The sequence below is a fragment of the Pholis gunnellus genome, assembly GCF_910591455.1.
Source record: "Pholis gunnellus genome assembly, chromosome: 2".
Lineage (NCBI taxonomy): Eukaryota > Metazoa > Chordata > Actinopteri > Perciformes > Pholidae > Pholis > Pholis gunnellus.
This window is the reverse complement of record NC_136536.1, coordinates 12,398,982-12,543,160: the sequence shown is the minus strand read 5'-3', so window position 1 is coordinate 12,543,160 and position 144,179 is coordinate 12,398,982. Positions and strand designations below refer to the sequence as shown.

Below are 144,179 nucleotides of genomic sequence, written 5' to 3'. Positions count from 1 at the left end.
TAGATCCGCTGACAGAGATGAGCTGCTTTGAACAAACAGAGGTGCTGGAACTCCAGAGTTCTCGAAAGGTATGTACATTGAGAGAATGTTTGTGCCTGCACATATGCAAAACAAATGCTCACACATCCATAACTGCTGCCACAGTATGTACCCATCATGGTTGGCCTCTACGGGGCTAAGCTCTGCATACTTGCAACCCATTCTTACTTTATCCCCAGGGTAGCCTGGCAATAATAGATTTTATAATTCCTGTGAACACAATAAGTGTTTGTAAATGTGATGGTGATAACTCTATAATAGAATGTTTACTAGGTTGCTGGAGGATGCCGTCATGCTGGACAAATTGGGAGCATGCACACACTTGGACACACACTTGGGACACACACACAGACTGGCTGTAGAGCAGGTGATACAGATGACATTAAAGGGATATCCTAAAACACTTCTTAGGAGAAAACAGGCATGCTCCACTGGCAATACATAGAATGGGCCAATGACACAAACAGATAATCAGGCATACATCATTGATATTAGATGGGGCAGACTGGGATTAACTTAAATCAGACTGCTTTAATTTTCCTTTTCTATTGTTTAAATTTCATATTCAAAGAGTTAAATGTTTTTAAATAATCCAAATTGAAATTTACCTTAGATGCTGGTCATTTTGACAGCACAGTGTCTCCTTGCTCCCTCTTTGTGGAACTGAGTTTGTGCTGAGTGGTTTCCGGTTTTAGTAGGGAACTGCTGTGTGACGTACACTGCAGGTCATGGGCAGCTGGTCACATGGCTAGCTGAGGTAACTCAGTGAACAGTGAATCAGTAAATTGAACTCTGAAACATTGGGGGGTTTTTTAGCGTGTCATTCTACTTTTCACACAGGATAAGGAGTGAGTCACTCTGTAAACCAAAGACTGAAATCATTGGTAGAACAGCTGCTCATGTTTTTATCGGTAGCAACTTGTGTTTTTCATTTGTTTACGCAGGATTTGAGAGACAAGTGCAATGAAACCATGAAATTATAATTAATTCAATACCAGGTTTGTTTCTTGTATTGGAGGCTCTCATTTGGGGTCAGAAAGCGGATCCATTTATTTTAGGATTATGACATGTGGTGAGGACCTTGTGTGTGTGCAGTTGTGTTTATGAGCGTGTGCATATGCAAGCAGAAATGTGACTTATTTTTGTCAGGGCGACTGCTTTTAACTATTACAGTCAGCAAAATACAGTCAAAAACTGTTGACTGACAAAAAAATAGAGAATAAGACTGTTAATGTTTTTCTTGCCTTCTCCTCAATGTTTCCCATTCAAATAGCAAAGCTAGGTGGTGAAAATATTTTTCTTTACTTTTGGGTTCAACTTTGAAGCTGCTTTTCAATATTTTCATATTAACAATGGATACATGATTTGTTATGTGAAAGAAGACGCTCGTAGTGATAAACCAAAGAATTATCATCCGACTGAAGTTTCCCTCTCTACACAAATTAGTGTCTTTTTCCTCATTGTTTAGTTTTTTGGTCAAGGCCCACAGCTCAGGCAGGTGTTCTCTGTAAAAAAAAAAAAAAAAAAAGCTAAGATAGACCCACTACACCTGCATAGCACCGAATGCAGACAGACAAAGTAAGAGATTAGCTGGTGAACATAGTGTATTATTTACAGCAGATATTACTCTCAGGAGTTGGTAGAGAGCAAAAACAGAGCCACAAAGCAATTGTTGGATTTCGATTCATCAGGTGGCCAGAAACATGACTCAAAATGAATGTTAATGTTTCTCCATGTTTGTAATAATATGTAAATGGCCATGGCAATGGTTTCCAAACATGTTTGCCAGAACGACTACGGTGATGATATGTCACGGTTGTGTTTGCGAGCTTGTTGCGCTGCACCCAAGTGGTGAAAACATAAATGGTAAATGCCAAATACTTGTATAGCGCTTTTCTAGTCTTCCGACCGCGCAAAGCGCTTTAACACTACATGTCATCATTCACCCATTCACCCAAATGTATACACTGATGGCAAGGGCTGCCATGCGAGGTGACATCTGCCTATCAGGACTAACTAATCATTCATACCCATTCATACACTGGAGCACGTAGGGGTTAATTGTTCAAGGACACATCGACATGGACTAGGAGCCAAGTATCGAACCGCCGCTTGAAGGATGACCTTGCTCTACCACTGAGTCGTGACGGGGTTGGCAAAAACCTTGTGGTAGGGGCTGCAGGAACCCTGCTGTGGCTGTTTTGTGAGCACTCACACAGTGTGATTGACATTTAGTTCTGTAGTGACGGTTGTCTGGGCTCGTGTTTTAGGTTGAACTCTTGAGTGCGGGACATCACGGCTCTTTGGCAAAAGGCTTTGTGGTGAGGGTTCTAAGTTGTAGGGGAGGTCCCTCCACGCCCTGAGTGATGAGAGCAGGGTTTAACCGGCTGCAGGTGCGCTCGAGACAGGCGGGTAGGGCCTTTGAAGTGAAAGCCAACTGGGACCACGGCCCATCTCTGACCAGCAGCCAGCACAGACACATTCGCTTTCAATTAAAACTCTCCCTTCTTTCTCGATCTTTTGCTTTCTGCTCTCTCCTTCAATACTATATGTTTAGAAGAGAACAGTCTTAAAACTGTGATGCAGTAATTCTATATTGTTACTAATTAATAGCTGTTCTGACCATCTAATTGTCTGTTATTTGTCTGTTTGTGTGAGAGTGTGCTCAGTTCTTACTTCACCTCTCACTTAGGCTTCATGAATCTTCTTGTGTCTCATGGCCAGGTTCAGCTCATAGAAAACTGCGGGTCCTCAGTGCTTTGACACCCTGATTTATTGTTTCTGATTTATTTTTATGTGATGAAATCAGGGATGTCGTCACTCTCATGCTCTGTCATCTGAACAGGACACATTCTGTCTTTGACACTGCTTGTTTAGCAGCTAAGTCATACCAGCTTTGTTACCTGATAGAGAAATATTGCAAATGCTGCTGTGGCTTATTGGCTGCTTTTATTTGAACGTATATACACACTCAAGCATGTATGTAAGCATGCACACATCTCATTAAAGAGAGTGAAAAAGAGAAATAAATGGCGGTTTCGATGGTAAGCTCCCTGGAGGCAGCTACATCTGGCTCCTGTTAGCCACAAGCGTATAAAAATCAAATGTGGTTTAGTCCCAGACACACAGAAACACACACACACACACACACACAGACAAACTCTGGGAGGTAGGACTCCAGCATGGTGGTCACCCCCAGCAGTCCCAGTCTCTCCAATACCAATCCTAGTGAACTCAGCAGACATCAAGGGGCTCAGACATGGACTAGTACTCCTGGCACAAATCGTAACAACAACCCATACACAGTCTCTATACAAAATATTAAACCCTTAAAACCGTGTGGATACCCGTCTGCCGGGCCTCTTATATGTCTGACTGAGAGTGGGGGGTGTCAATAATAAAGAGTTATAAAAAAAAGTCAAACTCGTAGTTCTGTCGGTGGTAACACACTGTATTCAGATAAACAGGGAAAATATTTACCACTAAATATTTTGCTTGCAAATGCGAACATCTGCCTGTCATTTTCTTTCTTTCATTTTTATTTTAAGTACCGTCAAAGTGTGACCCTAGTAGAATTTTTAAAAAGAGTAATCGATTTATATATATATGTGAATTAGGAAAATTGATTTAGAATATTGTATCCTAAATTCTAACACTGAAACAGTTATCTGATTTACTGTATCAGTTAGTCGACTGACAGAAAATTAACAATATATAAATATATAGATGTATCAGTCTGGGCCAAAGTGATGGACAGACCGACATCCCCAGAGCCACACTGCTAACATGACTAAAGATGGGAAGATTTCTAGCTTTTATAATGAGAGGATTTTATGTCTTTCTTTAACATATATAATAGCAAAATGAATATGCTTGGTCAAATAAAACAGGCATTGAAACGATGTTGAAGCATGCTACTGCACAAAAACAAGGATGCTACGATGAGTTCATCGACAGGATGTAAGAGATAGTTTATATAAACAGATACTCATGGACAAACAAGTAACCAGACTAGCTCCACACCCCAGCTGTCCAAAAGAATCAGTGCACGCTCTGTGACACATTGCCCTGCAATGAAATTCATCATCCTCATCGTCATCGTTGCTTTTGATTGTGAAATTCTGATGTATCTGTGTGTGTAATTGGTGGTTGACAACATCATTAGAAATAAACTGTTTGTGATATTCAGGCAAGCAAAGTGAGAAGTACGTTAGTTTCCAAGGCTATCACACTTTTCACCTCATTAGAGACTGAAGTTTACTGTAATTTCTACAATTTTCTGGTTTTCTGTTTATGTATAAATGCCACTGAGGTCAGACAGAGCTCATCTTGTGTGCTCCTCCAGGCCCAGCAGGCATGTCAAAAAGACTCTGCAGCCCTGCGAGTCTGTCTCTGGCCTTCAATTTCCTGCCATCTTAAATCCTGGTCAGAAGAGCGATCTTGATTTCAGCTTGGGTGGGATGTCCAGCTCTTCAATAACGTTTGTGGTATTGATATAGCATGTAATGTCAGAGTTATACCACCACCAAAGCATATTTGTTTAAAGCTTTTCTCTTGAATGTGTGAACGCTGGCATAATCCAAAGCCTTTGTTGCACACACTGCCCTGTGTGAAATAGTGACCAATTTACCAACTCCACATGAAAGTCCTTGTGATTGCCAAGCCCATGTCAAAAATCAGCAAGAGACTGACGGCATCCAAATGAAAACATTTTCTTGGTGAAGAGCACCAGATTTCACGCCATGTTTTAACAATAGCTATGTTGTGGCCGACTGCAGCAGTCCAGTAAAAAGCTGGCATTCCTTGGCAGCAGGCTGGCACTTGTCCTGGACTGTCAGAGTGAAATGTTGCCCTTATGTCAGCTCTCAGTAAAGTCCACTATCTCTGACAGTGATGGACAGGCCCTCTCGTCTCTGGAGATCTAGCTCATGCTGAGATACACAAAGGATGAGATCAGCCTCTGGACTGATTTTAAGGCCTGGAAGCATTTCCTGGCTTGTTGCTGCCAGGTTTCAGTAGATGCCAGGTGAGGATCAGAGAGTTTTTCGGCCATCTTTCGTCATGTTGCAGTGGTGGATGAAGTATTCAGATCCTAAATGTAAGAACAAGTAACCATAGAACAATGTAAAAATACTCCATACAAGTAAAAGTCCTACATTTTAAACTTCAGTAAAAGTATTCAGTTAAATGTTTTTAAAATATCAAAAGGAAAAAGTACTAATTCTGCAGAAAAAAATCTATATAATAGTATATATTATATTATTACAAATACTGATGCATCAATACATACAGTATTAAGCTTAATTTTCAGAGGTGGCACTATTTTAAGTATTTTATATGTTAGTTACTTCAGTCAAGTTTTTCCCAACTCAGGGGTCAGTCCCCTTTAAAGATCAAATTAAATGTAGTGGAGTCAAAAGTACAATATTTCCCTCTGAAATGTTGTGGTGTAAAAGCCACCCCTTTAATTTCTGCAGCAAATATTTAAGCCCACCCCCCTGTGAGTCTCCTAAAGCCCGTCTGACCTTACCCACCAACCCTGCTCCTCACACAGAAATGTTGCAATGTCTAGATCTTACCATATGCTTCTAATCCAACTCCAACGTCCTCTTTGGTTGTGTCTCTCCATTCTCCTACAGATCTCTCACACAAAGTCCTTTAGCATCCTGCTCTTTTCACTTAACCCCCCCATCACAAAACTCTCTTGTTCGTCCAGCTTTACCCCAGCATCCTTATTGCACCTGACAACAATACATCTCTTTCTTCTCTTACCCAGAAATAACATTGCTAATGATGAGCTCTCTCGTTTTGCTGATACATCAACTCTACATTTACTCCAATTTGCTAAATGTACTTTTGAGAAATATGCTTTTCTTTTTTCTTTCTTGACAAGAAGTATGAGAAGATCAATACCACTCTCATGTGTGCATGTTGAGCACAAACCCTGAAACAACTAGCTAAGGCTGCAGTTAACAGTTGTTATTAGATTAAAGTTAGTAAAATGTCATAGAAAAGTGAAGAATGCCCATCACAATTTTCCAGAGACAGATATGTCATATGATACGTCATATTACGTGTATGACATATCATAAGCTGGAACTAGCAAATGTTTGGCTTTTTTGTTTGAGAAATAACTTGATACATCAATTATTGAAATTGTTGAAAATACATTTTTTGGTCGATTGACTTTGGTCAATCAATCAACTAGTGCATATAGTTGTACTGCCTGGCTCTGTCCCAAGGCAAAACTGATCTGCCGACCAGAACCTCTGAACACAACCAATTGTAGTCTAACCCTGGGTTATTTGCTGGACTCTTTCCTGGCCAGGCCAGTGACTTTGGGTTTTCTTTTTCATTTTATGGCATCTTCATTTAGTCAGTGGAAGCATCAACAGGAGTTTTTTTCACTACACATGAGCCCAAATAACGACAGCAACAGAATTTACATGGCGTTGCATGAGTGACAAATTAAAGGTCTTGTAAATCCTGTCGAATCTGCCTGCACTCTGTGGGATTTGAAACAGACGTTTGCTCGCTCGTTCAGTGTGTATGCATTTGAGCCCTTGAGCAGAATTTTAGCAGGAGAAACACATGTCCACATTGGGCAGTCTCGCTGATCAAGCTGATATGACTGGAGATAAAAGACCAGAGTGGGACCCCCCCCCCCCCCCCGCCAGCAACAGTACTTAGTCTCCTTATGTTAGCATTACAACTCAATTTAACAGAATAAAATACAAAGGCGAGATCATCGGAGGAGATACAGTATCATTGATTTTGACACGGGTGTTTGTGAAGCACATGATATGAACTCAATTTTCAACATGAGGAATTTCACATGTTTTTTGTAAATGTCTCCAGAATGAGAGCAATGAACAGGCAAGAAAGAGAAGGAGGAGAGCAAGGTAGTGACTGATTACAGGGCACCAGACCAAATGGGAACCAGAGACTGTGAGATGTCAGAAAGACTACAGATTTATACTTTACCTGCTCCCCTGAGATTTGCCACACATACACCCGCTTCAAGCGCAAAAGAGGGGGGAGGGATATGAAAAAGAATAGGCACCAAGTTATAGGTCAAACAGTGTGAGAGGGTTAGTAAAAGAAGACAAAGATGAGCGAGGGATGGATGACCAGAGAGTGAGTGGGTTGGAGCTGAGGTGAAAACATCAGCTGGGTCTTATTTAGATCAACCATTTGTAACCGTTGAAAGGAGCCCTGTGCGCCCGCCTGTACATCTGCCCTCCGCATGTTGGACAGCAATGGGTGGGCTGCTCTGCTTTAGTCTTTCCCTCACATTGCCCTCTGTCTTTGGTCAGACAACTCTGTGTATATGCAGAAACTGAAATGTTAATTTCAAGGAAAGTATTGATTCTGATACTTCTGATTAAATGGATGATTCCCTTCAGAATTTTATTCTGAAACAGCAACGCAAGGCACAAACATTCCCCAGTGAAAGTCGTACTGAGGAAATTGCTTTGAGGTAGCACAACCTATTTTGCCCATTCATCAGACAATCTGCAGCTTTCTTTGTGATTTTGATCAAGCGTATATAGTTTCTTGTAACTGGCCCTGAACATCAAGAAGACACAAATTCTCCTTTTCTCCTCCAGTGATACATGTTGACAACATCAGTCTAAAAAATGTGGATCTCTATCGTGGCAGCTTCCTCTCCTCCAGAGCTGACATTGAGAATTACGTCATCATATCAGCTGTGCCAGTGGGGCCTTTACAAAACTCAGGAGGAAAGTTTTTGAGAACCCCGGACATACACGTCAGGCCCCAAACTACTTGTTTACAAGGTTGTTCTTCACACTCTACTCGACCTGGGCCACTTACAGTGGACACATCAAAGCATTGGAGTACTACCAGACGTCTTAAACTGTGTAAATGAATAGAATATGCACATGAAGCTAAATGTATAAGCTTTGCTCAATAGCTCCTTTATCATATTTTAGTGGACAACATTGGTGGCCAATATTCACATTATATAATAAAAGCCAGTATCCTGGCTGGCTAACTATATCCAAGACATTCCAGTGCTGGTATGCTATTTCCTTGAGCCACTGGCCAGTGGGCAACTTACCACCACCCAAATACAGCCCTTGTCTAATGGATGCGGTTGTCTCACCACAGACAACTTGTTGAGATCACTGCATGAAACCACCAAGTGCAACTGACAGACACACATGAAAGCTAACAGACCACGGAGCTGCTAACTGCTACTTTGCCTGGAGGCTGGTCTGAATTAGAGACCCTCGCCCCCTCTGTGGACCTCAGACCCTGATCCAAACCTAACTCCTGTATAAATCACAGCCGGCCAGTTGATTTCTGGATCCTGACATGTGTTTCTTTTCACTGGCCAACTAAACCTATCTCTTGCTCATCTCTGCCTCTCCTGCTCTCTATCAAACCACGGTGAGTTAATTCGCATTTCAAGAAGAGATGCTAGTGTGGGTGTGCTTCACCTGTGCAGAATTAACTCTGAGCAGCTCATACATCTTTAAGGTAAGCCTCCAGGTCTCACAGACAGGTCTCTCCTAAACACAGCTGTAAAATCTTTATGGATATGTCAACCAAACTTTAACATCAAAACGCTCAAAGGCTGTATCAGCTGACCATAGATCAGCTGTAAAGAGATAACTTGCTTAATATTTTCTGATAATCTTCTGCAGATATCTGCAGAAAAGAGTGAGCACAGATTGATCATCTATGGGAAATCATGGACATACTAGCGTGCAAGCAGTTTGACATGACATGAGCAGGTGGCAGGTGTGTGTGTGTGTGTGTGTGTGTGTGTGTGTGTGTGTGTGTGTCACTCACTAGTGGTGGTATATACTAGCTTAAAGGTCTAACTGGCTTTATCTAAAAGTGCTTAGATAGTATTAAAAGGTCACATGGACTGCCAGACTGTATGTAGGTATGACTGTTAGAGGAGAAGCATATCCAGATGTGTGCTAGTATGCATGCGTGCGTAGGCCGAATGGCCCACAGTGACTTTCTCTGATCACAGAACACAACACAGCAAAAGAGCACATGAAAGCTCTGTCAAAAGAAACTCCTCAGGCTCCCTCACAGGAAGACCCCATTACACCGTGCGCATCGATAAAAACGGTCCCCTATCTGCCCTGTGGCTTCCGATAGCCATCTCCTCCCCTCGGTGGGTTCCTAGTCAGGCTGCACAGGTCCGACTGTATAAATGGCCCCCAGAGAAACAACAAAATGGAGTTAAGGACTCTGTTTATGCTCCAGATAATACAAATGTACCGTTACTTAATGCCAGATTCCCCATAACGCCGGTGGGCACACACACATATTAGCATGCTGGGTTTTAAATGTGTTCCGCGATGGCAGAATAGTGGCACTCTTTGTGTGCACCTGTTTGTGTTTTTCATATGGTAACACTGTTTGTTTTTTTAGCAAATCCTACCGTTGCATTTGCTTTTATTTTATGTTATTTGTGATCGGTTTTCATCAAATTTCCAAAAATATTTTTTTTAAGATGCACTACATATACAGTACATAGAAAGAAATACATGCAGAATAAAGGGAAGTAGAAAATACACAAAAGAATTGCAAAAAATGCATGACTGAAAGTGCAGGGCACCTGTTGTGAAAAACAAGCAACAATGAAATAATTGTACTGAAAGGTGCATCCGTGCATCCATGTACTGTATGCTACAATATTACTATTTTGCTATTTAGAAAACACAAAATAGAAAGTTCTTTGAATGTTTAAAATTAAACAGTATGATCGTTATTAAAAGGTGCATTACACTGCAAGTAGTAGATGTGATTGGAAAAGCAGATTGCAGCAGTGGATTGAGTTTGAAGTATATTGTATGACAATAGTGCATGAATTATCCTTGTCAAACAGTTGTGGGCTCAACATTTTACATAAGAGCATGACTTAAATGTGCAGCCTTTGTGCACGTACCACTGCATCTGCCACTTAAAGATGCAATACTATGATGTCTTGTTACCCTGGGAGTTTGACTGAGAGCCTGTTTTTTCAATTACAGTTGGAGCAATCTCATCATGACATTATAATGTAGATGAATGGCCCTGACCTGGCAGACTCTGCTCCATCGTCGCTAATGGAAGAGAAAAGTCATACTTCACTGCTTGTGCAACTCAGCTTGTAAATCAATGTGAATTACAAGGCCGTGCAGTAAGACAGGCTTTGTTTTGTTTTTTATTGATCGGTCTAAATGCAAAACTCACATGACAATGATGGATACAATATGTCATATGTGTTGGTGCACCAAGTGGTAGACTGATAATGTTCACCCTTAGATCTGTCTCTCTTGACCCTATCGTTTCAGTGGCTCTAATCAGCCTCTGGATCAGCCTTGATCCCCACTTGACCTGGAAACCTCAATAAATCGAACTCCTCTGGACTGTCAGCTCATTGGTACAGTAGTACAGCATTCACCCAAAGTCATTACAATATACCAGGAAATGGTGGGAAAATGCTTTGTTTGAGGTTTTGGTTTGATCTCCTTTGGCTAAAATTTGACATTACATGTTTGAACACAGTCTGGAGAAGGAGTCTTAATGTGGTATGATGGTCGTTTAGTTTATCTTGTTTGTCTAATCTACTAATGCTGAAGGTGGGAACCACTTAGCATAAAGCCTCTGCCTTCACACTGAGTTTACATTGTGAAGTCTGAGCCTGTTGTCAGTGTCTCTCAGTATAAACAACAAACAGCCCAGAGGGAGTAAAACTAGCTACAGTTGAGGTGCTCGACACACTCACACCTACATGCACGGACAACATTATGTGCAGCAGCCCCTCTCGCTGTGAGGGATAAACACCCCGTCGTGTGGCCTGATCTGTTTACGAGTTAGCCTCTGGCCGGCCAGGGTCGTGGAGGTTGTGTATGTGTGTGTGTGTGTGTATATGTATATATGTGTGTGTGTGTGTGCGCAGACGCACACGTGTGTGTGTGTGTGTGTGTGTGTGTGTGTGTGTGTGTGTGTGTGTGTGTGTGTGTCTCTATGAGTGTTTCGGAATGTGTGATGGAGGGATTACAGGCGAGCTGGCCGCCGCTTTTATGAGGAAAAACACAAACAGGCAGAATGTTAGACAAGCTTCAATGTTTAGTGCTTGTGGTGGAGTAATACGTTTGTCTTCAAAGAATCCTGCTGTCTGTTCCTGTTAAGAAAATGGCTACCATATCAGTGATGAAAAGGAAAAGACCATTAGTTTATCACCTTCTCTCTCGTTCTCTCTCTCAGCCAGTAAATTGTGTTGATAGTCTCTGTGGTGGGATTGACATTCTCGGTTAGTTCCGCTGTGTGATCCTGCTGGTGGTCGGTCCATCCTTATCCACGTGGGAAAAGTCTCCACCCAAATCCACATCCATCTATCCATCCATCCATGCATCATTCTATCTATCTATCTATCTATCTATCTATCTATCTATCTATCTATCTATCTATCTATCTACCCATCTATATATACCTACCCACCCACCATCTGATCTCTCTAGCTGTTCTGATATTTTATCTCCTCTTTTGCTAGCTGGAACAATTCTCACTTTTGTTCACCTGTTATACTCCACGTTTTCCCTGAATGACGCATGTTGGATCCAACTACTGGCAGGGTGCAACGCCCTTCTGGCGAACATTAAGCGGTCCACGAGCCCTGGGATACATGCTTCTGAACTTACCCACTGGGACATTTCACAATAGGCCAGCTGGGAAGTCGGAGGGAGCCAAGCGGAAGGTGAAGGGGGTTGAAAGAGAGGGTAGATAGGAGAAGCAGAGGAGAAAGAGATGATATGGGTAACACATGGAGGAGGATTAAACAAGGGAAGGTTCTGTTTAGTGTGAGAACAGAGGAAAAACGACATACAGATACACTCTATGCTTACCTTTGTGTCATACATGTATATTGGCATTTAGAAGTATTTGAAGCTCTAGAAACGTGATTGAAAAATGCGGTACAAATTGAAAATATAAGCACTTGGAAAGAGTTAGTTTAAGAAATGTGACAATTACTGTGTCACTATTACTGTATAAAGTACCTGTAGCAGACAACATATTTCATACTAAAACTATTTATTTTCATACACTATTTCCTTAATTGACCGACCTTTTCGGTACATCTGCATTTAATAAAGCTATTAAAAGGATTGCGATTAGAATGTGAAAGCTGGGAAAATCCACATCCTTCCATCCACCCATCCACATTTACCCATGTATTTACTTTGTCTATCCTTCACACGTCCAAGCGTTGAAATGCGAAATGAAATCTCTCACATTAATTTATTCCAGAGCAGTAAACAGTTGAGGACGAGCCTTATATTCTCACTCATTCACTTTTTGTCCATATTTGGCTGGAGCTGAGTGCATGTGCTCACAGTGTAGGGCTTGATGTCTGCAAATTAGATTTAAGATGTTTCACTGCAGCACTTCTATTGTATCATATCATATGGTCTACAATGTTTTATTTTAGTGTCAAAATGTCTACTCACTCTGAACTATAGACGGACCAATATTGGATTTGTGAGGCCAATACTGGTATCGATATTTGGGAATTTATCAAATCTGATAACCCTGGGGGCTGAAAGTAATTGTTTGAACACACAACATCCTATAGATTCTTATTTAAGATTGTGACCAAGATACTAAACAGATTATACAGGAACAAAGTTGCTAGTTAACCACTACAAAGACAAAAAACCTGTACACAGTACATACAACTTTTTAAGATCGTTTTGCAAGCTGCGGCCATAAAAAAATCATCATACTCTGGGTATGTTGTTTTTAGCAACAGTTTGCTTTATGAGTCAGAACAGCAACTATAGATCAAGGTTAAATACTGCCACCTACTGAGATAAAGTACCACAACAGGATGTGAAATGGACAACCTGGGCAACACACATTTTTTTTCGTTATAAGACAAACAAAAAAGATTCACAAATCGTATATAAACATGATTTTTTTTAACTCCCTAAAATTACATTTTTGTGACCACGTTTTACAATTGATCTCAGCCCCTTTTCTGTCTTACGAAGCTATTAACATTCTATCAAGCATTTTACGAGCATAAGCGTTTTTTTCATGATACGATTTTCATCATGGTAGTTGTTATTGGAAACATATGAAGCCTTCCGTGAGATTCACCTCTGTATACCTAATACTATTAAGAGTGTAGCAAGTGTTTTACCTTGTCCACTGCTCATTAAGAGTCAAACAGGCCACATGTAGGAGGACAGATGGCATCTCGGATGACCTTCCTTTATCTCTCTCTCTCTCTCTCTCTCTCTCTCTCTCTCTCTCTCTCTCTCTCTCTCTCTCTCTCTCTCTCTCTCTCTCTCACACTCACACTCACACTCACACACACGCATATAACACATGTTGGTTGCCCAGTGTGGTATTCGTATGATAGAACTAATGGTCTCTAGTGTTGAAAAGATAGAGGCCTAAATCATACTGAAAGGACAGATTAACACACAGGCCTTAAACACGAGTGGAACAAGTCAGGGGTCAATACTAACAGATAAGATATGTGCATATTTTGTTGAACACTTCATTTGACAAGACTGCACTTAAGCTTTGGCCCATAATTCACCAAGCATAAAAAAACACCTAAGTATCTTTTTCTTTTAAAACTTTATGTTTGAGTGTTGAGCTAGATTGTGTTAAATGCGCCCACGCTACTCTAGGCAGAAATCTGGGGAGAAAATGTATGTGGGCCAAAGCAGAAATAATTTGGGGGCAGAAATCAACTTCACTGATAAAAGTTAAAACCACGAAAACAGCCTCCGTTTCAAGCTGTTTTTACTGCAACTTGAAGTTTAACTTTAGTTTCAACTTTCTCCTCTTTTGCTGCCTCTTCAGAATCATGTTTGTCTCCACCTGCTGGAAGACAAGAGCCGTAGCTTACAGACAGACGACACATCAAATGGATGGGTTGCAATTTCTAGTGGGTAATATCATGGATATTTACGTGACTGAAATATAATGACACAGGAAAAGTTTTTTTTTTACATTCCGCTACAGTAGATGGCGGTAATGCTACGAGCTGGCGTCGCACCCGTCATTACACATGAAGAAGAAGCATTAAAGGAGAAGAAGAAGAAAAGTACCTCTCGTTTGTTTATATTGTGACCGTCTGACAGTTTATTACTTTCTGATTAAGGGGGTTATTTATACTTCGTGTCAGGATTGTGTATGAGGTGAGATACATGTCTTTTAATTGCGTTTACCCCTTAACTCCGTTACAGTTCAGAGTATGTAGAGAAAGTCAGTTGTTTTCTATTGCCGCGCCATAAAGCTAGCTAACGTTACCTGATGCTACGGTGTTTCTGTTAACCACGGTTTTATCCACGGGCTAGCATTAGCTACGTTAATGCACTAACGTTACGTAAAGTAGTGTTGTAGCCTACATATTCGTTTCAGCAACGGTCACGCTGAAACTAGAGACCCCCCCCCCCCCCCCCCCCCCCCAAAACCCAGTTATTTTACTGTACTTAACTTTCTTTGTCTTTTTGAATAATTTATATGAAATAAAAACCAACGTTGGCTTGGCGATGTATTAAGCTAACTGACTAATGTTACATAGTTGTAACGTTAACTCAACTCAGGGTGCTAACTACGTTAACTACGTTTAAATACTGATTGTAAATCTCTCAATATTATTCACAACAAAACTGTAGCTTAACTACAGTTAACTATAGTGTTAACTGTTGACTATAGTGTTAACTGTAGTTAACTAGCTACAACACTAAGAATCAGACAGAGTTGTATGGTCCCTCAGGAAACACTCATTTGATGGAGCAATGCATTCAAATAGATGTCTGAACAAAAGATATGATCATCATTTAATCCTTTAATATTTTCATGACATGAAGATGGATCCTGGTCAACCGTTTCAAACACTACATGGCGACGATGTCACCTCTTGGGTGTCTGTGTGTCCTGGAGGCCTCTGCAAAGTCCAGCAGAAGCAGACACACAGAGGGAGTCAACAGACTGTTTCTACTTCTGGAGATGGTGCATGTATGAAGATTTTCTATTACTTTATTCCTCAAAAGTAAATTATTCGTTTTAAATCCACATTTGTAGAATAGAACTGTATTAAGTATCTAGTATTCTAGCACACATAATTTCTCTTTGTCTCTTTCAGCATGCTCATCCAGTAGCTGTCCAAGGTTGGGTTCACTGTGCCAAGTCCGAGTGCGGCGCAAAGCTAGCCGGGATGAAGCAGATAGTTTAATATCTAAAAATGGAAATGAGGGTCAGTCAGTCCAACCTGACCAATGGGTCACAGAGGCCACAGCCTTCCCAAGATGCCAGGACTCTGTGCTGCAGGTCCCACTGGGTGACTGGACTACATTGAGGCTGGGAGAGGGTCAGTGCGATATCACAGAGGCATGTGTGGAGGGGATGAGGGCGGGAGAGAAGTGTGAGGTAAGAGAACTGGAATTATAATCCAATGTCATTGTTTCGTCAAATTGTAGTGACACAAATTCTATGCAAATTGAAAGTATAAGCTGACAAATATCCATCACTATGATCATTAGGTTTTTTTTTTACATATGGAAAGAGTATATGATATTTGCAATAAAGGGACTGGTGGGAATGGGTTTTTGAATACTTTGAGACTGTTGTTTTGTACTTTGTATTTTCAGTAAGCTCTTTAGCTTTGATATGAAGGGTGTTAAAAATAAACCTTGTTGGGATTTTAATGTTAACAGCAAAGGATGTGGTGCAGACCAGGTGCCTGAAAATACAATTTTGGATGTTTCATATCTCAATTTGGTCCCAATTTGCCAGTGCTCCCTGAAGCCTTTTTGGTTGAATATGGATTGCAGGCTTAAGAGTTACACATAGTATTGGCAAGATGTGAATGTACGCAGCCACTCTCATCATTGTGTTTTGCTTCCCAGATACTGATTTCTCCAGTGGGAAGTGGACCAGATGTCTCTGTCCCTCATCCTGCTGAGGAAAACCTGCCTTTTTGTGCCACGATTGAACTCAAAGCTTTCACACCAGGCAAGGAATCCTGGGAGATGTCTCCTGTCGAAAAGTGTCAGTGGGTGAAGTCACACAAAGAGAGGGGCGGAGTGAGGTTCAAGAGCGGGGATGTTTGGGGAGCAGCAGACAGCTACAGCCGGGCCCTCAAGCTTCTCATCACTCTCCATGGCCATGTTAATGAGGTGGAGAAGAAAGGACAAGAAGCAGAGGAGCAGAGAGACACAGACACTGGTGATCAACTACAGCAACTTCCTTCAGCTAATGAATTCAAAACCATTAAAGCAGAGCTCCACTCAAACATGTCCTTGTGCCAGCTCAAATTGAACCAACCACAGCGGGCCAAGGCCAGTGCGACTAAAGCTACTCATCTGGAACCGGGTGGGGCTAAAGCCTGGTACCGGAGGGGCCAAGCCTGCCAGATGTTGAATGAGCTGGAGGAGGCCAGGCAGGCATTTAGGAAACTATTGGAGCTACAGCCAGAATCACCTGCTGCTCAGAAGGCACTTAAAGACATAGCAAGTAAAGAGAAAGAGACAAATGCACAGTTGGGGCTTAGACTCAGCAAAATGTTCAGCTGATGATGAAATATTTGCCGTTTATTATCAGATGTTATCTGTAGAATGGTAGGTTTCTCTATGATTCACCATTTAATTAAAGTATATGTACAGCAACTACATCAGCTCAAAAGTAATGCTATTAATCTGTGAATGCCCATTGCTCCTTGTGTATGCCTGAATGCAACTTAAAAGTAAAAAACACATGACAAAAACTTATCTTGGAGGAGTTAATGTGATTTTCCAGGTCTGATGGTTGAATGAGATCATAGTATTCCATGAGTGCAATACATGAAATAACCCCGTCAGTTCTTCTAGTGGACCACAAGGTGCCAGGCTTTGTCACGGCATCTAAAACTGGAATTAGTCCACATGGAGGGGAGTAAAAGATGTGCCGAAACCCGGGATCGAACCAGGGACCTTTAGATCTTCAGTCTAACGCTCTCCCAACTGAGCTATTTCGGCCGGATGAGAATCTGAGGGATCCATTTAGTTTTAACCAAACATAAACATCATGATTATGTCTTTACAAGGAAGGAAACTAATGTTTGTAGTTCTTAACATTTCAAGTTCATAATTTCTAAAACGTAACTTTACCAAATTAAACTTTACGGGTTTTGCCACCTGAATACAATACAATCAGTGTTTTATTTATATTTACGTTTAGTAAAACAATACAGCAGCCATTAACTTAGTTGTGCATCATCTTCCTTATTATTTATGTATTAAGACAGACCACATTTGTTTCGAAAAGTCTGCCCTGCATTAGCATTAAAAGATAATTGGGCGCTAGATTATGAACTATCTCAAAGGTCGCAACTGGCATCGCGACCGTAATGACATGAATTACTTTCCACCAGCCGACTAAATGCTTAGGATGGGGTAAACTCCGAGGTCACATTTCATATAGGAACCTGTATTTGCATGAGAATCAAAATTAATTTAACTTTTTTTACAAAAACAAATACTTAAAACTAAGTTCCATGTCAAAGAGGCACTGTATGCAGTGAGGCAGTGTTCAGTCCATTCATGAAGTTGTGTAAAATGTTTACACAATGCAGATGATATTGCTCCTCTCCCCAAGTCCCCACAAACAAAACGCAGCTTTATTATTGAACAACAATTAAAGCTTTATTGTTGTAAACACAAGGAACAAATTGCACTTTAAAATTAAGGTCTAAGTACAGGCACAACAGGACACACTTTAATCAACTCCAAACAATAATTAATAAATGATGTTCCATCTTTGAACGTAGTGCTTATAAGTGGTCTTTTCCCTTGTGCCTCATGTAGTACGTGTCCTACAGTCCCACAGTATACTCTTCGGGTTGTCACTTCCTCTTAGACTTCGTGTTGTCCGTGTGTGTCTGCGCTGCTGACAGCTGTCTCCATGCATCCACAATGAGCACAAGCGGTATGATGATCCACAGCACGTTCATGAACACAAAGTAGAACCAGAAGTAGACCGGGTGTCCCAACTCACTGTGAGCATAACCATCTCTGTGCTCTGTGTAGAAGTAAAGCACTGCTCCGTACAGCTGACCTGGAATCAGATTATGTGATAAGACCCATCATGTAAATATGAAAACAACAAGCAATTTTGATTCTGAGAACTTGCTTAAAAGTCAAGTGATGAGTTTTGTTGTAATTGCACCTTCTTACCTAATGAAATGATGAGCTGCAGAACAAATCTGTAGGACTTCTTAGTTAAGAAGGCGTACACAGCCCAAAAGCTGAAAGGTCCCCATAACCATGCAGTTACAGTCTCCATACAGACAGTGAAGTTATCCGCTCTAGAAATATGTAGGCAATTAGTTACAGCTTTATTCCTTATTTATTTATACAAAAGTTCAACGTAGTTCTATGAAAAGATGAACTCACATTACATATCGACTGTCTCCTTTGGAGTACTCTTTCCCTGTGAGAGAACATGTAAAACGTATTGACTCATTTAGACTGCGCCATCACAGTTCATACACTTTTCTCAACTTGTTTTATCTCGTTTGTACTCACACAGCTGTGACAGGAAGCTCTGGTCTCCTGGAATAATATCATAATACAGTGAGAACCACCCCTCTATGACGCCATGGATGAACCCACAAACGGCGAACCAGCACACAGCCAGACGCCTCCAAGCCCCCAGCCGGCCGGTGGTCCCTTTCTGTCCGGTGATCAGCCAGGTCACAAGCAGAAACACCCCAGACACAGAAAACAGGAACACCAGAATCTCTGACATAGATCGGTCATTGGCCACGTAGGTGGGAATCAAAAGGTCCCGTGGCCAGTAGGGATGAAGAACTCCAGTTGCTGATGTGGCATCCATCGTCTGTTTCAAGAAAGGGTGGTCAACACTTAATCCACAGTAGGTTTAAAATTTATTAATTTCAACATTGTGACATTAAAGATTATGCACATACATTAGTTCGTTTAATTGTCAAATGACCACTTTCTGCTTTGTAGCCTACTACACTGCACTTAGTCTATAAACGTCATTCATTTCTCACGAATTTACAAACTATGTTTTTGGAGTATAGATTGTATAAAGGCAAGGAGCTCAATCGCAGACAAAACAAATAACGCATGTGTATTTCGACCTTACCAGTGATACTACCAGAATGGGTGTCCAGACCTCTGTATTGAATATAGAGTGTTGGATAAATTAAAAAATATCTCGGAGATCCAACAGTCTAAATCTGTCTAAGTGCAAGACATGTCAGCGCATATACACTCAACAGCGGAAATCACTCGAGCAGGGGGCGGGTACTTGTGATTTCAAAGACCAATCATACGGCTGTATTCATGGAGCTAGCAGCACATGCGATCTGTTGGTCCATTGATTGGCTTTTCATCTCGGAACATGGACGTTGTCGTTTGCCACGACCAATAAAATGCGTCGTTTACTCCACAGTACCAGCCCATCTCTTTGTGACAAAGGTACAAACTAACAACTGTGTTGCATTTGAAAATGAGTGTCTTTGCAGTAAACTATTTCTATCTACGACCTTTCACTTTGACGTGGCTGTTCAAGACTACAGAGCACTTTGCGGAAATGAGTAAAAGCAGCATTCATGAGAGGTCTGCTCAATTCAAATTGTCTAAACAGCCTGAAAACAAACTGAAATCCCCGAATTAAAATACACAGGCAAGAAGTGAGAAATGATCGAAAATATCAACTGTTGTGGCATTTGCTGAATTGTAAACTCTGCATTTGTTTATTGTAATTTCCAGTTATATTCTAGCAACTTTACGCGAATCGGTCGCTGTACCTTTGCTGTAATGGACATGCTGGGTTGAAGTTTCAAAAAAGTTGTCCTCCCAAGCCGTGTCAGGGAATTAACCCTGCCGTGACCCGGATTCGAACCGGGGTTGCTGCGGCCACAACGCAGAGTACTAACCACTATACGATCACGGCGAGCTACGGGGAGTTGTGGTGTCTGGCTGCGTAATGGGCTTTAAGATGCTGGGGCCAATGCTGTTGCTGGACGTTGATTTATTTCAGTATTATTATTTTATTAAATATTTCTGTATTTATTTCAGCATTTATTTATTTATACTTAAGACATTTTTCGTCCCCCATAGTCATCCATCCGTTAGTTAGCCGAAATACTTAATGTTTCAACTAGCGCTCTTCAGATTCCACGAGACAGACGACAGAGTTTGTTAAACTGTTGTGAAACTTTCGTACAACTAGTTGCAGTCAATATTATTTAGTTTTTAGCCTACATTCCAGCTCTAGGTGTGGTGGCATGACATCTCACGTCACAAAAACAGACTGATTCTTTGCCGTCAGTTAAACCAGAAATTTAAAAAGAAAAGGTGGTATATTAGAGTGTCTTCCCATATGGTCTAGCGGTTAGGATTCCTGGTTTTCACCCAGGCGGCCCGGGTTCGACTCCCGGTATGGGAACAGAGATTTTGTTCTTCTTTTAACAACATTTTGCTAATAGCGTTACAAGCCTTAGTTGATAATAACTAGCGATGACAGTCAGACTGTTATATGACCTGTTTTTCTGTCATGTAACGATACGTCGTTTACGCCATATAATAGCTGGCTTTGTTATTAATATTGCTGGTTGTCTTGAACATATTAAGACATTCCTTCAAATGTTGTAATGCTATACCTTCAAATCTGTTCAAAACTGATAAGGTTACATGATTTCGTTGTTTTACTGCGTTGTGTATACTTCTATGGGCATGTGATCTGTATCACGTGACGCTGTATGTCACATGACGCTACACGGAAGCGGTAGACGTCTCGGGTCAACGCAGCCTCTTTGAACGACTGATTTCTAGTGGAAGCGACGGCAGTAAAGACTGTTTGAGAAAGTACTTGAGTTACTACAACAAGTCGACATGGGTGTGTCCGAATTGGAGGAATCTTCCATGTTACTGGACGAAAAGCTGCTCCGTTTCATGGACCAGCTTGAGTTACTAGAGGAGAAACGAGCCACTCTCAACTCTCTCATAGAGCAGGTAACGTTAGCCTAGCACACAGAAAACCGTGGAGCAAGAGTTTGCTTGTAATGTCCTTTCATCAAGCTTCCCACTGTCAGACATCCAGCCTATCTTCGTCTAAATGTGTGTGTTTATGGACGTGTAGCCCTTTGAAATCAAGCCAAAACAGCAATCTTTGCTAATGTATGAAGTGTTCCAAAAAATACTAGCTTTAGCCTCCTGCTGGTTTTTCCATTCTACTAATGTAGCAAACTGAATATCTGTTCAAAAGACTAAAGAAATACTATTTCAGCTTGGGCTCTGGGAAATTCTGATGCACAATATTTTTTAATTTTACCTACCAAACGATTGCCTGAGTAATTGAGAGAATAAGTGTGTGATAATAATGCTGAAGAAAAAAGAAAAACTGTTAGCTGCAGCCCTACTGTCATGTATACTTTACAGTAAAATGATTCCTGTAACAACCAGCATCAACCCTGCCTAAGTTGTTTTTCAAATTCATGTCGTCAAATGTAAGTGCATGTACACATAACTATTTTTATTGAATGCTATTATTTTATCCTGGATCCTGTTTCCCTATACTTACCATTAAGTTATATTTCATGTTCCCCACAGGGATGGTTTTCTATGTCCAAGGCTAGATATTCGATGGGAAACAAACGCGTCTCTCCACTTCAGTATGCGAGTGAGATAGAGCCACTGGTCTGTGTTCATGCCAAGTGAGGAATTTGTCATGTTTCACAGAAATGAATGCTCCCAATACATTTTTTGTTCACTGGAATTGAATAACTATTAATATGTGTGCATTTTATTTATGTGTTACAGAACCCTGGGCAGTGGTGAGGTGGATTTCTGCACAGAACGGGTGAAACAAAAGTGTTGTAATGAGGTTGGAAAAGATAACGGGTCAATAGAGGATATTGGACCTCAAGAAGAAGGTGAGTCTGTCATAGGCCATGTGGTGATAGAAAAATAAATGTTGTACAAAATACATTTTTGATTCATTAAATGATGTGGTTTCACAGGTGTCAGGAGAAGAATCAAACCAAAAAAGGATATGACGGAGAAAGAGACAAGTGAGGAAACAAGCAGTGAGAAGACTCCTGAAGTAACTCCAGTAAGAAGAAGCGACCAGAATCCTCAGCAAGATCCACTGAAATGGTTTGGGATTTTGGTGCCGCAATCTCTCAAACATGCACAGTCGTCATTTAAGCAAGGTATGATGTTACATTCCCAGAAGATTATACACTTTGATTTGAAGCAGTCAAGCATTTGCTCTGCTAATGTGATTTCTTTAGAATATAGCAAAGATTAGGTCATCATTTTGATTTGATACGTACAGTACACACTAAATATTGCTTTCAGTATCTAGTGTGTACATATCAAAATGAAATGAACCAAAACAACAATACTTATATCTAGTTATTTTTCCTGAGACTCTTGAGGGCGGCTCTTAGAACTCCACGTATTACAACTTAAGAAAACACATGCTTCACCAATTCAACAAAATGTATATGGAACATTTACAAAAAGGCTGCAAAGAAATAAAACAGGCAAACTGTGATGCACATTCTGCAATCTGAAAACACTTAGGCTGTAGATTACAAAACGCATTGCAGATACAGAAACACACTTATGTTGATTCCCTGTGAATAATGTTATTTAGTGAGGTAATGAGCTAACAGTTTGTACCAGTTTATTTTAACAATGACTGCAGAATCTAGATATGAAATATTTACAAAATACAGTGTATTAGTTTGCCTTGGTTAAAGACTAACCTAGCATATATTTGTAGCATCTTTTGTTACGCTACACACAGTTTGTGTGAAGATGCTTTCGTCATTTGCCTGTTTGAATTCTGAGATGCAGTGCATGAGTTCTCAGGGCCACATTGGGTTCTTGTTCATATTCAACACGTAGGAATATTATGTATGCATAAGTGCATGTGTATACTCACAACAATAGCCTCAATGCTATATTAGTATGGATGGGTGAATACATTTGGATAAAGGGTAGAGAAATGAAAGATTTATTGTCCTGTTGCCAGAGATTAAGTCATTTAAATCAAAGTCTGAACTTGGAAATGTGACATTTTAAAATGTTCTTTATTCTTTAAAACAAATTAAATAACATTGATGAATGAACTCTCCTAATTAGCCATATAGGGAGAACATTGTAATTGTATTGGTGATAAGTCTCTTTATGCATGTGTGCGAGATGAAACCTCTGACACAGTTGTTAGTGTACTACTGCCAACTCCTTTGTCATCATCCTTCATCTACTCTCCTCTGTTTCTGTCATATTACAGTTATAGAGCTGTCAGCTGAGATTGCAACCCTTCAGACTGCCGTTTTGAACACCAGACAGGAGCTGAAGCACAGCATGAAGGACAAACACATTCTTCTGGAGGAAACTTCAGCAAAGTTGGACAGGGTGGCAGACTAAATAACTCTAATGCTTAAGGGCCAATTATGTTCAACAGCGATCTTCCCGGTGAATTATGAAGTGGAGATTTCAGAGGATTCTGTAATGACTCGATGTGTAAATAGTAATATATTATGTTTGATCCTGTGCGTTTTGACCATCTCATAATTTACTAATACTTAACAGATACATTTTGTGAAATTAAGAAGAACCAGTTGTCGGTTGCCAGATTGTGAAATATCCTTTGAAGGGTGTTAAATATATATATATATACAGTATATTTAATTTGATAGTGATGCAGTGAAATGTTTTTGGTAATCCATTAATGAATCCTTAATAACTACTTAATAAATATACTGTGGTCCAGATCAGCCATTTCCCAGAAAACATATTTATCAGCATAACAATAATTTCAGATTATAAATAAATAATAGATTCTTAAAAGTTAGTTTGTTTCTGCCTGTTGATTGTATTCCTCTCTGTTTGTTCTTTGAGTTTTATTGCGTTTTGTTCACGTTGTGTTATTGTTTTTGAATAGTGCTGCAGAATCAATTAAATTGCTCATAACTGATTGTATGGTAAACGCCTTATTTCTTATCCCTTTTTAGCAAGCGGCACCAAATTGTCTTTAATGTTATATTTGTGTTTCCTTTTCCCCTAATTCATTATTATAAAAAATTATGCAATTCAGTTGAATTTTTAATTACATTTTTTAATTTAATTTGATTGTCAATACAGAAATCCAATCTGAATTTAATTTCGTATTGCAAATATTATATCAGAGGATAACGTCTCCCTCTTGTCTGGGGACAGCCGAACATTACCGAGAGCTGCCGACACGGGAAACGATCCTCCCGTTATTGTGTGTAGCTACTTCCTGCTCCAATTATACCACTGGCTATGTGCCTCCATGAAGCACCGCGCGCTGCCTCCTCTTCACTTGCGTCCTAACGACGGATGGGAGCGCAGAAACGACGGATGTAGCTTCACTATAATAAGTATTTCTGTTTCCAGACATCCACAGCAGCCTGTGTAGTCAGATTGTGGCCGATTTCGGACGTGCAAGCCACGCAACTCCTGCCTGAAATTACATTTTCTTTTGTCTGCGCAACTGGCATCAACATTTTTTTTTTTTTTTTTTTAATGTGTGAGCAGGGATAGAAAAGTAAACACGCTGGCCTGCGCTCATGATCAGCGGCGAGGTGAGATTCATACCTCAGACTCGGGATTTTTCCTTGATCGCAAGTTGATTTGACTTCGGAGCAGAGCAGCTGTGTGCTCCAATGGCGTCAGTTTCGAAGGTGTCTATTCTGGATTACTTTAATATTGTGTTTGAAGGTGAAAATGGCAAAATCGAGTCCAACTGCAAGGCGTGTGGTACGAGGATCCAGGCGAAGCGGAGTGTCACGTCCAACTTCGTAACGCATCTCAAGGTAATCATTTCAAAATAAAATGTTTTTTTTATCGCCTGTACTTATTGTTCGTCTTACCATGTTTCTGGCAACATCAGCTGAAACAGCTGGCTCTAGTATCTTTTAATGTATATGCTACCACGCAGTGTCAGCCATATGAACCTAACTGTAAAGACACTCTGTTGCTGCTCTACCCATACTGTGTCCTCTTCCACAGATGTCAAAAGAAGGCAGTATGGGGTAGAGATGTAGGCTATACATCTACTGTTCTACCTGCCAACCAATAACACTGCTGCCCCCCCCCCCCCCCCCCCTCCCTCTCTGTGTCTCTCCCATTCAGCGGAAGCACCAGGCTATGTATGATGACTTTGTGAAAAGGAAGGATATGAAGAGAGAGGGTTACTCCTCTGGTTCCCTGCACAGTTTCACCCCAAATGGAGGGAATACCCGCTACACTCTCCCCATCAGTACTCGAGTGGGAGGTGGTGGAGGAGGAGGAGGAGGAGGAGGAAGTGCTGGAGGAATGGGAACTCTTGAGGGAGGAGTAGGAGGAGGCTCTGGCGGAGGGGTGACCAAGTTTGACAGACATGACCCACGCCAGGTGTGTGTTATAATCCATCATCGCTTGACATGCAAATAACTAAGCTGCTATTTATGAAATCCCATAGGCATTGCATTATTTATTGTGGCATGGGCGATGAATCCATTTGCTATGATGAGGGTAATTTTACAAAGTGTTTTGTCACCACAGGTTCTGATCTCTGAGGCTATAGCTAAGATGATCGTGCGTGATCTGCAGCCAGTATCCATAGTGGAAAATCAAGGCTTCAGAGAGCTGCTTCAGCTCCTGGAGCCCCGTTACACTCCTGAGCCACAGCACTACATCCAGAGCCAGCTCCTCCCCGCCTACGTCTACCAGGCACAGCTGGCAACCCGTCAGGCACTGGCCTCAGTGCACGCCCTCAGTCTCAGCCTGGATCTCTGGAGGGGCTTAAGTGGAGCCACTTCAGGGTAAGGAGGTAAAATCAACCAAAAACAACATGATTCCCTCTTGGTTTGATTCTCTAACTGATGTCTTTGTCTGTCTGTGTGTGTGTCTCTCTCTCTCTCTCTGTGTGTGTGTAGGTACGTCGGTGTCACCTGTCATTTTCTCACATCTGATTGGCAGATGCGCTCAGCTCTCCTGGCGTGCCTTCCCCTGACTGGAGGCAGCTCTGGGAATCGTGTGCTTTCCGATTTTGATGAAGTATGTCACTCTCATGGCGTGTCGGGGAGAGCATTTCGTGTGGTTGCGGACCATTTCCTAGCAGCGACAACAACAGCAAAGCCGTGTTGTCTTCCCGGTTTCCTGGTTGAGCCTTCTCTCGCTAACGGGCAAGATGAAGACGATGGGGAAGAAGTGGACAATGGTAACAATGTGGAGGGAGGGATCAGGAATGGCCACGGTGATGGAGAAGAGGATGGAGAGTGGGAGGACTTGTGGGAACAGGGTCTGGGTGTTTGTCGTGTGGACTGTTTCTCTCGCTCTCTTGAACAGTGTGTCAGAGAGGGGTTACGCTCCTGTCCACAGGTCACTTCCACACTGGCCAAGGCTGCCTGTTTCTACAACTACATTACCTCTGCTGTCCCACCTGAGAAACTTAGCCAGGTGTTTGATGGTCCTGGGTTGAGCATGAGGGCACCAGGAAATACCCCCCCTGTAGCAATAGACTGGGCTGCTCAGCTTAAGGTATGCATAGTATACAAGCAGAGCTTTACATTATTCTCCCATACTTCGTGATACATCACTTAATACACAACACACCATAATGTGGTTGTGAACAGATACAGTAAAAGGACATTCTAAGTCTTTTTCTAATGCATGTCAACAGTTCATCATCATATTTTATGATTAAAGCCATGTTATATTGTATTATGGTTGTTTCCCATGAGGACTTATAGTGACAAATACATAATAAACTCTTAAACCGTCCCAATATCTGCTTCCAAATACATTACGATGTGTAAATAGGTTTTTAGTTGTTTGTACTCCTTTATAAATGCTAAAAAGAGAGATGATATAGTGTCACCAGTATGCAGTATGTGTCCATAATAACATTGATTTCATAGCCTGATTATGTGGCTATTTTAGCAATATTTTTAATATGACACTGAGAAATGCTAGCTTTTCTATGTATGTTTCCATAGTTTTAAATAGTATAGTTCATTCTTTTGTTTCATTTTTCGACGCAGGTGCTTCGTCGGCTGCTGGACTCGGTGGAGTTCTTGGAGGAGGTGAGTGGTCCGGGGGTGGTGGTGCTGGGTGATTCAGAGAGGGGCCTGCTGAGGGAGCTGACTGACACTTTGGAGCCCTTCACTGAGGCCTGGGACATGGTGCAAGGGGACAGACAGGCAGACATACAGACAGACAGACACGTGTCCATCAGCCTGGCTCTGCCTTGTGTTCTCGGCCTTCGTAAGCATCTCTCTGAGACCTCAACCCCCCACTGCCCCTCTCTCCTGGTGGGCCTCAGCCAGGCTGTAGAGCGTCGGCTGGCGCCTGTCCTGGAGGACCCTCTCTACATCACTGCCACCACTCTGGACCCCCAGTTCAAGCTCACTTGGAGCAGCAACCCTGACTGGCACAGACAAGTTCTCCTAGAGGAGTTGTCCAAACATTCCACAGCCTCCAGCCCCATAGACCTCAACACAAACATACATCCTCAATCCCAGACCCCTCCTGCCCCAGCTCCATCACCGGCCTCCTCGCTTTCCCGGCCCTGCAAGCTGTTCTCTTTCATCAAGCAGAGACCCACAACACAGGCCAAGAGCCTGGAGCAGGAGTTGGCCGTCTACCTACGAGAGGAACCCACAGACGAGGAGGCTTTGCATTACTGGCAGCGTAAAGCGATTGACTTTCCTCTGCTTGCTCAGGTGGCCAAGAGGGCGTTTACCATACCTGCTTGTGGCACTGTAGTCGAGAGCATTTTTACTACTGCAGAGCGCTGTCTGCGGCCAGAGAGAGGCCGCGTCTTGCCAAAAAACCTGGAGACGCTCATCTACCTCAAAGCGAACTACAGATTATTATGGACTTAAAGCTAGGAGTCAAGCATTTCTTTTACCTGAGTAGCAACTAAAGGCTTTATACCTGCAGAAATGTTACTTCTTGGATACTAACCTCTTTTCCTCTCTGAGGAAACTCGGCTAGCAACATAACATAGTACTCGTGCTATACATCATTTAAAGTGAGATCCAATGAATTACCTAGAATTGCCGCGACTCAGTTCCCCTTCTTAAGAAGGCTTTTCCAGACTGCAGTAGGTGTGGATTGCTGTCTGTTTACCGTGTAGCCTGAATACGGGCTATCATACTACATTCTGTGGACCGAGGGGACTAGAAGCCGATCGATACTAAAGCATTTACTTTGACATTATTTTACCTGGTCAGGGTCTTCAGATAACCGCGACACCACAAGGACCCTACTCTCTATACCTCCCAAACTGAGCTTGTGTCTGTGCATTGACAGTAACTAAATGGTCAATTATTGCATACTGTAGCATCTGATTTATTCTAACTGATATACAATAACCCTAGAGGTTATGACTAATTCATTGGATGTTGTTTTTGAAGGAAGGCATCGGCTGCTAAACAATATATCAGTGCATCATCCACTTATTCTTTTCTCTTTCTGTATGTATGCCTCGTCGCTGGGACATCATAATAAAAGAGTTTCACTTGCTAAAGCAGAGGTGCACTCATGCATATATGTTGCGCACCTTTTTTTGTTTGTGCCAATGGAGAAAAGCTCAAATCTGCGTCATATATAAAAATAGTTTTTGACCCTAATTCATGTATATTTTCCTCTGCCAGTCCTTTATAACTCCATGTGTGCCCTGTCAAAGTGGAGGTCAATTTCATTTTATTCATTAGTAGTTTTTACTTTTTCAATCAATGTCCAATTCTACTTCTGAACTTTTAGGAAATGCAATTGGTTTGACCCTGCTTCTGCCCCGGAAAGCTAGCAGAGGATGTGTGCATGTGGCATAACATTGGCATTTGCTTTGTCTCACCTCACTGAAATATTTTGAAACCACTTTGCAGGGCACCACTTTGCAGGAGAAACTGTGGACACTGCAGTGTGCGTTTATTCAGGCTCTCTGTTGCTCTTGGCTTGGCCAGTGGGGAGGCAGGCCGGGTAATTGCATGTAATTCCATTACAGTTAAATTTGAGTCAGCGGGCGTCAGCAGTCGCATCCTACACGGTTCTTTTCTCAAATCCAGCTCGACCCACAAAACCTTATTACTAAAGTCCTTAGAAATAAATGGCAGGAAAACGTAAATGTAGCCACCACATGCAACTGTTCTCTAATGCTACATCAGAAGGCACTAAATGCATTGACTGTTTTGTGATAAAAATCAATTTGAAGATGAGTGGCTGTGAAGGAATTGTAATTGATGTTATTATAAGGACTGTCACAATGATTACACCTCTTCTTCACAGACTTCAAAACAGATTCATCTCAGTGTTGCTGTTTTTGATCACGTTGAAAACCACTTCTGATGAAGTGTGTTAATATCTGTGTGAGATACAATGAGATTTCCCTCATAGATCATGATTATCAAAGACTGCTGTGATGTTAATGATTATTATCACTGCAGGATGTCCCTGTGGATTTAGATGTGATGGTAGATATCAGTGTGGATGTGTCGGTGTGTTTAACTTTGAAAAGAGTTTTTTTTCTGCTCATCCCCATGGGTGGTGGTGGTGTTGTTTGTGAGTGTATGTGGAGCAGCTTGAAGTGTCTCTCCCCCCCCCCCCCCCCCCCCCAGCTGTGACAGCTCATCCATTTGAGTTAGTTGAGCAGCCTGGGCATGCGGCCCTATTGGTAATTGCCTCTGAAATGAATTACTTGGCAGAGAGTGAGACTGAGGAAGGAAAGGAGATTGTAATTGAACTGCCCCCCTCCCCTCCGCCCTCTCCCTGATGCCTCCAAGTTATTACATCTGCAGTGCAGAAAGCCATTTTCTGTCTGCACATAGACACACACGGATACAAATATACACACGCTCTTACAAAAAACCAAATCTCCCCCTCCCCCACACAATGGCCCCAGCAGAGGACGATATTGATGCAGGGTGATTTCATAGATTGATTGTTCTCAGGCACACTAAGCCACACTCTCGCACTCTTATTCAAAGCACGGAGACGTATATTTACACATTGGTGTTTGTGTGTGTATTAGTATGTACCGCTTCCTCCCCCACTTGCTGGCCTTTGTTTACTGCTTACATCTAACGGGTTGCAGGACTTTGGAGTTGGCACAAACTAGAGTGCTATTCAGTATCAAGAGACCCCTGGTTACCCTGTACACACAGACAGACAAACGCAACCAAGCAGCGTTATTAATAACCTGCCTGCTGCTGGCCTGTTGACAGTTAAAGCCTTTTGGATTAATGAGACGCCACTTTTGTTCGAGGTTGTTTGAGGTTGTGCATTTATACACAGAATATGTTAGTTTTCTTTCTTAATTGAGCATAAAGTGTGTTAGAGATATGTTCAATTTTGCCCCTAATTCCATCATGCAAAACATCACTCTTGTGTTGTCCTTTGGCCTTTTGACAACCAGGTCATGGAAAGAGGGGGAGTGTGTTAACCTACCCCGGCCCCGGCCAGACATGCACATGTTGTGACTCAAAGCATGGCACACAATAGGATCTATTTCTGTAAGTGCACTAGGGTTATCACTCTACTTGCCCTGAGCTATCTCTCTTTCTCGTTCTCCCTCCCTCTCTTTATCGAAGCCTCTTACCCACTTACTCAAAATCATGGCCGACAGAAACAGCCGGGTCACTGTTAAGAGGAAAGAGAAGAAGTCGGAAAACAAAACGAATGACGAGAAGGAGAAAGAAAACGATAAGGGGAAGGAAAAAAACGTCAATAAGTCTGCCAAACCTTTGAAAAAGCCGGAGAAGACCCCCGAGCAGCCCAAGACCGATGAAGAGAAGACGAATGGGAAAAGTGGAGGCGCAACGGGAGCTGAGGCAACAAGCACTGAGGAAAGTGGAGGCGCAATGGAAACAGAGGCAGCAAACACTGAGGAAAATGGAGAGTTTCAGCCCATTGAACTGCCACCGTTTGAGATTGTAACTGGGTGAGTAAGATTTAATACATACACCACAAGAATTAGCCACATCAATTGCACACCTGTTTTGCTCTTTTACAATCCACTTTTGTGGTTATTTTGTGCTTTCTTTTTTTATATAAAGTAGGTTTTCATGTCTTTCTGTAAGTGATATTGTTCCAAACACTTAATAGTTGATTTCAGTGAGGAGGGACAATATTGACTTGCCCTAATCCTGTCCTTACTAACCCAGCGGTAAGAATAGCGATGAGTCACAGAGCCCCCACTTTTTATCACTCCACTTACCATCTGTTCCCCAGTTTCTGTCCTTTGAGTATTAGCTGTTTGATATGAGATCTAATTGTGAAATCCATCTAGCTTTTCACACGCAGCACAACAATGGATCAAAAAAAGAAAGACATGACGGGTATGTTTCTTGTACAGTTGACTCATGAAGGGCCTGGCACATCTACAGATCATCGGATTACGTGAAAGCCAAAAGTATTTATAGAAACATCAGTTTACTCAGCGGTAGCCTCATTTATATTCTACTCGCTGTGTCACCATAGTCTATTTTGAAGACTCCCTATCATCACTCTTTTTTTGTGTCTTGGATGGTTGACAAATTCATTATAAAAAGTGCTCCGTGTTAGGCGAGGAATTGAATGTCAGTTACAATGTCATGCACAACGATTAAAGGTTACAAATAACTTTGAAAGCACTGCTGATAGATAAATCATACGGAATGTGTTTTTTGCTCTCTTGCTAATTCAACCATCATGCACTAAAAAGCCCCAGTGGTGACAGTCAGTGCTGTGTTTTATGAAGCTTTGCAACAGAGTTATGGAAGCTCTTCCTTTCAATCTCCACTAGGGAACAGATGAGCCCGTTCTACTTCAAGTTTCAGTTCAGGAACGTGGAGTACTCTTCGGGAAGGAACAAGACCCTGCTGTGTTTCAGGGTTGATACACCAGGAGGCGGCACAGAGCCTCTGAAAGGTTATATGGAGGATGAACATGCCACAGCTCATGCTGAAGAGGCCTTCTTTCAACAGGTATTGAACGCTCACACGCACATCTTTCTTACTTTTGTATCATGTAACACATGTGTGAACCCCAATGGAGGTCTGATTTCCATTGGTTTGCAACAATTTCTCCTGTGATAATGTTATATGTAATATATTTTGTTCGCCTTTATGCCTCTATTAATCCCCACTCTTTCCTTTCCAGGTGCTCCCTAATGCTTCCCAAGAGTATGAAGTCACATGGTATATTTCATCCAGTCCCTGTGTGGTTTGCACAGCCAAGTTGGCCAACATCCTCCAGCAGCGCAAGAAGGTCCGTCTCTGCATTTTCTGCTCCCGGCTCTTTGAGTGGGAGGAGCCGGAGATAGTAGAAGGGCTCCGGGCTTTGGTGAGCGCCGGTTGCAAACTGCGGATGATGAAGCCGTCTGACTTCACACATGTTTGGGAAACGTATGTAGAGAAGGAGGACGAGAGCTTTGCACCCTGGGAGGATTGTCAGGAGAACTACGACTACTATGTAGAGAAACTGGCTGATATCCTTAAGTAGTAGTGAGTTGGTAAGTATTGTGTGTGTTCTATACAGCTTTTATACTTCTTTTGGGTAAAAAAAACAAAAACAAAGTTGGATTTTAAGGTTTGTCTGGATAATGACCGTCTTTCCCGGTTGTCTTTTGCTGTAGGTGCACATGATGGACAAGATCTACCCATTGACTGAACCACAAATCGGCCTATTTGTTAAAACCACATCGGTTGAACTTGTGTTTCTTGTAGTCACTTTTGAAGGTGCAGATCAGTATTAGCTAGAATGAACACTCATGGCATCATTTTGTATTTTTTATTGTGATTAATTGAGACACAAAATGCTTGAATGGCAATATGTAGCATCACGTACTGTAGATAAATATAATCATTTAGAAGAAAAAAGCAATAACATTCATCGCTGAAACCTTTGATGTTATATAAGCTTTGGAGAAGACTAACTTACATTTACTCACCACTGGGGCCAGATGCATAAAATCCACGACTAATAGTACACACAAAGACAGAAATATGCATATGCATTCTTTTCGTTTGGTTGACTCCGTTTATAAGTCTCAGTCATAAAGGAACTGTGTGCACATGCATGAGCCTCTTATCAATTCCCATTAATGGATGTAGAAACACCCTTAAACAATCGTTGGCATGACGAGACTTCTGCCTGCTCCACCACTTGTTGGACATCAGTAAGTGAAAAGAATGGCAAAGAAAAAGAGCATCTGCTCTATTCTCCAACAGTACAACAACAGCTGTTATTAACGTGACCTTACTCAGGGCTGTGGCTATATTTATAGCACTCAAACCACTAATTCATTACATGCGCCTGTAAATCATCATCACAGTCATTTCTCAATCATCATTATCAACGTCAAAGATTATGATTAATGACTAATTGATAGCGCTCATTTTGACACAGACTTAACAAAGTGCTTCATTATTTAGGATAACATCAAAAGATCATAATAACTCATTAATAGTTTCAAATTAGGTTTATAAATGCACCTTTGATTGAAGTTTTACAGAAGGCTGTGTCGACCACAAAATGATAACACAATCATTAAAATGTAAACAATGTGTGGGAAAAGACGTACATTGTTTTTTGTGAGTACACGTCGTTTATACATCTGGCCCCGGGTGTTGTAACTAAAGGCATATTGATAAATTCTCCTGCAGATCAACACATACAGATATGTACAATGCTTATAATAATTGAGAAACAAAACAAAAGAAGCTAACAAAGTATATGATTGATTCTTAATCACATAAATAATGTTTCGTATTTTAACTGTGCCCTTAACATTTACATCATGAGATTTAAAATATGTACAATTCTAACAGTATTATGCTACCAACTGTCAACTGTTTTATTTCCCATTAAATTTGGTACGAACATTTACAGTCCCCAGAGGACGTATGTTAATGAATTTACTTTTATCTATCACCACAGACGAGTCAAAACTTTGAATTTGCTGCCCTGCTATTGGTAAGCATCGCACAATAGTAAGATTCTCTCTCCAGTTTTAGTACATCCAAATGTCCATTAAAGCCTCACAGGGCTGAATCATACTGTAGACGTATTATTAAGGACCTGCTAAACTGGTGCAAATAGAGCTTAAGTGACTCATTGTTTAAAGGAAACCAGCCCGCCGTTCTCTTCTGTTGGAAGGAAGGAAAATAAATACATTGTGTCTGTTAAAAAAATATTTGGCACAGCGCCTTTCATCACAGAGACAATATTTACTCTGAAAAGTGCATCTTTAAATTTGACGTCATTACCTTGGTCCTCCACCTTGGTTATTGGTAACGGTGTTGTTTCACTGCAAATTGTGCCATTGTCGTCAGCTTCTGTAGGTCAAATTACAATAAAAAAATAAAGGGATCATGTCAGTCAACTTTCAAAACATTTGCATATTAATACAGCTTTTGTATAACCTGCTTTACTCATCTGTGGGTCCTTTACCTTTAGATGAAGCATTCAGTTCTGCATCGGTGATGTACTCAACCATTGGACAGGGTGCATCTGCAGGAGGGAGGAAGGAACTTTCACACAAAGAGCACCAACGGCTATAGGCAAACTAAGAAAGTCAGACTCGAACTTGAAAATGTCAGTAGGTAGTTTCACAAATGGTAATTTCTAAAATAGCACGGAAATGAGCCGCTGGTGGGGCTGTAACTGCTACCAAAACCACAAGCCATGAGAGCTGGTGTCAACATACCATCACGGTCCTTTAGCTGAGCCATGGTGAGAAACAGGTCGGCCTCCTCTGGCTTCTCTTCAAAATCAAAAGCTATGTTGTAAAAAAACAAATGTTTGTTCATTTGAGATGAAATATATATAATGAATGTAATATAATATATTATAAATGTCACATTTAAACCTGCAATAACACTCAGCTGAAACAAGGTAAGACATTTCATCAACTTTTTATTGTATTGCCTTTCTTTTCACTCTTTTTTTAGTCTCTCTGTTTTTGGTGTCCACTAACTCCTCAAGGAAATATCTGCTCTTTAGTTGATAAATGCTCCACTTGTTCACCAGCCAGTCGCTAACCGTGTCGGTCTGACATTTGGTGCTGACCACTACTGTGGGTTTTAAGAAGCCTCCCGAAAACGACGCTATGAGAGCGGTGAGAGTGAACCAAAACAGTAACGTTGTGGGCCGGAGAGATCAACAATGAGCTGAACTCGCTTCAAATGCTCCATAAAGCTGAGGGTAGCTGCAGATTTGCGTGATAATTCTATTCTATCATCATACGATTTTCAAAATCCATGCACTCAAAAAGCGTCAAAAAATAAAGCAAAACCTGGTTTGCGAACGACTCTGAGGATGATGCATCCAAGGAAGACGGCAATGATGCCGAAGAAGAGACAGCCAGAGATGGAAAGAAGCACCCTCCTCTTCAAAACTGAAGGAAAAAAAAAACGAAACAGAGAATGTAAGTGAGACAGAATATTTGCAGGGTAAAAACTCATAACTTCCAAGCTACAGTTATACTCACGAAGGTTCTTAGTCTTGAAAGAGTCACTTTTTCTTGAATAAGATGGTCTACCGGTACAAATGCCCTGGCAGGTGTACAGGCTCTGCTCAGGGTCATTCTGGGGTGTGACTGCATGCTTCTCAGAGGGCGGAAGACTGATTGGTTGCCCCTCTTTGAACCTGTGAGAAGGTAAGAATCCACACAGTGCACACATGAATGCATTTAGAGAATGTTACTCTATAGTATGAACTGGTATTTTTGAAGTGTATTACCATGTGTAGTTACACATGTTCTGAATTTCGTGCACCCCACATCTGAGCACCAAGCTGTCAGTGGAGAAGACCTCGGACCAGCCAGTTAACAGGATTATATCAGCCTGTGGGCGCTCTGTAAAAACACAATCAAAACTGTGATGAACACATTCAACACATACAGAAAAATGTTAGCGAGAAGACAACAAAAACTTACCCTCAACAATAAGTCTCACAGCCTGACTCTTGTATGAGATGAAGACTGCTGAGCTGAAGACTGTATCGCTTCCTCTTTTAGCTTCGCATTGATATTCTCCGGTGTTTGTTGTCACAACAGATTTGATGTGATGAGTGTGATTGTTTCCAGTTTTGGCGAATACACTACCATCTTTGTACCACAGGTACTCCCATCCAGAAGAGACATTAATGTGACAGCTAAAGGAGACTGAATCTTCAGTATGCATCACGTTGTGTATGGGGTTCTGCATCAGTGTGACTCTGGGTTTTGTATCTGTGGGAAAATAATGCCATTGCTATAAGTATGACAGCATTTTAATGTATGTCACAACCCAGAATAAGGAGCAGCTTGGCCTTTAACTGGCTGCTTTAAGTTACTTTTTTTGATATGCTGCTTTAGCAGAATTCCTCCCAAAGAAGAAAATGAAGCTGCAGCCATGACATTGTTATCTGTTATCTGCGTTCTAACCAGTCACATCACTTTTACTATACATTGATTGAAGGATAACACAACTAAACAGTCTCAGTTTGTGGTAGCCCCTTGAACCACTGTATCAATGCAACATAATTCAGATGGACGGCATGGGAACAAAGCACAAGATAATGAATAAGTAATAAGTAAGTAACCCAATGCAATGTTTATCAAGAGCTAGAAAGACAATCTTGCAATCTATTTCTTTTTTTATGACATTAATACGATGACTTTTTTCATGACTTTTTTATGGCATACTATTTTATAACTTCCTGACAAATGTGTATATCATAAATATACTATGACTTTTTCATGACATTACATGATAACTTGTTTTGATGATATACTACACAATGATATATGATATGTATTATGATATTCTGTAAACTATTACTTTTTATGACTTTTTATGTCATTTTTATATATTATAGTATAGTACGTCATAAAAACAGTTGTGGTATGGTATAAATATTCTATTATGACTTTTTTATAATTTGTTATATTACATAAATACTATGAATTTTTCGCAGTTTCTTATAACATACTTTATATGACATTATATGACATTTTTGCAGAACCTTTGGATTTGACCTTCTAATTGTAGTAGACAAAGAACTTGTCTCTGCACTTGTCTTGTTAGTGCTGCATTCAACACCATTTCCTGCAAAAGTTAACCACAGAGTTTCACAAGGTTCTGTGCTTGGACCAATTCTATTCACCATTTATATATGCTTTCATTTGGTAATATTATTAGAAAGACTCCATGAACTTCCATTGTTGTGCAGATGACATACTAATTTAAGCCGATTAATCCCTTTCTTAAAGTGAAAGAGACTATTTGGTGTTCACTGTTTTCAGTCCTGCCGAGAAAGATCTGGCTATTGATTTTAAAACGATCCCCAAAATAGAGCCAAACCAGGTTCACCTTCAATTTTATGCCACTGTGAAAAAAGGGTAAAGGTGAAATCTATGATTTCAGCAGTTACATTGGCCTATGTGCAGGGCTAAACCGGCATGAGAACCCTAATTCAACAATTGCACAATTAATGGTGTTATCCAGATAAATGTTAATAATAAGCATTGCACTGCTTGTTTGTGTTGCTGTAATTGTGTATTGCTTGGCAACTGTTCTGCTAAAGGTCACTGAAGAACTGTGTGCTTGGCGGAAGATGGATTATTTGTCATCAATGAATCATTGTTTTCTTGTTTTTGTGTTTGCATTTTATTTAATTTTGACAGGTATATGTGGGAACCAAACCGTACCTAATAATAATCATGAGTTGTTTTAAAATCACTGTAAATTACGGCCTGATTAATTAAAACTAAAATAATAAAATCTCTTTAAAAGCATATCAGAATTTGTGGGAAAAAGTCATAGTATGTAAATTTTTTTTAGTCATAGTATAGCATATGGAAAAAAGTGACAAAAAGTCATAGTATAGTCATAGTATAATCTGTATGCAGGATAGATAGTAGAGTGGTAAGTTTGGTAAGAAAGGAAAGAAAGAAAAGATTTATTTAATCATTTTCTATTCCTTTAATATTACTGTTTTTGCTTAATTTAGAAGTCTCGTCAGTCCAAAATAAAACAATGAATTGAAAAATATTCTGTTAAAGAAAAAATCCTCACCATAAACATCCAGAGTTACTCCGTTACTGGAGTTGCTGGTTACAGGCCGGCTCTTAAATGTTCCTGAACAGCTGTATCGTCCATGGTGTGAGGCTGAAGCAGAACTGATGGAGAGAGTAGCTTTATCTGAATCAAAGGATACCGTACTATCTGCCTTGACACGCTGTTTATCTTTGAACCACTTATATTTCCAGTCAGCGCTAGGGGTGCCGTCCATCCCACAGCTAAACTTCACACTCTCAGTGGGGAACACATCCAACCACGTTGTGATTAACTTTAAAGATGGAACAGGAATTTCTGGAGAGAAACAGACACATTAGCTTTTTTTAAATACCCTTAATTTGATCCTCTTCCAAACTGATTCCTAACATTTTATAGCATGCAATTCATAGAAACAGGTGAAAGTAATACACTTCAACACAAAGTAATTTTCTTTGACTCACCAGATACACGTAAGACCCGTCCATCACTGTGCTGTGTATTGTACATTGTTTTGTCTCTTATGGCCATACACTTATAAGTTCCACCATTTGATAAATTGGCGTCACGGATGTTAAAACTACTGCTGTTGATCGGAAGTTGTGTTCCATCTTTGTACCAGTGATACCTCCAACCAGACGAGCGTTCAACTTTACATTCGAAAGACACTGACTCTCCAGTGTACACCTCTTCAACATCTGGCTGTTGAGTCAATACGGGCTTAGGCTTGTTTCCTAAAGACACAAAGAAGGAACTTTAACAGTCAATAACATTAAACTGTTCTTAAATCATCTGACCAGCCAGATAATAGCATCATAAGTGACCAGAGATGCACTGCATTATATCAGCCTGTGGGCGCTCTGTAAAAACACAATCAAAACTGTGATGAACACATTCAACACATACAGAAAAATGTTAGCGAGAAGACAACAAAAACTTACCCTCAACGATAAGTCTCACAGCCTGACTCTGGTCTGAGCTGAAGACTGTATCGCTTCCTCTTTTAGCTTGGCATTGATATTCTCCGGTGTTTGTTCTCACAACAGATTTGATAGTGTGATTGTTTCCAGTTTCGGCGAGTACACTATGATCTTTGAGCCACAGGTACTCCCATCCAGAAGAGACATTAATGTGACAGCTAAAGGAGACTGACTCTCCAGGGTACATCACCCTGTACTTTGGATCTTGCGTCAGTGTGACTCTGGGTTTCTCATCTGAGGGTCAGAAAACATGCCATTGCATTGCATTGTAACAGATATTTATCCCACCCCAACCCCCTGCCCTCATCCCCGAAAATGTGTAACTAAAATGAAGAAAACTCATTTTATTTAAAATTCGCTGCCAAAATAAGTATTTTTATGTAAAATGTAAAAAAGAAAACTCACCATATACATTGAGAGTGAGTCCAGAACTAAAGTTGCTTCTGACAGACCTGTCGTTCAGGTGTCCCTTGCAGTTATATTGTCCTACATGTTTAGCTGAAGCAGAGCGGATGAAAAGAGTGGCTCCATTTGAGTCAACAGGCGCAACATTATCCGCTTGGACCTCCCGTCCGTGTTTGTACCACGTGTAAATCCAGTTCGGGCTGCCGTCCATCCCACAGCTTAACTTCACACTCTCAGTGGGGAACACATGGAACCACGATGTGATCAGCGTCAAAGATGGAATGGGAATTTCTAAAGAGAGAGAGAGAGAGACACATCAGCCACTTTTCATATCCTTAGAGATAACCTTATTTAGATAACCTATTTTTTTAAACAGAGCCTCATTGAATTTGTCTCATGAGAAATGCCTGAACAACTAAATCAAGTAACATACCAGCAGGCCTTGTCGATCAAAAACCTAATTAGATTATTAAAACTTCATGGTTTAGATAAGAAATTACAAAAAGCACTGACTCAATCAAGTATTAACATGAGGACCAGTCTCTTAACATTTGCAAAACAAAATGCCTTAAAATACAAAACTCTGGACTGAGCTCATAATCAGCAGGTTAGTGAACAAAATGAACTTTTAAAAGGAGTAGTTCTTAATGGTGGTATAAATGTGTTAGCCAACAATCCACCCCTTACATAAATCATAATTTCTCTCCGAAGGTGATATTCCACTGCTCGTGTACTTTATGTATATATACATACTTCTGAGTCTTCCCTCCCTGCATCATGCTACACCACAACATCCTGTTTCAACAGAAAATGCACAAAATAACAGAAGCAGGATGCTCTCAAAATGTTGTTTCGCTAAATTCAACAGCAGCCTGGAGGTTTTGTAAGCCTTTAGTGACAGAATTTTACATATTTACAACATTGCACATTGTATTAAACCCAATGCTTTCAATAATGTGACTCTGCTGTCTTTACCTACCAAGTACATCTTGTTGTATTTCTTCACTGAAGTCTGTTGATATGATTTCCCCTCTGGTGGCCTTGCACCAGTATGTCCCCTGATCAGAAAGAGCAAGATGGATGCTGTTGGTTTCGTTGGTGGCACGGAGCTCAATTCCATCTTTGTACCACTGATACGTCCAGCCAGAGGACACATCTACGTTGCAATCTAAGTTCACGGTTTCTCCAACATACATCGGGTTAAAACCAGGAACCTTCTTCACCGTTGGTTTTGGTATGTTTTCTAAAACAGAAAGGCAGTTCACAACACATTTACAGTTTGGGTTTTGTGAGGTGCTAGTAGGCAGGTTTTGTTAGCTTTGGGGCAGAACAAGGCTGTGCTAAGCTAACTGGCAGTTAGTGGTATCTTCATATTTAGCATACAGACATGAGAACGGTATCAATGTGCAAAAAAGCTAATTATCTTGTTTCCCAAACCATTTCTTTAAGAAATCTGAAATAATGTAAAGTTAATGAAAGCTCACCATAAACTCTGACATTGACTGTGTTGCTGAATCCAGAGCTGACTCCCCTTGTTTCTAAGTGAGCTTTGCAGGCATAGCCTCCTTCATAGGCTTGAGTGGCCGCGGTGACATTGAGCAATGAGTCATCTGCCTCCAGGTTTACGTCCTCTGGCTCCTCCTTGAGCTCTTTTTGATTTCTGTACCAGGTGAACGTCCAGTCAGTGATAGTGCTGTGGACTCCACAACGGAACTCCAACGTCTCATTTTCAAACACATCGGGCCAGGAACTCAGCAGTTCCAGAGATGGTTTGGGTGGGTCTGAAAAGCCATGTACCAAAGAAATCTTAAATATCTTGGAAGGAATTTAAGATACAACCCAATTAAAATGACTTACTGCATCAGAAAAGAATGGGAGACAGGAAAACAGAGAAGTTTAGTGCATCATTAGTTATTTAAACTTCCGCTTTCACAGATGAAAGTACTGTAGACGTGTGCATAAATGCTCATGTATATAAGAATTTATGAAGCGGTTTAATTGGTGGCAAAGTGATGACACCGTTCTCAGGTAAACTTACCAGAGACCTGCAGAGCTGTTGTGTCACTCTCCTCTGTGTAGAAGGGCTCTTTGCCTCTCTTGGCTTTGCAGTGGTATTGTCCACTGTTTAGATGATCTATAGGTGCTATGGTGTAAGTACTATTATTATGAGCTGGAATTTCTGTTCCCTTATGGTACCAAAGATAAACCCATCCAGAGGACACATCAACATTGCATGTGAAGATGACTTTCTCTCCAGGGAACATCTTGTCAATGTTTGGAATTCGCTTCAAAGTGGGTTTGGGCTTGTTTGCTAATCAGAAAGGAGAAAGAAAAATGTACCATTTTAATTATCTTATATTACATGCTGTCTTGAAATTCAGCTCAAATATGGGTTATGAAACTTACCAGAAACTGTGAGTTTGACTGAATTACTACTTTGAGTGGTAACACTCTTTGCTGTGTGATGAGCTTTACAGGAATAACTTCCAGAATATGTGTGTGTTGCTGTGATTGTAAGCTTTGATCCCTCTGCAGACAAAGACACATTTGGATCTGACTCTTGTAGTTGGTCTGCATTTCTGTACCAGGTGAAGGTCCAGAAGGAGCTGCCAGTGACACTACAACTTAACTCCACTTGCTCAGAAGTGAACACGTCGGACCACTCTGAAAGTAGCTGCAGAGATGGTACAGGAGGCTCTGGAAGTGTATTAAAAAATATTATTGATTTTGTCATTCAGAAATAACGTATTGCTGAAATAGCATGCACATTTAGGTTCATTGGAATCAGGAGCCTTACTATCAAGGATTTAGTCTCCAGTAAGTTCATTAATCTGATTTTTGGTCTTAAATGCAGTTAAAAATGATGACATGAAGCTCTAAAATTGATACAATTGATGCCATCTCTTACAAACTTGTTATTTAAAAATACACAACATTACGGTTTAATTATTTCAGAACACATACAAACAAAATTGAAATAGAAGTAATATTTGAATAATATAATATATGAATACAGCAGTTAAACAGTTTAGTTTCAAACTTTAACAGACTTCTTCTAAAAGGCGGAGAGACAAATTGCGGTGATGATGTCATTGAGATACAAACCACCACAGACGGAACAAATTAAATAAGTGCTAGAACAACGCCCATGGTGATTTCACAGGTGACATTGGCTGATTCAGTCGGGAACCCTTACTGTCAAAGACATATCATAATTTTAACGCTGAGGTCGTAGATTTAACTGTCCAAAATCAATGCAATACCATGATGTGCATAATGATTTGGGGTGACTTTTTTCCTTACAAAAACTACCACATAATATGCTTTTGGAAATACTGACTAAATTTCAGGAAGCAACATCTTTCCAATTTAAATCTACAGGATTGCGTGAACATGCTTACTCTTTTAGATTTTTGTTTACAGCAAAACTGAGGTTAAAATCTCACCATAGATAGTTGTAGTCTCTGTTGACATCGGCAAAGGACTGGTTGGAGAAGCGTATTCTGACGTGGTGGAGACTGGTGGATGACGGGAGATATGTGGAGAACAGAATTTGGATCAGAACAGCCAGCATTATGTTCTCTACCTACATCTACACTCAAACCCAATTAAATAAAAAAGCAGATCATTTAAATCAAGTTGACATATAGATTAAAATATACCACACTGTCATCCTACAAAAGAAAGTGATAAAAGGCATGGACAAAAATAACACGATTACCTGACAGTAAAATGATACAAGAACAGGGACATTAGATGGACGATAGAGTTTAGAAAACATAACCGTGTAAACCATAAAGTTGGAACTACACACTCATAGACGTCCAACTGTAGGAAATGCCCAACTCCTGAGAACAAAGTACTTCATGTTCCTTATAGTAACTTCTCCTCATGCTTTACTTCCTTTTGTACCTTTTGTTTTATCTGCCTCAGTAAGGCAATCAACATTTTTATAACGGCTCATTTAGTTTACAATCAGAACAGGATAATGCACTAAATATATTTGAATATTTTGTAATGTTTTATCAGTGTGTCAAACATGTTTCTTACCATTATCGGAATCTTGAGCTGCACAGGCAGTGAAATCTGTCAAAACAAATTACAATAAATGTTCAGTGGGAATCACATTCAAATGTATCTGGAAATATTATTTGTATAACATAAATCACTAAAAAAAACTTACATATGACACCGAAGACCTTGAGAAGCCACATTTTTCATTGACCTGCACATGTAGAGGCTGTGCTGCTGAGTTGAGTCATTTATCTGCTGTGTAGTGAAGTTCAGTAAAGGAAATAGACTTCACACTAGATGGGCGTGCACGGCAACTCACCTCAGGACAGCAGCTTTCCTGTCTCTGACATCTGCTTTTTTTTTTTCGTGAAGCAACAGGAAATGTGTTGGTCAACCACATTCAGATGTTTGTGTTCTCAATATGACTTTAAATTGTGGATTGCTGCTGAAAAGTGACGGGTAGGGTTTAGGGAAATGAAACAACGTGCAGGAGCGGTAATGTGTTGAAAAGACTTGCAATTGTGTTGAGTAGCCTACCAAAAGAATATCAAAGGTAAAAACTCCAACAACACTAGTATACAGAACTACTATATTGTAAGAGCAACACATTTGGGCTAGTGGCCTTCATTTGGGTCAAGAAGGCAAGAAAGAGATTAAATCGAGATTATCTCAAATTTAAGTCGGTAAACTGATTCTTTTTATTTTCAGCCAAGACTAAAATAAAAGCAAGCAGAACCGTCAACAAAACCCTTTATTAAACTATGAGTTACTATTTTTTCTTAGTGCGAGTCTCAGAGTAGACCTGTTTTACCCTGTGGGTGTGAAGAGATTTGAGGAACATGATCGGAAGATGCTAATCTTTTGTTTTTACACTTCTGTGAACCCAGCCTACTAACCTCAACCATCACAGCAACACCCTTTTGTCTGCAGCTCAAAGTTGCTCTCGACATGCAAATAGAATGAACATTATTCCTACTGAATCACCTTTACACATAAACATTTTAAAATCTAAATGTTTATGCATATCATCGTCAAAATCATCAGGAATCAAGAGTGATTACTTCAGAAGAAAGTAAGTGCTGACGTTTTCATGCTCTCTGTGGTAAAGTATGATTTCCTGTAAGGTTGAGCTGTCGTGTGTCATAAAGAAACGCCTCTCTGCATCTCTGTCACTGGTTTTGTCTCACAATTCTCACCATAAGGTGTCAGTATAACACAGAAAATCTGATTATCTATGGTCCCGCCTCTGACCCAGGACACCCTGCGCACCATATCTCTGAAAGCCGTGGGACAAATCCTGGCCCAAAACTGGCAGGTAAGGAACACTGGTGGTATTTAGTCATGCAGATAGTTTTGGTATAATATTTACAGAGGTTTAGAGATATCTAACACATTCTACCACCTGTATTATTTTGTTGGTAGAATGACACTTATGTTTCTGTTGATTTTCTTATGTTATTTCTCAATGATTTGAGCAAAACAAACACAAATTCCACTCACAAATATCTAAGAGACAGATATCTTATTGATGAATCCAAAACTATCTGCCTGGCTGAATAACATTTGTTTGTATTTTTGACACACCAACTCCATAATCACAATGACAACTTGCAATCTCCTTAAAGCCACAGCACAACAGATCAGTCTGCTTGTATTCTCAACCCAACATAAAAATTGGATCTATCCTAAAACTATGTGTAGCAATGTTTAAAATGTGTGTAAAAATCCACATAACATGTAATACAATACCATTTTTTATTAAACATCCATACAGTCATTGCAATAGCATGTCCAAGGCTTCACTGTTTTATTGAGTAGTACATATATATATATATATATATACGGTAACCAACAGCATATGGACACAGGCAGAAAGAAAACATTGTAAATATATCCTTACATACATGTCACCAACTTAAATAACATACAACATTTAACAGACTGGGATGGGTTGGGAGGCGTGGGTCTTCCCAGCCTACTGGGAGGAGTGGGTGAGTCGGGATGGAAATAGATTTGGGAGTGTTGGTTTGTTGACTCTCACCTCTTCAAACACTCTGGACAAGATAGGAGAGACACACAGAAAGGATTGGAAGGATTAATTATACACACACACACACACACACACACTGTTGTGCTTTCAGGAATTTTGGGGACATTTCATTGCCTTACATTCATTTCCCGGAGACTCACCCTTAACACAACAGCTACCAGCCTAAACTAACCTTAAACCAACTGTGTAAACAGATGATTGTCCCCACAAGACGGGTAAAACCCGCCAACCACACACACGCAAACTGAGAGAGAGAGAGAGAGAGAGAGAGAGAGAGAGAGAGAGAGAGAGATCCACTGTGTATTTTCCATCAAAGAGTAGCTGGCTCTTCTTCTCAAAGCCCTCCACTCTGGCTGTTGACTTGTGGTAAAGTGAGGAGTTTGGCTTAGTGTCAAATCATCTGGAGTAACGTTCAGACGCTGTGAAGTGCCGCTTTGACATCACTGTGCCTTATGGGACAGCATCCAAAAACTCACCACCATGATTGTGTCATCTATACGGCGCAGTTTACACTTGGCATGAAAATGCATCTTTAGTAATGTGATCACAAGTGGACAGCTGTAAATACAGGTGTGAATGCATCCGAGCACATTGAGGATGCATTAAGATGGGATCACTTGAGCCACTCTGGGGGGTTGGTCGGGGAGGAATGTGACCCCATTTGCTATATAGTGTGAACACACACTTGTCCCTGACCGTACTGAAGGTCAGCTTTGTTGTGTGCATGTAGCATATCAACTGCATCCTGTTTAGTTGCTAAAGTCAAACAACTAAGATGACAAATGTAGGCCCTATATTCAAGGTTCCAGCCTTCACTCACACAATGGCCATTTGTATATCAATTACACAAACTGTGTTACCTTGAATTCCTGAAGAAAACTTTTTTAAAACTCTCACACAGATCGTGCTGAATAATCAAAGTCTCATTTATCCAGTTGTATGCTCAGTATTTCCCCAAATTTGCTAAACCCTTACTATAAAATATAACTTCCATAACAACAGTCTCACACTGAGCGGGCGAGCCACTCGTCCGTGTGAGTTTCTCAAATAGTAAGGTTTAAGCAAAGTCGCATGTGTTCTGGAAGTACTGAGCATACAACTGGATAAAGGAGACTTGGATTATACTGTGCGAATTGTGTGAGTTTGAAAACAAATGTTTTAATATAGCTTTGGTGTTGTTAGACACCGCCCGCATTCATGATTTTTCTTCACCGTGGAGGCATGCGAGAAAAACCAAGAGTTTTCTTCAAGAGTTCGAGGAAACGGGGTGAGTAATTGGTGAAGCATTCCTTTAAGTACAAAATGACACCACAATCATCTTCTAAGAGTACACCTGAGAGCAGAATCTTAAAGGGGGCATATGTTCATATTCAGGTTCATACTTTAAAAGCTGCATAACACGAGATTGGGAGCATTTCGACTGCCTCTACAGCTCTCGACATACTAACGGTTACGGTGCATATAGTGTTAACAGTACAAACTACAGCCAACATGCTGACAAAGCTAACTGTCTACTGTTTTAATGCAGCGAAGGCCAACACAGATTATAGTCAAGAGCAATTTATGCTAAGAAGGTAGTCATTAAGTGGGAGGAGAAACAAGGTTAAGAGGGGAAGGGAGCTATATGAGAGACCTGCAATCTAAAAAGGTATTAAATAATCTAATTGGCACCTTGCTCAAATATTTTAAATGTACAGCATGAAGGGATGAAAGGGATTGTGTTTCACAGTGCCGTAAAAAGAAGCAGTGGTACGTCTTTCACAGTAAGATAAAACCATTATCATTCCCTCTAAATCTTTTACAACCTTTAACTATTCTGTACATCCCTTTACCAACAACATATTAATCTCTCTAATCATTCCTCCCAGCTTAAATGTCTCCATCTCTTTGTCCCTTCTCTTTTTAAATCTTGCCACCTTCTCTCGTCACGTCACTCATTTTTTAAAATGCTTTAATGAGGCTTCTCTTGTCAGCAGTTGAAATTACACTGTGATTAAATCCTGGCTCTCCGTGAAAGGCTACACCACTTGGGCATTTGAAAAGCTTATATGAAATAAATGCGTCTGCCTAACAGTGAGGGTATAAATAGAAACGTTAACTTTCGTTCAATTTGGTATTTCTATTTGACTGACATTAATCTTTGCCACATTACCACATCCAAAAGCAGGGATGAGGAGGGAGCAGAAGTGGGCTGCACAGATGACAAGGCAAGAGGAGGGCAAGAGGGAAGGACAAATGAGCTGTTATTGGTTTTAATTCGATGCTATGAGTTTAAGAACACTGCAATGCATGGATGGTCAGCAGGCATTAAGAGTATTGCTGTATCTCAAACAACTGTGTCAGTATCTTATACATGTGTCAAAGCAGTAATAAGCAGTGTTAGTGTTAGTAGCAACACATTGATGGATATTTTGTTCATGAGACAATGGAGAAAGATATATAGCAATGAAATGTGCTCCCACTGGTGACATGTTGAACAATCTCAGGCTGTGTTGCACAGCAGTGGATATGTCTCTCTGTTTCTTACCTCTGGAGTTGGGTGTTGGTTTATTTGCCCTTGTCCTTGTTAGCCTCTGGAAGAATAGCCTCTGTCAGGAGAGGAATATACAGTTTAAATATGTTGTTTTAATGGAATAAAGTTCTGGAACATTATTAGTTAAAATGTGTAGACATGAAAGCTGGAATTATCAACTGGGACCAATAACAGGTTCTCCAAATGTCCCAAATGTAAATGATTAGTTTGACATTTTGGTAAAGCAGCTTATTTGTTTTCATGATAAGAGTTCGTGAAAAAATCAATACCACTCCACTTTTCTGTCTGTAAGGTAAATATCAAGCAACAGTCAATAGGCATGAATACTTTAAACAGCGGGAAACAATCCACCTGACTCTGTCCAAAGTAAACAGAATCTTTCAAAAATCAGAATTTGAATCTGTACAGATTAAAAAAACAACAATTTGTCAACCAATCCTTATGCAAAGCTAACGAGCTGCTAGTTTTAGATTCATATTTAGCACAGAACGTTATCCTCTGTTTGCCTTTATATACGTACGTTTGACCTCCAGCTTGCAGGAGACCACGGCCTCTCCCTGCTGGTTCTTGGCTCTGCAGGTGTACACACCGCCGTCGAAGCAGCAGGGCTTACGGATCTCGAGGGAGCAAATGCCCTGGGTAGAGATCTGACGAAACTTGGGGTCTTTTCCAATGATCGCCATATTCTTCAACCACTCGATCGTAGGCTGAAAGGACGAGGGGAGACATTTATAAACAACAGTATACCTCAAATATACCTTCCCTGTTTTGTCGAAGTGCCACTCCAAATTCCATATTGGCAGCTGAGCTGATTTTTAAAACATCAGCAGTGATATAGAGTGAACTTTTGATTTTCAGGGTCACTTTCCAGTGCAAAGGTGTAAAATACGACATGGTACATTTCATGAGAATTTTATCAAGTATATCATTTAAGTATTAACTTCAGAAATTTACAAAACAAGCATTTTTAAAGGTCTGAGTTCTGACTATTGGTGTCATTGAACAGTTTTAGCTTCTGGCACACCTCTTTGTTTTTGAGCTGTGGTCTCCAAAGTGATATCTATTTACCATTACAACATTGACTTTCAGTCTTTCCTGTTTGGCATTGGACATCCTAATTACTTATCCTCCTGTAAACTCAGACAGTCTATGCTGAGTGTGACAGTTGGGTAGAATGGGAGTAATACAAGTCTCCTCAGGTATGTGTTGCTCTGGGCTTCAGTGACAGTCTCCCTGCATGGATTTCCCCATGGTCCGGCTTCTTGAAGGTGACTCTGGTTATTGGATTTCAGCTCAGCTGAGACATTTCAGAAGGGTTTGTACAACACCTCCTCACTGATGTATGACACATATTTAGTTCTGTGTTGCTGCTTTCATCAAGTTTTCTAAATAGATCTTTCTTCTATTTTAGAAAGTTTGTGAACTGGCATTTGACCATAGATGGTAAAGAAGGTCAAACATGTTGTAGGTAGGTTATTCTCTGATGAAATAACAACTAGAAACTAGTTTTTAGATCCACAGATTAATAATAATTGAACTGATTTCTGTAAAATGATTTTGCATGTTTGATATTTTTATGCAAGCACCAGGATGTGTAGGTGCAGGGTCTAACATCTAAAAGGATTAGATTTGAAAGTTTAACTTTAACTTGGTTACCTAAGCTGGGCAAACACTGTAAAGTATAAACTAATGTCTTATTCTGTCATCTATTAAATCTTCCCCATCTCCATTGCCCTCCCGGACGGATGAGGTAGTGGATGATGACAGTGCTGCTGATGCTTATGATGTAGTTGCATACCCACACCGCTAACAAATGGTTATGCTGCTAGTGCTGTTTATCTTGGTAGACCTGCAGGTTTTGAACAGGTGGAGCAGTGTGGTGTATCACTCCAAAATACAAGATCAAATGACATAGTTTGCATCGGTGCATCAATGCATGAAATCAGGAATCAGTCTGCAAAGGTGAAATTATGATTTATAGAAAAACGATTTTGATAGAATGCATTTTTAGCCCAGCTAGCGGTACTTTTCTATGGATGGTAATGTTGGTCAGTTGCGTCTTTCCACCACGTTGGTTCAGACTGAACCATCTCAACAACCCTTTGGTAACAACTCTTCATGGTTCCCTAGAGGATGAAGCCTAATGAAAATACCAGGTGTGACACTGCTGTCTGCACCAGCACGAAAATAGAGTCTCTTCTGCTCTTATTATTTAATCTTCCTTTCTCTCTTTCCTGGCCCATCCCATTTCTGTCTTTGGGCATCCATGTGTGGGAATCTTACAGGCATACCCAGTCACACCGATAACTTTGCTTCCGGCAAAAATAGCACCTTCTGTGTTAAAGCCTCATCTCCACTTAGCCACAACAGGACAGCAGACTATACTTCTTATCATTGTCTCTTCTTTGCATTCCGTGCTTATCTCGCTATTCTCTCTAACAGCTACCCATGTAGTCTCTGCCACTGTATGTGACAGCTCTTTATCAGACACAGCATGACAACTTATCACACTAAAGGCTTTTATGCTGGACCTCACTCAGCAGTTCTCAATGACTCTGGACTCTGAGCCAGAGCCCATAAATACACACATGCTCCAACACAAATGCCCTGTGTGAAATAATTTCATTTATAAGAGCTATGTAGAGAGAAAGAGATCAACACAAAGCAAGAGATAGAGGAATTGTTCTGGGAATTACCCTACAGTACATCTACTGGTACTAGTCCCTCTTCACTTGAGTCCTACATTAGTTCCTGTTTAATTTGTCTCCAATACACTGGCATGTGCAGACTGTTCAACCGCTGCTGTCCTCGCTGAGTAGTCAAGGACAGCTAGGACGTATAATCAGCTGCATTTCCACCACGGCCTGCCACCTAAGCCGTCTGCGTCAGCCAGACAACTGTAAAGATATGTTTAACCAGAGCAGCAGTCGACAAGCACAGTGAGAGACATACTGAAACTTCACATAGACATTCCAGTGCAAGCCCTGCTCCACTTCAACAGAGGATGTTTATAGCAGTGACATTAATACCTCATTTGAAGCAGTGTATGATTTATCAAGGGTCCCTAGGCAAAACAAAAGGTAGGCATAATAGGAACACTATTGTGATCCTGGACACAATACACCGATAAGATAGATATCATAGGTAGTGAAAACATGAGCACAAACTGTACATTAACATGAAAACAGGGTGATGGGCATGACACACTTCTATGCTAAGTGCAGCGTGTGTATGAGCAGTTGTATAGTTATATATATTTTTGATTATCATTATTATATAAAGTGTATAGCTAAGAGTGTCTGACCTTGGGGGATCCACGGACAGAGCACAGCAGCTTGGTGGTGTATCCCACAGTGGCAGTGCGGTTAGTGAGGGGTGTTGTGAACCTGGGTGCCTCGCTGAAGTCACGCTCCGGGTACTCAGGAGGCTTGTAGACAATACCTGTGGACACATGGAACAAGATCTCATTAGGAACTTCTTCTTCTCCTTCTTACTTCTGAACTTATTCAAGGGATAGAAAAATATTGACAGCGACAGGACAGTTAATTGTGTCTGAAATGATGTAACTTTTGCTGCACAGCGTCCACTGTGGCTACCAGTGACAGTATTGCTTTAACTAGAATGGTAAAAGCTTTGGTAAAAGTTCACAGAAAAACTCTCACTCTCACTTTCTTTCTGTTGGGAATTCTTTCTATTTTCTCACTACAATCTACTCCGTCACTTCCCACGCCGTCAAAATCCCTTTCATTCACAATTCTGACATCACTATATCTGCCCAGTAATCTTTCATTCATTGTTCACATTTGAAGGAGTGAGGCCGGCCTTCACAGAGAAGTGGGAGACATTTAAATACGGGTTCAACGGCACACATTTTCAGTCGGTCTCTCCTAGGAAGCTTTCAGAGTGTTGCATTTGGCTGTTCACATGAGAAGTGACAACAGAGCAGTTGTGTCAAAAATGAAAAGGGACAGAGCGAGAAGGTCAAACTGGGCTTACTCTTTCACTGGCCAATAACAGTGTGAAGTGAGTAATCGGGAGAGTTACAGAAATGATTCAACACATCACCAAATGCAGGGAGGTAGGCACAGGTAAATACTGTATGAACACACACGAACGCGCGCACACACACACACACACATACACACACACACACACACACACACACACACAAAGAGAAACATTTGCACTGCCAACTGTCTTAATGCTGTCAGAGCCTTTTTAAAATTATTTCAGTAGCCGAGCACTAGCCAAGAGAGCTACCCACTTAAGATTGAAGCGGTGCCAAAGCCATTTCCACTCCTCAAGTCCTAGCTTTATAAACACACACAAACACACATTCAAGACTCTCATACACTTCATGCAGCTCATTAAAGTATAAGTAGTACACACTTGTAGTGCAGCACTGCCAATAAACGCTCCATCATAATAAACACATTGACCGTAGAAGAATTAAAGAATTAATCAAGAAGATCACCTGTCTTATGGATGGTGGCCACCCCCTTGGTGACAGCGCTCATCTCACTCATGCCCACTTGGTTCTCAGCGAACACTCTGAAGGAGTACGAGTTGCCCATGATGAGATCTGTGATGGTGGCAGTGAGCCTGTGGTGGTGCACCAGCACCGAGAACCATTCCTGTCGGTGGAAGAAAACTACACTGTAGAAAGCGATGGAGTGTGAGTAATATGGATGTCCTCGCCTACAAATGTAGCCTTGTAGGTTCTGTTCTGGTAGTTGTTAAATATGTTCAATGTTCTCTGGCAGCGGTATCCACTTACATCTCTGCCAGTTCCCCTCCAGAACCATGAGTCACAACTTTAAAAAGATGTATTGGTATTTTGAAAGACTCTTCAGCAAATCCCAGGAAAATAGAGACATGGCAATCTAATCCAGACCATCTGATTAGAGAAGATGTTATCTATATTGTAACTGGGAGAAAGGGGGTGGGGAGAGTTTGATGTTCAAGTACAGCGTTTAGATCAAAGAAGATCCATGTCAAAGTCTAAACTCAAAGTGTGTATGTAAGTTAAGTGTAAGTGTAATTTCTCCCAGTATTCCCAGTCAATGAAGTGACATCGCTAATAAACAAATACAATGTTCAAAGTTGGCTCAGAAGCTATGCCATAGCTGACATGAGAGACATGAGATCCCACGTGGAAACTGCAAGACCTCTAATTGGTTGGCATGTCGTACTTGTGTTTCCAATTTTCAGATGTCAGTAGATGTTGTTCAGAGTGAATACAACAAGTACAAACACTGCAAATCACGCCTGCACTCTATCACAGCGAATGAAATTATGTAAACGAGGGGAATGCATTCAGGGAATAAAATAATGAACAGTTACAATAGAGAATATAATCAAAGCATGACAGGCCAAATCGTATATGACACATCTGTCTAGTGTTGAAAAAAATCACACACAACTATACAGCAAAACATACACCATCGGTATCTATGGTGGGACTCTCGTTAATCTCTTGCGTATCTGGTTATGTCTGCAACTTCCCACAGTCTGACAATTGGATTGGCCTAGTATACATCTGCCATACCCCGGTCTTCCTGTCGGCCTTCTGGATGGTGTATCCGGTGATCTCTGTGTTGCCATTATCCTTGGGAGGGGTCCATTCAAGAGCAGCGTTGAAGTCCCAGGTGTCCAACAGCTTCACATTGGCAGGACTGCCGGGACGTTCTGAGGAGACACATTACTGTAAGTATTTATAAAGGATTAAAAGCATGACCAGTGTTTTCCTCCCGGCACAAAAGGTGTCTGCTCCCAGGATCAAAAGTGAGCTTTGTATGGTAATGCCTCTAACATGAGGCCACACATTTTAACAGTCGCAGCTGACAGCGGGGTCAACGGTCATCATTGTTAGAGGTGTGACGCATGTTTGCTAGAGATTAGAATTTCCGCTGGAGCAAGTCACGAGCCTCAGAACCTACAAGTCACCAAGCCAGCTGCACAACCGGCTGAGCCGATTCAACAGATAGGTCTGAAATAAGTCCACATTCACACCTGTCACACACAAACATGTGGATCCAAGTGTGTTGCTGGTGTGTCAACATAAGCACATGCGACTCACCCACAATTTGAAGGGTGACGGTGGCTTTGTCCTCAAAGCTGTCCACCTTAATGCTAATCTCATAAACACCAGAGTCCTCCCTCTGAGCGTGGCGGATAAATATGATGCTGTCCTTGTCACTGTTCCTGATGTTGACCCTTGTATCCACAGGCTGACCGTCCTTAAGCCAGGACACCACAGGTTTGGGCTTTCCCTGACGAGTTGCAAAAAAGAGAGACAAGAGATGAGAAGATGCAAGGTGAAGCGTGATGCCTGTAAAGTTGTCTGTGCCAACTGCACATGTTATTCATGAGCTATACAGACTGAGTATACGTGCAGCTTACATTAAAGGGGATGACCAGGTTGATCTGATCTCCAACCTGCTTGACATAGCAGGATTTGAGATGGCGGGGAATGCGGATCCTGGGACGCTCTGAAAAACAAGAATTCAAGTCAGCCATGTTTATCTTCTATCTTGGCTATTGTTTTATACGGACATAACCTGGATACCTTCGTAAAGAAATCCCCCACTTGACAAAGTTTTCTAGCATTACCAGCCGGCAATGTACAAACTTCCTGTTTGTATCTTCAAAGTGGGGTTATGTTTGGTCAAAAGGACAGGTCAACAAGACCTAAATAGAGCGGCCAGCAGCAAGCTGACAAGAGAACATGACTGAAGGAGCTCAAATTAACACCCAAGTTAGTTCAGACGGACCAACGATCCAAACTTTATTTTAATACTTTTGATATTCAACTTTTTTGTATGAATGTTTTCTTTTATATTAGTCTTTTATAAAGGGTGATGATTATAATGTGTTAGTGGGAGCTGCTAATTTATTGTTTCATTCAAGAAAAAATGCCAAACATTCTCTGGTTTCAGCTTTTAAAATGGGACAATTTGCTGCTTTTCTTTGCCATATAATTATATATTAAATATCTTCTGGATTCGACAAATGAAGCTTATTGAAGACATCACTGTGGGCTCTGAGAAATTCTAAATGACCTTAAACAATTCATCGATAATCTGAATCTGATTATCGATGTATATATATATTATCATTGTTTGTAAGAAGTTTTTTCAATTTATCATACTTACACAAAGACAAAAACATGTATAAAGAACAGAATATTAGATACCATACACATGCAGAAATACTAAACAAACAAAACATTTGCCATTCATCTTTCAAACAACAAACAACACTCCACTAAAGGTCCACCATCTGTGTGGTTATCAAAGTCAAAAATAAATCCATGTCACAGTCTCATTGATGACTATGAGTAGTCATTCATAGGAAATCTAGCTAAAGAAAGAGGAAAAGTACAGTATCTGGGCAGAGAGGCCAAACAAGAAGACCCTGCATCCAGCAGCTCTTAAAATAGCTTTGGTGATGAGACACTTGGATAAATGCCGACATGTGTTCCCTCCTGTAATGCACAAAGAAGCAGCAGGAAGTTGTCGCCACTTTTTTTAACTAATTGGAGGGGTCAAACACCACATGTAGAAACCATTAAGTACAACAGATTGGAAAATAAACACACCCAAATCAATAGCGATAACTGCTTGTATGCTCGAGCTGTGGATGAAATGATATAGATGAAATTACACCGCAGTTGGGACTTGAGTCATTTAATTAACCCACTATGGTGGATGGCCGGGTGCTAAATATCCGGAACAGCATACCTTGCATGTTTCTACAGAAGCAGCACATGTCTGAAAAGCTCTTTGACCTTACAGGATACATCAAACCTGCTGCCCTCCACCACCTCTCTCCCCCTGCAGCATACTCTGTTTCTCCTTCTCCAAAATGTCCTCTCATTTAACTCCCCACCGACCTTCTGTACATTATTTTGCTCCGCTTCTAACCAGCTTTCTTGCCCAATGTGTCTCATCCTCTTCATCCTTACATTTGTCACCATATCATTGCTGCAGAGGCTGAGATATGGAACCCTGGAACCAACCATCCCTATGAGGATCAGGTCTGCTTCCAGATTTGGCTCAAACAGTAATCCCTACTAATCAGCACCCTTCCCAGCAATGCCCAGAAGTGTTGCTGGCATTACGGCAGCCAGCAGCCAGCCTGCAAACAATTTATAATCTGTCTTTGTCTCTGGATAAAGTGTCTTTGTGGGGGGCTTTCAGCATATGCCGGACAGTGTGTCTTTATTAGAAGCTTGTATGTAGATGAGTGATTGGTCAGGACAGCGTGTGACTGACACACAGCTGAATTTACCCCTGAACAAGCCACCCACAATCCATCAATTAGGCTCATGTGTCACTCTCCTCAGTTGACCAGCAGTTCTTGTGGCATGACTGCATTTCTCCACTTACTTGTTTCCTGTTTGTTCGCTGCAGCCTGAAGCCCGACCAGGAAATACACTCAGAGACATTAAGCTGCCCTTCTGAAAGTGGATAACTGGGACATGTCAGCTCAAGTCTGCACTACGTCAATGTGACCCGGTGTGAGCACTGATGGAAATTCACAGCTTTGGTAACGAAACAAATGTCAGTTTAATGAAGCAAAGAAGAGGCTGATCGTGTCACTTTGGTAATTTAAGGGCATTTTTAAGCCATTAGCTGCACTTTCTAACATAAACCAGTGTCAGAGGAATAGTGGCTAATATTTCTAATCACATAAAAGTGACTTTGAAGTGAATTTGAAGAGGGCATAATGAAGACATGTTATATTATAGAGTGTATATTTATTGCAAGACATTAAGTGATACTTGTGCCAGACAAAAGAACAGCAGAGAGCCACCGTCATAAATTGAAGTGAGAAAGTGACAGTGAGGTCACACTGACAGGGTTGAAGTCAGTAAAAAATATGGCTGCCAGATGGCTCATTAGCTAAACGTTTTCCTTTGCCTGACTCAGTCTTCCATTAAATCATCTCAAAGACGGATGCAGCAGAAGCTATTTAAGTGCAAGACAGTTAACCACTGCAGGACCCATGTTTGAACCTATATGGTCCTGAATACTAGGATAGGAGATACTTTATGTTCCAAATATGTATTTCAACTGCAAATTATCCTGCAGTTAAACATTGTAACTGTCAATTAATGTGCAACCTGTCGTAAAAAAATAAATACAGGTGAGGGTTCAGACCGTTATGCAACCGTCTAAAACAAAGTATATACATATGTATATTGGTATTATACATATTGGTTTCCATGTTCACTTATCTTTTCTCAATGTTTGTGTAACGTGTTCTTGTTAGCTTTACATCTATTTTAGTCCTTTAGGGCACTACCAGCAAAAAACAAGGTTCATTTAATTAAAGGTTAAATATTAAGTGAAGTACAAAATGTGCGAGTGCCTCACCTTCTTATTTCAAGGACTGAAGATGTGTGGACAAGTATAAAGATGATGTACAGCTAATGAAAGCTCTTGTCTGCACCTGTAAGATGTATGTGCATACATCTGTGCAGTCCATCTTAGCCGCCCGGCAGTTGATACCTCCTCCTCCCTGCTTGCAACATGAGCATTTTCCCCCATAGGTCATAAGTTACAGTACAACTAGCAGCGAGCTCCTGATGAAAAGGTTGGAGACAAGACATTTCATAACCTGCCCTTACATCAGTGAAAAACTCTTTTGCAGGGACATTTTGTTTGGACTTGGGACAGAGAAATGGACATGTTCCTCACTTTTGCACACCGTTACACTAATGTACAGCCATACAGATAGAAGTTAGGTTGTGATTGCTGCTTGGGCTGTTTGGACTTCCCCTTATAATTGGTCACCTTGCAAAACATTGGCTGCTACTCACCACCAATCTCCCGGATGGGCACGGGCTCAGCAAGTGTACCAGGTTCACTGCGGCCACCGCGGTTTACTGCCACCACGCGCACATGCAGCAGGTCACCGGCTGTGAGATGCTGGAGGCTGTAGCGGTTAGTTGGGTTCATCTCCTCTTGAGCTACAACCCAGTCCGTTGCTGCAGGGGAACACAGTTTTTGTGTTAGTTAAGTATGTAGCTTTCAGTGCAGCTATAACTTACATGTCGCAATAGCTTGTTAAGGCTGCAACACATGTTGTTACACACACATTCTTCCTGAAACCTTTTTTTCCTTTTGAAAGGGTAAAACATCCTTTAACGGTACATGTTAAATGGTTTATCGCCTGTCGACAAGTTTACAAACAACCTGACCATACACTTTGGCCTCTATGATGAAACCTCAGAAGGCATGCGGTCATCTGAGCAAACGAGCGCTTCTAAAAGTGGTGTGAAGAGATACAGTCCAGTGACAGCCGGCTAAATGCTTCCTGCCGTATACGGCATGGACACAGCTATGAGTCCATCTGCCCTCTGACACTCAGGGGACAGGTGCAGCCTCACACACACACACACACAGACTTACTTCCATCCTTGCAGTACTCAATGGTGTATCCGTCCAGGCCGGAGTCTCCGATGGTCTCTGGCGTGTTCCATTTAATGGTGAGGCTGGAGTCGGTCACATCGTCCACAGATACGTCCAGAGGAGCGCTGGTGGGGACTGAAGGAGGTTCAAACAGTGCAGATTAGTTAAGGATTGAAGTGGACAGTAAGAGAAGCCGAAATGACACTGACAATTCCTACATAGCCTTCATTCTACAACATGTGTGTCGGACTGAAGCTTCTGATTATTTTCATTATCAATTCATCTGCAGATTATTGTCTCGATTATACGAGTAATCCATTTTTGATTTTTTTCTTACAAATTTCCTTAAGCCCAAGGGGACATTTTCAAATGTCTTGTACATTCATAAGACAATCTACACAATTGAGAAGATGGAACAAATTAATTTGGGACATTTTTGCTGACCTATTATCAAAATAGTTGCAGAATATTATCTTGGACAATCGATTTATTAATAATTCAGAATGGTTTCCAGTAAAATGATGTGTGTCATAATTCTGCACAACCATCTCCATAATGAGTCGTCACCTGATGTACAACTGCAAAGAGTACATCAAAGATTAGTCGATGAATTGACTGACGGAAAATGATGTGCAACTATTTTGATATCTAAATTATGGTTTTAGTCGTTATTAAAGCCAAAATATAAAATATTTGATACTAAAACGGAAGTGTTTACTTTGTCCTTGTCATAACCCTAGATTGGGTGTAGCAGGACCAAACTAGCAGCAGAGTGTAAATGCAGGTGTTACCTGCAGGAGGTGGGGGCGTGGGGGCCTTTGGAGGCTCTTCAACTACAGCAGCTTCTGCTGGAGCAGCTAGTATCAAACAAGCAGGAAATTAATGTTTTAGAGATAAAAAAATATCCAGAGCATCTTTTGTGTAAAGTGACATTCCAACCTGCCCAATCATTTCACTGGAAATTATATCAAGAGGTTCTGTTAAGAATCCACAATTACTCACATCTGGGGAAGCATGGTGGATGACACTTGTTCGATGAAACGTTCAATAAATCAGTCATCATTGTTTGTATTTTGTGGTTGAGTAGTAATGCTTTTGTCTCTGTGGTGGTTTGTGTTTACCGTCTGCGGGAGCATCTGCAGCAGGAGCAGCAGCATCATCTTCAGCAGCGGGAGCAGCAGCTAGTGTTAGAATGCCATTAGGAAAGCCAGTTAGTGACTTACACTATGATATTACTCACGCTGGGATTCAATCAGGTTCAAGCTAATTTGATCATGATACACTCTCAAGATACACTGAAGCAAGCAGCAGAACGGAGCCGTGGGATACACTGTAAAACATTTGCACACAGCAGAAGACCATCACGTGTCCACAAAGTGAAACCTCATGCGTTGGTTAAAAAGACAAAGAACTCAAAGAGGAAAATGTACACAAGATGAACTTTACAAACGGAAATATCAGTAAACACAACGGACGATGAGCAATTAAAACACACAAACACTGTGAGTCGTGCACAGTGGGGCACAAACACACACACATCATTATAGCTTGTGTGTGTGGGCCGCTTGTGTTGTGTGTTTACACTCGGTAGGAGTCGGCTTCCTCGGTGGCTGTGGCATCAGCTGAAGTTAGGGCTCACATGTTGAGGTTGGCAGACAAAAACAATACCAGTCACTCGACTACATCCGGTCCCATGCATTTTGTGCTGCTTCTCACAAGAGCTGTTCCTGCAAAATGCAGGGACTTCAACAATCACTATAAGCATACTAATATGACATGCATTTATTTTGTTAGATTTAATATATGTTGGCAAGTGAAGAGATCTACAGTAGATCCAGGAGAAAAGGGTGAATAAAATGCTTTTCACTAATGTAGTTATTGGTGTTTTTCTCTCATCTAAGTTTCTCGGAGTATAATGACTTCTACTACAATTCCCAGTCTTCTATAGTTTCAAAATTGTTCTTATTTTCATAGCTTCAAAGCCTGAATAGCCACTGATTACCAGCATCAAGAGTCCACACAATCAGTTTTATACTATATCTTGAGATTTAAGACATCAGAGGATATTAAAGCTACATTTCAAACAAGTAACAGTTTTGGTTTAAGAGTGATGAGGTTGACAGTTGGTTCAAGAGTTGTGGCTGGTGTTTCCTTTGCTGCATGTGTAGTGTGTTGGAGTCATCAGACCAGAGACTAATAAAAGTAAAATCAAGTTATTACTCCAAGTCCAACCTGTCCAGGATCTAGCTAAGATTAGTAAATTTAGCTTTACAGTTAGCACTGCATGTCATGTCCGGTAGAGATTTTCGTGGTTATCAAGGCGCCTTTAGTCCCAGGGTACCTGGGGTGTCTCCTTCAGCAGCGGGGGCTGCTTCTCCCTCGGTTGCGGGAGCTACCTCTCCCTCGGTTGCGTGAGCTGCCTCAGCCGGAGCAGCTTCCACAGGTGCAGTATCCGCAGGTGGAGCCTCTACGGGGGCCGGCTCAGGCTCCGGGACGGGCTCAGGCGCCTTCTCTGCAGCCTTCTTGGCTGGGGACTTCTTGATGGGTGCAGGTTTGCTTGGCATCGTGCTGACAGAGGGCCAGTGCTCTGGATGAAAGAGCCAGCAGGGATCTTAAGTAATATATATAGCGTGAGGGCTCCTGGGCCTGTAGACAACTCCACCCATCCCCTGACTTTAATCCCCCCCCCCCCTATTTCAGCCACATCCTCATCCATGTTTGGAGTACCTGTGACAACCCGGGCTTGTTTATATTAATAATAATTAAGACCGTTTTCTAACTTGTACAAACAATTACATCAACATTTAAGTAATGCCAAATAACATTTTGTAGTGACAAAAACCACCACATCCAAATAAAATGTTGATAGAGCGTAATAAATGATCATATACAGAAGTATTAGCGCCCCCTCGTGGATAACCGAATGTAAACACAGCCAAGACAGGTGATGTGAAGAATGGCATGACTTTATTGTGTCCATTGCTCAATGTTTGACATATGGGATTTGATGTGTTTATAGAGACATGCCATACAACCATTATTAGGCCCCCTTTTAAGCCAAGTGCGCCTTCCCCCTGGAGGAAGACAATAAAACCACCAAGGACGCCCGCTTTCTGCATACAGGGGACATGTCTTGTCTTAGATCTCTACACGTTTTAGTGATTGTTGTCGCAGATGCACCGACTATTTACAGTGTTTACAATAGTGATGTCATGTACAAAAGAGAGAGAAACCTTTACAAATATTTGCATAATAAAAACAAATGTCTGCTCTTAATAAAAACAACGTGAAAAGAGGAAGATGTTAATAAAAATCCCTCCCGTGGTAAGGTTAAGTGTGGTAGGTCCAATGGGAACACAGCAGGGATACATGCATCTACTTTACAGCTCCATGCTATTATCTGTTCTTACACCGCTTCCAGCTCTCAGGCAACTCCACAAAGATGTCAAGTCTTTCACACTTACATTTAAAATGGTGTATTGCAGAGTTAACTGGCAAACACAACATCTTAGCTAACAGCCATGACTACCAGCCAAATGTCAAAAATAATAACCCACTCTCCACCTACATCTGGGCATCAAGGTGATGACATTAAAGTGACATCAGAGTAGGTGAGAGGAAGTGATGACGTTTCCTCTAATCGAGGTGTGGTAGATTAAAGCAGCTCGAAAGCAGCTTCAGGCCAATTGTGTTTCAGGCACAGATAGACTTTTAGGCATCATGTCTCTACTTAACACCAGCACCCTGTTTGGACAGTAGAGGGACATCTGGACAGAATATGGCAGTCTGAGGTACTTCAGGGTAAAAGTTTCCTCTTCTTACACGTCTTTTCTTTCTTCCTTCCTTCATCACAAGGACAGTCAAGGTGTGAGCAATAAATACTCTGTAATCTAGTACGCTTACATATATTATGTGCAAACAAATTGAAGGAAAGGAATCGGAGGAAGCCACTTAAAAATACATTTCAACCTTTCTTATCCCCCAGCCCTTACTTTTACAGTTACTCTTAAAACAATGCGCGAGACGGAGCAAATGCAACGAGGAAGGAAATGCAACGAGGAAGGAAATGCTTTTTTTGTACAGATTATTATCACTTAATGGCAGTTCTTTTTTTTACTGATGTTTTCCACTTCAGTGAATGAGTAATGATTAAGACGGCGAAGACAGAAGTGGTTCCTGCTGCTGTCGATAATGGCATAGGTATACATGGGTGATAGCTGCTGTATACAGATGATCGCTGAAGATGACTCAGTATAAAATCCTACAAAATCAAGATTTTCAAAGCTGTATCCTCATCTATCACAAGAGAAGTTTGGGTTTTGAAACCGATATCTAAATACAGAATATACGCAAGCATAGCCCGAAATGTTAGGCCGTCTGGGCAGATTACAATACAGCATGTTGAGTAGGGTCAATGTCAGTTTCTGTGGAAACCAGTGGCTACTGAGTCCACCGACTAAGACATTTTCTTTACAGACTGATCCTAAAACCGATTCATTGATTTCCACTCATTATTCACCCATGCATGCTACTCTTACAGCTTTGTTGTTCTGATATTCAAGTCATGAATGACACAATGGCTGAACTGAAGAGAAGAAGAACATTCAAGGCCATTTTCATAGCTCTGTTATAAAGTGTGTGTTATGCTCTGCTGAGCACCTTTGATAAGTCAGAACACCAGGAGAGAACTGAGGCAGGAGTAGATGCTGCCATCTAGAGGAACTACTAATGAACTGCATGATTCCCACTAGACACACAGTCACTGACACAGCCTCCTAAAGTCCAATTACCACAAGTAGAAAATAAAGTGCATTTTTGGCTGTAGTCAAGTGATGAACTTACTTTTGAGGGAATCAGAGTTACTTCTGAGGTTAATTACTTTATGAAATGAAGCACCAATAGTTTGTGGCGGAAGTTGTGGCAGCCAAGAAGAAAACAAAAGAAAACAATGGGCTTTGATCAATGGGATTATAGGAAATATTTTGCATCATACTATTCCGGTTACCATGCACTTGCAGATTTAACAACAACCCATCTGGAACAAATTGAGGGCAGAGAAGAGACAAGTCGACGTCTTTCCCTGACCTGATCATCACAGCTTCTTATGAAAGCAGTTTAATTGTCTTATCTGATAGCAGGGTAGAGCAAACCCTTCCTCCATAATCACTCTCCCCATAGATCCTTTACATTTAGCTCTGTAGCTGCTCACTGAGCACACAGTTAAGTTAAATTATTGAGTCTTTGAAGTCTCATTGGGACTGCACCCGCTGTGTCAGTCTCAAATAAAGAGTCCATGGATTGACCGACAGTCAGATGTTATTCTCAAAGTGTAGCCTGCAGAGTGGGATCCAGACACCCTTCCCGCTCTGGAGACTCTATGTAGTTGGCCGACTCCTGGAGCTTCAGCAGCATGGCCATCTGGGAAGCAGGAAAAGACAGAGGGAAAGATTAACACACATGTTTGGTTTTACAGGGTTAGATTCAGCTTGGCATATATGTACGATTTCTTGAAATGTCAACTAAGGATCTTAACTCGACAAACATTTCTATGATCATTGAGATCATTGTTTGGCTTATGAAATGTGAGAAAATAGTGAACTGCCCGTCATAATTTTCTAGAGCCCAAGCGTCATCTTCAAATTTGTTGTGTGGTCCAAACAACGATCCCCAACAACAAGAAACAAGTAAATAATCACATTTCTGTGTCTGTTACCTGTCAATGTTTGGTGGAGTATTAATGACACCTGTTGCAAATAACTGCAAGGGGCACTACATTGTTCAACCTAGCAGAGTATTAAGATTGTGGATGCAAATGAGCCCAGCTGCAGTTCATCTGTAGTGCTGCTAAATAAGATCTGATGCATTATTATTTTGACGCATGTTGAGTGTCCTCTTGGTCTATTATCAAAATATTTCCCAATTCATTTTCTGTCGATAGACATCTGACACACCAGACCTGCATGCCTACCACGCATCCTCTCTGCCCTGAACTAGTTCCCCATCTCAACAGAAACCTTCACTCTTACCAGTGGATCTGACTCCAGTGTGCTGGGTGGAGGTGTGTCTTTGGGGGGCTTCTTCTCCTCATTGAGTGGACCTATGCTGGGGGGAGGTAGGTGAAAGAGCCTGGACTGGTCCTGCTGTGCGTTGGGCCATGGGAGAGTCCCCCTCACCCACTCCACTGGATCCTCCCATACTGCCTTCTGCCCGTGCACCTGAGAGAGAATATAGAAGAAGAGGTAATGGAATGAATGTCTTGTTGTTGTTAGCAGTAATGTCACACTATGGAGGATATCTGTGTGCTCACCTTAATGCCGTCTTTGGCTCCCTCCTGCAGGTACGGTATGATTGAGTGGTTCCACAGGTCAATGAACCACTGCCTGAACTCTGCCACTGATACTGGGCATGATAGGAAGAAGCAGGGACCTGAAAGGAGGCACAACTTCATGTTAACCAATCTGTTTTTCCCAATCCAATTTTCCCCCCATGTTCCCTGTTTTCTGCTTTAACCCTGTCAGCTGTCTCTCACCTATGAGGAAGTCTGAAGTGCCGTGTTTCTCCAGGAAAGTGTGGAGGTGGTACCAGAGCTGAGGGATCCAGTCCAACACTCGGAGAAGAGCCTGGTGGCATGCAGAGTCCTGCTCCTTCTGCTGGTAGGCTTCCACAGCCTTACGATGCAGGTACCTCAGCAGGAACCCGTTAGCCGGTTCCACGTTGTTGGAGAACATCACCATCCTGTCGTCATATGCAAAAAACTTTACTTTTACTCTATGTGAAAGCTTCATTTTGTATTTAATTGTGTATCAAAATAAGAGGAGGCAAGGTAAACATTTTCTTTGTACTCACCTGAAGCTAAGGTGTAGACTGTGGTTAGAAGACATCTTCACAGGCTGATTGGTTGTCCCAATGATGTAAGGACTGAAACATCAACAGGGGATATTATGTACTTTCATGAAATATTCAAGTGAAATTTAGTGAAATAGCGTAACTGTTTGAAGAGACTCACCATTTGTGATACTTGCATGTGAGTGCTCCATTAACAAGCTCAGTGATGGCTGCTGAATCACTGATGTCATCTATAATAACGACCAGCGGCAGTTCTCCTCCACTCTCTCTGTCAATCTGATTTGCTAGATCGGACAGATACAACTGCAACTCCTGTTAAAGAAAGGACAGGTGAATTCATATGTTCTGTGTGCAGACATCCACATTTGTATAGAAAAAGGACTTCCAAGATAACGGTCTGGCAAAAATCCAGCGTCATGTGCTACCTTCTGGGACTGACGATGCATGTTGAAGGTGACAGCAGCGCTGCAACCGAGGAGACAGGTCTCATGGTCGGCCTCAGACGACTCAGTCCGGCTGCGCTGGAGAAGGAAGTGGGCCAGACGCTGAGCCAGATAAGTCTTTCCTGTCCCGCTTGGCCCAGACAGAACCAAACGCCTGTGCTTCAGCAGCAAGCTGATGTAGTGCAGCATCATCGGCTTAGGAATCAGAGTCTCAAACACCAGTGAGTCAACACATTTTTCTCTGAGACCTAGAGAGAGGCAGACACAGGGAAGAGAGAGAGAGCGGAGAAGCAATTGGATTTATATATTTATTATTAAATACTTGTGAACATGGTATGTGAAAAACATGGAAACGTTGATGCTTTTTCATGTTTTAACCCGTTATCTACAAATAGCGTGTCATTTCATATCAGAAGCAGAGCAATTGTTTTAAAATATCCTACCATCTACACACACACTGGTTTCTTTTAATTTCTCTCTGGTGGAAAAATGAAATTGAGTCTGTAGAGTGAGAAAAACCTTCACAATATAGATTTTGTTGCCTTTATTTTTTTGCCAAAGCTGAGTAATCATTACAAGGCAGTACAGTGTTGAGCGGCCAGGGACTGTTTTGAAAACTCTCCCTATTGGTGCATTCATGGGCACTATGTCATTCAACATTTCAGGGTTATGTTGCCAAACAGGAACTCAAGAGTTGTTACCAAAATGTCCATCTGTGATTATAGTTTGTCAGAACATCTTTAATACACTGTATTTTTGGGAGATCAAAAAAATGTCAAAAAGTAAAATGAGGGCAAAAAGCACACAAGTTCAGTTTAACAAAGTGCTGAACTACTCAAATAAACCAGAGACAAGTGGCTGCTTAGAAGATAGGAAATCAATCCAAATGAAAGTGGATTATACGCAATTTTAAGTTGCTAGTATGGTTTCTAACATCAGCCGAGGACACTCACTAACCTTTCAAAGTGACATGTATTTGAGCTGAACCACTGCTGAAACAACGATAAGGTGCGGCTTGAGGTTTGTCCCCTCCTATCACCCTCTGAACTCCCGGGCACAGCTGGAACATGTGCAGCGAATCACAGGTCAGACCCAGGCTGGCAGTCGGGTCCACTTGAGTTAGGTAGTCCTGGAGAAAAACAAAAAAAAGAAAATAAGTAAGGACTGACCTATCAAAACACAGCTATACACTATTTGTTAGAACCACTAATGTCTACGCAGACTTACCTTGAAAGTCTTAGATATCATAGAGTCGAGAGCGGACCAGCTAGTGCTCGCACTGACCAGCACTGAGCCGAGGTAGAACTCCTGCTGCTGTTTACTGTCCTACAAAGACAAAGGGAGGGAATGAGTGCACAATCTCCCAGCTGCTCGATTTAATGCTGTTGACATTATTGGACATTGTGTCTATTAAAAGGTGTTCTGTGTTTACTTCTACTTGATCTCCAAGGCGGACAAGCACGCGTGCACATTCCTCATCCCGCTGGGAAGACACACTTAACGCATCAACTGAAGACACGTCTGAAAAGATTGAATAGAAATATCATTTGTATGTATACTGTGCATGTGCGTGAACTGAAAATAGGTGGAATTACAAATGTGTCTCTTACCTGGATCTTTACAATCATTCAGACTGAGACTGAAGGACTTGGTGAGGGACATGCTCATCGGCTGCCTCAGTGAGGGCCCCAGGAGAGACGCCAGGCCTGAAGGCTGGGAGGTGGAAGAGGTGGGACCGGAGCCTGTTTTTAAATGGTCATTCTCCGCCTTCAGGTTCTCCACTGTTGACTAGGTCATAGGAAGGTAAACATTTTAAGTTATTTTAAGTTATCATTTATACTTATACTTCAGGTATTGACTTTAATGAATAGGCACACGCAGGCAAAACAAACCTGCATGCTGTTCATGGCTTCTCGGAGCTGCTCCAGATGATGTGCAGAGCTTAAGGCCTCCAGTCGGATGTCTGTCAGTTCTCTCTCTTTCACCCAGAGTTCTGAGCGTAAGTCCGATACCGCCGTTTCGTCATCGTCTCCCTCTTCAGTAGTCTCCATGATCCTGGAGGAGAACAATGAAAGGAGAACAACTCATCAGGGCCAGGCCCCCATGAAGTCTAAACTGTCTAATTCACTATTGAGCTAAGAGGTGGAGTAAGGTGTTTGTGTACTTACACAGAAGAGGTAGCAGAGGCCGACGTTTTGAGGGGTGAGAACTGGTTTTCTACTTCTTCTGCCCCCTCATGGAGCATCTTTGGGGAGTTGGGAGCTGAGGAGTCGGGTGTGGCAATTTCCTCAATGTCAGAGTATGTTTTGGCGCCTTTCTTAATGCTGAATGCCTTGTTGAAGGAGCTCCTCAGCTACACAGATGGAGAGGATGAGGGAGAAAGAGGGAGAGACGATTAAACCAATATTCAGTGGGTTACTGCATCAATTAATAAAAGAGGTAAAGAAAAAAGGCTTAGGATTGTTGTCAAAATGACAAATGCTAAAAATTAAAGGTGGGGTTTGTCATCTTGGGTAACACTTGTTGAATTTCTTGTCATGAGTAAGATGAGAAGATCGATACCACTCACTCATGTCTGTCTGTAAAATATTAGTTTAGCTTAGCATAAGAGGGAAACAGCTAGCTTGGATAAAAGAAAATCTGCCCATCAGCACCTCTTAAGCTCACCAACACACTTTCTGGGGTATTGTCATAACTGTGAGGTTGCTAGGACTGCACCAGGCTAGCTGTTTCCTTTATGCTAAGCTAAGCTAAGCTAAGAGGCTTCATTTCAACAGACAGATATGAGAGTGATAGTAACTTTTGGGAAGATATAAGTGTATTTCCCAAAATGAGAAACTATTCCTTTAAGCTTCATTTTCTGCAAATAGATCAAAGAATAGTTAGTGCATGTTTTTGCAGATTAAGAACCCAGCTTTTGGGTCAGTTTACTTGGTAAAGTTGTACAAAATTGTAATGATGTTTTAATTCATGTTTTTAAGAACAAAATACACAACAAAGCATGGTTTAAATGAGTAGAAACACAATTGCAATTTATAGACATTGGTGATTAAACTGAGATCATCATGTCTGCTGATTGCCACTCTAACTCAATTACATCCGTTCAAAGGTAATATTCATAGACAGGGTGCCAATCAGTAGTTTAGGGAGGTCAATGAGCAGAGATCGAGGGTACTTGAGGATTGCGTTGCAGTTTTAGATGGTCTATAATGCAGTATGAAGCATGCGTTCTTACCCAGCTCTTTTTCTTCTTCTTCTTGGCATCTTGGTCCTTCAAGCTGCCCACACTCGACATACTGGTCAGGCTGTTGAGACTGGAGATGCTCTCACATGAATTCTGACGTCGAATCCGCATGTCTGGTAAACAAGAAAACATCAAACATCAAAAGAGGCAAATGTGCCGAGACGGTGTGCAGAGAAGACAGAAGAAGACAGAAAGATCAAGTGGTCCATTTCCAAACCATTCATGTTATCCGGGGTGTTTAAGGCTCCTTGTATGACAGCCTGGGCTTCGTCATTCCTGACCTTCAGAGCATCGATGGTTTCCCTCAGATCCAACAGCTCTGTGTCCTGCACAAACAAATGTAATAAATGTCAGTGAGTTGGGGTGGGATACATTGGTTTGTATCTGTTTGATCATTACCTCATTCATACCCACATCAGTTTAGTTCTTTTTCTTCTTATTTTAACTGTAACTTACCTATATGTTAACTATTTCACACCAATATTATTATATTTTTCTTTTTCACACGTTATACAATTTGAAAATAATTTCTAATGCACTCGGACAATGACAATGTAGTATTACACTTCACATTGTATAATGACGTATGAAACAAATAAAGATTTTGGTAAGTTTTTTAATATTTAAAATAAAAACTGATATATTCCTATTTTTGGGGGGAGTAGTAGTATTGTCTGATGTTTTAGTTAAGCACTACAACTCAAACCCACAGTATGAGCTCATACACCTGGCGGGCTTGATCCCCTCACAATGTTAAAGTACAAAGAGTTCAGAACAACAGAGACTCTCTGTGCTGCTTATTGTGTGCTAAAGTCGATCCCACTCCACTCTAAATAGAGCTGCCCGGCCCACCTCCACAAGGTTAAAGAGCCTGTGCTCCAGGCTGAGCTGCACAGGTCAATGCGCTGGCACAAACAACAAAGACTTTCTCTAGAGTGGTCTAGACGGACCTTTCAGTGAGAGCAGCAAGGCATGAAGCACTGAGAGAGACTCCTCATATTTATGCACACACCGAACACTGCCTTGGGCTCTGATCAATTTATACACCGCAAAACCGATACAAAGGCTGGAGAATACAGGAATGGGATGTTTGGTGTGAGTGCAGATGCAAGCTGTTTGCGCATTTCAGTCAGCCTAAAGCAAAGTTGTTTTTCATTAATCCTCTGTCCTCTTCTTACTGCAAGTCACCCTGTGGGACTGCAGCCTTGGCCTCTAACCTACATTCAGCTCTTCACCGCAGGCGGTGATCAAAGACGTCTCACTCCATGTTAGCGCAACGCTGCCTGCTCTTAGTGGACTGCTCATGAGACTGCAATGCAGCTGGAATTCAGGTTTGTGTTGGAAAGTGTGGATGTCACGTTACCTTCTGTTCCTGGGTTATTGACAGACTCTGCAGCCGAGTTGTCATCAGCTGCAAACTTTGCTCAAAGGCGGCCACCAGATTTGCCTGTTTGGAAAAGATAAAAGACAAAAGCAAAAATTAATTTTGTTTTTCCAAATATTTATTGAAGTAGTAATATAACAGGAAATTATTATTTTATGTATCCATATTAACAGTCTGTGACAGCATCATTTACATGTAGACACTAACTAATACAAGTTTAATTACAGGAACAGATTCAATGGATTCCTCTGCCCATTTATCACTTGTTTAGGAGATGCTAAAAGGACGAATAACACACAAAGACTGACCAGAATGTCCCCTGTGGAAAATTCTCCTCCACCCTAATCTCTCACACACCTGAGCAGGAAAGGAAAATTGCTTTCCCCCCTCTTTTATAAAATGTAAAATACAGTATGATACTGCATACGGCACAGTCATTAATCCAGCACATAATCAGGTTGTGATCCATGCATCTGTTTTGCCTATTCACTACCCTTGCATAATAAGGTCAAATAGTATGAAAAAATCTCTCTCACACACACACAAAAGAAACACTTGATTGATGTGTGCTGGATGAAACCATGCATAATGGGTGAGCTGTATTGCTGCACTTGGACTAATGGAAACGCTGACATGGTGGTCGTATAGAAACAACCTTGTAGAGTAGAGAGAAAGGGCAAGGTACCTCCGTGTGTGCCTGCCAAAGCTAAGTGGCTTGGTGAGAGGTTCAGGAGAAGCATTATTCAGGCCCCACATGGATAAGAAATGTGCTGAGACCGCACAGAAATGATCTATGACTGATATACCACGGCTTGAATTTTAAATCTCTCTCTATGCATCTCTTTTCTATTTTACCTGAAGGGTACATATCTGGCCTTGTGTGAGAAATGAAGCGTTTGTGAAGGAACGCTGAGAGAGGATTTGATTTGCTGGCAATACTCAAAATCTTTAAAAAAGGGTCATGAATATACAGTGAATTTTTTATAAAAGGCTGAATACTTTTCTATAACAGCAGCTGGCCACTGTAACTATTAAAAAACATTACTCAAAATTGTCTATTTTCAGCTTCAGATTTTGGTGTAATAGTGAGTTTGTTTCGCAGCGCCCGTGTTCATCATAGTAACAGAAAATGTCACCCAATGCAACAGTGTGGCTCGTTGACGTGTTTTTAATAGAGCTCTATTTAACAGTGAACAGATAATACTTTTTAGTAGGATCAATTCATTGCTGTTGTTGATCTTTGAAAGGGATTATTTGAATTAGAAAATATAGAATGCCACCAGACTTTTCCTAAAAGGTCTGGATCCTCTGACATGCAGAAAAACCATCTCAACTCCAGCAGTAATAAACTGGCACACTAACATAAAATGAATAAAGTTGAATGTGCTATACAATTCTGTTTTTACATAAAGCAGTAAGAAATAAAAGAAAAAACAGTTGAAGGCACCCTGACTGCTGTAACACGTGATGTCTTTACTATGTTGTCTGTCTTTTATTAGTATCAGTTACCTCTGCCTCAGGGTAGATGTCATTGAGGTGGACAGTTCATCTAGATGAATGACAAGTATTAGGGTGTAAAATTAGAGGGAGGGGCTACTACAAATGTGTTGCCTCGAGGTGAAAGTCTATATATTTAGTAGTTTTAATTATGGCGAGTGTCATTCAAATAGATTAAAGTGTGGTTGGAAGCAAAGTTTATGCTTATGATTTCTCATCTGATAGATTTTTTTTATTTTACTCTTTTTCTTACATTTTACTTACATTATATGGTTGGCAGCCATCTTTTCGTTTGATTGTTTATCTAAAATATATTTTCCTTGTGAGGGACATATATGAGAGGGAAAATTGTCTTCAAAGAATTATTTCGAGAGCTTAAATCCACTTGGGGATAGAATGTTATTTATGTAAGAATATTTCTTAAAGACATTAAATTAAATTTGTATATTTTAAGAGGAAATTGTAAGACTAATAGAAAGGAAAATACATTCTTCGGTTCATATACCTGTGGGCGCTGCCATTTATTATTGATTAGTAAGATAGAAGACAAACACTACATACGTTTGCTGTCAGCTGTGTCGTCAGATTAGACACCTTCTCCTGCGACGATTCCAGCTCCCTCCTCAGTTTACGGATTTGCTGTGAGGAAAAACAGATATGTTACACTACAAAGAAAACAAAGTTTCTTAAGCTGACAATGACATTACACAAGTTACTTGGAGTGGATGTTGTTCATGATAAAAATGACGGACTTGTTCTCCCACAGACAACAGAGATGAGAGCGATGGATGGAAGGTCAGGAACAGAGACAGAAAAGAAGAAAGAGCAGGAAAGAACACACTTACCTCTCCCTGAATCCTTTCCTCAGCCTTTGTAAGCAGGGGGGATAAAAGTCAAGATGTTAGATAAGACAAAAGGAGAGGAGTAGAGAGGAGAGGAGACTAATATGATATATCAGGAATACCTTGGGAGAAAGTCTTGTCTCTTTTTAAAGTTTGAAATGAGAGTAAAGCACCACTGTACAGACAAACATCTACACCCACTCAAACATAGACACACCACAACACACACTGAAGTGTAGCTACCTGAGTCTGCATGCCGCCCACACTCACCGAGGAGTAGCTTGACGAGGCGTTAGACGCCAGAGAAAGAACAGACCCATGAACTGAAAAGAGATAATTAAGAGCAACAAAATAAACCAATTAGAAACTGTGTTGCACAACAACACTGGACAGTTTCCATACAACAGATATTGAAATAATTCAGAGGACTTACCCTCATCGGGGTCCTTGTCCCTGAAGGATCCGGAGCGAACCATTCCCATGCTGCGGGGGCGTTCAGCCAATGAGAGCGTGCTGCCCAGCGGAGATGCTCCGTACAGCTCCAGAGAGGCATCGTGTGTTGGGATACTGTTGGAACGAGTCATCCTCGGAGGTCCGCTGACGGGGCTGGGTACTAGTAAGAGAGCAGAGGGGTCAAAGGAAAGAGAGTTAGCAATGTTATACATGAAATACATAATTAGTGTAGTGCTATTCTGGACAGTACTCTTTTAAGGGTGTGTCCATGGGTTTAAACTCACCCATACTGTTCTTAGAGGTGCGGGGTAAGGAGGTGGGTGAGGACAGCAGGGGAAGAGTGAGCGAGTCGGTCATACTGAGAATAGTATGAGAGTGTCTCCTCTCTCCTTTCTCCTTCCCTTCCTCCTCAACCTGGGAGGCCCCGCTGAAACTACACAAACAGAAGGCAAAGTCAGAATCACTAATAGAAAACAAAGACACTTTCAGTCATTATAGATCTGTTGTTATGTATTAAAATCCGTTGATACGTAATACAATTCATGTACAGTGTTGTATAAAAGTCTGAGGGCATTAAGGAACATCATCTTACAGTGAACACACAAAAAGTACCCAAAGTCAAATTAAAGAGTTATGAAAAGAAGTTTGGAAGAAGAATTTAAAAAGAAATCAACTATGTTTTAAACCCCCTGTCATCTTTAACAGGATATAAACCATATAATACATTTTAATAACACATTAATATGTAGGTATGAACAGATATGAGGACATTTTTATGAAAAGTATTTATTAAGGTAGAGTATTTTCAACAGTTACAACTTCTCCTATGAAGATTTTTTTAGTATTACATGTGTGTTTGCTGACATGTAAACATGGTCATTTATTATCTGTATATATTACCAGCATCTAGCTATGGATGCTTCACAGGAGGAGTTGCTGAATTTAAAGAAGACCTTATATTTCTTAAATGTTTACATACTGCTGTTAAACGCTAAATGGGGAGGTTAAAATAAAGTATAACCAATTGCTAATATCTTCCAACATGTGGAAAGACAAACAACATCTTGGCAGTGGGACACAATGAGATACAATTTTGGGAAGATTTAAGCAGGACTTTTAGAATACAAGTGACAGGGGCAATGAGGATAAACACAATCTGTCATTCGCTGAGGATCCTTTCAATCTGTGTATGTGCAATTAAAACGGTGCCATATTGCATCAAACTATCAGTGCATGACAGTGTTGAGTATAAGAGCGTGTATGTGTGTTTGGAGCTGTATGTGTGTGTCCACTTACCATAAACCTTTCTTTGGCAGTGTGTTTCTGTCTTTCTGAGAACTGTGGAGATTAAACAATTACATTATTTAACCAGTGCTGCAGGGAGTTATTAAACTCTCAAGAAACAGGCAGCAGGCACAAAGAAGCACAGTACGGCTGGCAGACAGCTGGTGTCAGCCAGTAATTATGATTTCAGTCACCGGGGCCCGTACAACACTGATAATAGGCCTGCAGTAATAATGGCCTGGAAATCACTCAGTCTCTGTGTGTGTGTGTGTGTGTGTGTGTGTGTGTGTGTGTGTGTGTGTGTGTATATAGGTGGTGGTGCATGCATGGGGTTGTCCTTATTTGTTGCATTTGTTAAAAATGTAAATATGACTTTTAGCCTTCTCATTAAACCATATTATATAATCTGGGCAATATTTACTAACTCAACATTTATCTCATATACTATCTTGTTGCAATTAAAGTCTCTGGCTTTCTAATTACATCTCAAAGTAAAAGCTATCAAAGTCATATTCAGACAGGTTCAGTTTAGGCTACCACTAAAGTAATATGCTCAAGTATATTCTGATATTCTGAGTATATCCTTAAAAGGCCACAGACATCTCTAGCAGTCTGTGTTTTAATTTTGGGGGAATAATAATATCTCGTTCTGAATAAGGGTTGTTTCTCTGCAATCAAAAAATGTCTCCATATCTTTTCCAGTACGAGGAGTATTTTGTTATCAAATACCAATTGAATCACCTTACCATGTCCTCACTCAATAATGGGAGGGAAGAGCATGATTGTAGCATAGAACAAAGTCAATAATGTATCAAAGAACTTCCCTGATCACTCCTGCCTTCCCTGAACATTGAATAATGATGGTGCAGTTCATAAGCACACCAGTAGGTGGAGTTACATAGCAGCATTACAAAACGTGAATGACAAAACATCTGCTTTAAGACTTGTAGATCGGTGGGATGTGATTGGGTTTAAATAAATGCACAGTTGAAGACTATTAAATCGTACCTGTCTGTGAGAGATAATGCGACTTTACTTCCTGAGGTCCAGCTGGCAGGAGGGCCTCTGTCTTCCTGTCTATCTTTGTGGCGGGACTCTAAAGTGGTGTAGCCTCTCACCAAATTCTCCCTCTCCCTTGCCTTCTCCCTCTCTTGGGGCTCTGGGGCGAGACTCATCTGGAGCGGCAGCGACTCCATGCTGCGATGCAGCCCAGACAGACGAGGGTAAAGCAGGGGAGAGGTGCTCCCTCGGCTTCCTTGAACCCCGAGAGAAGAGACCTGCCTGGGCCCCAACCCAGTACCTGAGCTTGGGAAGCAGGACGAAGAGTTCACATTGAGTAAAGGGGCGGGGCTGGGGGTCAGGCGGTGGCCAGTGGAGCTGCCTGCTGACCTGGCCAGGTCCTGGAGCTTAGAGTAGGGAGGAATCTTAGGTGGCAGGGCGTCCTGAACTCCCATCTCTAGGCTGTTTGAGTTCAGCTTGTCAAGCTGGGCCATGGATGGAGGTTTTGCCAGGCTGCGCATTCCTGATAACCTAAAGACAAGAACAATGTTGCGGCAAATGCATATTAATACTTTGTTTTGTTGGTGAAAGAGTGCTGAAAAGTACTGGGAAATATCATACGGTATTTTTGTGGTAGTATTTGAACCCTGGTACCTGTGTGTGTTGGTTGAGGGCAGATCCATGCCTTTGCCACTGCTGGGAGGTCTCAGCCCCTGTAGCTTCCCTCCGTTCTCTGAGGGGGTCTGAGCGGGGCTGCCCTTCAGAGACCCACCTCCACACTCCGAGTCAGATACTACAGCTTTGGCTTTGGCCCTCTCTTTCTCTTTCTCTCTGTCTGTCTGATTGACAGGCGTGGGACTTTGGATCCCACGACCACCTGCCTTACTCAACCCAGAACCAAACCCCGAGGCGGGCTCTTTGAGTCTACCCTGTGGTGGTTTGATCAGCCCTGAGCCTGTGTCCAAGGTAGTGCTCACTGGGCGAGCTGAGCTCGGCCGGGTTAGAGTCAGGGTGCTCGTCTTTGCTGGGCGAGGCAGAGAGCGGTACTGGAGAGACGTCCTGGCATTTGGAGATAGAAAACCACTCTGGTCGCTGTTTGAAACATCAAGACTAGTCTTGCGTCCTCCACTGCCACCACCAGCCCCTGGTTTGACAGGAATACCTGACGTTTTGGGAATCTTCCCTACAGTTGCAGAGCCGCAGGGTATGGGAAAACCGGCATTGCTTGTGCCATTATTGGTAGCTGTGGAAGGCTTCTTGAAGCCAAAGTTTCCACCAGTTGAGGGCCTGACGAGGCCGGACGGAGGTTTACGTTGCTCACCAACAACGCTGCCATTTCTTAGGTCTTTACCGGCATCTGAGGAGGAGCGCTGAAGCCCAGAGGTCTTCAATGCTAACCGAGACTTATCCATTGGCCTGCCGTCTGACTTCACTGAACCTACAGAGGTAGAAAGGGGAAAAAAGAAGAAAAAAAATCACTGATGAGTAGCTTGAACAGCTTCTGTTGGTGAGTGAGACTAACTAAGCCATATTAGGACATGTTATCTTTTCTGACCACCTACACGATCTGACTGTCTGCTGATAAAGACAAATCCCCGTCTGAGCAGACAGACAGTGTGTAGACCAGATTCTCAGCCAGCTTCACCCTCACACACACACACTGTTATCATGTGGTTACTCCTCTTTTCCATCCTGATGAACTAAAACAGTTTTCTCTGGCTTTTCCGGGAGTGCAGAGTGCTGAGATTAACATGTGCGGCATGGCTGTGGAAAACTGGTGTTCACATTCACAGAGTGTGTCTGCGGGTACAAAAGCGCATGAAACACCCAGTATAACTGAGTTTATCCACTCTTGAAACCCGTTTGGGGAAAGAGGTCAGAGTGAGCGATAGCCTGGGTGAACGGAGGTTAAAGGACATTTATGTGATTTTGTTCCCATCTGTACATTTCCCAGTTGGCAAATTAACTGGACTCGTTTGGAAGTTATTATGAGAACAAAACTATTAGACACATGTGCACTGTATGCACCACCCACACAAGTGCGAGCCCACACAACCCACGCTCTTAATTTGTATCTAATGGGAGTTGTTATGGGAGGTTTATATACAAGGCATTAACAGAGTCAAAGAACTGCTGTTGAATGGGACCCACCGGCGTGCTGCCTTGGGACATCTGGAGTCACTTAAGGGTATTGAAAAAGCCCGCAAAATACACACGCATAGGGCCAGACATATATATATACACACACACCACACACACTCACAGTTCTCAGTGATTGGATCTTATAGGAATGTGGCACTGACAACACGCTTACGCTTGGAGCTATTTTGTAAATGTGAAAATTTTGGTTTACATGTCAAGTCATAAAGTCAGTCCATCGTATAACCGCAACATGGCACGTTCCAAGAGCATTAAGCTGCAGAAACACACACTAGAATCCAGACGTGCGTATTAATTTTGACATGAATAAAACCTGATTTACTGACACCCGCTGTTGAGACAGTAGAGCTCACAGCTTGACACAGTGGCATGTGTAGAAGTCTCCGTGAATCACAACATGTCTCGACACAAGAAACCTGCATGTCTGAAGAGATGGACATCTGAAGAGGGAAAGCCTTTCCATAACATTTCTAACACTGCCGTCTCTGGATGTTGAAGGAAAATGGCTCATTTATATTTCCCTTCCCTAAGTCTTCTTCTATTTAAGGCCACTGTGGTATAAGGGAGATAATTATGGAATGATGTATCCACACACACCTCATATTCCTGTCTATCCTTCCTGAAGGTTTCAAGAGAGACGAGCCGCCTCATTCCAAGACCCCACATTGTCTCCCATCAACCATCACAGTATAAACATGCATGTGCTTGTATTTGTGGTTGTTAAGATACAGTATCAGTGTTTAATTGTGTGTATGTGAGAGGTATTTAAACATTTGTTGCCGAAAGGTGGCAAAATGTATCTGTAGGTGTGTGTCTGCACGAGTGCACGTGACAAAAAAAGAAACAGAGAGAGAGCAAGAGATACATGATACATCAGTGCTGACAGACTGATGAATACCTGCACTGTGTCACACTTACAAACTACATTCTGCTTCCAGCAGGTATGCAATGTGCTTACACGTGAATGATAAGTGAATAAAAAAGAAAATAAAACTAAATCAGTTTGATGATGTCTGACTGTGCTGTTAATGGATGCTGTTGTAACATAATGAAAAGTGAGGCTGTGCTGATAGCTGAATGTTTTTTTTTAACAAATTGTTGATGTTGGTTCCAAAGCTCTACCAACATCTCTGTAAACAAACCAAATAAAGTAATAACTCTTTGGAGTTATGCAAGTTATGTCCAAAGTACATCAAATGTAATTTGAATAAATGTTTAATGTTAAAGTGTTGTGTAGCGTTTACCGAATATTGAATAATTTTCTGTACAATTAGTGGAAAAGAACCAAATATTTACACTATATTTACTATAAAATAAGTATACACTATAGAGGTGCTTTTCTATCCCTGTAAATGTTGCTTCTTCAAAGATCTAACTCTCTCTGTATCTCCTCCAATGCCGAAAACATGTAGACACACAACACACACACACACACACACACACACACACACACACACACACATTTACACACAATCCTGCCAAACGTCAGCACTGAACTGCTCTCCAGCACGAGCGACAGAGACCTCTCCAACTGTCTAAGAACGTCTGCTGCTGATTTGGTGAAATTCATGAGCTCCTCCACAGTGATGATCATTTGAATAATTTGAGTCTGAAACTCAGATTGAATAGCCTTGAAAGCAGATTCATACTGTTCACATTAATAACAATAACAGCCTGGCACACAGATCACAGGCTGGTTTAACACACTTGTTTGGCATATCTGTCATTTCAACAGCTGGCAATGCAAACACAGGACAGTCCCACAGAAAGAGGACTGTTTACACAGACACTGTGTATCTAGCATGGCACACAACAGCACAACCGATATCCATTTGTTTTGGTTGTCTATATGTGTGTATGTGTGTGTGTGTGTGTGTGTGTGTGTGTGAACGCTTACGTAAACGGCACACAGATGGTGAGCTTAAAAAGCAGCTGCACAATCGGCACTATTGTGCACTTTGTGTGTGAGTGAGAGTGTGATGGGTGACACTCTGTAAGGCTGGCACAATCTCAGACGTGTCTGCAATCACAAACGCACACTATTGCAAACACACACCGTCTCTGGTCCAGTTGTTTTGGGTACAAGGCCTTTATTTAACGGCTATAAATTCTCTCTGTCCGGCACAAAAATAAAGCTTGCATAGGAAAGGCTGGACCAATAGGAAGAAAGAAAAAGAAAAAAAACACTGTTACTCTGTGTGTGTGTGTGTGTGTGTGTGTGTGTGTGTGTGTGTGTGTGTGTGTGTGTGTGTGTTTGTGTGGTTGGCTGGCAGGAAGGGAGTGGGTGGTGATGGGCGTTTGATACATGGCACCACTTTCTAAAGGCCGGGAGGGTGGGCTGCAGCTGTGGATGAATGTGTGGGACAAAGACAGAGAGTGTGTCTGTGACTGTGTGCGGGTCTGAGACTACCCAAGAGAAGGGAATATTAAAAGACAGTCAATGTGTCAGTCTGTTCACGTTATGAAACCAATCCAAGTGTAGCTATATATATTACATCTTACTGTGTGTGTGTGTGTTTCTCCTCTTACCTGCCACTTTCAGCCCACTCTGAGAGGTGTGTGTTATCGGGGAGGTGACTCCTACAGGTGGGTTTCTTCCTTTCTTCAACACGTTTCCTTGACCCAGGGTCTGAGGTTTCTTCAGTTCGCCCTTCCCTCCTTCAAGCCCCACCCCCTGCGTCCGCGTCTTTTTCCATTTATTGGCTGATTCGGACTTGAGACTTCCTGTATCGTAGACACCGCTGCCCTGGCTCTTGCGGATGGGTTTGGTGTCGTCACTGTCCCATGACAGACCGCTCTCCACCAGAGATCTCTTCTCTGCATCTGTACGCATCTAGAATGAGAAAGACATTATATACAACTGTTTAAGAATTGAGTGCGTGAGCTCTGACTTCCAGAAAACGGAGCCAAAAATGATTTGTATGTCTATGGTGCGTTGTTTGCTTTCTAGGCATGGTTTTACTTGTCTATATATATCTAAGGAGGCTCACCTCAGTATGTTTTGACTGCCTAAAAAGCAAAGAAAGAGAGAAACAAAGCTTTTCTGATCTCACATAAAAAGTGTATTTGACTTTTATTGGTAAGTTAGTCAAATGGAAAGATTCCTTCATACTAGAATCAGAGCTGTAAGGATATATTAGTGTCATTTTGTTCAAAAAGGAGGACTTAAAGTTTATATGGATCTTTATATCCAGCCCTGAGGTGTTGGTGGAAGTACAAACGAGTACCTGAAAGCTTGAGTGATAGGCGTACCTTAGATAAAGGTTGTAGAAGTGCTTTGGATGAAATCCTAACAGCTATTATGCTGTGTCAACGGATCTATGTCTGTGACCAGTGAACAAACTCCCTGCCCTGATTACGACCATGTGGTATGGTTAAACGTTTTGAAAAAAGCTATTAAGTGGCCCTTGTGTTAGGACTTTTTGTAAAGATTATTTTTGGGTTCTTTTTGCCTACATTTTATAATGACAGTCAGGAAAGGCCACTTTTAGCACAAGGAAAATGGTCAAATGAAGAGCTGCAGACACCTCCTGCAGTTTTGGTTGATAATAAAACTCAGGTACTTTATATACAATATGATACGGGAAAGCAATGTGCCTTTTTGTGTGCCACTTCTAAGATTATAATAAAATAAAAACTTTAGGTATTGTACTCCAATTATGTAATGCTACAACTTTCCGTTACTAAAAGAATCTATTTTCTCTTTGGTGATTCACGTCCTGACATGCCTTAACATTATCCATGTTACAGAGGTAGCTTGGGACACTGGGAAGAATGAGCCAATGGAACAACTCATTGGATCATTTAAATGCAAAAGAACGTTGTGTGCCTTGAAATCTCTGCTTATGTTCATCATTGGCCGCAGTTTGAAAAAAGGCATTTGATGAGGTGTGTGTATACTCAGACAGAGCCTCAGACTCTGCCTCATCTTCTGAGAAGAAAAACATGTCCAACCCAGTCAACCCATAAACACGCTCTCTGATGTCTCATCTCTCCAGTTGTATGCTCCAGTTGAACACTTCAAAAGAGAAGAAACTACCCAACACACACACATACTGTATGTATGCATGTACACACACAGCTCAGACACAAAGACTCACACACACACTGAGCTACGTTAGAGAAAATAGACAACACGGCCTAAACAAAATCCAATAATGAAGAATGAATGTCAAATGTTAAATTAAAGGAAATGTGAGGTAATTACTTAGACATGGTCTTCTGTGCGTGTATGTGGTGAATAAATATGTACGTGTACTGACACAACAACAACTAAATCAGGTGCTACTCGGTCTACAAGTCAACCTTTGTTAGAGTTAGCTACTTTCATAAATACACATAATGCACAATCCCTGTGTAAGTGTGTAAGAGGCTAGTTTTGACAGAGACAGATTATTCTCTCCCTGTAGGAGACTGACAGTTACACAATGCATCAGGGTGTGTGTGAAGGTGTGTGTGTGTGTGTGTGTGTGTGCCAGTTCAGGACATTGCACCCAGCGGTTCTCATGAGGACTCATATGCTGAATTCCATTTTTATTAAAACCAATAGACCCCATGGGCAGGTTCACATCACATGAGGGGGAGGTATGAGTAAGTGTGTGTGTGTGTGTGTGTGTGTGTGTCCTCTCTGACCGGATAAAACATTGTCATTTCCTCACACATTCCCTGATTATTGAAACAGGCAGCGATGAGATACACATCTGTCCAAATAGCCGTGGCAAAACAAGATAACAACACAAACAGCACACACATACACACACACACACATTCAAATGTATTGGGAAACAAGGTGTATTATCTTGATCCACCTCCATGTGGAAATGAGGAAATCTGGGTTCTTGTACCACCTACACACACACACACACACCACTTTCTGGCTTTGATTCTCTCCCTCTCTTAACCATGTCTTCTTTGTGCCCCCATCTCTCCTCCACCCTCATATCCTTGTTAAGTACATTATGCAATATGTGGGAGAGATGAGGAACGCATGTAAAGTCAGAGCTGCCTTTGAGGGAATTAAAATCAACAGGAGTCGGAGGAGTGATAAAGAGGAGAAAATGGAGACAAAGAATTGGCTTCAGGACACAAAGACAAAGAGAAACCGATAAAAAAAAAAAAGCGTTGGTTGAGAACGGCGAGAGAGGAGGGAGCCATGTGTATTAGGGTGCATGATGAGGTGATGGTTGGTTGCCATGGTAACGATGCCATGGGGGGGTAATGGTTGCTATGACTCCTGCTACTAGGCGTGGAGGGAGGCGCACCGGTTCTTGCGGCTCGCTGGCCCGGATGCAGGACTACAGATGGCTGTGTGTGTGTGTGTGTGTGTGCAGATGGCTGTTCTAGACCCGTCCTTCAATGTACAGGAGGAGACAAAGGACCGCACTCTCAGCATCCCTGCACTTCGGTTGCCATGGTTACGCCGATTCCCTCGCTCTCTCTCTAACTCGCTGCGTCTCTCGTTGTCTCTCTTTCTCTGAGAGCCCACTACATCCGTCGCATAAACCACACTGCGGAGGTGTGACCTACATCAGACGCACACGTTGTCTGGAACCCATACAGCTAAAGATGGACCTTAAAGAACCTCAAGCAGAGCTGCAGAGAGGATTTTAGAAGCACTGAGGATCTTGAGTCCCAAATCCTCCCATCCCCACAGCAAATTATTAAGATCACAGCTTCAGTGCTTCAGTCAGACTCATTATACAACTGAACTGGGTCAAAAATGACTACATCAGTCGGCACATCAGCTATATCAGGGGAGTATATCAGGTAAACCTGAGTTTAAGCCCCATTGCCATCAAGCATCTACCCTTTTGAAAGTGTTCTTTATCAAGACACTGAATCCTTTCCCACCCCAAGGGTGGACAGAAGCTAATTGGCTAGAAAAACACTTTTGACTCAATCAGAGCCTGAACAACAATAAAAGTCCCAAACCTCTGAAGCAGCAGCAACAATGTATTATGGTTTGTATGGATCAGTGTAGATCAGTGACCAACAAATATCTATGGCTACACTAGATCATTTTCTATACTATACTTTAATATACAAATTACAATTAACAGTTCAGCTCTTAATGCAGCTTTAAAACCCCAACAAAAGACCAAAAGGGAGCATTGCTGAACAATGCAGCTAGCCAGCATGCAGTGTGTGTGTGTGTGTGTTGTGGTGAACATGGATTGCTGCAGATGTGTTAAATATCATGGGTGTGCATAGAATACTTAATCAGGCTTTGTCTCTGATGCCCATGTCCTGCTGCCTGTCGTGTGTATTTGTGTGCCCTCCAGTAAATGACACATCATTCAGCCCCTCATCAATAGCTCACTGGATTAACAGCTTTATCAATACTACTGTAACCTACACACACTGCTAATGCATCTGTATGTTGTGTGAATGCTTGTGTGTATGTTACTTACCACTATGGCTGAGTTTCTGCGGGAGCCGATGGGTGTGGTAGGAAGAGAGTTGAGAGTGGGACTCGTGTTGAACTCTTCAGAGCTCAGGTTGTCTGAGCCGTCACTCAAACCACTGCTGATGGAACTGCTCTCATCCCAACTAAAAGACACAATGACAAAGAAGATGTGTCAGATAACATTCATATATCAAAGCAGGCTGCTTCTGCAATCATCGTGGAAATGCAGTGGAGTAGCTCAGCTAATTTGAACAACAAAAAAAAAGATAGAGTCAGCTGGAATGAGTTGCGATTGAGAGCGCGTGGAAATTTGTTAGCAAGCAAAATACAAAGTCAGGTAAAAGTAATGACATTAATTGGCTAAAAGTAAAGAGGAAGCAATAAAAACAGTTTAAAGTAAAAGATGGTTGACATAGATATCTAAAAGTAATTTATAAATAGTTCAAATAGTTCGCTAAAAGTAAAGAATATGTAGTCAAATAGTTAGCTTACAGCAATGCATAAATGGTTACCATAGATAGCTACTGCAAACATGATACAGTACGGGTACGTCTTAAAAATAGTTAAAGAACAACTGAATAAATGTACCACATCTTGTAGTGAGGAGAAAGAAACAAATTTGCTATCATCCGTCATCAAAAGTGTCATTTCATAGCCTACATCAGTGTGTTAGACTGTGTACTGCAGTAATTAGGTTAACAGACAGATGGTAGCGCTGCGGTCCTATTTTCGGGGTGAACAAATTTGGTCAAGTGGTTGAGATTGGCGGTTGGTAAACCTGAGTTTAAGCCCCATTGCCATCAAGCATCTACCTTTTTGAAAGTGTTCTTTATCAAGACACTGAATCCTTTCCCAGCCCAAGGGTGGACAGAAGCTAATTCTGTTTCACATACCACTTCACGCTCTCTTACCCATCAAAACAAAACAATCTGCAACAACGAACTGGATATCTCCCCGAGGTTACACACTGCATGAACTATGAAAGCTCCACCAGCTCAGTAACATCAGCTCACTTGGCTCCATGTCTTCCCGTTTGTCTTTTGATTAAATATTCATAGACATAGACCTCATTTAAAACTCCTGCCTGCACTACATACTTAACTTTCACACTGCATACGATGCGAACACTTGGCAAACTGAGATTTGGAGCGCCCTCGACATCATCCTAACCCACGCACACGCAAAAATAGCACTGAAGAACATATACACTGATGCATGCGCCCCCGAGTGCATGCAGTCTGTGCCAGCACTGTGAAGTCTGTCCACTTGGCACACAGCTGCCTAGCCAATTTTATTTTTCCCCTAAAGAGCAATTGTTCTGAAAATCCTCCTGTGATATACAGGTTGTGGATGTTTCTACTGTGGTTACCTCTGAAAATCTAAAGCAATAGTATCGATAGACATCATACTTAAAGCAAAATCACACTCAGATTATCAGCAAACTATGATGTTCCATGTATACCAAGAACTGTTTTATGTTACAGGGTTGTACTTCTATGTAGCCACTATTCCTCAATATTCCCCTAAATCTTATCATTTCTGATATTTGACAGCCAGAGGTCATACAGCACATGCTATTGAGTTAACTAGATTGGACCATGGTCATGGTCTCTTGTGTGGTCTACCCAGGAACTCGCTGCTAGAATCTAAACCCCAACCAGAAGAGATCACATTACTCCAGTTGTGTGTCTGTTGAAGGCTATTGATACACTTGTGGCTTTCAAGAATTTTTTTAACATTCCTGTTTAATCTGGCTTTTCATTACTTTTTCTGTTTTTAGGTATTTTATTATTCTATTTGATCTTATTTTCTTCCCTCGCCTTTCCATCGCCATTTCAATCATAGTTTATTTCTGTGTTGATTTTTGTCTCACTGTTTTATTATTTAAATCCTATAATGTCCTTTGTCGACTTCAAATACAATTAGAGCTATTTTCATTTTCCGTATGTGCTTTTTAACAAACCTCGGAAATGTGGCTGCTCTTGTAACATTTAGTTGGATGGGTTTTCCAGCAGAGAAAAGGTGATTTGAGCCCTTTATTTTATAATACTTGTATCTAGTGGCTGATTATATAATTGTCTACTGTGTCTATTGACAGCGGAGAAGATGGTATTTTTGCCTCTTTACCAATATATTTCTCCATTACCTGTATGATTGGTGAATGGCACAATTCAAGAGATTCATTTTGGGATTTAAATTTGACCAATTAACTGTGAGGTGTGTTTGTGTATGTTGGTGCACATCCACATGTGCTTGAATATGTTAAGTGGGTCATGCTTAGGATGTGAGGGGGTTGGGTTTTTATCTTATTAGGGTCAATAGGTTAGACGGATATCGTACTATACTGTAAAACAAGTTCAGAGGGTGGGGCTTGGCTAATGAGGTCATGTATACCGTGGCACATTGGAGGACAGCGGCAGGCCTTCCGGTTGGGTGCCTGTATGGGTCACACTGTACCCTGGGGGTATTGAGGGTGGGGATCAGGGGGAGACGGGCGAAGGGGAAGACCTCCCTGTCTAGCCTGTGAATATGTAAAAAGAGCAGACGAGATTTTACGTCCGAAGTGGCTGTCATGCTGCCTTGTCTGTATGCCAGAGTAGGATTAAGGGCAAATTTCAGATTGGGTCAGACATATCCAAAGAGATATATTCAGATTTTCTGGAACTAGGATGTCATACTTCCACTGGATTCTGATGTATTTTCATTTGCTACGGTATCGGTTTTTTATTCTCAAAACAATGGAGAACAACAAAAACAAAAACATTTCTGGCAATTCCAATTTTGATTATTCATGTTTTGATTTGAACATTTACACTTTTTTCATTCCCCATAAGCTCATAATGTTTTTTAATTAATATATGCAATAAGAATATATGCCATTTTAAGACTTAAGAGATTTAGCACTTTAGTAAGAAAGATGTTGGTCTTCCATATAAGCTCATGTTGGATTCCTGTTTTATAACAGATTTCTATTCACTCCTTGGGAGAAAAATGCACAAAGGAACTATTAAACTTTGAACTCATCCAGAGTGGATCTATATGAGCACAATACTTTTACTTACTGTCGTTCATTTCTCATTGAATAAACTTATTTCTGGGAGATAAACCTCTTCCAACACAGCTGTGGTTTTATATCAGCACCTCTCTGAAGCAACACCTTTCTCTTCATATCCTGTTATTCACTTCAAAGCTATCTGGGAGTCCACCAGAGCTTTTGTGAATGATAAAGCACTCTCTGATGAATAATTCAGACCTGATAGGAAACAGAACAAATACAGTGGCTGCTGGATTCGGTGTCACTCAGCCGACAGAAGTAGAAGACAGGAACCCGTAGACGGAAATGAAGAGGTCAGGGGTCAAACATCATGTACAGCACAAGCTAAATGTGTGAATACTGGATATGAAAAAAGAAAATCAAGAATAAGAATTTGATTGAAAATCCAAAATCTACCAGACAAGGGGGAGACGTTAAAGGCTGCTTAGATGAGACTGAAAGACGCCTAAGAGACTCAGAAATTAAATGAGAGCTGAGATGACACGGCTGCCCGGAGGAACGTACGGTATTGTACAGTTCATCTATGTGTATGTGTCTGAATTTCATTGTCTTGGCAATGATTTGGTCCGCAGAAATGATGTTCAATCACCCTTCAATGACCCACGCTTCTCAGTTCTGAGAGTAGGAAATCTTTACTCAAGTTCCAAAACTTAAACGTTTTTTGTAAAATAATGTCTGTCCAAGTTATTCCAAAGGTTTTCTGGTTGAAAAAAATAACTTTCTTATTTCCAAGCCAAAACCTGATACCCTCAATCAGTGTCTGCCATTATACGACTGCACCAGATCCACTGTTATGTCGTCCAGCCTTTCTTTGCCATCTACAGTCCTCCACCAACACCCCTCGGTGAGATAAAGGGAAGCTTGAAAAGAGGGGCGACGAAACCCGAGGATACTCAAGAGAAGAGGATGAAGTGGCGTATGGGGAGAGAAGAAAGAAATGAAATGTCAGACATGAAAAAGAGAGAGCTATAGTGGAAAGAGAAGTGCTCTTGATGACACATAGAAAACCTCCTCAACAACTCAGGACACGATGAACTCTCTCAAGAGGATCGTCTCTCAACTCTCCCTCAAAACTTCCAACTTGCCTACTCTATCTCAATCAGCTCCATCCTTCCTTCCTTTAACAGCAGCTTTTGAAATCTCCTGTTATAATCTCTCCTCACTCCGCCTCGTCTTATTCATTCTTTAGCAGCAGCTGCAGAGACCGAGGGATAATATTAGCACCCAATTCATCTACATCCCCCCTTTCATAGATTAGCAAGTGTCTCACTGCAAGCACCACTTAAGTAAAGCCACTTCCCTGTCACATTTATAGTCATGTTAATCAGCCTAACCTACATTATAATTTCCTCTGAAAAAAACCCCACCAGCCAGCAATAGTACTTTAACACATACATCATTGTAAGATATTTTCAAAGTGCAGAGTGCAAATAAACCACATCTATATGCCCTGTGGATGTTAAATATCAATGGTCTATTGTGACTTTAGACCTGGTCTCAAGCTAAAGAACCCAGCTGGAGGGAAAGGATCAGGACACTGACAAATAGAACCCTATGACTGTAATTTCATGAGCAAAATGAATATCAATGTTGATTCAATTTTAGGCTGCAATAAATGTCAATTAATCTGAGCGGCGCTTGATTAAACTCATTCTTCACCTCCACCTGACCGATGATTTCCTTTTGTGCACCGTGCAATATGCAGCCTCTATGCCACATGGACACATTCTGTCATCCAGAGCCAGCGGCAACACGAGCGGTTTCCTACTCTAGGAAAAAGCCACAATGAGAGCAAACTTAAACTGCGTCATCTCTCAGAAAGTGAGAACGTTTAACGCAAGCTGCAGAATTTTTCAAATGGTTTGAATAGTTTATTTTAATTTTGCAGATTGATAAAGGTCATGGTGGTCAATACAAACAACATCGTCCTTTCACAGAGACATGATTTCTTTGTGCCTTGTAGACTGCAGAGAGGACCGGCACACCCACACAAACACTGTGCCTCACAGACTATCAAGAGAATAGTTGAATAGACGCTGCTGAGCTTAATATTCAGCTTTTATTAACAGACTTCTGTGTTCCTCTACTATTCAGACTATGGAGCTAATTGCTCTGATCTCAATGTGAACGGTCTTTTTTTTGCTGCTCATTATGAGAGCTCTGCACTCCCTTCTCCCTCTGTCTCCTCTTCTCTCCTGACCTCTTTGAGGTTGAAGGATGGGAGAAAGAAAGTGAGAGCAATCTACTAGATCCAGAAGGAAGAAAAAGCCACAGCAGAGACAAAGCAGCTTTGCCTGTGGTTTGTGGGAGCAGTGCTTGCTGGGAGTTGGAGTCTTGCCAGCCTCAGGGAGCAGACTTAACAGTATTGGTTGATAAGCTGTTCCATCTAAACTAACATTAGTTAAAACTGCATGGAGGCCATTTGGAGGAATGTGATGCTGAAGCTCCTATGTGTTGGGGCGAGTAGAATGTTTGACTTTGCTGCATGATCAGAAGATGGGTAGTGAATGTGGAAGAAGACAGACTTACTGCCCTACACAAAAAGAATAACAAAATAAAGTAATTACCTGATCAATAGTCAATGCACATTATAGATAATGTTAGTGCACTTATGAAAAAGCCTGCCAGTGAACAACAGATCAATGAAATGGAGGAACAAAATGTCATTATCAATCTTGTTTTCCAATTATAGCTCACTTTGCAACAATGTCAGAATATTCCAGCGTACCAGCAAGGTGAAAAGATGTTGAGTAATGTTTGTTAGACCTCAAGGATACACACGCGTTTTGGTGAGTAACATTGAGTGTAACATAACTTTTGCTTGTTTACCAGAAAACCTTTTAAAGGTGGAGACAGTGCTAATGCAATCTGGCTAATGTGGCAGAACTTACTATTAGACCTGTTGAATCATGAGTAAACGGGTTCAACCCTTTGTACCCTCATGGGGTTAAACACATTTTATACAGGGTGATATTTGGACACAGTGTCTCTAATATCTAAAAGCATGGAAAGTGTTTCTGCAGCCCTACAATGGACAGGAACTTTCCATTCCTATTAAAATCCACAGTGTCACATGGCAGAGCCCAAAATGGCTAAATCAGACGGGTTACTGGTTGAAGTGATGCCTTTTCAGGCAAATGGAAAGTAGGGCACTGCCAGACTGGCACTGGGCAGTCGGCTCAGAAACCGGAACGCATGAAAGGGCTGCTGAAGTCATTAGATTCTTTAAAGACCGAACATGTGAGACTGTGACTGGTGCTAGAGATGACAATTTGGTGAGATGCATTGTCGGTGCTTGTGTATCTGTCTGTACAATTCAGTATTTGCAGGTAGATCTCAGGACCGCTTGAAGGGGCAGAAAACAGCAGGACAATTGGCCTCTTAGTAATGTGAGGGACACCGAGAGGACACATCTGCCTATGCACAAAAAACAACAACCAACTGAAATTCACTTCTCAACCATCGCACCACAAAAATACCCTAATTCACCTTACAGCAAGTGTATGAATAATGTTATTTAGTTTGACAGACAGAATCAACTATAAAATGAAAACGAAAATGAGAAATTCAACAGCAACATTAGAACTTGGTGTCTGCTTCAACATCCTCTGCAGGTTTCAGCCTAGATTCATAACAACAGGATGTGGCATGACAGTTTTCTCACAAATACCCGCACTGGTGTCAACACACATCCACACTCACAAAACTAAATGACTCATTTGCAGGGGGGAGAAGCATGACTGACACACCCATCATCATGCGATGCTCCTTCTCTCCAACAGTTAGGGTCAGAGTCAGAGTTGATTTAGAAAATTCAGAAATGACATGATCTATCTATAATCCAATCTATGTGCATAAACCTGCATCAAATATGTGTGAAGGAGCATTCACCTGATAAGATCGAAAGAGAGGGTGAATGTGGCTTATGTGCACAGATGGCTAACAATATGGGTCCCTGGACCGCTTCTGCAGCTTATCATCAGGAGAAAGACTAACACACAGATCTGTGATTCACCTTGGTGGCTTATAAGCACATAGCAGATTGTCCAACAAAATCATTATTTTCCAATCAAATGGAGAGTAGAAATAGGAGCGGTTGGGATGTTATTGAAATATTCTTCCTGGCTGGATGAGCATCTAAAACATTCTGTAGGTTGAATGTTTAAAATGCATAGATTTTCCATCACCGCTGCACCATATAGGGCCATGAAAGAATTCCCTCTGCAGGCCAAGCTTTTATTATATCTTGAAAGCATCAAACTCTGACACACAAGGTAAAGTTAAGACTGCAGACAGTAAAACTATGTCTACGAAGATCATGATATACATTTGCTATCTGTGATTGTACTTCAGTTGCAGGCGGATTGATTACAATGCGTCATGTCAGCTGCTTTTTTCCATAAAGTATCAGCCATCTGCTGCGCTGGAGTCACGGTATGTTGTTATAAGAGAAACACTGCTATACTTGCTGGGCTGACCCTTAGCTTCACTCATAAATAACCACTTTTTAACCATGACGTGTTGTTGTCTGGGCACTTGGGGCACTTGTAGAGTAATTAGCAACAAATCTCTCGTTAATAATGGGTTTTAATTAGCCACCCAATACAGGTTCTCTGCTGAGTTGGTTTGTATAACACTAACAGTAAATCATTGACAAGACCCAATTAAAAACTACATTGTGCAAGCAGCCATCCGTTGGGTACACACTAAACAGAGAAATTAATTTCCTCTTCAGTGTTTTTTTATGATTTCCTCCCCGTCCTATTTCCATGAGGTGGAATGGAACAATGTGTAATGGCTGCGTGGACAGTCTTTTGTACACACACACACACACACACACACACACATGCACACACACCACACACAGCAGTATTTGAGCATTACAGGGGATTACAGAAAAGGCTGGAATTAATGGGCTCGTAATTACTGCTAATTCCATCTGCCAACAGGATCAGGGCAGACCAGGGGCCTCAGCTAGCGGCCCTGTAAGTGTGTATATGTGTGTGTGGTGTGTGTGAGTCCAAGGAGGGAAGTAGGAGGTCACATCCCTAAATGGCCATCGCTGTTGTGCCTTTGACAGGCATATCCCTGACAGCTATGGCCTAGGGCTTTAGGACACAAATACACACACACACATATACACTCACAAACACATCCAGTGCACTAAATTGCCATTGTCCCCTGGAGTGAAGCTTGAATTAGCTGTCAGAAGTGTGTGATGTGAGTAGCTGGTGGGAACGCTAGCTTTGCTCAAGTCACTGCTCTGCTGAGGGTTACACTAAGCCAGCCAGGCTGCGCATTACTGGCTTTAAGGTACATTATTCTTCCAAGGTTTCCTTGCAAAGACGGGGACACATTCTGCGAATGCTTGGGGCTTTTTGGATGGAAAGTTAAAGCACTGAAAAGGCACTCAGATGCATCAGGAATCCTGGTCAGTGAAATGTTTTTTTTTCTGAGTGTGGGGGAGGTGGAGAGAGATGGGTGAAAACTGTACAGCTTAAGAAGAGAAAAAATTGCTCCAGCAAAATTCTCCCCGGACAGCAAATTTATCTCTGAATCTCATCTCTCCTCCTGATCTCTCCAGGGTGGACAGACGAAGTTTGCTCAGAGTTCAACACGTCACAGCTGAGAGCGGACTTGGCTCTGAACTACTTCATCCCCGTGAAATGAAACAGGACAGAAGAAGCAGTGGAAGGCTCCAAGCTTCATATAAGGAACGTTAAGTGGTGAAATACTCTTGGAACCAAAGATGTAGTGACTGTTGATCACGCTGACACCATCTAGGTCATCTTGATCTCCTACTATAGTAAGCCCCAAAAAGGCAAACAGTAGTAGCTGGGAGAGGTGTGGAGAAGATTCTTCTTTGTGTTGTCTTCTTCTTACTCAGCTCAAATAGGGTCAAAGTTGAAAGGTTACTGCCCCTCAGGTTAAACAACTGATGCAGGGCTTTGAATGCAGCCACAATACAAACAATGGCCTTTGAACGTATTTAGCATGCATGAAAGCATCGCTAAATAGAAATGGAAGAAAACTTTCTCCCTACACGTCACTCTCCAAGTGATTTTATGCCCTCAGTGTAAAGAGCATGAGAACTCAGGTCAAAAGCAAGTTTGATTTCACAAGACATTAAAATGTCTCGGTGTGTTAGGTGGTGACCAGCAGAGCTCTTATATAACCCAATAACCCTTGACCCCCAAAGTACCCTGAGCCAAAGTCCTTTTGTTCTCTACAAGAGAGCAGGAAGCAAAAGAGGGACAGCACTCCTGGGACAAGGTGGAACAGCCTTTTAAATCACCTCCATAAGTAGTTCAGTCTGGGGTGCAGTGTGGAGCGCTTCCCAGCTACAACTCAAGGGCTAAAAACTGAGGAGGAGCTAACAGGGGGAACCCCGGCAAGCAGAGGCCCAGGGCAGGGGTTGGATCCCGGGGTAGAATTTCCTCTGGTTTCCCTCCAGACGTGTCAACGACAACAACACAGAGTGAAATATGACACAGCTAACCTGTTGGGTTTAGGGAAGGGCAATTGTTGCACGGAACCAATGATTATTAACTGAGAAATCTAATTTTGATAGGATGGTATTCATTTCTAGAAATGAGGATACTGTCAATGTTTGTAGCACTGTAAAATGCATCACAATGGGGAACTATCTCCCTCCAACACACAATGTCACACACACATGCATGCAAATATAGCAGATTGGGGAACTATGACGTCAGCATTATGTGAGCTGTGTTTAGTGCTTGAGTCACAACAACTGCTCCGTAAATTAATAACATTTCAGGGGGGCATCCTCTCCTGACACAAATAATTATTTTTTCCCTCCTCTGCCTTCAGCGTTATGGTCAGTGCTGTATCTTATAATGACAACAGCTACTCAATTAATGCCACCACTTGATTATGTGTTAATCACCCAGATTAGTACGAACAATAGCAGACAGTTTCCACATTGCCGTGAGATGTGAAATGTGCCGACTGGAGTGGATCAGTGGATTGTCGGCTGATGGTACGTAAGAGTCAGTTTTGGGGTAAATAAAGAGTGCATAACCTGAGATGGACGGAAAGGAAAAAACAGAGAGAAAAATAGAGAAAGCAAAAAAGCAAAAAACGTGTGAATCAAATGTGATTGCATAGCTTTTGTTTTAATCTAATCAAAGAGGCTACAGATCTGAGTAGAACACCACTAAGCACCTGCCAAAGGTTGTCCAAACACCACCTGAACAAAAACGAATGAAAGACCCATTGACTGGGGCAGAGATACTATTTCACTTCATCTGGCTGAGATAAAGCAGACAACTATGAAAACACACATATTACTCCCATGCTGTGGGGTGGGGTGGGGGGGGGGGGGGGGGGGGGGACAGTTAGGTCGCTGTATGTGTGTGTTTTCGTGTGCATTCGTGAGCACATGTGGTGGTGACCGACATGCCCTGGGGGCGCACCCTGCAGGACCACGCACCCATCACCTGCTGTCACTCACAACACACAAACTCTGGTCATGCCACTTAAAGTTGTTACAGTGAGTTTGGGAGACATTCTTTCGCCTCAGGCTGCTCAAAACACACACACACACACACACTTCACATTCCAGCAAGTGTATTCTGGGGTCCCACTCCCTAATCCTCCAACATATGCAGACGCACACACGCATACCATCGCATGAGTGCACAGACACACAAAAATAAAAAGGCGGATCCAGAGGTTCCAATAACACCAAAGTGTACAGCCTCAAGTACATTGCCAATCGTCTCACTTTCAATTTAACTCAAAGAAAATTCTGAAAGTTTCAATGCAGGACATTGTCTGAGTTTTTTTCCTAGAAAACTACTTCACTATCAGGTGAAAATAACATCCAGAGGTTATTATTCTTAGCTTTCTCTCTCGTTCCCCAGCAAGCCTGTTAAGGTGCACTGTTGTCTGGCTGTAGGTCCTTCTCTAGCTTTGATGTAACAGAGAAACTCACTAAACCACGGGGGTGCCACCTCATGAAAATATGAGCTCTGTTTGTGAACACAGACTCCTGTGTGTACAATAAAAAAAGAGTGCATGTGTCTTACAAGCACAGGTTACAAGCATCTGTTGTTTCGCTCTCAGGTGTCTCTAATGACCTTGTAGGCAGGGCAAGTAAAACGTGTTCACTTGATTGCAAAACATCAAGAGTCAGTGGCCGTATGAAATTACTTCAGCCATATGTTTTTCACCAATTTGGCCTTCCGTCTACATTGACCTGAACTTTTGGCCGCCAAAAATGAAGGCATTTGTGAATAAATCTGAAAATGCTGGCAGTGTGGAGTAAATAAACAAAAGCTTTTGTGAAAATTCCAGGCGAAAATTGTCAGCTGCTGGATCGAGCCCCATGCACATGCCCAGTAGAAGAGATTTAAATGTTTTGAATTACTCTGCCGTTTCTATGTGAACAGGACTTTATTTTTAAACATCCAAAAACATGCCTGTCTTGATAAAAGGCTTTCAACACTTAATTTGTGTTTTCAATTGTATCTGCATGTGTGTGGACATGTTTGTGTGCTGAAGATTAATAAAAACATGTCCATGAATCATGAGGGTGTGACAACAATGTCAACAGGCCACTGACCCTTCTAACTCATCCAGCGTCTGAGACGGCAATGTGTGTTTCCAAAGCAACTGAATCTATCTTTAAACCTGGGCCCTTGACTCAAGCACGACGGAAAACAGTTGTGCGTTTGTGTGTGTAACTAACAAAACACTTTTATTCACTAAAATGTAAAAGGTAGAAGACATGAGGGCTGTCAGCCGACAGGTGCCACCTGACAAACCTAATCAACATTTCTCAATAGCGTGATGAATGTTCCGTTTCTCTACCCTCCATCATACAGACGGATATAATTATGATATATTAATTAAAAACATTATGGATTTCATCTTTAATTACCATGCTGGGTCTCCAGTGAAGCAGCAGATGGCAGAAAGCTGTTCAAGTAATCAACCAATCAGAGGTGCACTGACCAACACTTCCCATGGACGACTAAACGACATCGGCTACAACACGAGCCTGGTCTGCATCACAGTTACCAGTGCACCATTTGTATTTAATCAAAATAGACCGAGAGGATTTGGGGTGTGACTCGCACTAATGAGTGATGTCACCACGTCGCAAATCAGCTATTTGGACGGAGGTTGTGTTGTTAATCAGGAGCGGACCAAGATAGGGGTGGGCCATGCTGAGCTAGTTATTTGTATATTGTTCAGATGACAACACACACGGACAGACAAGTTGTTGTTGGATTGCTTTCAACATGACTAATAGAGTTGATCAAATCTCTGTGTTATCTGGAACTGGTTAGCTAATGATGGATGTTTAATGTTTCTTTATCATATGGTGACGCAGACCACATGTGCAGAGTCTCACACACTTACTAATACCACCCCTGGCCTCCATCATATAGTTTATCTGTGTTTTTGACAGAGGGTCCATTTAAGCACACAAGTTCAACTAAAACACGCAGATAAATAGAGCCTGGCTGGTCCTCTGGGTCTCAAGCTGAAAATGTATGTGTGTGTGTGTGTTTCAGTGGTTTAGATGGTGAAAGTGTTTGTGTCTGTTGGGTGTGCGTCTCATGCCCCGACATCAGACCACTCTGCCCTAATGGGTTTACACAAAGAGTCGATGGATGCTATAGTGGTCAGTCAAACAAAAAAGAGCAAAGCTGACCCCCACCACCCCCTGAAAACCCTCCACAGAGACATAATCAATAAAAGCATCTCTCTCCCTGTTGTCTTAATGTTTTTCTAGAGCAAGTCAACTCCATGATTTTTCCTACAGTGAATTGTCAATAATATAGTTAATTCTTAATAATAAAGATAATTTTCAGTATATTTTTATGCCACAAATACAAGTCATTTATGAAGGTATACATCTCCTCAGTCACCACCAACAACGTACTTATACCAGCTGACCTATATTAGCCCACACATTGAGACATAAAATTAGATAATTCTCTCATGGCGTGGGTATATGCATGTATAGCAAATACCAGGAGAAGGCGTCGTTCAGAATGTAGGTCAGCCGTTCAGAATGCGGTTCGGTCCTGCAGCGGATCAATGCGAACACACCCACTCACATGCATACCTGCCTCTGCCCTCCAAAGAGCATACCAGTTGTCATCGCATGCAGCTTTAAAACAATGGGCATGTCAGCCGACTTAATGCACACACGCACATTATGCGCGTACACATCCACATGCAGCATTCAAAACCATTGGCACTTTACTATTCTCATTAACTTAGATGATTTGCAGTAATGTGTTTCATTTGATGTGGATTCCTTTTCGGCTGAGGCAGGAACATCATCCTGCCTTATAGACGCTGCTTCAACAGTCTGTACAAACCCCGACATAAAAAGACACAGTGCTGATCCAACATATGGCTTTGCGCATTGAGGTCTGTGCCTATATGCTGAGTAGACTATAGCTCCATCTATACGCACACCAAAGGCCTGTTCTTTACTCGGCGTCTAGACTAAGATACATTATCATATAACCACCTAATATGAGCGCACGCCTGTCACAATAATGAAACGTGCCACCATGCAGCTGTTGGAGTTTTATCAATGAGACGTGCTGCTGCTTTTTACGCACTGGCTCCGCCGGAGCTTCTACAACCCATTCACCACTATCAGATACCTCACGTTTGTACCGCGTGAAGATCATCAAAAGCAATTGTCGCCAGTGTGTCAATTAGCTTTTCATCCGGCATTCTCAGTCACATGCAGGCTCTGGTCTCATCTATTACCTTGACAGAAAGTGCATTGTCCTCGCCGCGCGCTGCGGAGCCGGGAGCTGCAGCATTTTCCCGTTCAGCACGCGCCCGCTCATTCTACAACCGTCCAGCTTTCACGCCGCTTTGTTCCGGTTTGGCATATCCCGGCCCTGAAGCAAGAGAGTGTGCGAATCCACCGGTGCTTTCCACCGCTGGTAACCGGGGAACCGCCTGTAAGAGTCAGCCGCGTTAACTGACTGACCCACTCCCGCAGTGCCTCCACTCTAACACACACTCTCTCTCTAACACACACACACGCTCACGGAGGGAGGGAGGGAGGGAGGCGATGAGCAAGGGAGGGAGGCATGGATAGAAAGGCAACACCCAGAATTCCTCCTCCTCCTCCGGCCCCTGTTTCGCTGATCGCGACCAGCTGTGCCTTTTCCAAAAGCGAGACTTTACGCGCATCCAGCCGCAGGATAAAAAAAAAACAACGCAGTCATCATTCTCTAAAAGAAAGCCACACATCAAAGACATTTTCACACTCTTGAATCTCTATTTAAGACACGAGACAGCCCACTGACAGCACTCACTGAACCCTCTGATACCAAGTCAACGCTGGCTTTCATTCATTCATTTTCATTTTGTTGTACATTACGCAACAGTGGTAGAAGAAGTGATTGGATCATTTTCTTAACTAATAAATATGAATAGAATGAAGATGTTTCACTAGAAGTAAAGCCCTCACATTCAAAAAGAATTAATGTACCTCAGCATCAAACGTTTATGTACTCATTATACAGGATTGCCCAGAATGTATGATTGGATTGTTATCACTGATGCACTGGTGTATAATATGGTACCACTTTTCAACCAGGCACAGTGTTTATAAGTGGTACTATGGCTTTACTAATGGTTAATAATTTCTTCATGCTTTATATCCATAAAAAGAAAAAAGTTCAGGTTGCCAGGTTGTGAAAAATGCTTTTGGCTGAGATATATATCCTCCTTATCTTGCTTTTCCTTTTTAGCTCCTTAATCCATAACTTCTGTAAAATAGCTGCAGAGTATTATTACAAGAGACCTGAAGACTTATTGTGAAACGAGTAGATCATTAGTAATGGATCTATTTAATGCTGTAATGGATGTGGATCGAATTTCGACTATTTCTTATGGTTGGATACATCAATCTGTGCCATAAAGCATTAGTATAAAGTGGCATATAATGGATATACTAGAGTGATGTACTGTAAAATCTCACTACAGTACCCAAGTAAATACACTTAAAAACTTTCGACCTCTGTCATAACATTAAAAGCAAAACTTTAAATAATATGGGCTTTATTGTGGGGAGACCATAACAACACATATCTCTGAAATAAAACAAACTTTGATTTACACAATACTATCTTTCAACAGTTGCCCAGTGTCTCGGAGACATGCTGGCTAAAAGCCAATACAACGATGGTATAAATTGAACTAGTTTAGGATGTAATGAAGCAGTGAGGGTAAATGACTATAGTGTTTCTATTGTAACAGAATGTGTATTGGCTATTGGAGACTTGCAGAGAAATAGAGTGGGTATCATGTATCCACTCCCCCTTGAGTTCTGCCCCCTCACAACCAGTGGTCTTTAAACACTTTAAGCAGTGAGTGGACCCCAGTGAATAGATCTGCCTGTCTGCTGGATCTGTTCAATAAGTGAATGAAGGGCGAGAAAGACAGAGACAGACAGGGGGGAGGGGAGGGCTAATCAACACTGTCCTTTCAGTGAGGAAAATGGTGTGAGTGGTCAAGAAACAAACAGCTAGAATGATTGGAAAACATAGACACAGTATTAGAAAAAAAGAGATAATTAACGTGCCCTTTTTAAGTGCAGAGGGAACAAAGACAGGATTCTTCAGGCTACCGCTCCCCCGTACCATAGGGCCAGGTGGGCACACAGTGTGTGTGAGTATATGTGCATGTGTGGGTGTCTGATTGGCACTCTGGCATGCTGAACTGCAGGTGTGTGGAGCCACTGCCATCATTGTTGCCTAGCGTTACTAATAAATAGAAAGGAAAACAGTTTCTATGCGGATGCAAGCACACTCCCACACACACACACACACACACACACACACACACACGAGCAATCCTCCTTAAGTCAGTGTGAGCCTTTGCTCTAATTTATGTCAACTCTCATCCGAGTTTCTGGAAAGGGTAGCTGGACAGCGCTCTGCGTCTGTCTGGCCAGCTTTTACTTTGACCACTGACTCATGCCCAGACATGCCTGCTGTCTACCTCGGTTTATTTGCTTCTCCTCATCAAAGAGTGTCTCTTTTTTCACTACCACCCTCCTTTTCACTCTTGTATCTAAGACCACAGTGTTTGTTTTCAATGTCTGTGTGTGTGTGTGTGTGTGTTTTTGGTGCAGTAGGCCAGTATAATTAGGTGGTGATGTAACTGTGTAATGACAGTATACAGGCAGGGTCATCCATATGACCCTGGGAACCTGTCACTCCTCTGCTGATGAAAGAGACAAGCGACCTGGGAAAGCTCATCCCCCTTATCAGACCCAGAACACACACACACAGATGCACATTCAACACTTGCTAAGCCACAAACTGTATATAAACAAACATAAAACACCCCCCACACAGATTTATCAGACTGAAATACTCCTCTTCATAATCACACAAAGAAAATTCTATCACTTCTATTACTATCAACTTAGAATTCAACTGTCATCCTCAGATGTCTTTTATTTGGCCTTATCACTCAGAAACCTTCACACTATAACACTTGCTTTCCTCACTCTCTACCTGTCCACACGCACACACATGCACACACACACACACACAGGCGCACACACACACAGTAAAAAGATCCGTTAACACATACATTCTTTTGTCTGATTTCCGGGCAAATAGCCAGAGTCAAATCATAGTTGGTATACCAGCCTGCATGTTCAGTCTAGTAGCTCACTAACATAACAACAGACAAAGGTTTTAGAAACCCAAACTGAAAACATGACCTCACAGTCACACACTCGGGGTTGAACATCAAAGTGTGCGTCCCCCGTCTGAAAAGGTGCTCTTGTGGTTAATTTAGGGACCCTCCATGTCTGGACCACCAAAAGCATCTAATTAGGTTCTGGCTTGGAGAGAGCACTGTTCTCAACGTCTGCTCAGAAAACTTGACTTCAAAGATGGTTTGTCTTAAACAGAGAGGAACAAGAACAAAACCACAAACAGAAAAACGCCACCATACTAAACCGTTCAAATATAGCTCAACAGGTTTCTGCAACCAGTTCAGCATATGACTCCTGGGAAAATAATGAGGATATGCTCACTGTTGGGTGCACTGGTGCATACAGGGCAGGTTGAGATTAAGAGATGGCGTAATGAGAAGAATAGGAAGGGACAATGACGGTGGGAGGGCAGAAAGAAAAGTTTGTGACTAATGTCGAAACAACTCGAGAGAATAACACAGTGGGAGTCAATGGGAGGAAGGCAAAGTTAATTCTTATGCGGATTACAAACCCCCATCACACCCCACTGTTAACCCTCTAAAAGGCTCAGCTCTAGTGTGCACGTTCTATGGATGTGTGTGTGTGTGTGTGTGTGTGTGTGTGTGTGTATGTGTGCGCAAAGATTTGAGGCAGCTTCCATCCAAAAGCTTGTCCTTAACCATGCAGTTTAATTTACCCCCTACAGAGGAACCAAGCATGTACTTTAAAGGCGGTATAGATCTAGAGGGAGGGCATGACTGAGTGAGAGCAAGGTGAGGGGGAGTGTGTGTGTGTGTGTGTGTGTGTGTGTGTGTGTGTGTGTGTGTGTGTGTGTGTGTGTGTGTGGTGAGGGGGGGGTGTCTTTTACTGTGGGAACCAATCTTCAGGAATGAACCTACCTATTCATTTACCGAAACTCTTTTGTTAACAAGATAGTCTTAAAAATGACAAAACATTTTTTACATAGAAATAGTCAAAAGGAATTTAAGTAGGATTAAGTATATTTACATTAGTATTAGTATGTTTATTTAGTATTAAATGATACTAGCAACATGATCCCTTTCCAGAAACAGTGTCCCTGTTATTCTTAAAGTTATTGTTGTATTGTTCATTCTTCAACAATCCAGTAATAAAAAAGAAAAAAAAGACATGTTAAGCATGCTAAAATGCTAATGTTTAGAGTATAATGCTCATCATGTTATCCATCTTTAGCATGCTAACATTTGCTCTGTAGCACTTAGCACAAGGTAAGCCTAGGTAGATTGGAATTTCATTATTTTTGCAAGTATTTGGTCATAAGCTGCTAGCTTAGATAAAAATATGAACTAACTATAGTGTTATTACTTTTGTTTTGCTGTGGCATCTTTCTAGGATTTGTATAAAAATCTACAAAAGAGCTGGAATGATTTAAGATGGTGAAAATAGTAGATTGTGTGGTTTAACTGACCAGGTTTTCCTATACCCACATTCACAGTCTTCATACTCCAGTAACTAATTCAATCTGAAGCCTTCCTCCTAAGTCCTAAAAGCAAAAGTTTGTTGACTGAATGATGTCAGTCTATATGGTTTATATCTATGCTTGTTGTTTTAGCATCACGTTCACCATCAGTTGTTATTTTCAGGTCATTTCCTCCTTTTCATGTCTTCTACAGGTCAGGTGTGATTATATATCATAACAAAATTAAATAAAATGAATTCAGTAAAGGTCTCCAGGAAGAGCGGGATCGGTCTCTTTCCTTAAAGGAAACATGGTGAAGTTGGTCATCAGGCAGAAGTCGTGACATTTGAACCTCTGTAAATTAAGAAGAGTCCACTCACACACTCTCTCTCTCTCACACACACACACACAGTATATTTCCTTTGCACGCTCGTATTGTTGATATGGTAACACATCCCTCTGAACTACGTGGGGGTCCTTCACATGCACACACACACACACACACCATGGCCACCATAACCCCCCCTACCTATGCCTCCTTGTCCTTGTCCTTGCAGACTGCTGACCAAGTCCCTGAGTTCTCTTATTCTTTTCCAAACCTGCCATAAGAGGAAGCCAGGGATTAGTTGGGATTATGCCGTAGCGTCTCCATAGAGGTTTACCAGGCCTCAGAGGGGTGCGTCTATAGGCGACAGTAGCTGTGGCAATGGTTTTGGCATTTGATTAGGTTAAGTTGAATGAAATGGCCTTCCACTTAGAGAGAGTATAGTCCTATTGGAAATATTAGATATGTGCTGTAGAAGTCCAAGGAAAAGACAGCAAGGAAGCTGAGAAAAGATTAATTTCTTTGACTTCCTCAAACTTTTCTTTCGTTCCAAGGCAGAATGTGGGAAAACCGGTCCGAGGGATGTAAGTGTAGTTCCCATGCTCTGATCCAGCACATGTGTTTGTTGCTCAACACCAGTATGTTTCACAATACTGAAATGGCCCGTAGTCAAACTAAACATAATCCATGCAGAGTGACAGGAGGCATTCCTATATCTGTGTGGACAGACAGAGGGAGACATGCACAGAAAAAGAGAGTACTGTAAATATTTTCTTTAGCAACAGTGAAAGTCTCCCGGGATGAACCGACAATTACGAGAAAGTCTCATTCACCTTTTTTGGGCCCTGTTTGTTGGACTAAAAGTAAACTATGTAATGTAACAATAGTGAATTAAGAAGGTTAATAATGAAACCGTGCGGCTCAAACAGCCCCAGCAAACACAAGAGAATAAAAAAGGTACATAAGGATTTTGTTCTCACTGAAATGGGAGGTGTCAGGGGGCACTGCAAATCCCCCCACAGCCCCATATGTTACTCAGTATTAAATCTTTTAATGTGTGCAGATTAATGTCATAATTGTTTGTCAGCAGTGTCCTGCTGTTACAGCTGAAGCCGATTACATATTCCCTGAGAAAATAGCCAAGCACATAAATAATATATTAAAATACAAACTCCGCTCCGAGATACAAACTCAGTTTTCCTATAGTGTCAGTATGGCTTTTATGCTTTGGTAACTCAAAATGAAACTCATAAGGCACCCAAACTGCACGCAGACTACAATACAAAATACAATACAGTACAAAATAACCTCCATATGCTTATGTGATCATGGTGAACGGCTCTTATTAAGAAATGCTGTGTGTGTGCGTGTGTGTTCTCTCGAGTGCTTTGCCCACACGTGCGGGAACAAAGAGAGAGCGCACTCCTCCTCTCAGTCAACTTCCCTCCATAATGACAGGAAAAATAATCGATTACACGCGGCAGCGAGCAGAGAGAGACACACAGGAGCACCCCACAGAGGCCCAGAGGCCCAGAGAGGAGCAGGTAGTGGATGACAAGAACAACACATGCCCCATCACCCTCCTGAACGCCACCCCAATCTGCCTCTCATCACCGCCTCTGACACACACTGTCATACAGGCAGAGAGGCAGACATGGTGAGACAGGGGGGGGCAATCTTGACGCAGACATTTTTTATCTTTTGTGAAAATATTGGATTAGCACATTTGTCTTAAAGGACCGCACCAGTGTTGTTGTGGCTTTTACACACACATATACACATCATGCTGTTGTTAATAACACTGCTGACCATTTCCAACGCATGCTGTGGAATTTATCTTTTTTATTACGTTTTTCTATTTTTCGGGGCACTATTGTTTTCTGCATGGAATACAAATCAAGACGGCGACTCTTGAAACTTGCTTAGAGTTGTAAAATCCTCCACAGCAATTATTAAGTCCTCATTAATATGCTTTTCATTCATTACTGTTACACAGTAATACAGTCACAGTCCAGATTAATTCGAAAAGTCTCCATGATTACTTCACCACAATAACACTGACAAAAAGGAATGCAGACTTGGCATTTATTGTGATGCATTATGCAGCTTTCAAGTACACGCCAACTGATTTTCATGAAATATGGAAATGGTATGAAACCAATGACTGCTTGGAAAAAAGTTTTCAATATTTAAACGCTCCAGCACAACTTGCTGAATAGCTTGCAGTAAATGGGCTTAACATGCAAAATCACTGGTGCAGTCTTTTAATGGCAAAGGCAATAGCTCCTAAGAATATAATGAGATGGACCTACTTCAGAGTTCAACATCACCATGAAAGTAAAAGTGACTTCTAGAGATACTAACAGCCACACATAGGCCATCAAAGTATCCAATTGTGATGAGATATTTAGACCAGATATCATATTTTGAACTGCAGTGGGAAAAGAAATCAAAATAACCAAAGATGTCTGTTTCACCAAAGGTTGAAGTCCCAAAACCTATAAATCAGTCTTAAAAGTCATTCCAGAGTCATATTCAGCTTTAACCTGTTTAACACATGAGGTGTTAACACACACAGTACATAAAAAGGACACAAAAATGTAATCTCCCGTGCACCAGATATTTTATACAAGCCCATTCTGATGTCAGCCCATGTTGTGACTGCGTCGAGAGAGAGAGCTGTGCTGTTTTTGGGAGGGGGTCTGTAACTGGTCCACCAATGAGTCACAGTGTAAAGATCTGGTTCTTAGCAGTAGGGAAGCCCTGGGTGTGTCTACTGAGGATCACATCAGGATGTGTGTGTGTGTGTGTGTGTGTCTGAGAGGGAGAAGGACAGAGAAAGTGAGAGTGAGTATAAGTAAGTGAGAGAGAGCGGATCCATCACCTGCAACATAAATCCGATCCAGATGTGGGAAAGGGGATTCATTAATCAGATGCGTCAGGCTGCATTATGTTCTGTGTGTGTGAAGTTCTAGTTTCTGGCCTGTAGGTGGGGTCAGAGTACAGCAGGATTGAGCTTGTCCTGAGAGAGATATCTACATCCACACACACACACACACACACACACACACACTCTGTCTGTAGCTACCCTGTCCCACTGGAGATAAGGTTTACAGGCAATGTCAAGGTCCAGCAGTTACACCTTATTAGAAGTGTTTAACCATCGATACGGTCAGACAGCCATCAGTCGAGGGGGGATAATGACCTCCAGTCTTTGAATAACACAAAACATTTAGTGGCAGGCATGAGGCTAAAGTAACCACTCATGCCATCAAAGCTTATTCGAGGCACCTTGTGTGTTCAAAACAGTTTACTTCTCTATTAAAAGTTCCTCTTTCTGTTTCAGTTCCCTGTACTGTTTTGGATCGACACGGAGAGCAACCAGCTCACTTCTGCTTTTCTAGAAAGCAGACAGCACGAAACCAAAACACTTAAACCAGCAGACTCTGAAAAGCTTAAGGGAGCTTAGGGTGTATGTGTGTCTGTGTGTGCGTGTCCTGCTCCAAACAAATGTTTTCATAATTCAGACGCTTAGTGCAGTGAACCAGCTTGTCTCGCAGTGTAACCTTGGAGACTGCGCGTTTACTGACGGGAGGTGGCTGAGGATGGGAGCGTCTCCATCCAGAAACAAAAGCGTCTGCGCCCAGCTGGGCAAAAAAACAAGACACCCGCTCATCCAATCGTCTGCACATCAATCAATACCAACTATCAAGCACGCTATGTGACACACTCATACACACATATAAAGCCATTATACTTGTATTCTGAGCAAAGTATATTTGGCAAATGCGTATTTCGAAATGCTCCCAAGTTACTCCCCCATGCACTTTCACAGACTCAACAGTGCTACAAAGACTAACTGTTGATCTCAAGAGAAACAAGCTAATGACGAAGCACAGCATTTACCCGGCTGTGCTTTGTGGTGTTAGCTTTTCTCTAGACAGTGGACTGCTCACTTTTCTCTATTTTACGAAAATGGGACAATGTTGTTTTTAATTAATCACAGAATGTGACGCAGACGAGGTGATAGAGTTGCAATTCCAACTGGTTATTAATAGAGGTTACAATGACTACATTCGTGAAACCAACGTGAAAACAATTTGTCCTTCTCAAAGTAAATGGGGAGAACAATGATAAGTTGGATAATGGAACTTAAGTGCCTTTAGGAATAATTTATTTTCTTTTGTGGCAATGCTCTCCTGAAATGTTCGCCAAAACTCTGATAGAAAAAATAAATAATTTGTCAACAGGATGCTGGATTAACAAATCAGCTTCCATAATGTAGAGATCCACACCACAAGCAAATATATACAGTATGTCTCAGAAGTGGGATTCCAGCTTTACACATGTAGCACCTGAAGCCACATAATCATCCCACTGGAGTCCAACGTGTCTGGCCTAGTTTGTCTGTTTGTTTTCCACCAACTCCTGAGAAAAACATCTGGGTCTTTAGCTTGCAAGATGTTTCTTCTCCTGCTTCAGTCAGCTGGTGCTGGACAGGGAGCATTATCAGAGCTTGTTTGCCTGCTGCTGCTGGAATCAGGGGAGAGGAAAGACTGAGCTACATCATAGCCCATAAATAGTGCATTTCAGTCTAAATAATGCTAAATGAAATGTAATTAAAAAAATTAACCAGATTAAGTGTAAATCTTTAAAACCTACACCGGACCACACCTCATCTCTGTTTACACGCTAAGGGGAATGACCTGCTCATCGTCCCCCTTCTCGCTATTTCCCGGTGAGAATGACGCGTGTGAGTGAGAGTGTAGGGGGATACTGGGAGGGGTCTGGTTCCAGATGTAAGTGGTACGCGTCAGACAAGAAGAGGCCCATGCTAGAAAAGCACAGGAAACGGATAACTGACTTAAGGGGTCCTGACTCAGTGTGTGTGTGTGTGTGTGTGTGTGAGAGAGTATAGGGTCTGTGTGTCAGGCAGGTCACGGTACAGTCACGGTAAACTTACCTTTGCATGGGATTGTGAGTCATGCCTATACAGTGAGTCACAGTGAGACCCATGATGAGTCAAGTCCCGCTCACCCATATGCGTTTCCCACTCTCCCATCATGGCCTCTTATATTTTAAGACACTGTTTCCTCACAGTTCAACAGAACAAAGAGATGACTACTACACAACCCAAACAAAGAACATGTGTGTTTGTGATACATAATTTATGTGGGGAAATCCTATGTATTATATATGCTGGGTTGAGATATGGTAATGTGGTGTGACCCCTGTATGACAGGGGAAGTGCCTCTATGTATAATGGATGAGTATGTGTAATAAATGATGAGATGAGGGAGAGTAATCCAGCATGGTGCCACTTCAATTTGACTGGGTGGAGAACAGCATGGAGGGAGGGAACAGCGGCACAAGCCTGCCCTCTAGTGTAAAGACCTACTAGTTTGAAGCCGCAGCAGGTACCAGACTACAGCCTGCAGACTCAAAATGATCACATTCAATGAAGGGCAACATGGAAAAGTTGATTACGATATTAGTTGATCTCCTAAAAATGTATTTTGATAAAAGATGATACGTGTCACACTGAAATGCCTGGTTAACAAATGGCAGTATTTGCTGCTCTTGTGTTTTCTAGAGTGAATTTCATATTTGTGGGCGTCACTTGGGGGAATTTGTGAGGGGCATAATTCAGGGGTGTTCAGGAGATTTTAGTTGCGGCCATAAAATAAATATCTGCCTGATACAACCTTAACAAAAGTTGAACGGTACAATTTCTACAAGTCAAGGATTAATTAAAGGGCTGTTGTTTTGGGTTACATTAGATTGTACATGCCTAAAGGCTCGTCTAGTGCATCTTTTAAGATTATATAGACATTGTGATCTTACATTTATCTTAACCAATTCACAATTTTATTGTAAAGGTTCTCTCTACAATAAGTATTAATATAGAGGTAAACAACTATTTGCAATGTAAAGATATAGAGGAGTAATGTCGAGCAGAGAATGAAGTCGCTCTCCCTCGGTGTGTGTTGTTATCCCGGCTTCTCTGTGCTTTGTCTACATAGCCTTCTCCATATTAAGAGCTGTGTGGAGCCACTAGAAATGTTCTAGTTTAAGCAGAATTTGATTTAAAAAAAAAAAAACAGCATTTTCTATTGTTTGCAGATTTTGTCTTTCTGCAAGTTCGTGAGTCTCTTTCTCAATCTTTTTACTTTGGCCTTTTGTTTTGCATCCTCCCACAAAGCACAATATAAACATGTATACCCCCACTAATTGGAGGCCCTGACCAGATACACAATAACACCACAGAGACCTGAACTGTGTTGCAATTGATTTCCTTGTGACTGGGGGTGCATTTTTGTGGTTACCATAGAGATGTCAAGCAGTGGCCAGCAGCGGAGTTTCTTTAGTTTGGTTGGACGAGTTCTGCAGCGTTACCCCGACACACTGCCAGAATCCTAGTTTGCAGTGAGATAATGTGTTTTTCTTCTCTGTGTTGAGAGAGTCGGTCAGTGAAACATGATGCTGTCTGTGCAACTGAGTTAAAATTGTTGTGTCATACCTCCTCATGCAAGTTCTCCAAAACTAACAAAGAATTCCAAGGAACACAACTTAGGTCATTCTGCAATAAACCGTCTAAACTTAATTTCCTAGATTTGTGGATTGACGTGGAACTGAATTAATTAACGTAATTCTTCCTGATTAGTCGTCAAGTCACAAGGTAACGTGTTGTCATACTGAGACAGACTGACGGAGGCTCAGGGAGCGAAGTAACAATTTAAACAAGAACAGCAGCTATCAGCATGCTCTCTGTTAGGATCTGTCACTCATTCAGTTGGCAAAGAAAAACAATCTTCACGACGGCACAATACACATTTCTATCTATCTATCAGACAGACACCCAAACACATTTCTCTCCAGTCCATTTTACATCAGATAACAAAATTCCTGTAAACTGACAGAAAGCTGTGCTGAGTAAACTGACCAGACACATGTTTCAAAGATATCACCTCGGTAACAACTACTACACAACACAGCAAACATGCCGATGAACATTTCTAATAAACTAAGCTGAAATAGTTCACGTTGTTTGTCGATGTGAGCTCAACAATAGCCATGGACCCCTTGGATCAAAGGCTACTTTAAAACAAAACTCATTCTGACCCTGACAGGTCTGACTGGTCCAACATTGGTAAGGCAGAGAGAGTTACCAGTTTTCCAAAGACACCTGCATTCTAGCTCTGCCAGGGGGCTCTAGAGAGCCGACGCTGTGAGGGGTCCTCCACATCGAAGCCTGCAGGGAAAGCCGGCGGGCTCGCAGCTGAATTTGACAGAATTATCTCTGCGAGGGGGCTCGATGATTGTGACATCATTCTTGGACTGTGCCAGAGGGCTGCTTTCTGACCAGGGCAGAGCCAGCTGCCAGTGTCAAGGCAGACACCATGAGCGGGACTTGTAGCGGGGCTGATCAAGGCTTTGTTGTGCTAGTAAACCACTAACTACAGGCCGGTCTGCAGCTGTGGGGTTGTAACAGTTGGCAGGTGGCAGGATTCCCCTCACAAGCAATGCTAATATCATTAATGAGACACATGTATCCTGACTGCTGCAGGCTGCATGAGGTCATAAAATATTCTTTATGCTCCTCAGATTAATGAAGCAGAAGTAAAAAGACATCATTTTCAAATGAAAAAGAACAAAACTTACCCATTCCCTAGATCATCAATATCGTCATCATCTTCATCATCATCATCCTCGACGTTTGGGCTCTTACTGCCGAGGTTGCTGTTGCGGAGGTAATCTCCCTTCAGAAGGGACGGATCTGAGTCGTCCAGCGCTTCGATTAGTTGGATACGAGCAGTGTGGCTGATGCGGAGGGGAACGTCCAACTGGCTGTTACCTGTGGACGGAGCTTCCCCGGCCTGTAGTCGGGGGCTGGCTTGACCCTGGCGCCATGACAGCGGAGAGGAGCGATTTGATAGACTGGAAATTGAGAACGCAGCAGCTTCATCGCTGTCGTAGCACACGGTCCCCTCCACACAGCTATGGAATGAAAAAGAGGGTACGTTTTAGGGATTGCTGGGAAATATTCACAGCACTGTGCTCCCCTAAAGGGATGAAAAGGTCAAGCTCATTTTTAACAGACAGGTAGTGAATCGTTGGTTTTCCGGTGTCTGTGTATACGTATTAGTAAAGTGCATTGATCTTATATCCATGTCAGCAAACATGCCTTTATGTTCCTCTGTGCCCTGCAGAGCACTGTCACTTGTGTGAGTCTACAAATACCAGCATCCCTAACATCACAATATCATGCATTCCCTGTGCTAAAGCAGCAGAGCTCATCACTGCTTAGTGCTTAGGTTGAGAATTATGATCATTTGCATATTAAAAGTTACTGGCTCTCAAACTGTGTGACAGTACATGCATTTGCATGCTTCATTCAAATGAACCTTGTCTGCAGGATACAGAATCATCTCCACAAAAACCATCAATGAAAACTTTTTCAAATTAAGCATAAAACAGGCAGGAAAGACGTGGAGAGAGGATGAGAGAGAGGATGCTCCTCGTCTTGTTCTAATGGATTTTCAGAAGCTTTTTTCTTGTTACGCATTCGGCGTATATCAGGGAAAGTATGTGTAGACAAAACAATTCGCTTGCTCACCAATCCATTTGTTTAATTCATGCAAATCTCTCACTCTAAACACTAGTTTTTCACAGGAAATATGAAATCTTGTTTGCACAGGAAACTTCTTTCCTTGCCTCAAAGCAGAATAGGTCTTCAGGGACAGCGGGAACTGATTCAAGGTTATACACTACGATAAAAGTATGAATGGTAAAGGAAATGTATTCCAGCAGGGAACCATCTGCTGATTTGCTCTTCACGTAGGGAGCTCCCACCGAGGGACAGAGAGAGGATACACGGCAGGAGATGCACGGACAGGCAGACAGAGGGGAAGCTCTCAAGGGCAAAACGTGAAGACACGCTGAACGCAATCAGAATCAGTCAATGAAAGACAGTAAGCGGAGGGAGGGAGAGGACACACCAATGTATGTCTGAATATGAGTCGTGACTGTGCATTGGCAGGGTCGGCTTTGAAGTCACCTTTGAGCTAATCCTGCTTCAGTTCCGTATTAACCAACGCAAAGAGAAAGCAGAGGAGGTAGAAAAGGACAGACTAATGGATACTGGTCTACCAGGAATACTGATATTGATCTTAAAGCCAACTGCTCTTCTCTTTTACTTGTTTGCTATGTTGGTCTTTTCTTTTTTGTTTCTGTTGTACAACATCATGCAGTCCTGTTTGTGTGTGTGTGTGTGTGTGTGTGTGTGTGTGTGTGTGTGTGTGTGTGTGGCTGACCTGTGGCTGAGCTGCACACCTCTCAGGCTGGTCATGGTTTCCTCCAGGTTCTGTCGAAGGTCCAGAACATTTTGCACGGTCCTCTTCCTCTGGGATTCTGGGTCTGCGGGGGCGCATATACACACATGTTATATCATTAGTGGATGACAAGAACACTGTCTACCTGTTCAAACATTTATATTATATACAGTATGTACAAATGCACACAAATACAGTATGAAATATGACCATATATGAGTTGATAATGATGATCATGGATGTTTTATTTATTGACTTTGTTCAAAAATAACCATGCCGACTGATCATTAGTCATAGTAGTTCCCATCAGTGACCACAATCTAGGAGTACACCAAATCATCTAAATAAAACAAATAAATAAATAAATCTACAACGGGGAAAAATAATGAAAATAGAGAACTACAAAAGGAAAGGACAAAACAGAGTTAACAGTGGCAGGGTACGCGCAGTTGTTTTTCCAGATGGCAGTGGAGCAAACAAAATCAAATATGATGGCAGTCAGACAGACAAAACAACATGGAAGACCTTTAAAACCAGACAGGACTCACACTCAAATATATCCAGCCAGTGCACAGTCACATCTGTCTGGATCCATCTTTCCCTCCTCTCCACGCACCCTCCGTCACAATGCCCCGGTGCCCGTTCATTGCACTGTGCCCCTTTGCCCCTTGCTATCAGAATAAACCAAAAGCCTTTCTCACTTAAACCCACCAGGGAACATATTGGCATTTGTCTCACCCCCTGCTGTTGTAATCTGCTCAGATTGGGCTATATAGATTCATGTTGGGCTATCCTGCCAGACTGCTGCTTCATACGCGTGTGTGTGTGTGTCTGAGTGTCTACAGATAATTCCCCCTGTGGGTTTGAAGATTGGAAGCAATATAAGAACCAAAGTGGTTCAACCACTTAGTGATACAGACACCATTTATTCATGCTCAGAAGACAAAACATGTTTCACTTTCACTTTTTACTCCAAAACATGTCAATATGAGAGCTCGATATGGGGCCCTGCTCACACTTTTGTTGCTACTATCATAGGATTTTCATATCCATGCAATGGTCAGACATAAGACTGAGAACCAGGAAGAAACTACATGTACTCTATCACACATATTCTCACATAGACAGTAATCAGGACACCTACGCTGCATCACGTGACCTTGACCCTTGCTCTCTCTCTCCGGCTCAGTGTATTTATGTGTGATGGGGGGGATGGTGATAAAAGAGTTATATTGTTAAGATATGGGACAGCCTGTTTACCCCTGAGGTTCAGGTCAATAGACCATTATAACTGGCCAGCTGACTCCCAAATGAGCACAGCAAGATTATTTACTAGAAGTACTGAACGACAGTGTAAGAAGAAAATATAAATAAAATAAACAAAAGTGTACTCTTACCTACTATGACCACTGTGTTACAAAGTCGTTCTTGTCAAACATATACACTGTATCTACAGTTAAACATTTGTCAACTGATTTAAAGAAAAGGCATAGCTCGGTTCTCATGTCAAAATCTTTGCTTTAAAGAAATTGCTAGATGGACAAAGAGCTGACAGTTAATGGCTGTCGTGGTCCACCACTTTGGTCCAAACTGAATATATATCTCAACAACTCTTAGATGGATTGTCATATAATTGTTAACAGGCATTCATGGTTCAATGGCTTTGTTGATCTCATGCCATTTCCTCCAAAAGATTGGCATTTTAGGTTAAAGTGGAATATCTATTAAAAACATTACCATGAACGTTTGCACAGACACACATGGAGTCCAGAAGATGAATCCTACTGACTTTGGAGAGCCGATGAGGAAGAACATTGTCCATCAACTTTGACTATATTCGAGCACCAAACATGACGTAAACACAGAGTCCACCTCCTCTCGCCCCACTAGAGTCCTGCGCTCTGTCCTGCGGTCCGCCCATCAGATATTCCGTCATATGCCATTAGTGATAAACACGAAAACAACAAACAAAGACAAAAATAGGACATCCAAATACCTGCAAAGCTAATTACATTCACATCAGCCTCAGATGTACTTTGTGTTTATTGCTCATTCGCAAATTATAGCACACTAACCTAAGAGGGTGGTAACATGGTAAGCATTATACCTGGAGAGCAACGGCATGTTTGCATTGTCTTTGTGAGTGTGTTATCATGCTGGCATTAGCATTTAGCTCAATGCCCAGCTGTGCCTAAATACTACCATGGCTGTAACCTTTTTGTCTTGTTAAATATTTAAAATGAATTCCCCTTTTATACAATGAGCCCACGGAACAACATATTCTATATACTGAAGCAATCTACTAACACATAAACCTGAAAAGACTCAACCCCCTCCCTCCCTCACACACTCCATTCACAACCACCCCTCCTAGAAACAGTCCAGCTGGCTAGAGAGGAGGTAAAGGGGGAAAGACCATTCTAATGAGTGAGGAGGGTACATTTTGAGCTGCCAGAGGTGTCAATCTCAACAACAGCTGCAGACTAAACACTGTTTCTCACATACACACATATGTATATGCACGGTGGGGCTACTCACATGCACACACACTTGCACTAGACCCGATTTACAAAGCTAGATTGATTTCTCCTCAAGAGAATGGCCACATAGACAATTGATTAGGCATCCCTGGGGACGGGCAGCTCAGCGGAGAGAGACGATGAAGCCATTGTGATCCAACCTTCTGCTGCTCACATACACTAGACACACACATTCAGACACAGTGCAAATGCTGCTTAACAAAATATATACGCAAAAATAGAACTACTTTGTTCTGCTGGCTCTGCTCATATTAAAAGGCAGTCGAGCACAGTATGGAAATTCAAGATATAAAGCTTTAAAATGTTACATTTTTGTTATTTGTTCATACAAAGGTTTAATGTGAACAAAGAACCCCTTAAACATGCAAACAAAAACAAAAGTCTGACACATTCAGCCACACGCACACACATGCAGGCTTTAATTGGGCAATTTTAATTACCCTTAAACGCGAGCTTTGTTTAACATCGGCGTCAAATTGATTAGATACGGTCTGCATGATTACGCATGTGCCTGTGTGGATGTGTGTGTGTGTCTGTAAAAGACTTCCTGCCCCGCCTCTGCCCTGGCGGTCCCAGCTGGCATGTGGGGGGGGGAAGAGGTACGGTGGTGGTGGTGGTGGTGGTGATGGTGATGGGGGAATTAGGGATGCAAATATCCCTGTCAGCTCCCCAGGGGAGTAGATGAATTACACTGATCTGTTTTAAACTGAGTGTGTGTGTGTGTGTGTGTGTGTGTGTGTGTGTGTGTGTGTGTGTGTGTGTGTGTGTGTGTGTGTGTGTGTGTGTGTGTGTGTGTGTGTGTGTGTAGAAGTGCCTGTGTGCATGTCCACATAGGTGCTGGGACCGAGGCGCTACACCTTCTCATCTTGATACACTTGTGAACACACACTCCAACTCTGAAAAGGCTATAAAACTAGCTGAGGAGCCTGTCATAATGGCCGACTCAGACTCTTAAAATGAGAGTGTTGTTGTAATTGCATGCATGTATAGTGCATGTGCGGGACAACTTCTGCATCCTAATGAAAGTCTGCTCTCAGGCAAAACAAAGAAAAAACGAAAAGAAGCAAAAGAAATATACAGTTAGAGGTGCAAAGGACGAAAAAGTTCTCAACTACCAATGCAGTATTCTGGCTCTCAATACTTTCCCACTTCCTGCAATGTCAGGCTCTCAGCGCCAAGCTTATTTGTTCATGATGAAGATGTGAATCTTTAGAAATCCATCAAAATATATTCTTTTTTTTTAATGTAAAATAACCTCCTAAAATATTTGGGCATTATAGTTTTATCAAAAAAGACTCTGACAGGATGAAATGGGTTTGTTGTGCACTATTTGCAGCTGAAGATTAATAAAAATTCAGTGCAACACTGTGAGTCATATATGTGTTTTAATAGTCTTTGGACAACAATGGACATCTGTGGCACAGAGAAATAAACTATATCAGGCACTGGCTACATGGTGAATACCTGAGAATATGAAAAGTATAAATGGAAGTCTCATCCCTTAAAAGTAGAGGAAGTTGAAAAAGTATGTTTCATGATGGGGATGCCTGATGGTTACTTGGCTAGCAGACAGAGTAAATAAAATAAAATATAAAAATGGTTTCCTCTCTTGGGTCACTCTCCTCTCTAGTAGAAAGAGAACACAAACCTCCCCAAATACACACTAATGGCTCTGTCCTTGCAGGACTGGTCTGCCATTATGTGTTTGTGCAGCCACATGGTATCCTTCTTTGACAGTGTGTGCCTTTACTCGCGAGAGGTGCAGTTTTGCAGAATATGAATATAGGTTTGAGTAATGGCTCTTGATTCTATTCTTTCCTTCCTTTCCTCCAGAGTTCATTTGTCCCTGTCACGTCCACGTGCGTGCACATATGTTAGTGTCACCGTAACACTCCTCGGGCCACGGTGCCCTTATCACGTGATAGATGTGTGTGATTGAGCCTCGCTGCTACTGCATCACTAAAGGTCTGCACGTTCAGCGATATGTGCAAGTCTTTAAAATAGTAATGGGTTTCCGAAGTGTTTTTACAGCATTCCTGACAAGTGACGAATCAAAGAAGAATCAAACAAACAGGACGCAAGTAAAACGTTTTTTGTTATTGTTCAAGTCTTTACGTCTTGCTCTTTTTGATAATATTTATTTTGGGCATGGTTTGCAAAAAATGGAAAAGTGAAACAAAGGTAGCGCACCCAGATATACACCTGTCACAATGTGAATATGAACCTGCTAAGCTACTAAAATGGTTCATTATTTTGTATTTTGTTTGACATGACCATTTAGTATAGACCCTGTATTCTCTCTTTCTGTCCTCTGTCTCCACTCAGAGCAGCATCTCAGCCATCTGCTGACCTAAGCCAGTGAGCAAAACAGGAAGCATTACAACATACAGCCATTCCTGCACATCTGGACAGGGCGGACAAACACGCCGATGCACCCAAATGTGCATCCATCACACAAACACACATGCACTAAAGTTCAGCCGCTTGGCCAGGATGTCGCAACAGGATATTAGACCCTTGAAGATCATATCTGATATGTGGCATGAATGGCTAATGAGCATATCGGAGCACAATACTGCATCTGTGTACACTGAATCTGAACAGTTGTTGGTTCGAGTGCAAAGATTGGACACATGATTAGCTTGTCAATGCACAAGTGTGAGAAAGAGAAGAAATTGAAAGATAGTCAGCAGTGGTTTGGGCCAGCTAACCGTGTTAAAATCTATTTCAAATTGGAAACGCTTATGCAGGAGTAGATACCTTTACAGACAACAGAGAGGATGAGCGACACATCCACTGCCTGAGAAACACAGACATGTGAATAGACAGATGAAAGTATTACTGATAGATCCAGAATCCTCTGTGCAGCAATCTTCTCTCTCTCTTATCCTCTCGGTCCAGATCTCCACACCGACAAAACCTGGCTCTGAACACTGACCCATACACAAACACACGTCAACACACTCTCCATATCTCTTTAACCACAGCCCTATCTGCTTAGAAGGCAGAGTGCTATGCGCTTAGAGGGAAAATGAGGAGGCTTTGAGTGACGATCTAAAACTCACACAGCACACATAAACACATGTGGTATGCAGATGTGGCTGTCAGAAGAATATCACCTGGAGGAAAAAAAAAAAAAACACATGATGGATGTGCGTGTGTTGTGTGTTTGAGATGCATCATGAAAGTTAAATATCTAGAGCTTTCAGCAGTATCTCTTTTGCTTCCTGTGTATGCCTGAAAACTCTAAATACAGACTGAGCTGCACACACACTCATACCGACACACAGACACACACTGGCTACATAGCGGCAACAAGCCAAGGCAGACCATAATGTGGGGCAATGTTTGGGGTGTATTTTTGTTCAAGAGGGTTGTTTCCTGTGAAACTGTATTTTACGATGTGCTTAAACCCAGCTGCAGCTCCGCTCTCAGATGTCAGGCGGACAGTCTGCACTCTGTGTGCAGTGCCTGCACTGTTAATAAGGTGATGGGTAAGACGGTAGAACTGATGACAGCAAGTTAGTAAGTCATTCCGCTGATATTTTACAAAATAATGTATTTTTATTGGTCAATCAATTAGTCTTTGGTTTAAAATGTCAGAAAATAGGGAAAAAGCTGATGGTTATCTGCAACAAATACCTGATTTCAAAGTACTTCATCACAGTGATAGAAAAATCTTGTGTATCTAATATTTTCATATTGTCATGAAGCGAAGGTGGTCCAATAAAAACAGATATTGAAAGGATATCTGACTCGGTATGCATGTTATGGCAAAATCTCCACTTGAAATGTATGTCTGCATTTTGGCCTTAAATGGCTATGTGTATGCTACTGTGTTTACAGATGACCTCCTACACAATTTTTTAGCTGCAACATTGCAGCTAGATTGAGCACAGATGGTGCAAAATTCAGCTTCCAATTCAAGCCGACAACTTCCATATATAGTTTTTGAGATCTGTGAGCAAAATAAAAATTGTATGTAACTTAATAAGACTTGAATTGCGCGCCAAAAATCAAATAAAAACATAATGTTCCCAGGTAACGTTTCTGTTTACTTCTTGTTGTTGGTTTAGCTTTGACCCACACCACTGATACTGCATTAGCATTGTCCCTGATGTAAGCTAACCACAATACTGTCATAAGACTCAGTCAGATGCATGTGTGCGCGACTAATACTCTATCCTTACAGCAGCTACAACATGCACACATGCACCTCAGTAACAAAGGGCACTTTTATCGGAGACCTTTCATACGAGGAAAACACAAATAGAACAGAAACAGATGAATACTTAAAAGCATTCCTCATCACAAAGCGGCCTAGATAACTCCTTGAGTCCTCATCTCCCTCTCTCTGTTTTGCTGTCCTAGCACCCATACTTTGAAACAAAATCTCCCCCCTCACGTTAGATCTGCTGTAAGTTCAAGGGTTGATCTGCGTGGTAACTGTACACTGTACGTTTTTTGTGTTCTGAAGTGTGTTGTGTTTGTAGGTGTTTTTGATTGTTGTATTGTCTTGTTTGTGCTTTGCACTTGGAATTTCTGTTTTCTGTAATGACATTACTGTAAAAAAAACTTTGTGTCCTGTGTTAAAAAAAAGGTGCTTTATAAATAAAGTTGTACTTACTCATACACACACACATACACACACACACACACACACACACACACACACACACACACACACACACACACACACACACACTTACATTTTGTTTTATGAGTAAACTGTGCATAATATACCAGGCTTCTGTTATTGCCTGGAAAGATTAGTTAACCACAAATGTATATATATATGCTTGTTTTGTTTTAGTGATAAGCAGCATGTGAGTATCTGCATGTGTTATTTAAGAGCTGATGAGACAAAAACAGAGTGTACTAATATGATTTAGGAAGAGGAAGCAGGAAGCAGACAGCACTAATGCAATGGCTCCTACATTAAGTCCTTAGAGACTGACCACAATGCATTGTAAACACACACACACACACACACACACACACACACAAATAGAGAAAATGCACCATCATACATGCAACCATGTGCAACTCTTCCTTTCTACTCCTGGTGACAAAATCCCTCCCTCACACTAGAAAGATTGTCCTCTGTCCTCCTGAAACACTTGCCAGAAATATCCTCTCTGCTGTCTGACTGGTGACAGAACACTGCTACCCGTCAACTCACATCAGAGTTGAAAGAGAGGAAGAGGAAGAGAGAGGAAGAAAAAAAATCGAAGCGATGCTTTATTCCTCACTTTCCCTGGCAGTTGCATTAATTTGGCTTGTCACCACCTCCTCGATGGGAGGACGACTGCCCTGAATCCCTCAGTCAGCGAAGCCCGGGGTGGAACCAGCCGCTCAGGCCGCACCCGCATCACATTAGAGACTCAGCAGCACTGCGATCACAGTGGAGGGAATGAGGACCTAAGAATGAAAAATACCCTGTCACTGCCAAAAAGATGAATACAGGGGAGTAGACAGGAGAGGATATCAGTGACTGAATGTGGCACACATTGAATTTGTGTGTGTGTGAGCTTTGGACATTCAAAGCTGCAGCTGCTTTGTTATTTCCTGCAGCGCTGTTAAGTTTTCTTGAACAGGATTGTGTGTGTGTGTGTGCCTCGGTGTGTGTCTTCTTTTTTGGGCTTTGTCGATTTCTCTGTGGGGTTTATTGTTCCTCAGACAGCTGACTAGGATGCATCGTCTCCCACGAGTAGCCATCAACCACACAAACGATACGACGTCACTTTAAAATAACAAGCAGGTTGGTAGTCATGGCTTCTTTTATGAGCATTCATGTGTCACTGAGTGTTATTCACTTCTCCTCTGCTGAGCCTGTAAGTAACACAGTCTCCCAATTCCTACGATCGGCTCAGCAAACACCAAAACTACACAGCATCTCCAATCTTCTAACCTAAATCTATTTTCTCTATCTGATCCTTGATAAAGAAAAATTTCCCCCTAATACCTAAATCTCCATCCAAACAGATGTCCTTTCCTTTAATCTGTAATTCATTTTAGCCTTGATAGCTGGCCTTTTCCAGGGTGATAGATGATGTGTGATTAGTGGAATGGAGGCTGAATCTTCTCATTATCTTTTTGCAAGGCCTAATCCGGAGGCTTGTTGGTGTCTTTAGACAGCACCTCTCTAAACCGAGGCCCCCCCATGCTGGGAGAGGCCACTGCTTTGGGGAGCTTACCCTCTTGCATACACTTCTTTATGGGTGCTGATGGGACTGGGAGGTGACATTAGTGGCACACATCTGAGGTTCAGTGTTTCAGATTACCCTGGCAATATATATGCTTTACAGGGTGTCATTCAGGTCGGTGCATTTTATTGGCAGAATTTACAGAGTTCATCAACCCCTGCATCTATGTCCAACCTTAATGCTAACACCGTTAACAAGACATCTTATAAAACATGCTGCATTTGGGAGAATTATCTCTGCAAGTCCAGAGCTGCTGTCCGTCAAGTAATTCTCTAAATCCAATTAATGAAAAAGCTCTTCATCTCTCAGTGGTAAAACATGTATGTCCGATTAAAGAAAAACTGATTATACTGAAACTAATCCTAAATCACCCTGCAAGATAAACATATAGGCCTAACCTTGAAATATCCTGGAGTCTTTTCTTTTCTCCATTGTGTGTGTGTGTGTGTGTGTGTGTGTGTGTGTGTGTGTGTGTGGGAGGTCGGTTATCCCTTAAGTGCATAGCTGATGGTCTTCGGTTATACATCCCAATGATTAGACCTCAGTGGCATTCTCCATTATCTTTGCCTACGACTGGAGGCTAATATCAAAAGGACAGTATCACAGTGCATGCTGGTAGCTGTCACACAACATAACATGCTCAAGAGACGAGCGGCCCATATTTTACTCCCTGTCGCTAACAGCTGACATGTAGCTTCCATAACAACGTGGTATGACCGAGTCAAGGTCAAGTTTTCGTGATATAATACGAAACAATGACACGTCACTTTCCTGTATGTAGGAAGCAGATGGGAAGAAGGTGGGAATGTATATAGGAAGGGGAGCAGGGGATCACAGGGAATGATCCATTGAACATCTATAATCTATCTTCCTATGACAGAACACACAGAGCAGAAACCAATTAGCAGAGCGTCCCATCGGAAATGGAGAAGCAGATACTATAAAAGATGAGCCCACAGCCGCAAGCTACAGGGCAAGTTACAATTAACCTCCTCCTAACACAGACACACACACACACACACACACACACACACACACACACACACACAAACATGTATGTGCGTACTCCCACAACTATATGCACACCAAAAGTGGTTTTGATGATAAAACTGAAGACCCAAAAGCAACCACTCGGCCACTTGGATGCAGGTAGAAATTTAGATCATTGTCTATAACCATTATTTTTACTCCACTGTCTGTCTCTTTCTCTTATTATTCTCCGTCTCCCCCTCATTCATCTCCCTCAGTGAAAGAAGTCGTCCCCTTTCACTTTTCTCCCATGAATCTAAATTCTTACCCTCTACTTTACTCTTTTTCCAACCTTGTCTCCCGCCTCATACCTGGTTGCCTGGCATAGCTGTGGCCAGCAACATTACCACAAGGACTGGAAAAAGGTCACAGACACAGATACACACACACACCAACACACACACACACACACACACACACACACACACACACACACACACACAGCATGTACAGTACAGAAACACACGCACATACACATAGAGGGATACGGGGGCAAGGTCATACAAGCTGTGATTTGGGGCTGTGCAGCAGGAGGCGAGCTGGTGAAGAGAGAGGGAGGAAATGAGAGAGGAGGAAGACAGAGAGAGAGTTTTGATGATGGTCAGAAAATTATCTCCTCTCATCCAGACAGATATAACGACTCACTCTCCATATCTCCCTCACTCTCTCTGATGTTATCGTGACAAGGGGGAGAGATGGAGAGAGAATGAGCAATAGATAGAAATAGGTGTGTGTGTGTGTGTGTGTGTGTGTGTGTGTGTGTGTGTGTGTGTGTGTGTGTGTGTGTGTGTGTGAATGAATAATAGATGTTAGGTCACAAACTCAGTCATCATTCTCGCAATACACATTAGCTAAAACTTTGGATGTGTCCTGGTACAGTCGCCCCCATCTGTGACAGTGTGTAGTCATGGGTGCATGTGTGTGCATGTGTGTGAGTTTATATGAACGATAGCACGCTAACTACCTGCCCATGCCACCACCCCCTCCCTGCTTCTTCCACACGTTGCCCCCGGTAACAAGAGGAAGAGGTGGGTGTGTGTGTGTGTGTGTGTGGGGGGGGGGGGTGTATAGTGACCATCTGTCAGTGGCCCGGAGATCAATGGAACTGGAGGGAAGGTGGGAGGGAGGGGGTGAGGGGGGTGAGGGAGTGGTGCAAGGCTAAATATGTGGCCCACTGTGACCAGAGCCTGACTCAATATGCAGCCGTTTTATTTACCGAGTGAAAACACACACCCCACTAGTTCCACTCACACGGCCTTTATTAACGAATGGCTGATTTCGGCGTGAGCCAGGAGATGCTGTGGCATCGACATGAAACATGCAGTTTCGACTCTTTACTACCGCACAAATAGATGCATACACGCGTGGACTGCTTTCAATTTCTAAAAAAATAGGTTCCCCTACCAACAGGGTGGTATAGTTAGAGACATGAGACCTGTGAGATAGAGCTATAATGAGAGAGGGAGAAGGGAGGCATTTGATAGGTTAATATATATCTAGCTCACTGTGGCAGTGGGTCAGATGGGACTAGGACAAATCATTCCAGTGTTACCTAATGAATCAACAAGAAAACAATGTCAGCCCTCTGGAACTGCTTACTTCAGCTGTTTCATGCGAGCACACAGCGCTAATATACAGCCACACAACCACAACATGAACCAATTTTACACATACAAACAAAGCAAATGAGTGCCACAGTGGTGAAAACATAGGGATTTTCACCACCTACAGAGCAAGGGCTCTCACCATTGTGTAGTGAAAAGCACTTGACAATAACACACTGACATTATGCTCTGCTGCAAGAGAGATTGGACTCATTTAAAATTCACTGTTGATGCTGGAGCTACAGCCAGAGCTGAGGGAACGGTTTGGGTGTAGAGAGGAGAGGAGAGGAGAGGAGAGGAGATGTTTACCTATCATATACCTACTGAATCAATAAGTAACTGTTGTTAACATGTTGACATCATTGTACCCTGTCCTGTATGTAATGTAATGTAATGTCCTAATTGTTGTCATGCTGTATGTTTTCATGCAAAATAAAGATAACAGCAGACTCACCAAGCATCTGGCTAAAGAGCAGCTGCTCCAGGTCTCCCAGAACCGTCACCACTAACTCTGGGTCCACCTTCAGAAAGCTCTTATCCTCTTCACCCTCTATCCCCTTCCTGTCTTTCTTCTCCTCTGTTGACAGAGCTGCACATCTCTCCCTCTCCCCTAGTTTCTTGCCATTAGTCCCAGTGTTGCCTGCTCCATTGGAGTTAGCCTTAGTTGGGTGGTCTGCAGGGTCTATGTCTGCATTCTGGCCTGCTTCAGAGGCCTTGCTAATGGGCTTGACCTCAGCATAGGGTCCCCGTGGTTTACCAGGGGCAGGGATTCGACTCGGCTTGTTCCCGTAAGAAGTCACCGACGGGGAGCAAAAAGGTTTGGGCTTACCCTGGAAAAGAGACTGTTCTGACTTTGAAAGGGTCCGAGAAAGTGGTGGTTTGCCACCCCCAGCCTGAACTGTCTTAATCTGGCCCGGCTTGTTGGTGTCTGTGCCAGGCCGGCTCGCATCATCATTCCAGCGGGGAGATTGGTACAGGTGCAGCTTCTTCTCAGCATCAGTGAGCACACACAAGTTGTTAAGTGACCGCTGCTTGCGGAGCCTGGACGGATTGGGAACTGGGATAGATCCAGAGGAGGGCCGGTAGACCTTGAGCTCTGACCCAGAGGGACGTGAATGTCCCGGGGGAAGAGCGGAAGGCTTGGCCTGGGGCTTCCTAGAGGCCATGGCCTGGGCTGAAGTTTCCTGGCAGGAGACAGCAGCAGACCTCACGTCCAGCTCACTGGGCTTGGCCGTCATGCTAATGTTAGCCACATTAGCCTCCAGCATCCCTCCTGCAGAGAGCCAAGCAACAGCATCAGTGACACACTCTTGAGATACACACAAGGCAGACTGAAAGAAATGGAGGGAGAAAAGCAGAGGGGAAAAAAAGGTGTGAAAATGCTCAGAGACTATCTGGTTTGCCCTCCCTGCCTGCCTCTCTGTCCTCAGAGGGTCCAGACTCCCCGCCGTGTGAGACTGTGGGGGTAACCCCTCTGTTGAAAATGACGAGTGTGTTAGAAGAGTGGCAGTAGTAGTCAAGCTTACTCACTGCTGGTAATCCATGGATCTGCAGTTCTGCGTCCAGTGCCAAAATCCACTTCCTCACAGCGTGTCTGCGGCACCCTGTGCTACAATAGCACAGCTAGAACAAAACACAGCCCCGACCAGCCTCTCTGTGCCCCTCTCTAGCTCTGTATTCCCTCCTGCTTGCCAGGCAAGCAGCAGCCGACTGACAGGAGAAACAGTCGCAGCAGCAGCAGCGGTAACATCCCCCTCCTCTTTCTCTCCTCCCTCTACCTCTCCCTCACTCGCCGGTTTGCTCACTCTACCCCCACTGGCTCATTCACCCTCCCTCCACTCTTTCTTACTCCTCTATCCTTCCCTCCTTCTTTCTTGTTGTCTCTCGCTCTCTCTCCACCCACTGGCTGATTCATCCACCAATCCTCTTTCTCTCTCTCTCTCTCTCTCTCGCAAACACGCATCACAGATGCAGTGTTATACTGAACACTAGTGAAGCAAGAAAGGAAAAAATAATTAATAGGAGGAAGAAAATGAGAAAGTAATAAAGGAAAACAAAAGAATACAAAAAGAAAGAAATATTTATATTGAGCCCAGCTGTGTGTGACTCAAACGACACCACATATCGTAGCCAGAAAAAAATTCCAATCATGTATAATCACATTAGCTGCCCTATTCATCCATTCATATTCATATTTTCTTATGTGCCACAATCACGAGAGGCCCACCCATGATTAAGCTGATTCCAATTATCTGGAAAACAACCGTGGCTGAAGCATGAGCTTAGAAGAGAGGAACAGGACACACATTTACCAGTCCCTAATACACAACCAGATAGGTCAGTCACGAATTACCCTTCAATTAGTAGCCAACAGACCTCAAATGAGCATCACACCCCCTCCCTACCTGCATCACATTACCTCTTCACTCATCTCCATTGCTCTTTTCCTCCCTTCCTTTCCTTCCTTCCTCCAGACCTACAGTATGTCACCCTTCCCCCCTTCCAGTTATTATGCACTGGCCATTACGTTTTGGAGCATATATATTGATAACAATATCATCCATCTCAGCACAACCATCACGATACCTCAGTGGTAAAAAGCACCATGTACACGAGTGGGATGTGTGAATGAGTATCAGTGTCACTATATTTTTGTCTATCCTCCCCTGCATGTGTATGAGTGTGTGTGTGTGTGTGTGTGTGTGTGTGTGTGTGCGTGGGTCTGTCTCTACGAGTGTGTCACATTGATGAGACAGGCTCGGAGAAGCCGAAGCTCCCATCCAGAGACTCATATAGCTCTGGCTCGGTCAACTACGTCATCTCATCGCTCTGGACATCCCATCTCAATCATCACAGGAGTAACTCCTTCTTCATCCTCTTCATCATTCCCTTCTTTTACTCGGCCATCATCTCCGATTTCTTTGCTCCAAGTATATAGAGAATCTATTCCTGTAATTCCGCATTAAAGAGTTGGGTGGATATCCGATAAGTGAGGGACATTACCAGAGACGGATAAACAGTAAGATGCCGTCATTTCTAATTTTATTTCCATTACAGGTAACCATGATGACAATGTATAAAATGAACTTCAAGCCAATCATTAGTCATTAACAATCAATAAAAACGGTGGAGTTCTTTTTTGAGTATTAATGCATCCTGCCTGCATACAGGTCTTGTAGCTGGTGGAGTGTTTGTGCTCTGGGTGTATTATAATGCAATTCTCTTGTATGCAAGCAGCAATGCCTGAGGCTGTGATGTTATCAGGCCTCCAACTGTAAGTAGGAGTAGTATTCAAACAAGCAGGCTGTTGGGCCCATTTTCTGTCACATTTGCATAAATTGGTTGACACAGCGAAAAACAAGCAGCGTTCTGTTTGCTGACATTCCACATTCAATATTAGATAGGTACTTTAAAAACCGCTCATTTTTCAGCAGTTACTAAACTGGCGCCTATTGAGCCCAAACATGACATCCGTCAATCCACCTGGCTTTGAATGAGTGTGTGTAATACAGGAGCTCAGTAGCAGACAAAACACAGACATGCATTGGCTGTTTTATTGTGTAAAGGCTAAAGCCATTCATTAGAAGCAGCTAGCGTTAATAAAGGGCCAATGTTGAGGTGGTTATGCCACACCAAGGCCAGAGCTGTGTGGTGACAGTTATGGGGGCTCTGGGGTCTAGTAGCAGGCCAGTAGGGGGGTAAGGGATATAATTTAAGGCTAATAGGTGCTGTACGTCAGTTCTTATACCTCCCTGATGAGGGATTAAGGTGAGTCAAATAGAGTGGCCGCGTACAAGGCAGGTCTGTGTGGCGCATAGATGCTCGTGGGTCAGAGACACGCGTCAGTGCCTTTGAAAGCACATATACACACACACACACACACACACACACACACACACAGGTAAAGTGTGTGTTGGCAGCAAACAGCTACTTGTTTGTTCAAGTACTCGTCTCTCTGGCTCCACAGTCTAATCACTTTAATATATGGCTGATGTAAACATATATTCTCTCACTCTCTCTCTCTCTCATACACACCCACACAGAGCCTGCTGTCTGTGCAGGGTGTCTGACTGACCTGAGCAATCTGGCCTGACATCAGAGAAGCTGGTAAAGTGTGATGAGTGCCAGTGCTCAGTATTAGACTACACATTCATCTCATAGCACACTCACACAGCACACTTAGACATTCAGTATGCAACAGAAGAGTGTGTTTGTGTGTGTGTTCGAGTGAGTGAGTGAGAGTGAGAGAGAGAGCGTGTGTGTGTGTGTGTGTGTGTGTGTGAACGCGTTTATGGGCTGACCACAGTAACAGCTAAATACACACATGAAGACACTTTTAGGCAAAAGTGACAGACAGAGATACAGGTATGAATGGATAGATTGAAAACACAGAGCGAAATAGAAGGAGTGAGAGCGACAGACCAACAGACGGACGGATGGACGGACAGACAGAGAGACGGACAGGCAGGCCAAGAGAGGCAGGGTGTTTCTGTACTTTGCATGAGTAAATTTGCCCTAGCATCTCTAAACAGTTATAGGAACAGATTCCCCACTATATTTCTACAGCGTGAAGTAGCCAGTAGGACACACAAACACAGACACTGTGTGGCCCATTATAGGTAAAGGTCTCCAGCTTTGAAAGGAAAAGTACTGCGAGAGAGGAGCAAAGCACTGCTGCTTTGGTTGTAATTAATTGTATCAAAGCGACTTAAACTTTAAGAGGAACGATTCAAATTCAACGAAGCAGATGGCATGCGTTTTCACTTTCACCCACTCCCCGTTGTCACCTACTCCCTCTTGCTTCTTCTTGTTTTGTCTTTTTGTGTCGTAGTACAAGAGAGAAAAAAAAAGCTGTTCTAAAAATGATATTAGCGTGAACGGGGTGGAGAAGTGGGAAGAAAATAACAAGAGCAAGTGTGACTGAGAATAGAAGTGGAGCGAGGTAGAACAGGAAGGAGCAGACACCATTAAAGAAGCCTACTGAATGCTTTTGGTGAGGAAATAGCAGAAAGAATGTAAGGATGTGTTATTATAATGCGGAAAAGAAGGCAATGAGTAAAGTGAGAGGAGGAGGAAGAGGAGGACGAGGAAGGATCTCTATATATGTGCCAGAGGAGCAGAGGAAGCCTGTAAGACAGAGAGGGGATATCCTGCCTCACCGCCTCGCCGCTCCCGCTATACACTTGCTTATGTCCGCTAACACGCTAGCGCATAGGGTCCACAGGACACAGGGATGAATACCAGACCATGACACACACATACACAAGGGAAAGGCTCACAGTGACACGCACTCTGGTACTGCACCAACACAATAACATGTTTTTTCAATGTCCTGTTTACAGACAAAAAATTGAGGCGACAACGCGCAACGTGCAATGAGTGGCTTCCTAGTCTGAGTCAGAAGTGTGTCTGAGAGAGGGAGTTTTTCCACAGTGATAACTCTTTGGCAGCCTCACTTCAGTGCTGATGATGCATAGCATGAGTCACTGGCTAAAGCTTTCGGACAATTCAGCCACTTAAAGGCTATCCATGGTAATGGTGTGAGCGTATCACTCATACCGACTCCTCATTCCGGAGGCACAAATGTTGATCCAACAAGAACACCATTCTCCCACAGAGCCAATGTCGCACACTCATCATGAGTCACACACAGCTGAGAGCTGACAAAAACATCAGCTGCCAATCTGGAGAATATTTAAAAAGAAAAATACATTTTTAAGGTTTCGCTCTTTGTAGACGCTCTCGCAGTGTTGACATTCTCAGCACGCCTCCCAGGGGTATCCCACAATGCTGTGCTGCAGAAACTGGTTGCCTAGTTACAGCGTGGTGGCAGCCATGGATATCATCAGCAACAGTGTGTGCGAGTGTGCAATCTTCCCTTAGTCTGCACAAAAAAAACTGCTGTTGCTAAAGTAAGATATAAAGTAGTGTGTGAATTTAAACTTACGTTACGAGGACAACACGAGCGTATGATTCAATTAACATCAGGAATCTTGATACTAGAAGTATGTGCTCATTTTGGAGTGTGTCCTTTATTCTCTAAGGGTTATTAATTTGACAGATAGATGTCTTTGTGACTCCGTGTGTGTGTGTGTGTGTGTGTGTGTGTGTGTGTGTGTGTGTGTGTGTGTGTGTGTGCGTGTGGTCGGTCACACGGAGAGGTTACACACATGACTGACTCTATAACTCGTCTCCCTGAGTTGGGAGTCACCCCAGAGGTCAAAAAGGATCTTGAGTGTGTGCACTCATTCACCCATTTCTCATTTCTCAATTCACCCTTCTCCCTCCTTTCTCTCCTCCTTCATCTCTCGCTCTATCTAATTCAGATATAGGAAGGAGGGAAATATCCCTGGGGGGGGGAGAGAGGAGGACGAGGTGGCAGCTCTGTCTTAGTCCATTGCCACACAATGGGTGGATGGCTCAGTGTGACAGACGAATGGGAGAATGAGGAGCTTCTACATGCGTCTGTGTGAATTTTTGACTCATTTTTATTATAATATCCATGTGTGCCTTTCTGCTTACGTATGGATGATGTGCCTCCACATGCACTCACTTTCCCACTTTGACCCAAACTTTGTGTTTTTTTACCCAAAAAATTGGGCCATCACTTCAGCTTGACCACAGAACTTAGAAGTTAGGGTCAAACATGGAGTAATGCATGCAAACCCTAAATAGTGATTACTACCGAGCCCGGTGATGAGCGAGGACATAATCTAGTCCACGCTTATGTCTTCCTAAAGCCACTAAACCACTCATCACTGTCCAACGCCAACTCGGCATATGTCTCTCTCATTAGATTGGCCAAAGAGGATTACACACTGTCTAAGGGTAGATGCAGCCGGGGTTATCAAAGCGCTATCCACTAGACTGTCCAAGGGCATTAAATGGATGGCGAGCATAACATTTATAAATTGCAAGCTGATTTCCTGCCTTCATTACTAAAGATTTGCTGACTTCTCCTATTCTAAAAGTGATTGCTACAAGGAGGGTTTCAAAATGTACTGATCCATGTGAGGGCTCCGCAAAGTGGTGTCTGCAAGACAAAGTTGCCCTGCAGGGTGATGATAAGAAAACAGAAACATATACTACATGCATTTATGCTGTTTTAATCTGCATATCTTCACATTTTTGAAAGGTTAAAGATTTATTCTGTGTTGTCTACAGGCGGCAACCTTTGGTGCTGAGAAATGAAGCCAAAAAGTGCAGCTCTCCGAAAAGCCACTTGAGGCTGGCTCCAAAAGCGAGTCAATCCCCACAGACCCCCATATATACAACCCCAACTTTAGAGCAGAAACAAACATGTTTACACCCTGGTAAAAAAAACAGTTTTGGTCTCTATAGCCAATATCCCCGTTCATGACAAATGTACGTAGTGGAAATTGTTCTAAAACTCACCCATTTAAATTATATGAAGGCTTAAAGTTAGCCTCCACCAACGATCCACCTATGCAAACTGCAGCAAACTGACAATAAAGTTGGATCAACGCCTCTGTTTTCAAAACGTGAATACATAAGCTACATAAAAGGATGATTTTTTGGAAGACTTTTGTATTTGACTGCAGTCCAGTTTTAGCTAAGTGTACATAATAAACTGGCAACAGAGTATATATTATATACGAATACATTAAGGGAATTGGGGCATTATTAAATTCAGTGTAACATAGTGCACGGTTGGCTAATGGCCACGGAATATCATTTTTGGATCACCTTGAGAAGTTGTTTTCTACCTGTAAATGTCATATGAGAGTGGGTGTGGGATGCTGTGCAGTGTTTATCCATATCCAGATGTACACACTGTCTGAACAGTGTGTGTGTGTGTGTGTGAGAGAGAGAGAGAGAGAGAGAGAGAGAGAGAGAGAGAGAGAGAGAGAGAGAGAGAGAGAGAGAGAGAGAGAGAGAGAGAGAGAGAGAGAGAGAGCTGACGGACTTTAAGAGTGTCCGTAGGGAACATCAGGCCATACCCTCAATGGGACATGAAAAATGATACACAGTCCACACATCACATTTATCTTTCAAACACCATCTGTGTACTGTCACACAGGCATACATCAGCACACATACACACACATGCTCAGACATGAACGCATGCTCAAATACATCTCTCCAGAGAGCCCCATGGACAGGAGGTCTGCGGTCTAATTGAAAGGCCACATGGTGCTACAGTCCCATTAAATGTTCAGGTCTTCATTAGGGGCTCCACTAGAAGATGTAAGAGCTGATTATGTTACAGCTGATTCAACCTAAGTGAATGTAATATGGAAAAAATTCAATTTGTGGAAAACTACTCTTTTACCATCGTGACAAAAGACAACCATAACCAAATCACATCATGATTTGTCCTTGAATTGTTTGTTCAACCAGAGCCCTCAGCCTTAACATATTCAGCCTACATACAATCTATCTTTTTTAACACTGTGCACACATTTGTGTTCTGTTCTCTTTCCTCCGTACACAAAAGGAAATCCATCAACCCACTGACCTTATCAGGTCTCCTCTTTTCATCTCTCACCCCTCTCACTCTCTCTTTTCCTTCCCTTCAAACTTTGCCTTCCTCCCTGTTCCCCTCCTTTCCTTTGCTCCCTAAATTACAGTCATTACGGTGTCAGCCCACCCTCCATGTAAATGCAGCTTCAGAGGAGCCTAACACACTTTAGTTCTGTTTCTAACGCCTTCTAGAGACCAATTACAAGGCCGCAACCATAGTCCCAAGACAGCCAGAGGCCTTTAAAGACAGGGGCTGGTCCAGCCCTCCTTTCCACAACCAGCTGGTTAAAACCTTCAAAAAGCTTTTAAAAGCTTTATTCTGGTGGCTACACTTTTAGACAGGCAAGATCAATTTACTGTAATACTTTAGACTGTTTTGGACATCATTTAATATAATATGATGTCTGAATCCGCTTTTCATTGTACTGGCCAGGGCCGTAGACCGTGTAAATGTTTTACAGGAGGTCCACTACTGGCCATCGGAGATGTAGAGAGAAAGTGTTACAATGTTCTCCATCTGTTCTTAAAGGAACCGTGTGTAGCATTTAGGGGGATCTATTGATAGAAATGTGACATAATATTAATAAGTATGTTGTCTAAAGAGTATACTCTCCTGAAAATAAGAACTTTGTGTTTTTGTTATCTTAAAATGAGCCCTTTTATATGTATTAATAGAGCACATCATTTTCACATAGTCGGACGCCAACACATGACCAACCACTGGCTCTAGATAGGGCCATTCGCGTTTTCGTGTCCGGCACCGTAGTCCTACACGCTTGATACACGGGTGAAGTTTCAGTTGGTTGCAATATGCAACCTCACCGCTAGATGCCCGCCAAATTCTAAACACTGACCCTGTAATTTCACATTTTATCATTTTATCAATTTAACTGATTATCTGTTTTCTGTATCTCTCTCTCACTGCATTTCCTCTTCCTTCTTTCTGTCGAGGCTGACTTCCTTACACTAAAGGTCTTTGGGCAAAAAAGGTGACATTCGTTTTTACTGTTAGTGCTGTTGGCATCGTACATTATTACAAAAATGTAAAACTGGGAATGTTATTACTGAGATATTTGAGACCTCAGATTAGTAATTCATTGTTTTCACATTATTTGTTATCATATTTCACTAACAATCAACTGACAACCAAAAGCTGACTGACAGGCAGGGATCAGCCAGAGGCAGCCTTCAGAAAACACTTTGAAACAATGTGCAGGATTAATGCTAAACATTGAAAAGCTGCACATATTCTGTCAGATGTGTATAAGCTAGGAGAGATTTGGGCCATTAAAGTTAAATACACACACCAACTCTGGAGTGCACATTTCAAAAGCAGGCAGTCAATCCCCTCCTCTCCAACTGACACCACATCACAAAGAATGAGCCACTAAGCCACTGATTAAGTCATATCTCCGAAGCACGTCCAAATCCCTCGACTCACACTGACCACTACAAAGCATGACTATAGCTGTGGGTACAGTGCAAACCATTACTCAAAAGGACGGGGAGGGGGGTCATGCTGGGACTGTGGCTTTTTAGGTCAATGAAGCTGGAAAGGAAGAACTACAAGAGAGAGGGATGGAGAGAAAGGAAGGGTTCAAAATCCCCAACAGCTCATGGATGTAGCCGAAAAGGATGTGCATAAAATAATACTCTCTGGCAGCGAGTTGAGAAGTGCCCCATTTCATTCAATTACCGACCCACATCCCCCCTGTGTTCTTCCTTCATTCTACCATCCTGAATCCATCGCTCTTTTCAATATCTTCATCAAGAGTAGGAACCACTGAAGTCAGCAGAGCTCCAGGCTGAGACACACACACACACACACACACACAGTTACACCACCTGATTTGGCTCGTGAGGCCTGATGTGCAGGAGAGTGACAGATAGATTTAGGCAGAGAATGGTTGTTCCTTAGTCTTCAATGAGTCTTTTCACGTTCCACAATGAGACCCAAAGGTCGGCCGCTGGCATGTCCCGCCTGACTCTGCTGCAGTAAGTGCGCCTGGCTGCCAGAACGTAGGCAACCATACCTGCCAAAGGGGCTCTCGGCCTCTTGGCGCCCTGACGCTAACTAGGCAGACAGAACTAGACTAGTTTTGTTCAGCAAAAGAGTAAGAGACAAAGACAAAATGATGTGTGTTGATTCTGAAAAAACGTGCAAGTATAATCTCATCAATGTTTTAATGTGTGTGTGTGTGTGTGTGTGTGTGTGTGTGTGTGTGTGTGTGTGTGTGTGTGTGTGTGTCTAACCTAGTGTTAGGTCATCACAGCAGACTTCTATGGATCCAGATGAGCAGTCGCTGAGTTCATCCACTGAAAAATCGCTCTCCTGCGCATGCAGCCTGTGAACACATCATGAACGCAGCCGTTAAACGTCTGTTACTGTACATGCAAATCACTGATGTTAATATCGATGATTACAATCAAACACATAAGCAACTGTGTATGGCAGGGGAAGGAAATTGAGAGCCTTCCCTGGTGTGTCACATTGATTTCCTTCATGCAAATTATAGAAACAGAAAATCTCGGAGAATGCACAAAGCACTGGGAATAATTTCATCATTATATCAAAGTAAAAAGAAGCTCAAGATTTTATGATCTTGCCTTGATTTATTTTCTACTTCCTTATCTTATAAAGTATTGTACACTATGCAATAATTAAAAATACATTTCTGCTTTGATTGATTCATTCTTCGTGGATTGAATCATTTAACTAAAACACCACACTCAAGAACACACACAAGACACAGTAACATTGCATTTTTTTAACTTACAAAATTAGATTCACTCTTCTTTTGTTTTTATCCCACGTCATAAAAAAAAGTGTGTCAGAGGACGGTATATTGAGTCAGCCCAGAGGCTGTCAAGAGGACACTTTAACAATCAGCTCTGCTCCAGAAAACCCCAAGAGTGTGTATAAATGTGTGTGCGTGTGTGTGTGTGTGTGTGTGTGTGTGTGTGTGTATCTTTGCACACATACACACACACAGACACAGTATCAGGAGAGAGAGGGGTGCTGTGTGGAGACAGAGTGATCATGTGATAATGACAAGTGAATGGTTTTACAATGGATATCAGTAATTGGGGGCTCGTGATGGAGGTCTTGATAAACTGTTGTATCCATTGTGCGTGAGTGTGCACTACTTACCGGTAGCTGAAGGGAGCCACAGTAGCCATGTTGACTCTGGGTGCGTGTGTCTCTGTGGACGCAGCCTCCTTATCTAGGCTTTGAGCCAACGTATGGACAGCCACCTTGGACATTATTGGCATGGTGAATGTGACCGGTAGCGGCGGCAGGGGACAAGGAGAGGAGGCTGGACTGCTGTCTTCAGGAGAGCCCATCTCCTCGTCTGATTGGCTAGTGGAGTCACTGCGACCTCTGATGGCGTGCTCGTAGCTCATTTGAGCAAGGGAGGGACGGAGGTAACCATTGTTTGACATGGGGGACTGGGCCGGGTGGTGTTCTGGAGGCTCTTTCTCTCTTTGTGTCATGAGCTCACTCGTTGCCTGGGATCCAGTTCTGGAGTTGTCTCTTCTTCTGAACTGAAGCGGTGGACGCAGGTTGCTAGTCCCCCATGTTTGGTTGTTATTGGTGAGGGTGTTCCTGTTGCGATTGCCGTCATGTGAAAACTGTGCGGGGATGTGAGACGGGGAGGGCTTTCCCAGATCCAGTGTGTCTTTAGAGTGTGGCTGCGGTACCCTGTGCTCGGTTAACGGGCTGCTGTAGGCAGAGCGGGACACCTGGGGAGCAGGTAGAGCTCCCATCCGCTGGAAGAGCTGACTCTTCAGGCCTGCGTCTCTCTTCGGGTCCTTGGAGGAACGCCCTCGGATGCTGGAGCTCCGTGGGCAAAGTAAAGGAGATTGCCTGGGCGTGTGTGTGGGACTGTGTGTGGGTGTGTGTTTAGGGGTCTGTGTCGACGGCCTGGGCAGGTCACTAGCCCGGCGGCGGGTGTCTGTTTTGGGGGAGGAGGGCAACAGGCTGTGTGGGAGGGGGATTCCTGATGAGAGAGGAGCCCGGGGGGCCAATTTCACATTGACTCCCCCACTCATACTGACCTTAAAGGAGAAACACAGGGAGAGAGACACGTATAATGAGCCAACATGTTGAACACTCATGTTAAATTCATAGTAACAGTATGTAGACTAGCCATCACAAAAGACCTCCCAAAAAGTGTGTTTATCCATTAAGAAGGTACATAACACTGTGTTACAATCTAATCTAAAGTTTATTCCAATCAGGTAAACTAGAAGTTCCTGTTCTCAATACAGAGATAGTTAAACCTCCATGGTATGTGAGCACGTGAATCAAGCACATAGGACAAAATAAGTCACGGTAAACCACGAGTTGAGCTTATTTTTAATCAGATTTGCCTGCTGGGAGTTCAAAAAACAAAAACAACTTCACGCGGAGGCACATGCTCACAGCATCTACCAGCAGACTTATGTCCTCAAATAACTGATTTTCTGCACATAATGAATTTAAAAACACTCTCACGCAGACTCCCACTGACACACATCATTGGCCAAGCGTACTGCTCCCTTACATATAAAGATGAGGTATGAGATCGTTCTCACCTGATTTGCTTTGATTCCAGGTATTCACAGTTTCTGTTACTCTCTCAAAAAAAACACCCAAGAACTCTAAAAGTGAGCTTGATATTCTTTGTGCCCTTCTGTTCTACACAAACTGCGATGAAGGCTGGTCAAGTGAAACATTTCATGTAATGTTGTATAATCTAAATACCTCGTGCTGCTCTACTGGAGGGAAAGAGGATGGGAGGTGGGATGTGGGGTGGGAAGGTAGGCAGGGAGGGAGGGAGGGGAAAAGGGAGGAAACAGCATGTGTAGAACGAGAAGGATCACAGCATCTGAGAGGAACAGATATATTGATTTGATATCCCTCACAAATTGTCAGAGTCTTTGGTCAAACAATATTTTAACAAAAGATTTTTTGTATTTGTCCTCACTTTATATTTATCACGTTTATGTGATTAGCTGTTATTTAGTGTATCATTAAGTGTAGTTTTTCAAATTGTTTTAAATAAGGCATAAATACGTGTAATAAAAAATTACAATTGGGACAATAGTGAATTATTGCCCAGTGGGTGTATATATACACATATTTAATGACTGTCTCACTAACATCGTAAACAAATCATGTTGCTGTTGCTGACCAGATGTACCGCATTGGGTCAACAGCTGAACTCACATTTAACACAAACATAAACATATACTGTATACAGCATTTGGGCTTTGGAACGGTGCAGTACAAGAAGATTTATCATAATTATACATGCACTCACAAATACACAGATTTAACACTAAACCCTACTTGCCCTTTCTTAAAAAGCAGAAATTGTGTTGCCAGAAGACGCCTTGGGAAGCTGTCTTTAGTAGATCAGAGATGTGTCAAATTAAGCCGTCAAAGTCACAAGGATAAAATGTTGGATTATTTGACAGCGCATCTAATCGCAGTATTGCTCACAGCGTAACGTGGCTAACACAAACACACACACACACACACACACACGCGCACATAATTTCCCAGCTGTCTGAGCAAAAGCTCTGTCATTTTAAGAATCCCTGCAGCAGAAAGAGGTTCACTGCTTCAGCTCAAAAACATGAAACAAAACCAACATTAAGTTTTCTAATAAAGAAAAGGTTGGAAAAGGTTAGTATCTCTGTATCTACTTATAATATTAGACATACTGACACAGAAAATGGAGATTTGGGTATTTTGCGAAGGACTCATGCTCTATCATAGTTGACTCAGTGCTAATGTAGACCTGCACAGCAGCATACGGAAGCAGTGATGCAGCAGTAGGTATATAGAGACAGATATGATCATCCATCCTGCTTTCACCTCATTTCTCTCCATAAATTCCTCTTCCTCCTCTTTCCCTCATCTATGTTTCTCTCGCTCTTTCTCCTGGGAGGCCAAGTCACTAAAAGCATCAGAGTTTCTGTCTGTCTGATACAATTCCTGCTCGGGAATTCCAGGGGCACAGGTGCGGTCTGGCTCTGTGTCTATCTGTATGGAAATTGGCTAGTCTCTGGGGGATACAGTGGGGGTCATACCAGTACTACTGCAGCACACGTAAGGACATACCGAGGCTCAGCTGGTGGTGAGCATGTCTGTGTGTGTATATCCACAGAAACAGACAAAAAGATATTTCTGCAGACTAAAAGCAGCGGTAAGCGGGTTAAAAAACTGGCTAATCAATTTGAGGTCCGATTCCCTCACACTGAAGGGAATGTTTCACAGCATAAGCTTGTTACATGTGCAGGGTATGTTCTCTGTGTCATGTGTTCAGACTATATACTGGAGTCCAAAATAACATCACTCTGTTACATAAGTGCATTCACAATAGTTAGATTGTTGGTTTGTTGACACTTTCAAAGTAGGTCAAACTGCTTGTGACTTTTCTGGCAACCAAAACATAGAACTATTGAAATTCCTGGTTAAACACACTTTGTAGAAATCTACAGGAAGAACAAACATATGTGGTTTGGTTTTGGCTGGTCCTACGGCAAAAATAGGTTGCTGGTTAGGGCTGCCACTAACAATGATGTTAATTAATCTGACAATTATTTTTTTTGATTAAATGACTAATCAGGTAGTCCATACAACATCATGAACTAGTGAAAGATTTAAATCAGAGTTTCCCTGAGCCCAAAGGACTGGGTACCTAAACGAAGAACAAAACAAAGATATTAAATCTACAGTCATATAAGAGAAAAGCACTATTTTAAGTGACTGAAAGCCGAGACTGTCTGGCATGTTTCGCTTGATAAATGGGTTAAATGATTAATCAATTTAGCTAATTGTTTTCAATTAATAAAGCCAATAATCAATTTGCAGCAGCTCTTTACTTAATACAATAGATGCATGTCTCTTGGCTAATTATACATTAGTGTTTCTGTGACACCCAGACAACACTCATAATATTTAATAGGTATTTAAGTAGAACAACGTAAAAAGTAATTGCGCTTCAGAATCAGAATCGCCATTATTGGCCAAGTTTGTGTACACATACAATACATCTTAACTCTTAAAAATATACATAACAGCTAGGTACAAGGACAACAAAGCAACAAATAAATGTGAAGAATAGACAGGACTAATATCTACAAAAGTATGTGGATATTTGTTTGTGTATACAGCACCAATGACCAACAATACAATAATAAAATAAATCGTATTTGTATACAAGTGTGTTGGAGTGTTGGGGAAGATAATGACTTTTGTATAATGACAAAAACACGGTAACGAAAACATGGTGATTTTAGTATTTTTGTTGCTAGTGAATTTAATGATCATTGGTCGAGCGTAAAGAATACAGAGAATTTGACTCGTCCAAAATGATTCTGCTAGGATGGTACTGACATCTGCTGGAGACTGTGTGCAACAGCAGCAGGGACTCTTTCACTAATCTTCAAATGTTCTATCTATCTCCACATATTCAGGAGGAGAACTGCAGTACACGTGCTGATTAAAAACTCTTTTCACATCAATAATGAAAGACAGCAGGTCAGGTATATACTTTCTGTCAGTAGAAAAACAAGAAGGACAGCGTGGCAGCCGGCATTCGATGTTAGCTTTTAACTTCATAATCTTATTACATCATTTTAGCTCCGCTGTCCCATGACAAACTCAGCCTGAATTCCGTTACTGTACCTCTGATCAAAGAAACACGCATATCTTCTCTCTCACACAAATACGCACCCTCACCCTAGCCATGAAAATCCTCTGACTCATCACCAAAATCAATAAATGAGGTGGTTACACTGGCCTCTCTGTCTGTGAACTGAAGGACATTAGCAGTGCCTGTGTGTCTGTGTGTGTCACCCAGTGTGGATATAAATGAATGTAATTACCTCCATAATGACAACAACCACAACAACAGCGATAATGTGCTGTCATAAATCATCTTACAATATGCTAGTGACACAAACCGTGGTGCAAAAACGCTCCTATGTGCTGTTGGGATTCCTGGAAAGGCACCGTTTTCTTAGAAGACACACCAGAATAACTTCTGAAGCTCATAAAAGGCTTTTTGTGAAATGTCATGTGCCAGATCTGCTGTCTCTCCAGTGTCTTACCTCTCAATGGTGCACCGGGTCCGTCAGTGTGCCGATAGGCCGAGCAGCCAGAGCCTGCAGGAGAGTGGTCACACTTCTGTGTAGTCCCGCGGACAATGGGCTGTTTTTTCCTGGCTCACTGTTGCATCCTCACCACTGCCCTCCCATTGGTCCACAGTGCCTCTCCATTCACCGAGACAGGAAGCTGTGACAAACAGGAACGACATTTTCAGCGAATCAGAGGGCCCCGCACTGGGGTGAGTCATTTTCAAAGTCACTTTCTTCGATGAAATCAGTGCTCCCACTTTTTGGCGGAAAAACGTCATTTCACACACATAAAAAAAAAACTCAGTTTGAACAATGAACTGAAGACTGTTTATGTTAGCATGAGTCAGTAACCCAAATGGAAATGTACTTGGCCCTACAGTGACCTGTAATGACACATGTTCTGTCGTCCTCAAAAATGCCACAGCATTCATAGCATTTAAATCGTCTAAAAACCTTGTATGTCCAGTTTGTCAACTGCACAGGAAGATACAGTAGTAGTAGATAGTAGATTTGTTTCGGTGGTAACTTCATCACAATGTATCATGATTTCAAGGTTGTACAAGGGGTTTCTTTCACAGAGGATAACTAGTCAACTGAAGTGAAACTCGGGTTATGAGATTTTCAACACAGCCTGGTACAACCACATGGAAAAGTCATCAGTTTAGGGGTTTCGCAAGATTTCTACAGAGAATGTGAATCACTCGCAAATTGGAAAAATGAAGCATGTCTAGCACTCACACGTCCACTCCAGTTGCACTCATTATAGAAGCATAAGCAGACAAACACAAGCACCCACACAAAAATAAACAGGAGAGAGCCTAATCAGACTACTAACCACATAAACATCACCATGTGTGCGCAGTTTCCCTCCATTCTGATTCAGTACTACAACTCTTCACATTATCCAACACTCTCCACAGGTATTGGACACACAGTATATTATGTATGCTATGCATGCTGCACTGAGTCATCCAGCCTATATAAACGCTGACTCAGGCACATCACATCACGTCACCCCTGGTCACGGAATACCCCCCCATATCACCTTCTCCCCCTCTTTTCATCCCACTTAAGCTCTGCCTTTCTTTCTTTTCACCGCTCTCTTCCACTCTACCACCATCTCGCTGCTACGCTGCTGATTGTGAACATCGTGATCCTTTAAAAACATAGTGTTTGTATTTATCTGCTCACAGAAACTGGCATTCGCAGTTACGTTTTAGACAAATAAGATTCACACAAACCATCAAGGAGACATACACGGTCACATTGACAAATGCATGAACATAAATCCAAGATATTAACCACGGCTACACTCACCCTCTGCAAGCATCGGGACAGAAAGCAGCAAGTGAGTTTGTCTCCAATCGGTATGCTGCTGAGTGCTTCTGGCTGAGTCCCCGCCTTTGCTTCTGTCTACTTTTACCTGGCGGACTTCTGAGCTGCGAACATGTGCATTTGTGTGTCCCTCTGTCTATCATTTCACCCCTCTATCACGTCATGCCGCTCTGCTGCTGCCGCAGTACGCCTGCAGCCGTATCCCCGCCCCTCTCTTTATTTTTTCCTCCCCTCATCACAATCCCCATCTCTCTCTCTCTCTCCGTAATGGACCTGTTGGCTGAGCTCCCTCCCTCTCCGAGGTGAAATATAAGCCCAGCAAAAGCAGAGACAGGCTGGTCCATTAGCTGGATGAGTGTGGTTTGTGTGTGAGCAGGGGGTGTGTCTGTATAGTGTGAGTAATAAGACATGGTAATTAAGCAGATGTAGCCACAAATGTGAAAAGCTGAAATCCATCATCGTGCTTTTACAGTCGAATTGGTGGTCAGGGGAAGCCGGATGAAATAAGACAGTAAAAGAAACATGGCATTCTAATGATAGATCTGCTGATGACTAATGAAAATGTGCATAAACTCACAGAATCACAAACATCTGAGTCTATATCTGTGTCGGCACACTCAGTGCGCATGCCTGCATGGACAAGCATCCTGAATGAGGAACAGCCCATCCATCACTTCTCTAAATTGTTCCACACATCTAATGAAAGAAGGAAGACAGTGAATGAGAAAGAGAGAAAAGAGGAGAGAGGCTGGAAACATGATCAACATGTGCAGAGTAAACCTTCTATTGGTGTCTTTTCCCAGCTGACAAATAAAGAGTTATGACATACGTCCACCAGACCCGCCCTTGAATTTAGCTGCCGTCTATCCCTCCTCTTAAAGCTGTCTGTAAAAATCTCATCAAATGTAGCCAGTCCACTTGAAACCTCTGATCTGGCTTACAAAAAGAGGAACATGTTGTTTAAATGTAACAGCAGTGAGACACACTGTGCAACACCAGGGTGACTCAGAGATAGGAGGTGTGAAACAGCATCAATCATAGTAAGCACTTGAAAAGGTGGTAATTGCTATTTTGACTACTGGATTACATATTTCCTGTGTCTCATCACAATGTGTTTGTTTTGAGTTAAAAAGAAAAGCACTTGCTTACTCTGCGATTTCGTGCTTGCTTTTCAATCCTCGTTCTCTCTCCGGGCTCTTTCTGTCGTTCTCTGTATCTCAGTCTCTTACTCTCTTTGCATTTCTCGCTCTATTCTCACTTCTCATATTTCTGCTGCGCTGGCTTACAGTTCGACACAGTGACATGCCGGACTGTGCTGAATATTTAATGAAGATCGTGACACACAATAGGATCAGACCCATAAAATATGTCTGCGATTCTCCGTTTTTTTTACAGTGTTCATTCAGCAGCATATTTCTGAGAACTTGTTTTTCTCTAACGGGCGTGTGTTCAAACGATCATTAGACTGAACGGTATGTAAGGGTCTTTACGGTCTTGATCTTACAGTTAAGTACAGCCTGAGAGCTCTCTCGCTGATCACATATTGATTAGGCATTGACTGGCTGTGCTAACACTGTGCTGCCACTTGACATGGTCTGCAAGTCTATGCTGAAGAGATGCATAAATGAAGGAAAATGTGTCCTGTTAAACTGCAGTATGCAAATAAATACATCAACTGACCAACCAAGCATGATACATTGACAAAATGCTATTAGGACATTGCCCAACAAGCACAGCACCTCCCCCACACATACTGAACACATGCACACTGTACACATAAACTCCCCCCTCCCGCTTTTCTCTACACTCATGCACATATCACACAGTACTGTACCCTTCATGCTGTAGACCACAATCACTTAAGTGCTCATCTCTAAATACTCACATTAATGTCAAGGCTGCTCTTCTGTTTTTTTTTTCAGCTCCCTGCAGGGAGTTCAAATGTGTGAAACTCACTCCAAAGTCACCCACAAGCAAAAAAACACACTCACATGATATGTTGCTCTGTCTCAGTGACTCATGAAACGGGAAGTGACTTGAAAACAGAGGGATTATGGGTAGGAGTGTGCAAGCGTCTGTGAAGAGTGTGTGTGTGTGTGTGTGTGTGTGTGTGTGTGTGTGTGTGTGTGTGTGTGTGTGTGTGTGTGTGTGTGTGTGTGTGTGTGTGTGTGCAGAGGGGGGTTAATGTCATAGCTAATCTACTGATGTCCTCCAAAGCATGTCCTCCCCCCTGAGAGACGCTGTTGTGACAATGGGATACTTGTGTCACTGTCACCCCGAGGGGCATCTGGAGGGATGGAGGCATGGAGGGGGGCTACTCTAACATGTTGACTGTCTGGAACATGAGGCCTCAGATGTGTAGTTTCAATGAGATGAGGTGTAAAGTAAAGGAAGAACACAGAAGAGAGAAGAAGTACTGAGAAAAAAAACTAACAGAAAAACACAACAGGTTAATGTAGCTCAGAGGAAGTTCCCTGTTCCCTGTGAACGTTTGTATCTTATCACCACAGAGCTCAATCCACCAAGTTCATCAACATCCTGAGTTTGTCTCTGTGTATGACTGCACCTCATGTGACTGCACTGTTAACACTAGGTGGCGTCAACTTACACTGTGTCCCAGTTTGAGATGAGGCCATTTATATGTAAGACTGAACAGATTCCACATTAGAAAGGTTCTATATCACAAACCCAGAAAGGGAAAGAGGAACCAGAACTGCTAGTGTATTTGTAACAATAATGATTTATACAGCTACTACTAGCAATAACATGTATCATCCATCCATCCATCCATTATCTGAATCGCTTGCAGGATTGCAGGGGGGAGGGGCTTTATTATTATGTTAATTACATTACATTTGATTTAGCTGAGTGATACTAACACGTCATTCTCATGCAGGGTCTTCACAGTGCACACTTTCATTACTCAATTTTTTT

The 144,179-nt window shown here is 42.0% G+C and overlaps 8 protein-coding genes across 9 annotated transcripts; 4 read left to right on the top strand and 4 right to left on the bottom strand.

The window, feature by feature from the left end:
- Positions 1-14,097: 14,097 nt before the first annotated feature.
- On the top strand, positions 14,098-16,755 carry fkbpl (FKBP prolyl isomerase like). The gene is made up of 4 exons (XM_079182228.1): positions 14,098-14,225; positions 14,901-15,048; positions 15,176-15,459; positions 15,939-16,755. The coding sequence occupies exons 2-4, from the start codon at positions 14,901-14,903 to the stop codon at positions 16,602-16,604; spliced, it is 1,098 nt and encodes a 365-aa protein (XP_079038354.1). The 5' UTR covers positions 14,098-14,225; the 3' UTR covers positions 16,605-16,755.
- Positions 16,756-17,703: 948 nt separating this feature from the next.
- On the bottom strand, positions 17,704-19,309 carry ebp (EBP cholestenol delta-isomerase). The gene is made up of 5 exons (XM_079174135.1): positions 19,180-19,309; positions 18,594-18,906; positions 18,462-18,498; positions 18,243-18,373; positions 17,704-18,123 (listed from the first exon to the last, which is right to left on the bottom strand). Exons 2-5 carry the CDS (start codon positions 18,901-18,903, stop codon positions 17,912-17,914), a joined length of 690 nt encoding a protein of 229 aa, XP_079030261.1. The 5' UTR covers positions 18,904-18,906; positions 19,180-19,309; the 3' UTR covers positions 17,704-17,911.
- A 1,535-nt stretch (positions 19,310-20,844) lies between these two features.
- On the top strand, positions 20,845-23,994 carry vma22 (vacuolar ATPase assembly factor VMA22). Its single transcript, XM_079174147.1, has 5 exons — positions 20,845-21,053; positions 21,651-21,754; positions 21,861-21,973; positions 22,061-22,252; positions 23,344-23,994. The coding sequence occupies exons 1-5, from the start codon at positions 20,934-20,936 to the stop codon at positions 23,478-23,480; spliced, it is 666 nt and encodes a 221-aa protein (XP_079030273.1). The 5' UTR covers positions 20,845-20,933; the 3' UTR covers positions 23,481-23,994.
- A 748-nt stretch (positions 23,995-24,742) lies between these two features.
- On the top strand, positions 24,743-28,426 carry LOC306708283 (zinc finger BED domain-containing protein 4; the record flags this gene model as incomplete). The annotated part of the gene is made up of 5 exons (XM_079176085.1): positions 24,743-24,892; positions 25,212-25,472; positions 25,623-25,882; positions 25,997-26,600; positions 27,104-28,426. The coding sequence occupies 5 exons, from the start codon at positions 24,743-24,745 to the stop codon at positions 27,944-27,946; spliced, it is 2,118 nt and encodes a 705-aa protein (XP_079032211.1). The 3' UTR covers positions 27,947-28,426.
- A 2,216-nt stretch (positions 28,427-30,642) lies between these two features.
- On the top strand, positions 30,643-33,929 carry apobec2b (apolipoprotein B mRNA editing enzyme, catalytic polypeptide-like 2b). The gene is made up of 4 exons (XM_079179131.1): positions 30,643-31,002; positions 31,846-32,026; positions 32,202-32,553; positions 32,677-33,929. Exons 1-3 carry the CDS (start codon positions 30,677-30,679, stop codon positions 32,541-32,543), a joined length of 849 nt encoding a protein of 282 aa, XP_079035257.1. The 5' UTR covers positions 30,643-30,676; the 3' UTR covers positions 32,544-32,553; positions 32,677-33,929.
- On the bottom strand, positions 32,818-43,743 carry LOC306710514 (hemicentin-2). 2 transcript variants are annotated; one of them, XM_079179111.1, is made up of 19 exons: positions 43,649-43,743; positions 43,516-43,551; positions 42,912-42,983; positions 41,872-42,162; positions 41,504-41,776; positions 40,950-41,246; positions 40,445-40,708; positions 39,466-39,756; positions 39,022-39,294; positions 38,545-38,814; positions 38,102-38,398; positions 35,980-36,273; positions 35,784-35,898; positions 35,533-35,690; positions 35,338-35,439; positions 34,750-34,821; positions 34,494-34,553; positions 34,310-34,378; positions 32,818-34,189 (listed from the first exon to the last, which is right to left on the bottom strand). In XM_079179111.1, the coding sequence occupies exons 1-19, from the start codon at positions 43,677-43,679 to the stop codon at positions 34,155-34,157; spliced, it is 3,300 nt and encodes a 1,099-aa protein (XP_079035237.1). In that variant the 5' UTR covers positions 43,680-43,743; the 3' UTR covers positions 32,818-34,154. The 2 variants fall into 2 exon arrangements, with proteins under 2 accessions (XP_079035237.1, XP_079035236.1); XM_079179110.1 differs by having other exon boundaries at positions 32,818-34,378.
- A 1,521-nt stretch (positions 43,744-45,264) lies between these two features.
- Positions 45,265-61,063, bottom strand: mybpha (myosin binding protein Ha). Its single transcript, XM_079181875.1, has 12 exons — positions 60,822-61,063; positions 59,272-59,337; positions 58,481-58,615; positions 57,889-58,056; positions 54,465-54,553; positions 54,142-54,334; positions 53,611-53,750; positions 52,537-52,696; positions 51,367-51,503; positions 48,583-48,769; positions 48,057-48,117; positions 45,265-45,533 (listed from the first exon to the last, which is right to left on the bottom strand). Exons 1-11 carry the CDS (start codon positions 61,042-61,044, stop codon positions 48,077-48,079), a joined length of 1,539 nt encoding a protein of 512 aa, XP_079038001.1. The 5' UTR covers positions 61,045-61,063; the 3' UTR covers positions 45,265-45,533; positions 48,057-48,076.
- Positions 61,064-61,443: 380 nt separating this feature from the next.
- On the bottom strand, positions 61,444-139,984 carry nav1a (neuron navigator 1a). The gene is made up of 32 exons (XM_079171304.1): positions 139,884-139,984; positions 134,929-135,836; positions 134,031-134,122; positions 123,748-124,566; positions 111,897-111,999; positions 110,245-110,580; positions 84,043-84,181; positions 80,162-80,465; positions 76,127-76,910; positions 75,482-76,003; positions 74,486-74,527; positions 73,474-73,622; positions 73,170-73,349; positions 72,980-73,059; positions 72,740-72,763; positions 72,456-72,533; positions 70,377-70,460; positions 69,231-69,339; positions 69,005-69,126; positions 67,938-68,122; positions 67,662-67,824; positions 67,380-67,557; positions 67,202-67,290; positions 66,997-67,095; positions 66,727-66,898; positions 65,752-66,017; positions 65,487-65,638; positions 65,327-65,398; positions 65,010-65,215; positions 64,788-64,906; positions 64,507-64,695; positions 61,444-63,898 (listed from the first exon to the last, which is right to left on the bottom strand). The coding sequence occupies exons 2-32, from the start codon at positions 135,828-135,830 to the stop codon at positions 63,803-63,805; spliced, it is 6,855 nt and encodes a 2,284-aa protein (XP_079027430.1). The 5' UTR covers positions 135,831-135,836; positions 139,884-139,984; the 3' UTR covers positions 61,444-63,802.
- Positions 139,985-144,179: the final 4,195 nt, after the last annotated feature.

Coding starts and splice junctions, on each gene's coding strand:
- LOC306710514 (XM_079179110.1), bottom strand. CDS start 43,679: ATGTGGCTTCTCAAGGTCTTCGGTGTCATAT. Junction 42,163..42,911: donor AGAGACTACAACTATCTATG/GTGAGATTTTAA, acceptor ATACACTTCCAG/AGCCTCCTGTACCATCTCTG. Junction 39,757..40,444: donor AATACAACAAGATGTACTTG/GTAGGTAAAGAC, acceptor CTCTCTCTTTAG/AAATTCCCATTCCATCTTTG.
- nav1a (XM_079171304.1), bottom strand. CDS start 135,830: ATGAGTGGGGGAGTCAATGTGAAATTGGCCCCCCGGGCTCCTCTCTCA. Junction 84,182..110,244: donor ATTGATGATCTAGGGAATGG/GTAAGTTTTGTT, acceptor TGTGTCTTTTAG/TTGGGATGAGAGCAGTTCCA. Junction 68,123..69,004: donor AGAAGAAGAAAAAGAGCTGG/GTAAGAACGCAT, acceptor CCATCTGTGTAG/CTGAGGAGCTCCTTCAACAA.
- ebp (XM_079174135.1), bottom strand. CDS start 18,903: ATGGATGCCACATCAGCAACTGGAGTTCTTCATCCCTACTGGCCACGG. Junction 18,374..18,461: donor GGAGACAGTCGATATGTAAT/GTGAGTTCATCT, acceptor ACATATTTCTAG/AGCGGATAACTTCACTGTCT. Junction 18,124..18,242: donor GCAGCTCATCATTTCATTAG/GTAAGAAGGTGC, acceptor ATCTGATTCCAG/GTCAGCTGTACGGAGCAGTG.
- apobec2b (XM_079179131.1), top strand. CDS start 30,677: ATGGCCGACAGAAACAGCCGGGTCACTGTTAAGAGGAAAGAGAAGAAG. Junction 31,003..31,845: donor CCGTTTGAGATTGTAACTGG/GTGAGTAAGATT, acceptor AATCTCCACTAG/GGAACAGATGAGCCCGTTCT. Junction 32,027..32,201: donor AAGAGGCCTTCTTTCAACAG/GTATTGAACGCT, acceptor TTTCCTTTCCAG/GTGCTCCCTAATGCTTCCCA.
- vma22 (XM_079174147.1), top strand. CDS start 20,934: ATGGGTGTGTCCGAATTGGAGGAATCTTCCATGTTACTGGACGAAAAG. Junction 21,054..21,650: donor TCAACTCTCTCATAGAGCAG/GTAACGTTAGCC, acceptor TGTTCCCCACAG/GGATGGTTTTCTATGTCCAA. Junction 22,253..23,343: donor ACAGTCGTCATTTAAGCAAG/GTATGATGTTAC, acceptor GTCATATTACAG/TTATAGAGCTGTCAGCTGAG.
- fkbpl (XM_079182228.1), top strand. CDS start 14,901: ATGGATCCTGGTCAACCGTTTCAAACACTACATGGCGACGATGTCACC. Junction 15,049..15,175: donor TACTTCTGGAGATGGTGCAT/GTATGAAGATTT, acceptor TGTCTCTTTCAG/CATGCTCATCCAGTAGCTGT. Junction 15,460..15,938: donor GGGCGGGAGAGAAGTGTGAG/GTAAGAGAACTG, acceptor TTTGCTTCCCAG/ATACTGATTTCTCCAGTGGG.
- mybpha (XM_079181875.1), bottom strand. CDS start 61,044: ATGCCAAGCAAACCTGCACCCATCAAGAAGTCCCCAGCCAAGAAGGCT. Junction 59,338..60,821: donor TGCTGAAGGAGACACCCCAG/GTACCCTGGGAC, acceptor GTTTGATACTAG/CTGCTCCAGCAGAAGCTGCT. Junction 48,118..48,582: donor CTGCAAGCTGGAGGTCAAAC/GTACGTATATAA, acceptor CTCTCCTGACAG/AGGCTATTCTTCCAGAGGCT.